Here is a 144,179-nt window from a genome sequence, read left to right as displayed (position 1 = left end):
TCTTAGAGAGGTGGTCAATGCCTTGAGCCTGTCACATTTGGACAGTGCCCCTAACAACACACTTTAATTTGGTCAGTCCTGAATTGGTCAAGCAGTGGGACTAGATGATCTTTGTAGACTCCTTCCAACTGAAATAGTCTATACTATTCTGTGCCATTCCTGTTCTATTCCATGCTATGCTATGCTATGCTATGCTGTTTCTCTTTCTCTTCCTCTTCTCCGCTTCTTCTCTCTTCTCTTCCATTTCCACTCCATTCCATCCCGTTTGTCTGCATGTTTTTCTTACACCACTTAAAATACAATGAAATATTACAAAGTAGCATTTTCATTTGAGTATATGAATACTGATTTCCTCTATGAATGGACCAATGCTAGACAGGAGATGAACCATTCAGCTGCTAGGCAAAAAAATACATAGTGAATAAGAGAGTAATTCTTAGTAGTGTTTTGTTCCTCTGCATGTGCATTTTTGTTCCATGCTTAGGTCTGGAATAAAGTGAGTCTTCACTATTGTCACGTACTTTGCAAAGTCAATAGGTGTTACTTTCTATATAGAAATATATACTTTCTCTATAGAGACAGAAATAAGACTTGCAAAGGAGGAGAGCTTTGCTTTGTATTTCTTGTACACTATGTGCAGACAAAAAGGATTTTATTTCCTGGAAACTTAGTTGGTTTTAGTGCTTTACATTGTAACTTAACTTCTCTTCAGAGTTTATGGCTACCTGTTAAAGAGTCATAAGAATGAAGTAGTTAATAGAGATAAGTTTTTACTTAATCTTCTGTAAAATGGTCTCCTTTTTTATTTTTTTTTGGCCAATAATCATTTTATTTATGCTAAATAAACAGTGCAAGAGAAAAGCTGAGCACCTATCTTTGTGTGAGATTAACCACATCAAACTTTCAGAGTGGGCAATTGGAAAGAAACTCTCAGGAGACTGAGATCAGTCAAGACAAATCTCCAGTACAAGTCTCAGCAAAAACACAGACAAAAAGCCTGATATTTTAAGTTCCCTCCTTGTTCTGGAAGGTACTCAATAGGAAGCTTTACTGAAATCCTCAGCAATTTGCTGAATCAGACAACAATGGCCATTTAGAGATTTGGGGGCAAATAATGGCATTAGTAGATTTCAAAATTCTTTGAAATAAAATCGTTGGCATTTTTTCAAAAGCCTCAGGAAGGTAAGGTGAGGTTATATGCTCATAACCCTTTACATTTAAAAATCATTTGATAAAATGCATAGACAGCATTGGGATCAAAGCCCAGGCTCCAAGTATCTTTCTTTCCCCTTGAGAGCTAGTTCCTAGTTACCAGTTGGTAAAACCATGCTCCTCTTGCTTGCTCTTCCCAGTCTTGTGCTCTTTCTAGCATTGTAGTCTGGCTTCAAAAGAGTCCATAGTTTTCCACTTTGTATAAATTGGTGAGTAAGAAACGCTTATGGGAGGAAGAAAAAGTGAGTTTGAATTTCTTTGGCTGAGTTAAAATTAAGCACTGCTCTTTTACTTTGTAGGCAAATGATCTATTAATGAACTAGTTCTAGGGACAATAGCAGGTCTTCAGCAGATGTGCACTAAAGAAAGCTCCCTTCAGTTCTTTCTAAGAGGAGTTTCTGGACTCGGGGTGCTAACTAAATAAAAATCTTCATTTGTAGTCCTAATTCATACATCGAATAGCCAGAGAGGACAGGATTGCAATTGCACTTTGCTGTATCGCACAGCCCTGTAGCTCACTCTAAGCAGCTCCCTGCTCAGTGGAGACTTCCTGGATGGCCTTTTTAAGGGGCTTAGTTCTCCCCATGCCCTGCATGAAAGACCTGTAACACACACATGAATATCACTCTAGGAACTGAAAGTCAGGCAGTGCCATCACTGTTGGAAATCAGGCCATTAACTGTCATGCTGAAGGCACAATACAGAACCATAAATAGGCAGAATTCTAATTCTAAGGTATTTGCTTTTCAAGTGCTTTTTTAGGGTATTTTTGTTGAGTTCATTTGCTTTTCCTATTTTTCCCTTCTGTTTGTCTCCCCAAAATGAGATTCTGAGTATTTTGCTTGCATTAAGGGAATATTGCATATGTTTACCATGTACCTATACAAGGGAAAAGAATGTGTGGTTGGTATCCTAAATAGACTGGATTATATAACAAACTGTTAGGAATTTTGTTCAAGAACTATAGCCTAACTGCACAGCATGAGTTGTGCACACTTCTCTAAGAAGTCAATTACAGTTTGCACACCCAAGTACTTGTATATTTACAGAACGTAAGCTGCCAGATACTAGTGTATTGACATTCTTTATTATAAGAAATTATTTCTTCAAGTTCAAACAAGACAACCTTGTTTAAAAAAATATAGAATTTTTAGGGACTCTGTCCTTTAACATGTAGTTACTGGAAACTGCAATCCTGATGGAATTCAACGTTTTTCATTTGTTGGCCCTGGCAGCTGTGCATTAGTAAAATAAATAAATTAAATAAACAGCAACATCTGTTCCAGTCACTAGAGGCTTATTGCTGGAGTTATCTGCCTTGGATGGGAGGAGAAGCTCTAGTAGAGGAGCTCGGCTTTCCAGAGCAAAGATTAGTGGAATCATGAGGAATAAATATGTAGAATTGTGAGACCTGTGGGAAATATCTCATGTGATGACGCTAACTATTATTAAAGTCTGGAAGTCCTCTAGCATCTATTCTGCATTATTCATATGAGTAGGAATCCTATTATATTCAAAGAGCTAATATGGTATCAGTCTGTATCTTATTAAAAATTAAATCTGTCATGTAGTTTAGAACCCAAGTCTGTAGGTTTTTTCTTTTAGTTCATTATTCTTGGCTCCATGATGCCCTGCCATAGATATGCATATGAACAGTACAAATGGATGACAGGTGTCCAACAAAGCCTCTCTATCACCCCCACCTCTTCCCTTTCCCTCTCCCTCGCCCCCCTGAGATGGACAGGGCAGACAAAAATATAAAAAGAGGCTTGTGTGTTGAGATAAGGACAGGGAGAGATTATTCAGCAATTATTGTCATGGGTAAAACAGACTTGACTCAGACAAAATTGATTCAGTTTATTACCAATCAAATCAGAGTAGGATAATGAGAAATAAAACCAAAACCTAAAGCACATTCCTTCCCCTCCCTTCTTCACGGGGTCAAATTCACTACTGATTTTCTCTTATTCCTCCCCCTGAGAGGCACAGGTGGATGGGGAATGGTTGTTACAATCAGTTCATCTCACCTTATCTCTGCTGCTCCTTCCTTCTCAGGGGGATGACTCCATATGCTCTTCCCCTGCTCCTGCATGGGGTCCCTCCCACAGGAGAGTCCTCCATGGGAATCTCCAATGTGAGTCATTCCCACAGGCTACAGTTCTTCATGAATTGCTCCAGCATGGGTCCCTTCCACAGGGTGTAGACCTTCAGGACCAGAATGCTCCAGCATGGGTTCCCCATGGGGTCACAAGTCCTGTGAGCAAACCTGCTCCAGTGTGGGCTCCTCTCTCCATGGGGCCACAGGTCCTGCCAGAAGCACTCCATTGTGGGCTTCCCATGAGGTCACACCCTCCTTTGGGTTCATCCACCATGGGGTTCTCCACAAGCTCCACTATGGACCTCCATGGACTGTGAGAGATAGCATGGTCTTCTCCATAGGCTGCAGGGGAATCTGATATGGCATTTGGACCACCTCCTCCCCATCCTTCTTCACTGACATTGATATTTGCAGAGTTGTTCCTCTCACATATCCTCATTCCTCTCTGCTACCTCCATGGCTGATGGGCTTGGCCTTGGCTAGTGGCAGGTCCATCTTGGAGCCACCTGACATTGCCTCCATCAGACATAGAGAAAGTTTCTAGCAGCTTCTCACAGAACCCACCCCTGTAGTCCCTCTGCTACCAAAGCCTTGCCATGCAAATCCAATGCTATCTAGATTCATGAATATACACGTAACTCTTTGTGTGCATGTGTGTGTGAGTGGGACTAGACAATACACATAAGACCTTACATGCTGTAGTCAAAGCACTTCCCAGACTTGTTTGGATAAATTGAGCAATAAACATTCAGGATCGGTATGATACACTGAAAGTAAGGCAAGGTGATGTAATAATGCTTCAGGATTCAAACTCTATTAACCTCTTCATAAACCTGGGAGAACAGTCACAGAGTAGGTATTCCTAGGCAGGTATTCCTATGCTGGTATTGCTACCTGATAAGTTAATGAATACCCTATAACAATTTTTAAAAAGGTGCAAAATAAATTTTTAATCAGCCAGACACATGTAACTTGTCAATTCCATGAAAATACTCTGAGAAAGTCACATACAGCTGTAGGATAAAAGTGGCATAATGAACCAGAATGTTCACTTCCTTTGTTGTAATCCAAAACAAATGCAAGTTGCTTATTGCGGTTGCAGCCACAGCCAGCAACACATGCTAATATATAAATATTAAAATTAGAATGAAAACAAAATTGCTGTTTGTAGATATCTTCTGAAGATGATTGTGCTGCTGAAGCACTATAGTTGCATTTTGCATGGTTGTTTAAATTGGCAAAATAGATTTCTGTGAAACTATTTCTGTATTGAGTCCTAAGCACTTAAGAAAAGAATTAATGGTGGTTATTCTGTTCCTAGCTGGAGCCTGAAACTCAAAAGAGGGATTCTTTTGACAGAAATTACTCACTTCTGGGAAGGTAACTAGCTCCCCACCTTCTTCCAATTCTTGTGCAGACACTTCTTTGGCTCTAATCACAGCAATCAGAGGCTCACAGAAACGCAAAATTGTTCAGGTTGGAAGAGGTCCCTTGGAGGCCGCCTAGGCCAAGCCCCTGCTCAGAGCATGGCCAAATAAATCAGGTTGCTCAGAGCCTTTTCCAGTCCAAATGTTTCCAAGGAGAGGGATTCCACAATCTCTATGGGCCCTTGTTCCAATATTTCACTGCTCTCATGGTAACAGAGTTGTTCCCGATGCTTGGTTGGAATTTACTGCGCTATAACTTGTACCTACTGCCACTTGCCCCTATTGGTCTCCATCTTCAGTAAAAGTCAGGGGCTTGCTGCTGACTCACATTCAACTTGTCCAGCAGGCCCTTTAGGTCCTTTGCTGCAGATCTGCTTTCTACTTAGCTGGTTGCCAGCCTGTCCTGTTAAGTAAAGTTATTCCATACCTGACACAGGACTTTGCATTTGACCTTGTTAAACTTTATGAGATTCCAAAATGCTGAGGTCCTTCTGAATAGCAGTCCTGCCCTCCAGTCTAACAGCCATGGCCTCTAGTTCAGTATCACTCGCAAATGTGTGTGCAATCCATCCCATCACCCAGGTCTTTATTAAAGGTGTTAAACAGTACTGGCCCTAGTATCCATCCCTACCCGAAGGCACAGCTAGTAAGTAACAGCTAATTGGATTTCATACCACTGATCCTAAATAGCTTCCTAGGCATAGCCATACAGCCAGTTCCAGTGCCTGGCTTCCCAGGAAAGGCAGCTCTCTGGGCCTTTCAATGCTTATTACCTTCAATATAGTTAGCAGAGTCCATGGCATCATTGCTCTCATAAGCACTAGAGGGCTGTCAATGAAGTGATCTGGTTGCAGGTTTACAGCAGCGAATAAGCAGAATGTAGTGGTAGTATGAGGAGTAGTAACTGAAGCCTAGGAAGAGGTGTCAGAGTGCCTTGCTTGATCACTGACCGTTGCAACACATTGGTTGTAAGGCCACAGTTAAAATGGATTCAGGAGGGAGTAGTTTCATTGATTATAACTGATAATGAAAAAAGTATTCCTGTTGCTTTCTTTGGCCCAGAAAGTTTCTGAACTGCTTATTGCTGGAGAGAGAAGTGAATTATTTTCATCCTCTTCCTGTAAATACGTACTATCAGCTATTGCAGAAGATGGGATATCAGGCTGGACAAACTCATCTGCATGAGCCATTACAGAGTACCTGACTTTCATCTCTTTTCACATTAAAAGCATGAAAGTTTCAACAGACTACATGATAGCGAGGTAGAAGTTGAAGGAAAAATGATTATAATATCCATGAGGAAGCTGAGAAGGTTGGAGACTCCCACTTTCTTTTTCATCCTTTAGAAACATCCATTTATTGCAAGCAGCAAGTGCAGAAGAGGAAGGAGCAGAATATGCGGTATTTAGAATGATTGTTACAGCTCTGGGAAGAATTATATTTACCAGTTCTCTGTTCTTTAAGCACTGAATGTCAGCCAAGTAAATGAGATGGATATGTGTGGGTAAAAGGGATATGTGGTAATTTTGAACGAATATGATTATGTCAGCAAAGGCTTTTTCAACTTTGTGTGAGGGTGCTTCTCAGTTTCAAAATTATATCTCAGGCTGATAAGTAATTTTCAGGCTTGCTGCAATGAAAGTTGTTCAGATGAAAGTATAGTGCAGCCTATATTTGATTACTAATTGGCAGGCATTTATCTCTCCACTTCTCTCACTTTCGTATTACTTTTGGTCTGCAAAGAACATCAGTAATGTGTGGACATCACAGATACAGAAATCAGGAATTGCAGCATGAAGATATTTATTGTGTAATAACTAAATTTGATAACTGCAGCTATTTGAAGTAAAACTAAAATGGTTCATATAAAATAATTCTGGTTTTAAGGATAATGAGCTATATAATTTAGTAGCATTGGGAACTAACTTCTTTTAAAGTTGCTGTGGCTAATGCTTTCTTCATACTGATTTCATGCTGTTAAAACTCCACCAGTGTTAATGGAGTTAATCCTGGTTTTCATTTACATAAATGCAAAGAAAGCTCAGCTTCAGTGATATGTCACATACTATTTCAATTGTGCTTGAAACTGCTAAACCCACTTAATTCCACGTAAAAATAAAGCTTAATGCAGAGAGATCTGATTGTTCTTATTTCACACATAAACCTCTATGGCAAACAACAAAACAGTAATATACCGTTCGCTGACATTTTAGATTTGCAATACTGATTGAATATTCAGGGGCTTTTTGAGCTGTATTTTTTATCAATGAAATGTCTGTGAAACCACTTAACTAGAAATTAGGTTGTATTAATGTAATACTGTCCACTAGCTTCCATAGATGATGGAAGAACTAACAGCCTGTATCAAAGGGGAAAAAAAACATTTGATTTTTAAGATATAGATCAAGTCCTTTGTTTCTTACTCTTTGATCAGTTTTGCTTATGCAGGCACGTAATCTGACCCCCTTTGCCATCTGATTTCAACCTCTTTCCTCTCCCTCCCTGTAATATTCAGCTTTTATCAAGGCCAGATTTTTAAATTATTTTTTTTCTCTCCAGGGAATAGTCATGCCTCATTCATTTTTCTCTCTAGTGTTTAGAAACCCTGTTGCAATGTCAAACTGTTAGGAAATACCCACTTCTTGGAACATCAAGTGCATCCTTTTTATTTTTTTTTTTTGTTACTAGGCTGCCTCTCTATGGCCATATGCATAAACTACAGTTTTAATTCCACTGAAGTAAATTGTATTGGAGGTATTTCTGGGAATGTGTGCTAGAACATCTGAGCTTCGTGTTCTACAGCAAGAGGATGATCACATTAGAGAGGACAAAAGAAAAGACTACCATGTCACTCACAGGCACCTACCAGCCTGATGTCTTACAGACTACCTTTTTGATCATTAACACTGTGTATACTGTAGTATCCTAACATGTCATTTACCATTATGCAACTTGTCCTGGCTGTCTAGGGGTAAAATTCCTTAAAATATTGCTAGAGAATATTCAGTCTCTTATGCCAGTAAACAAAAGGATATGCTTTCAAAAACCCTGGCTAGGAAATCAAGCAGATGCTTAGACTGAAACATGTCTGGAATCCTGCATAACCCTGAGGTTTTGATGGTTTGGGATCTGTTCAATGAGTAAGTCGTGGAAGTGATTCAAAGTGTGTTTTACATGTAGTGGCTTGTATGTAGCATTACACTGTAGTTTACAACTGACTTAAGGGTGCAAAAAGTTTCCATCTAAACTTTTATTAAGTTTTCACTTATTCAAGGTTAGAGCACTCTGCCTAAGAAGTTATAAATGTCAACTATTTTCACATCTGCTTCTGAAAATGGAGAGGATTGATATTTAGCAGATCTGCCTTCTGGAGTGAAGTGAAAAATGCTTGTCTGCCTCCAAGCATTTCTGCTCCCGTTCTACAGTGTCAAGACCTTTCACAGCCAAAGCTCATGTCAAAGAGATTGGGAATGGCACTGTATATATATGTATAGTGTTATTCCTTATTCTTGGGCAATTTTGCATGTTTCCATTCAGAAAGTGGCATAAGAGTAAGCTTGAGATGAATTTATGCCTTCATTTTTACCACACCCAAGCTAAGACAAAATGTTGATGGAGATCTAACTTCTTGTAGATGTTAACTTCTAAAGAAAACAGCCCCTGGCCAATGTCCTGTCAGTGACCACTAGTTGTTACTACATCAATTATTGTAAGGGCTTCAAAATTACGCTGTATAAGTGATACCCACCACTTGAAAGCAGTCTCAAAAATTAAAGTCCAAAGCAAAGGAAATTCATTTATTCAGGTGAATAAAAGAGGTCTGATTGGCCAGAGAAGCCCGGTAGCTGGAAAACTAGCTCAAAAATTTTAATATGTATTTTCCCTTGAATATTGTCCTGTATACAATTCTGGGTTTACTGGAGGGCAGAGGGGAAGTAGGATAGGTAAAAATTAAACATCTTGCTCTTACTAAAATAAAAATCCATTGTGCAGTCATCATTGATTTAAACTAAAACAGGTGCTGACCTTTGACCATGTTAGTAACACTGTTCCGAAGTATCATTATAGCATTCTAATGTTTTGTCATAATGTAGATTAATATTATAATATGGGACAAAACTTCTTAGAATAGTATTTTCCAGTATGTTGAGCCATAAGGCACCTTTGCTTTCTAAACAGAACCTGCTGTTAAAAGTGCTAATTAGTTCTGCCAAGGAGGCAACAGCGCATATGCTCTAACAAACAACATTATTCTCATCCTAAATCCAAACCACAGCACTACACTAGCCACCAGAAAGAAAATTAACTCCTGGCTGGAACCAGGACAAAGCCCTAATAAACCTAACTCTATTATCTATTAGGAGGCTCTGACTGTCCCAGTTATACACCCCATTTAGGAATTATTACAAGTAATATTTACTATGATCAGGAGATTGAAAAAGAAGAGATCATAAACTAATGTAAAGCGGGAACTTTTTCTTATAGAAAGAAGCTGGATGAGCAACAGATTTGGTATGGGAACTAAACCAGTATGGAAGGAGATAAAAGTTACCTGATTTTCCAAAGCATTTCTACAGCAGTCAATGCAAGCAAGAGCAGCCTAAGAGGCCTGGCTTAAAACAATGCACTGAAGTTGCAAGTGACATTACTGAAATGTAATTAAAGTGTTTTCAAAGAACAGGGATGCCTACCAAAGAACTAGAGGCTGGAATGCAAAACAAAGCAAGGCTGCCTGAAGCATGATGCAGGCAGTGCAAGATCCATCTTTGTAGGACCATCAAGGTCCCAGGAATACCAATTGGAGACATGTTCAAAGCTGGCAACTGCTGCAGTGCAGCAATCTGACACCTAACACACAAAGCTGAAAAACTCAAATCTGCCATCAAGGCTAAAGAGTGAAATGTAAAGCAGTAGACAGTGAGAACAGATGAAGACATTTTCTGTTGGGTGACACTGTGTCAGGTGTACACACAAGCAAACTATGCAGAAGCATACAGCTAGCAAAATCTATATTAGCTGTAGTTTGCAACAATTAATTTCACTGCTGATTTAAGATGGTGAATTGAACTGCAAACCAAAGCAGATCCTGATAACAGTCAATACAGTTTTTGCACTGCTGTAATAAACTGTTTCCTTCACATGGAGATGCTAAAAACGTCCATCTTGTAAAAAGTGTATATTTTCCCTGAAACTTTTGCACAATTTTGTTGCCATTTACCATCATTTTTCTCCTACATTCTTAAATGGTTGGAAATGCCAGTGCTCTGTATTCCAGATCTAGCCATGATGGGGCTGCAACAGGGCTGTATAACAGATTACTTATGCTGCTAAATTCCAAATATTATGCATAGCTATTCTCACTGCTCCTTTGTTTTCACAATGGGACCATCTAACAGGTCTGTATTCAGTTGCATACTTTTCACCTATCTGGTCTGACTCTGCTCCTGACACAGTAGGTGCGCAAAACTGGTATGTTTTTAAAACATCCCCTCAATATAAAAACATCTTAATACTACTGTGTCATCCTAACCCCAAGAAAGAGACCTTTTCTGTCCTGTGCATCTAAATTATTTACAAGGGGAAAAGACAAATAAAACCCAATCAACCTTAGGGTCAAGACGGAAATATAACTGCTTTTACCTTATCTTCCTTTCCTCTTGTTCTGTTTACTAGAAATTAGTCAGTCAAACAGATTGTGTGTATTTATTTTATCATAGTGCACAGGTGATTTATTTATATCCAGAATCCTGCTGTGCCAAAACAGAAAGTGCCTAGAGGACTCGAATGTAGTTTTCCCAGTTTACCTGTCCCTTGTCACTAAAGACCTTGGCTAGCATCATTGACCTAGCAAGGTTAGAGCCCTAGAGAGGCAGAGTTAATCATCTGCCTCTCCTGTCCCTGGTGAAATGCCATCTCACTTTTCTGTATTTCAGTTTCTATATGCACTGTCTTTCTTTTTTTTGTTGGTGTTGCTCTGTTTTGTGTTGGGTTTTTTTCTGTATTTGCTTTGACAGTAAGTTTTTCCGTGAGGAACAGTATGTCTATACAGTACCCAACACAAAGGGCCCCTTCTGAGTTGGAAGCTCTTTGTGTCATAAGACCATAGTCCATATAATCATTCTAATAAATTCTTTAACTCAGGTACCCTAGATCACTTTAGCACTAGATGTAGCTCCTCACAGCACTTACTCCCCTGTAGTATTCTAGTTTAGTGGGGGATGAGCAGATTAGAAGCAGGATATTCGCTACCACCCTTGCAAAATGGTGGAGGTCATGGTGAGATCCAATTAAGAATAAGAACCTAAGAGATACCCAAGTTAGTATCCCCTTCAGCTATCCAGTGCTCTTTGCTCTCTCCAAGTTTTGCATTGAAATAATCTCAGGTCTTGATTTGTTTAATTATTGTACTCTTTGTACAATTACTTTTCATGTTATGTCTATTAAGATACTATTTCTTTTCCTGTTGGTTTGACCACAAAAGTCTTATCCTGAACATGCATGGAATCTAGTACAACCTTCAGGCACTGGTGACTCTCCAATACTATTATTTCTAAAAGATATTTTGTGGACACTGAACACACAGCAATAAATTTATTGAAGTGTAAAGAGAAAAATTGTTCAATACAATGCAATGCTTCAGGAACACATTTTGGTATAGCTCTCAGTCACACACAAACATGAAGTTATACTGTCTGTCATAAAAGAATTGAATGTGATAAATTCTGCAAGCAGTATATTAAATCTAAGGCTCAAAAAGTTAGCCACTTTCACAGTACCAGCTCCAGGAAACCCAGCTTGATTTCCTTTCAATCTTATATTTAACAAATTGCCATGAAATTATGTGGGTTTTCTTTTCTTTCTCTTCAAAAACCAGCTTTTTTAAACTTCACTCTTTAATATTTTCTGTTCACATCCTAATGGATAAATATTTATATCTCAGAATTTCCCACTGCTGGCAGAAATCAGCAGTGCTGTTGTTTGTTAGAAGAGAGGCAAAGGACTGCAATGGAATGGCATTATTGCCCATAAATGTGATCTTATCAAATCAATCTGCAGGTCTGGAAAATTCGTGATTCTTCTATTGGGTTCCTTCAACACCGTATGTGCTTAGTGGATAATGTGAGGACTTAGATGACTTATCCAAAACCAGCTGAAGTTGGCAGAAAGACTCCGTTGTTTTGCTTTTAATTCTTTGGAGCACATGTCCTCATCTACTGATACAGATTAAAATAGGCAAAAAACAAATACCTGTGCCAAGCTCCTGTTCCATCTTTGCTCACAGATTACAACATGGGGAAGTACTCATATTTCTGCTGGGTTTTTTTGAAAAGAAAACCCAATCCTGATGTAGAAGGGAGCCTGCTAAATTAAGTAAACAATGCAGCAGCCAAAAGACTACAGGAGAATTTTTACACTGCATGTCTATAAGCAGGAGGACTGAATTCACAGCCTTAGGAGTGGATAAGCAAGAGTAGATTTAAACCGTCTTTGTACTCCTCTTATTCTGGATTGCTTGGTGATCTGAACTGGCTTCCAGCTGGTGCTGAACTTCTGGCTCTGTCAGCTCCCATTCACCAGGTTTTGCAAGAGGCCTTTGAATAAACAGCTTTTAGTCCCTCATCTACCATCACTACCAGGAAATCCACCAACTGCAGAACACTCCAGCTATCTTAACAGGCACAAAGTGGGTAGAGCACATGTGAAGACATTTAAAGTCCACAAGAACTACTTCATTTTTATTGAGATGCCCTAAGTAATTCCCATTTGGCTCACTTGCTAGGAAGAGCTGTGCTGATTGATCTCAGTCATCACTGTTCCAATTCACCACTGAATTTGGTCCCCAAAATAACAGGAAAAATGCAGAAGACACAACAGTGGAGGCTGTGATGAAACTTAGACAAAATTTCCTTGTGATCAGACTCCAGATCAGTGTGGCCCATATGTGCTAGAATATATATTATACAAACAGTAAATACAGAAACGTAACTTTTTATTGTAGCCAATGAAAAAGTAATATAACTGGGAGGAAAACGAGGAGGCCATGTAAGGCCAAAATTTCTGTGAAATAACAAACAGCACAGTTTATCCATTTCAAAGTGTGTCCTTTCATTCTTTTTATTTTTAGGATTAAGTTATTAATGACTGGGGAGCTGTTTGGGACTTTGGAAGCCAGACATAAATTGGAATATATGGCAAGTTTGTCCCAACCCTCCCTTTTCTACCACTACTGCTTGCTTCTCTGCTCTCTTGCTTCCATCTCCCTGTTTCTGTTCCTTAACATTGCTTGTTCTCATTAGCGATCATGTCACTCCACCAATGAAAAGTCTGATAAGATAGTCCCTCTAGATGGTTTTTGATTCTAACGTTTCTCCTGATTCCTCACTACCTTTTAATAACAGTGATACTTCTGGTAGCCCAAGAATTCCTGCTTGAAATAAGCTTTCAAGTAGCATGTGTGCATTAGCCAGGCTGACTGAAGACAGGTAGTATGAAAACTGGGAGGTCTTTTAATGAATACTTTTAATATAAAAATATTCATGTTACAGGACTGTGGAAAGAAAGCATTTACAAATCAAAAATTAAGTCCAATGAGCATAATTTATAAACATTTTGCTTGGTTCAGTAGAATCTGTTCATTTGGGTTGGTTTGTTGGGTTCAGGAGTGCTGTAAACTTCTGGTTTTCTTATTTCTTGCTCACTGTTTATATTCTGATATCACTTTGTACAGAAAAAGATTGCCTCTTGAAGAGTTCAGTTACACATGCTGTTCAAGTGATCTAGACAGGGATGGATGGTAATAAAGATTGTTCATCCTTTGAACGTGGATTACACTGCAGAAATTACATGTCAATACTGGGTACAGCTGTATGGGGGATATACACAAGAAATATAAGGTTATATGTGGACATGATTTGTCATTCCCCTCTTGACACCACTCACTTTACAAGCCTGTTCTTTATTTATAAGCAAGAAGCATGCTGACATTTCAATATTACTTCAGCTCAACAGTTCAGAGTAGAGGCACAGAAAGAAAAGCAACATGTGTAACCATGAATAGCCTGAGATTAATTTCACTGGATTTTCCAATAATTTAATTTTAAATTGAAAGGTAAGGCACAAGGCTAATTTTACAGGAGTTTTGAAAAGGGGAAGTAAAATTTTAGGATTAAGAAAAAAGAATGGCATTCATAATGATCATACTGGAAAATGACATACAAAATTCCTTTTACGTTTTAATAGTAATTACAGGAGAGAACAGATGCTGTCCTGTCATGCAACATAATGTTTTACTTTATCTAGATCTGGTCTTTAATTGTATTGCTAGGGCCAAATGTTTATCTTAGCTTATTTCTATGAATTGTGTCTTTGTTACTGACAGAAACAGGAATGATCCTTCATACACAAACATGTGCAAATGTATAACAAAAATAAAAGTTGTAGTATTGTAATTAGAAGGATGAAAAAAGTGTATGAATTGAATTAAGCTTCACTTAATTTCACTAACATGCCTGGGTATTGTGATCATAGGCACATTAGAAATACCTTAACAGTGATGATTTTCCATCTGTCATGCTCCCTTTGAATATAATTTTATCACATATTATTAGATCATGAAAATTTATACTTATCCCCTGAAAGTTTTAACCTAGTAGTGATACAGAATGACTAGGATAAGTATACTAGTAGAAGACTAAGAATGCCAAAATATTTCAGGGTAAATAAGATGGAGATTACATCTTGCAAATATAAGCTATTAGTATTTTTAAAAAGCAAGAACCATTGCACCTCCCCACCTGGGGAGGACAGGAAGTGTAAATTAAGTGATTTTGTTTACTAAGCCTGTTTTTAAACTCTCCAGGCAAAAGCCAGGCCAAATACCAAAAAAAGAATCATAATGGAAACATTCAAGCATGTCACTTTTCCAGCTGTTAACACATTAGGCATAATATTAGCACATGTGAACCTGTCTAGTGCTAAACATGAACTTTTTTTTCCAACAAGACATTTTTCATCAAGAAACAAAAATAAAAGTTCTGTTAAAATCAGAAATCTCTGGTTTGCCCAACATTATGTCAATGTTATTTGGCTTCAGTTGCTAACAACTTCTAAGCTGGAGAATTAATAACCAGACTTAAGTTGCCACCGTTCACTAATGAGGCTGGAACGTGACCTGCACACCTAACCAGCCATGAATAAAAAAGAAAAAGCTCAAAGCTCATTTAGTACAACTGTCAAACTAATGCATTTTCTTTAGTGCTAATCCGAAAAAGGATGAGCCATAGTGCTACAGCAGTATATCAACATTCAGGCAGCGTATGTATCAGAGCAAAACAAGGGACAATTTACTCCAGAAATTCTCAATATTTGTTTTCCTTTTGCTATGAATGTTTCTAATGTCTTGCCCTGGGACTAAACAATAAACACATATTAATCCCCTTGGAAGGCTGTATTTCCTCTAATTGTGTGAGAGGGGACCAAGGTTTTATATGCATATTTTACATTTTTCTTTTGCAAATTTTTGCATTCCTTTCTCAGTCTTAAATTATCAATTTGCCAATACTAATTGTGTACACCAGAGCTACCAGCAGTAGAAAATTCCATGTGTTGCTACACAGATGAAATGCAGAGAAGACAGTAAGTCAAACCTGCCTCCTCTATATGCACCCCTCCAAAATGGGCAAAAGGGGGGTGTACTGTAGATTTCATAGATGAATTCTAGAACAAAGATTGTGTTTTAATTATATTTTCAGTCCAGTCATAATATCTCACTTGTTTTCTCTCAACTTGAAGGAAGTCTGAAATTGTTGTCCAAATGCAAATTCAGAGCATGACCACATCCATAGATTTTCAGAATATGGAGCTTGTGTTACAGCCCTGAAGATTCTGTGGAATCAAGTTGTCTCTGAGAGAGCTGCCTCAGGACAGATAGGTTGTTCCTGACTCCAACACAGAGCTGAACACATGGCTTTTGTGAAAGCATCCCAGAAACTGATTCCGACACTCTCTTCCTTATTTTCCAGACCATTGAACTCTTGCTGATTGGGAATTGAACACTGTAGAGATCCTTTAAACAACTTCTGGCATTCAGACAGCACAGGGAAGAGGGGAGTTCACAGTGGATAGAAAAGATTTCTTCTGTGAAGATTCTGAAAAGATTCTTTCTGTGAAGCAGTTCCTGAACTGTTAAAGTTAGCCTGAGATAAGCATTTAGGAGATTTGTCCATAAAGACAATTTAGTCAGTGGAAACAGTCAGAAAGAGTGTTGAGAGTACGGATGAGTGTGTCTGGAATCCTTTTTGCCCTACTAATTCCTGGATGCCACTTCTTGTCCTTGGGAACAATAAAAATCCATGTAAACTGGTGCAAGGCTATTTCAGAGAGAGGAAGAATAGCTCATGCCTCCTGCCAAGGTGTAAAGACCCAGGAAATTGTACCCAGACTTCTCTCTGCCTTCCATGCTTTCCACAGTCCTAAAGCTTTCTGTTCAGCAGAAAGAGAAAAATGTGGCATTTCCTTTGAGCTAATCAAGTTGCAAAAAGCATCTCTAAGATTTGGTCTGAGTGGGCTGTTTCTGTGTGGAAAAAGTGCAATTTCTTTCTCGGTAAAGGAATAAACATTGTGAAAAATAAACAGTATGAGTAGCTGCAGGCAGAAGAAAGCAGAGGTTTGGGGCACGGTAGAGGAGATAAAATATGTATGTGTTGGGGAAGAGTAGAAGAGACTATGGTGACATAAAACGTTACAGAAAAGCAGCTGTGAGGGAAGTCTAGAAAAGTCAGAAAATCATGCCTCAGGGAAAATCTGAGTTGCTTCAGTTTCCAGCTGAAAACTGTTGTGTACAGGTATCTCTCAGCAACGGGCTAGCACAAAGCTCTGATGCAAGGTCTGAGGGTTTTTGTGAGAAAATATCTATGCAACTCAGGACTTTGCCAACACTATTTTGCAAAAATGTTGCTAACCTGCATGAGAGCAGAACTCAGCAGCACCTCCAGACATTCGGCTTTCACTTACGTAACTAAAACAGAGGAAGTTTGGTTACTCTTGTGCCATCACATTATGAACTTTGTATTTTTTAATCACATGAATCTTTTTCTTTCAAATGATGAAATACATGGTGAATACTTGGTGAATATGGTAAAAAGTTCTGCACCCAGTGAATGTGTGTATGTATATGCAAAGAAATAGGGAGGAGGAAAAAAAAAAGAGGATAAGGCCTCTGTTGGGCAGTATTGCTAATGAAACTCCCTAGAGTTTAGCAAAAGGTCTGTCATTGAACTAAAAACACCAGATAACTGTAGTAGTGATGTACAAATAGCATGAAAATATTTCTGTGAGACAGAAAAAAAAATAGTTCTGCAGCTCATTTTTTTACTGTCTAAACAGTATAGGTATCTCCTTGATTACTCAGGAGTTGTTGTTAGCTCAGAAACTATAGTTACAGTTATGTAAAATTATAGTTATGCATAATTGGAGTGGAGGACCTCTAAAAGCCTAGAAAAATAGATGCTTGCAAGTATAAGTATGCAATACAAGAAAACACTGGTTCATGACAAGACTTAAGCCTCTTTAAATCCAGTATGGAGGGCCTGATGATAAGGATGCTTTTCATCATCTATTTTTCTATTGACTTTTGGTGATTAGAGCAAGGCTTGGGGTATAAAATTGAAAAAGACAGGACTGATCATGCAGGATTATTTTTAATTTTCTCTGAATTGCTACTGAAGTTTATGGGTCCTACCTTCTTATCAGATAAATTACAAAAAAAAAAAAAAAAAGGTCTGAGAAACACAGCTACATTTTGCATCCTGTTTGCCTGTCTGGCTTAAAATAAGCAGGTGTCATCCAACATTTTGTCAAAGGGTCTTAGCCAAATACTCAATCAAAGGTAACAACTTGTTTCGCCATTCTTCAGCTTTAATTAACAACAAATTGTTTAAAAAAGCTTTGTGTTGTTGAATGTATGACTGAAAGATAATGTCTGTAACAGAATAGATTTTTTGAAAAGCTGGAAACTCATAATAGTCTATTTGTAGTGGTCTATTTTGAATTTTTTAAAAACTTCCACAATAATGTTTTTCCCTTAGCGAACATGCATTAATGTAATTAGATTGTTACAACCTCATTAATATCAAACTTTTAAGCACTGAACTCACAAACTAGTAATTATCACACAATTTAATTGCAGAATTATCCTACTGCTGAATATTAATGTACCTTTGTGAACACTTCTGGTAAGTGTGAACTGTGTTGATGTTCAGCACAAGAAAAACACACTGGAATTCCTGACTGCTCACAGGTGGTTGTGTGGGAAAAGCAAAAAACCAAGCAAACAAACAAAGAACAAAATAAAAATACAACCCAAGAGGACTGTGAAGATTATCCACCTGTGTGCCATATATATTTCCAGTCAAAGACAGTTTGCATGCATTTCATGGCAGAAGAACAGAAGAAAACAAAATCAGAGCTCCTTATATCTGTAACCAATTTCAGTACTGTAAGAAATGTCTAAACTCACTGCAATGGACAAATTTATGATCCCACTTACCTGTTGAAAATTCTTTAGGACTCTGTTTGCTGTCTTCCAGATGTTTTTTCCTTGTCAGCTCTTTGCACTGAAAGTACAAACTGCAGCAGAAAAGCTGGGAATCTCATCCTGGGTCTAGCATTACATATTCTTAGGTATTAGACTCACGTGTGTCCAATGTGATAGTACCTCTTACATCATGCTGTTGCCAGCTCACTTAAACTGTCCACTGATGACTGTGGTTATGGAGTAAATATAAATACTTCAGGACTCAAACTATGAATCAGTTTGGCCTTGACAGCTTCTCTTTCTAAGCTCTGAACCAGTGCTTTTCCCTTCCATATTTCCTCGCATTTTTTCTAGTTCATTTCATTCTCTTTAATAATGACGACAGTAGAAAAGTGATACATTTACTGTTATCCCACGAGTTATAATACTAATAAAGGAGAAACATAGTGTTAAGAAACATTTGTTAACAGGACAGGAAAGGGTGCTTTTAGTCCACAGAAGCTTGGAATAGACCAAAAGTAACCAAAATTATCAGTAAAATTAATGTAAAAACTAACAACTGTAAGAATCTCCCTCTGAAGAGGTTTTCTGAACTTGCCTGCCTTTTTTTTTTCTTCCCCTCAAATTATGCCATGTTCTCTGATCTTCTGAAATTACTGCATTTGCTGCTTTCCTGCAGAGATCCTTCTCATTTTTTGAGAGCAGTCTCAAAATCTGTAGTTTTGCATAGAGGCTCCAGTAAGAAATGTCCTTATTCACGGAAATCAATAATCTTCTATTTTAATCTTCTTCACTCATCGTAAAACCATCTACCTTTGGACTGTCATCATGCTGATATGCTACAAGCCACAAGCGGTTGTAACAATGCAAGGGCAACCTGCACGTAGTTGGAGACATTTCAGGAAGCCTGCAGGCTCCTGATATGTCAGTCTCCAACTGCACTAAAACCCATTGGACCAGCTGAACACAAATGGAGATCAAATTATCAGATCTTGGCCCTCAGCAACGTCAGCTTCCTATACCGGCTATATTGCCAATGTCATTTGTCTATTGAAAGAGACCCTTGTTACTTTTACTCAGAACAAAAATAATGTTGTCATGTCCAAAGGCTACATTTTCCCTTTTGAAAACACCCTTTTTCATCCTTTGCATTTTTAAAAAATCTTTTGTCTACATTCTTTTGTGGTCTGAGGCTCCTGTATCTCAGCCAAACACTGATACATTCATTGCAGGCTTCAGCTGCTTTGCAGAACCTGAATAGACATTGAGGCTACACGGGCGACTTCAATTAGGCAGTTCTATAGAGCTGATATTTTTTGTTGAAAAACAGTGTCTTTTTGCAGGCCCCAACACAGCAGCAATTCCAAGGATGCAAATGAGAACAAAATACTTAAAAAATAATAACTGCCAAGGCAACTAATTATAAGTATTCAGCAGAGACTAGAAAGACACATTTACCCAGTTGTTTCCTCCTTTTACTCTGCCGTTGTGAAATTCCAAGTGTATATATACTGCAGCAAAGATGCATATGATGAAGTAAAATTTCAGCACAAAATTTCCAGATTTTAAGATCCAAATTGCAGACATTTTGAGACAGTAAGGTTTGTTTCCTTGGAGGAGTGTAGCTCTGAAAATACACAATAGTCTTTTTATGCCTACGCACATGTACACAGCAGAGATTCTCCCTGAAGTACAAGAATGCAATTATTTTTCCTTCACCCTGCTTGTAAGACACAAATACATTGTACTTTGTGAAGGGCTTTAAAGCAGCATATGCCACATGCTGATGTGTTCCTCTCAACTACCTGAGACTACAGCAAGTGCTCTGCTGCTTTTTTGGGGGTTGCTGGGGTTTTTTTTGTAAAACTTTTGCAACTTGCTTCTATATGTACTTTTTCTTCCCCTTTTATTTCTTTTTTGATAATTTCTATCAGTTTATTTACTGAAAAGTAAAAGAGGAGCTTTGTTCCTTCACTTTATGGAATTTCCTACATGGCTTTAATTCCTGCAGCATTTGAAATGGTTGGGTCCAATTCACACACAAACCACACCACACCACCACCCCCACACCGCCTTTGTTTCCTTCTTCCTCTGGGCCCAGCAAACCAGCAGAAGCCTTTTTTGTGTGTGTTCCAATCTGAGCCAAATTATCACAAATTACTCTGTCTGGCCTAGGCTATTATTAGACGAGCCAGCAACTGTGGCTTTTTTTATTATTTCAACAGCTGGTTTTGTTGCTTGTCTAAGGACCCAAAAGCACAGCTCTCTCCTCCCCCTAGTAACTGCTTACCCAGATAAAGGGCTGTGTCAGGATCTGTTCCAAGACTGCTAAGGTGCATCTGTCATTGCAGCTCAGGAGCACTTCATCAGAGCCCATATATCTCCTGCAGACTTGTTAAAGCCTACCTCTTTCCTAGGTACCTCCATTAATTACGTACCTTTATCAGGTGTCAAGCCAGTGATGTGAAGCTGCATTCAACAGAGCAACCCCAAAGCCGTTGATCACTTGAAAATACCAACGTAGCCTAGAAGTCACGCATGGCTCACAGAGTATGGATGAGTGCACCTGGCAAGCACTCACTAAAAAAAGACTTCCTTGTAAGAAATGGAGCTCTAGACATCCACCCTCTGCCTCTACAGCCTAAAGTCCTTGTGTATTAGCAGATTTTGCAGCTGAGAGAACTGAAGAGAATGTGGACATACTGTCTTACACATTCCTTTACATTACCCAAGACACACTTGTTGTACTGGCATTTAAAACCTTAAAAAAAACACCTCTAAGCTTGAATGCTTATGGCATTTGTACACTGGCAATGTAAGTACACCTATAGACAACATAGACTGAAGAAGTCCAGCTACTGGTAAGCAACTTTCTTTTGGAGACAATGATTTAATGTTTTTTGCAATAAATGTTGCAGAAATGTGATTCAAGTGTTTCATGGATGCTGCCTTGCATTTTAATTCTGTTTAAATGTTGAGAATTTTTACTTGGTTCCAGTAATACTGATTGGAAACTGTTTCCATTAGAATGTTAGGTATTGCTATCTGAATCTTGTATCCACATATGAATTGTGTCATAGTTTGATCTCTTTCTTTCTGTTGACATCTGTCCTCTTATCAGTTCCAGGCATTTCTTGAATGGCTCCTCTAAATCTAGAACTCAGTCCCTGGCCTGAGTGTTTTCCACTGACAACTGCTTGGTGTATGGCCTGGCAGTTGTTTCAGAGACTTTGTCACTTTATGTAATTTACATACTGCACTTTCATAAAGTAGGACTTTCCCTCTGAACTCTAAGCAACTCTTAATGATCATCAATATTAAATATGCATGATCCTTCCATGCTCTATTATCTGAGATTTTGGGGAATGTTTTCTTAGTCATAGCTGGACCTACTCTGTTCAGCGTGTTTCCCTTATGCCTTTCTCCAAATATATTTTTTAAGTTTTATATGATTGGAAGCCACTGCTTTCATTTCATCAACAAAAGGTTTGATTCAGTTTTCTGGACTCTTCAAATTTGTGTTATGGTCTATGGTGTTTTTCTTGCCTTGGTAATTTTACGCAGTAGCAAGCTTCCTTTCCTTCTGCTCCCAGCAGTAGGGAAACATACTATGAAAAGGAGATATTCAGGAAGTGGAAAATGCATGGTCCTTGCCACTCTGTGGCTAGTGGAATTTAGGAGCTGAATACAGGTGCTGCATTTTGGCTCCACAGCAAAGAACTGGAATACAAACAACACGTACTAAGGTTTGTGCTTTTTACATGGGAGATTCTTTTTTGTCTCACATGCACATACGAGCAACTTCCCTCTCTTCTGCTGTTCTTCCTCATACTTTCTGCACTGGAACCTCTTTTTTTGTTGCAGGTGAGGCTTTGCAGCACAGCCCTAAAACATACCTGTGGCAGTAGCACACCACCAAGGAACCCTGTCACCAACTGGTTATCCTTGTACAGGATAACCAGTCTCTGGTTATCCAGTCTCTGGATAACCAAGTCTCTGGTCTTGCAGAGAAATCTGTGAGGTGAGATCCTCTGGCTTACCATGCAATCCACCCATGCAGAGGTCATGCAAAGCACGAACCTTTTGAGAAAGCGTGCCTGCAGTGGAAGGTTTGATTTGTCTGTTACACAATCCTGCTATACATGCATTTTTTTGCCTAGCCTTATATCCTTTTATAGCATAGACTTACGTGCTTCTAAAGTCTATCCTATCACTTGAACACTAAATGTTACAATATAAAAAATCACTTCTGTTGAGGAACATTAACTGTAAAGTCAAGCACCAAAACATGAAGAGATACACAGGTGATTGTTTGTATTCACGCATTATGATCTACTTCTCACTTTTGTCATCACATACATTTTTTTCAACCTGCACAATCTGCTTCGTTCAGTGTAGACAGTAGATGGTGCTTAGTGAGTCAGCACAGATATTGCTCAACATTAGGATTACTCAATGTTTTGTTGTATCTTCCTGGTCCAATTTGTGGTCACATACTTTATTTATTTACTGCCCCTTATTCACCTGCTCTGAAGCTGCATTTAACTTCCTTATATACTTTCTTAAAACGCTGCATAATACAGAGTCATTCATAAAACATTTATGGCTTGGTTTTATAGCAAGCATATGATGTGAAGAAAAAAATATAATCTCTACTTCAGATAAGAGTAACTGAGGCCTAAGGAATAAAAAAAGCTAAAGCTAAAACTACACCTGACATCTAAGTGCCCAAGTCTAAGTGCCCAAGTTGAAACATGGCCAGATTTTTTGTATTGCTTGTGTGCTGGGAGCACGTACCTCACCAGTGTCAAGTGCACCCATAAGATCACTTCTCCTGAAGTGGTGCAAACCACCCTAACGAGCCCCACGCCAAGAAACACATCCTCCTGGCCGCGAATTAAGAGCCGGCCGCCGTCAGAACGCCTGCCTTCCCTCTGCCCGAAGCAAATACATGGGGCACCCCGGACCCAGCTCTGCAGGGCTCTACCCCGCCAGGTCCTCCCGGGGCGTCCGGCTTTCCTAACCTGCTCGTTTCACCACCTTACCCTCGCCGAAAGGCGTGTAAGGCCTCAGACTCCCTGGACTCAACCCCATTCTGCCTCTTACCACGGGGCAGCTCTGGTACCGGCGATGACCCCCATGTGGGGCGCGGCGCGGCCCGGCCAGGCCCGCCTCAGCTCAGCTCAGCTCAGCTCCGCGGGGCACCGCGAGGTGCCCGCCGCAGCGGAGCGCTGCCCGGCGGCTGCCGCCAGGTACCTCCCCCCGCCGCCGCCTCCTCCGCCCCCTTTTGTGGCGGTGCCAGGCGGCCGCCGGGTTTCCTGCTGACGCCGGAGAGCCGCGGATGGGCAGGAAAGGCCGCCGCCGCCTCTCCCACCCACCGGCTCCCGCCTCGTCCCCGCTTGCCCCGCCGGCAGCAGTGCGGAGCGGCCCGGGCTGAAAGCTCACCGGGAGAAGCGGGGCGGAGAGGGCGCAGGTGCGGGGCAGGCCCAGGGATCACGGGGACCGGGCGGCCGCGCTGAAGGGACGCGCCGGCCTCGCCCGGCAGGGGCGAGAAGGCCCCCGGATGCGGGCGGACATGGCAGCCCCCGCTTCTTGAATGCGTTCAGCCGCCCCCCCGCCGCCGATGGCCGAAGCCTGGAGGCTGGAGGAGGACGAGGAGGAGCTGCGGGAGCTCGGCAGGAGGCACCGGAGGGTCGCCCTGAGCTCAGCGGCAGGTGAGGGGCGGGGTGCGGCGGGCCGTAGCGTCGCTTGTTTTGGGCTAGCCCTGGCCCGGTCCCCCGGTCTGAATTCCTGTCAGGGTCTGGGCGGCGTTGGCGGTGCCGCCCCAATCAATGTGCCGTCCCGGTCGGCTTCACCCGAGGTCAGGTCAGCTCAGGTGCATCTGAGCCACGGGCAGGTGTGAACCGCAGGCGTGCTCACCCCGTGGGCTCTCCTGCCCGAGGCTCAGCCCCAGAGCCTGCCCCTTCTCCCGGCTAATGCTAGACGCAGACATGCACTGTCCTCCTGAGACGTGTCCAGACACTTAGGGTGCCCTGTCAGGAAATACAATGCAGGTTTTCCTTGAAAGTACCAAGGTGTCAGAGCAGTCCACGTGTAGCCATTTCTGTGTAGGTATGGGCAGCAGGCCTTGGCAAGCGGGAGGCAAGAATTTGGTGTACACCAGGAGGCACAGTGAGAGGAGCTTGAAAGCAAGTGAATTGATGTGTTTTTATAGAGAGACCTTGAGGTCGCAACAAGCTTATACTGGAAATAGTGAAATCCAATGGACCCTGGCAGCAATTTAAAGTATTGAATTCAGACATCGCTATTAATTAAGGGCAATTTGTATACCACCTTGCTGTAGTCACTGAGGTGTGAGTGCAGCATTTCTTATTCTGTCAGTGTAAAACCCCTTCCAAAATGTTTCATTTTCCTAAGGTCTGTTTCCAGGGAAATCTCAGCCACGCTGCGTATTTAAAGTTGAATTCCAAATATTCTGATTTTCTTAATAGATAAAACCTTAACTGTGTACCAAGCTTCTACAACTCAGGTGGGTTTGCATCCGTTTGAGCAACGAGAAATTAGGTGTCCTCATGTAGATGAGAAAACCACAGCAATTTGAGGGATAGCAGAGGAAATCTTGGAATAGGCAGGCCCTGTGGCTTCTGGTGACCCTAGTTATGTCACTGCATATCTGGGCAGGTGGAGGATTAGCAGGAGCCTACTGAAGCCATTGTGGCTTGGCATGTGTGCACGGTTTCACCTTGTCTAAAGTAGGATGCAAAAAAAATGGTGTTGGTTCCTGTATGGCTCCTCAGTAGCTGAATGTTGGTGCTGCTAGTCGGGATGTCTGTTTTTTAAAGTTGTTGCATTTGGAGATTTTTATTAGTGGAAAACATGTAATTGGTTCTGCAGTTTGTATGTGTGTGTAATCTTTGAATTCTTGTGGAACAAAGCTTATTCCCAGAGTTTGTCTTTGGCACAATACTACTAATTAGTAGTAAAGGGCCGACTCCTTTTTTAAATTTTGTTATTATTTTTTCCTGACAACGCCCTTTGAAATGGGCCTGGCAGGACTTACCTTGCTAGTATAAAGTATGTATGAATGAATGGCATTCTGCTTTAGCTGTCTTAGCTTCCTTCTATCTGTTCGCAAGACTCTGCAGTGGAAAACTGCACAAAGACTCCTTAATGTCTTAAGAATGCATCTGTGAAGAATATCACCTGAGGTAAGTGAGTTTGCTGTTCTTCCCTTACTTGACATTTCTCTTACTTTAAATAGGTTTGCAAATAAAGGTATAAGTGTGTGTATATGTGGGTGTTTGTGTTTAATATGCCAAAACAGTAATGTAAATAAGTATCAAATAGGACTGTTGGGTATTTTTGCAGGGTTCAAGAAGTGGTGTGGTTGCATCTTAGCAGACTCAGTTTAAGCATTTCAGTCTGTTAAGCTAATTATGAACATGAGAAACTTAAATGTGCAGCTTACGCATGCAAGTGCAGAAGGGCAGTTGCTCACCTTTGTCCTGCACATACAAGGTGTGTTCTATGCTAAGTGGTACTTGAAAGGTGGAAGTTCACAAAAGCTTCTGACTTACTGAACACTCAGACGTCTAATTAACCCTGTTTTGTTGGAGGACCAGAACACAGGAGAGGATGTGAGGAAGAAGCAGTATTTTCCCTTGAAGCTAGTCACAGTTGTGCTATGCCAGGTACTGTAGAATGAAGCCAGATAAACTAACAGCTTGCAGCTGCTGCTGGAGGTGGGATGTCTTTTGTGGATGTTCACTTCTGCTTTCGTGTGTCAGCTCTGCTGCTTGTCCAACCTGTTGGTGAGTGAAGTCACTGAAGTTGTGGTTTGGTGGCAGCCTGGGCTGATGTACCCAGTGGCTGCTGAGGCCTCTCTTGAAGCGCTCTTGCTTGCTAGAACCTGCACCAACCTGTTATGGTGTGTTGGCCAAGCAGAGAGCTATTTCTCTTGTTCTCTTCAGTGGATGGGAGCCTGCTGATTCAGCTCACTGGAATGGTTTTATACAGGTTCTGATGAATGTTGAAACTGGCACAAGCCTAAGATTAGGAACATGCAGCCGGAGGGAGGTAAGAGACTATCCTGGCCAGAAGTTAGTTTTGCTTGGGTTGCTGTGAAACTGCAGAGCTGTTTAGAGGTGAACTCATGTGTTTGTTTTTGTTTTTTTTTTTTTAATTTGTTTGGTTGGGGGATTGTTTGATTGTTTGGGGTGTTACACTGAATTGGGTTGTGGGCTTTTGTGCTGGTTTTGTGAGCTGTAGAGTCTTGCTGAAGCACTAGACAAGTGCCAGAGCTCATGTTAAAGCAAGAAATGAAAACTTGGAAACTTGAGCAGAAGAGATGGTAGAACCATCCTTACCCATAGAGCAGTTGTAGATAGCTCAGCAGACTTCTCTGCCTGCCTGCCTGCCTGTCATGTCATGACTTGCGTGATACCCCCACTGCATGTCATGAGGATGGAATTGGTTTATCTCAATTCAAGAAAGCTTTTTAATTAGCATGTTCTGGAAAAGCTGCGAGAAGTAGAGCAGTTTGAGACTCCTGTAATAATAAAATTGTTTTCCCTTTGAGAAAATCCTGACTGATATTCTTTTATTTTTATATATATAGGTTTTTTAAGTGATAGGGAAGAGAACTAGGACATGTTCTTTAAAAATTGAGATGAATGAAAGTAGCTGCAGACCATTAAACTGAATCAGCTGGTCACCTGCTGTGGGAAAGGACATTTGTGATTTCTCCCACCATGTAGCATATTTCTGTCACATACATTACTGCTCTGGGAATTAATAGACAACACTGGATTTTTACTGGTTTTTTTTTGTTTAGAATGTTAATATTTTTATTTCATTTGTTTTTAATAAAGTAGAAATGAAACAAAACAAACCCCAACAAAACAGCAACAACAAAAAAACCCACACTAAAATTCTATTTCCCCATTGATTTACAGGCTGTCTCCAGTATAACTTTGAACCTTACCCTGATGTGCTTTCCTATTTTAACTAGCTTTTATTCTGTGACTACTGACTGAAATAAGTGGGTTTGCAGGAAAGATTACGTTGAATATAGTAAATCTTAGTTACGAACTGCGCTGGCTAATTATGTATCCTTGCTGCTGCATTGGGGCTGAGGAGTAATCTCAGTAGTCTGATGTTCTCTAAAGTGCACGAGAAACTTTTAACATATCTGTATTATTTCACTTTGAATTCTGGTCAGTGTTCCTTGAGAAAAAGTAGCTCATTATGGATGTGGCAGATGTTTCCTTACTTATAAATAAAATAAAATCACTAAATATAGAAGTTAATAATGAAATTTATTAGAGTTCATAATGATGACCTATTGTGATTTGTACTTTTAATGTGTGGTTAGAAGTACAGATGGTCAATAATACAAGGAAAGGCTTTGACTAAATTTAATATTGCTCTGTTTTACTATCACAAATGCTTGCCTGTAGTTTGCTTCCACACAGTGGCTGTAAATTTTGCACAAGGTTTTCTACGCTGACTGAAACATCCCTGGGTTTTGGGGAGGGTGTTCCCCTATTTCTGTTTCTCCATAGTATTTCAGATGTTTTCTGGAACTTTTTCAATTCTAATGGGCAATTTTAGATTATGGATCTTTTTTTGGTTGGTTGATTGTCGGCTTTGGTTTGGTTTGTTGGGTATTTTTCCAAAACAAGGTCTAGTTCAGAGTTGGATCAATTCTTTACACTCCTACATCAAACCGGTGCTAACTTGTTTTGGAAGCTGAGAATAATGAAACAAATTGGAAGCTGTGTCCCATATAACAAATTAAGGTTGAATATTTCACTGCTCAGCATGCTGAGAGGTTATGGGGGTCCCTTTGTGTAATGTGTCTGTTGAAATTCAGTGAACAGTAACTTGCAGGAGGCATGGGAATTTAACAGATAAATTAAGATTTTGAAAGAAGAGTCTGCAGCATTTGTTCCCATGTTAATGTAAAAGATGTGCTTGGGTTTAAGTAAAGAATAAGATGGTCTGAGAGTCTTCATTAAATTGGTCAGTGTGAGACTGGTGAAGTGACCATGTCCTTCAGGGTTCACTGCATCACAACGTGAATAGCTTGACCTCAGTACTTCCCAAGGAGTGCCAATGACCCTGAAGGAGAGAGAAAGCTTGATTAGGAAAAAAGGTGGCTCTAAAACTTAGTTGCTGCGTCCTTAAAATCTTAACTAAATTTTACACTTAAGAAGCGGATAGATTTGCATCTTACAGAACAGGAGTCAGCATTGTTTAGCTGGAGACTTGTTTGTCAGCATGCCTACATCCTTCTGTGCTGATCTGGAAATTGTTCTGCTTGTCTATGGTGGGAATAACCATTTATTGTCTCATTCAGAGAATAAGAAGAAAAAAGAATAATTCTGATAGAGCAGATTACTATCTTGAATAAATGCATGAAGTCTACCTGTGATCTGCTGAGTCTGTCTGTGTGTATGCAAGAAGCCCTTAAAAATTAGGGCTGAGAGATGTCAGAGAGGGGGCAGTTATTTGCTTTATTTTTATTTATTTGCTTATTTAAGCAGTTGGTTTACAAGTTCAGGAATTGGTAGAATTTCTGGCCAACTGGACATCTCTCCCTCTTTCTCCTGGGATTCAGTCTGTTTTGGTTTTGTAGTCCCAATGCATGCTCAAGGGCTTCAATTTTAATAATTGCTTGAGGCACCACCACAGTAAAACACTTAAAATTCAAAGAACACAAATAATGCAATTGTTGTGTAATAATCTGTAACTGGTGCTAGTACCTTGTATCATTTAAGTATTGAAAAGATTACCTGATTCAGCCTTTTCCATAGCCTGTTGATGTTACTGTACACTCAATTTCATAGTATTTGAACTTATCTTGCTTGAGGTAAATAGAAGATACTAACTAAAGCTTTTATTGAAGTTAAATAATGTAGCTTATGTGTAGATGTTTCTTGAAATTCAAGTGTATGGTCAGTGGCAAGGAAAATCTGCTTGCAATTACTTGGCCAAGAGTATAGATTGAAACACAGAGAATGTTGTGTCATCCTAAGAAACAATCCTAAAATTGAAGGCTGCTCTAAGTAAAATAACTGAATAACTTCTGGTAGTCAACAAGGCAATACCTCCTAACTGAGGAGCCTATAGAAGGAATAATAGTAATAACAATAATAATAATGGACCTTCTTCATTTAGGTTATAGCCAAAGCAAGGCACAAAAGAGTGTCATTGTGTAAGGAGTGGTGAGTTTGTAGCCAAAGAGAATAACCCATTGAGCCATGATTGCACAGAGTCTACGTGTGTTGCGAACAATCATTTCCTGTCAAGGTAACAAATGATAAATCGGGGTTGTTGCATAATGGATGGGGATAGACATCAAAGGGCAGTGATAACCTCATTGCAGAAGCTTCTACTGTAGTGGTGACTGGTTACAGATGGAAAAAAGGTTAATATTTGTAAATAAATATGTCAGTATTTTCCTTTTGAAAGTATAGCCTTGATTTAAAATCTGGAAACAACAGGGAAGCGATGTTGACGCTCTGTCCATTAAAAGCTGATGTAGTTCTGCATGGATTGTTTCAGTAACTGTCATATAGGATGTGCAGTATGAAAATAAATTTTATTTCAATAGCACTTAAAGCCATTTGACATAAACAACATTTTATGTTGACGCTTATTGTCTATAGTTTACTGAAGTGCTTTACATTTAGCATGGTTTAGTTTCTTTATCTGATGATTTTATTTGTGGCCATGGAAGCATTGGTTGGAAAGGAGCTCTGGGGTCACCTAGTGCAGCATCCCACTTAAAGCAGGACTGGTGCTATGGCTAGATCCGTCCAGCCAAGACTTTGTCTAGCTCACCAAGAACCAAGACTGTCTGGGTCTTGGAAAGTCTCCCTAACGAGAGGGATTTACAGCCTCTGCAGGTAACCTGCTGCAGTGCTGTACTACCTCATAGAGAAATAATTTTTCCTCGTGTTCAGCCTGAACCTCCCAAGCCACAGTTGTGGCCATTGCCTCTTGCAATACTGTCCACAAACACCAGAAAGAGTTTGCATTTGACGTATCTGTTGTTACATTTCAGGTAGCTGCATGCTGCTATCCCATAGCTCCTTTGCTGCCTCCTTGCTATACTGAAGAAATCTGTCCCCTTCAATCTTCTCATTGCACAGTCCTGTCTCACTTATTCAGGTTCTTCGATGGTTCAGAAATGGTGTGGAAGCACTGGCTTCTCTGCTGGCCAAGATTTTTACTCTTCCCTTGAAAAAGTTACTAAAGCATCACAGTAGCAGACTTGGGAAGACAGTGTATCATCTGTTTTTCTGTGGCTTTTTTCTATGTTTTTTTTTTTCTATGCTTGGCAAGCATCCTTCCCTTCAGTGAAGGACAAAACCAAATTTTGTGGGAAGCGTAGATTTAGTGGTTAATGGCACATAGCAGGAAAACTTCCTTTTTTCCCCTCAACGTTGTATGAATTTTGCAAGAGACAGGACTTTATGGGTATCGATGCTTTTAAATTGACCATCTGATATAGTGCTGCGTTACGCTAACCGCTTCAGGAGGCGTTGTAAATCTGGTGTTTGCATGGATTGCATGTGTTATTATGAAAACATCAATTTGACATTCTGACTTGAGAATTTAAGATCTTATTATAAGATTTAATGGAATTTTAAATAAGATGCTTCAAAGATTAACTTAATTGGTTTAGGAACTCCTGCATATATTACAAAACCGCTTTCTGTGGCTGTATGTTGCTGTATTTGGGTCCAGCTTGAAAGGCTGGATGAAAGCAAGGTCAAAAATGTTCACATTGTAGTAGAAGCTGAATGTAACAGATCTTACAGTTCATTTTCTCTTCTACTGCCTTCCCCCCAGCTACCCAAGCTTTTTAAGAGGTTTTTGTATTTATTTTGTGTGCAAGTCACCACCTCTGCCAGCATTTTCAGGCTTTTAGAGAAAATGTGATGGGATCAGAACATGTAGGTGGTTTCAAATGGTTGACAGTGTCACTTCTATAACTAACTAATAGGGTGTGTTGCCTCAGCCTTGCAGAGCTGTGATAGTACCACATATGTGTCCCATTGTGCAAACTGGAAAAAAACATGGAACAAGAATTGTGTAGTTTTCATGTCCTAAGAAATGTCATACTGGATCAGACAAAAAGTTTGTCTTCTCTGGTAACCTGTTTCTTAAGATTGCCTAGGAACATCTTCAGGAACATCTCGTAAGATTCAGTTTTTACTTCCAAGAGAGATTCCTTCCCCTCTGTGGTCAGTGCCTTAACAGCTTTTTCAGAGGATGTATATGAAAGGCCTTGCTAAATAGTTGCCAATTCATTTATTTTTGTCAAATCCAGTTCCTTTTTTGAAACCACTTAGGCATTTAATCTTCAAATCTGACATGATGGTAAGGAATATAGTTATTCATTAATGAAAATCAGTTATTTCCTTTCACATTCTGGTTGTTGTTTTTACTGTGTATTCACTAGTTCTTGAAATATTTAATTTTTAATGTGTTTTTGAGCATGGTGACTTACACTCTTAAAAACTTTGGTGAACTTTCAAGCACACAAAAAAGTTTCTGATCCGATCTCCTAGACAGAATATTGTAAACATAAAAGAAGCCATTTGATTTTTTTTTCTTCAGCTGTAACATTTTGTTTCTACTTATAAGAGGTAAGTTAAAATTAATATAAATTGTTTTCATAAGGTGATAAATTTTTATTCATCATGCACTCTGTCTTGCATTAAAACCTGAGCACTCAGTATTGCAGATCTGCACATGAAAATTGATTCAGGTTGTGCACATCTGTGTTAAATCATTTACCAGAATTTTTGAGTGAACAGTGTGTGATGTTATTCATTATTAAAATACTGTTGGCTTATCCTGTTGGAGCGATGGGACATAAACGCCTGGAAACAAGCTCAGCATTTTGATAACTTTCTCATAATAAGTTGCCCCATCAGTGTGCTATATTAATTTTATGACTGTCTGCACTGTAAATCTAGGGTACAGAAACTAATAGAAATGTGAAACTTGGATTCAAAAGAAAAGCTTTGGAAAAAAATCTCTGTCCTCCTACCTTGCACTTTGAAAATAACATTGTCAGATGCCATTTGATGTTTATCTGATGGCAGATGCTGAAAGCCTTGTCATTTGTTATAAGCTTGTCCACTGCTGCTGTTATGTCTGAAGAAACACCCAGTGATCTCCTGGCTGGAATGAGGATGTTCATATGAGAATGGAGTTCTGAGGGTGGGACACCTGCTGTAGTCTACCACAGGTCAAGAGAGTGCTTGGAAGAGTGGCACTGCCAGCATGGGACAGGTATCACTGGTGAGATGGGGTAATGCTGCAGACCTCATTTATCCAGCACTCATGGGCATAGCCTCATGATGACAAATCTGTGTGTTCCTGTGCTGGTGTGCTGACCTTGCTGTAGGTCACCAATACCATCTCTGGGAAATGCATGGTACCTGCTGCCATGACATTAGGCACGCGTCACTTCTCTAATTGCTCTCCACTAGCTTGATGTTGGTGCATCCATTATCAAGAACTATTTCACTGAGGTGTCTTGTGGTATTTCACTCTTGGCAGTGTAGCAATGTAGAGGTACTTATTAGTGTGTTTACAGAGGTTGGATGCCTCTGACAGGATCTGATAGGCCTTTTTTGGTGTATGTGCAGGAGTGGGAAGAGGAGAGGTATTTCTCCAGGTTACCAAAGAATTGGAGCAATCTCTGCCAGCAATACAAGGCTGCTCAGGAAGCCTGGATTTCTCTGCAGTAAACACATAATCCTTTGTTTCTGGATATTTATCCCTTTGCCATCCTTTTTCTTGGTCATTTTAAGTTGCCTTATGGTTTTTGAAGCCTGTCATTGAACAGTGGAGAATCTGCTTTGCGATGAGTAGCAACTGAATGGATAGAATTTGCATTTTGAAGACTAAGGACAAAATGCAGTAGCTTGATGTCAAGGATAGAAGCAGATAAAAAATATTTCTATAATAGCTGCTTTTCCTGTTGTGTATTTTTTGAGGTGCTGGAATCAGGAGGAACTATAGTTGCTAAACACCTGGAGAAACAGATAAGAAGACTTTGTGAAATACTGTAATTTCTCAGGAGCCCAGAGATGGGTGCAATCAGCTTTTGCCTAAAATACAAGGGCCATTTGTGAAGAATAAAAGATACGGGCATCTGTGTGGTTGTTTATAAGGCATTTCTTAGAATTAAAGCTTTCATTTTTTACCAGAGAGACCACAGTACCTTTATTACGTCTAGTAAATTGTGTTGAATTCAACCATGTTCTAAATTTTTAAATAAAAAATAATACACCAAGCTGTGTGTTGTGAACCATACGTATTATTGCTGAGTGTGCTCGTGGTTCTTATGCAGTGGTATAAAAGCCCTGTGCTCTGGAAGGGCTGCCTGGCTCTGGCTCTCTTTCATCACAGCAGGTGCTTTTTCTGCTCTGTGATTTGATATTTCCCTGATGTCCCCCTCTTTTTTTTTTTTTTTTCTTTTCTTTTTTTTCCCCTCCCTCCCCTTCCTGTCTCCCATCTTTCTGAAGCATTGTTATCTTCTGTTTTGGAGCTGGATAATGACACTGGTGTCCAGTGACTGCATCTTTCTGTCCTTGTCACAGTCACTGAGGACCTATGGGCTTCCTCAGTAATCTGCTGCTCTTTGGCACTCGCACTGATTATCCATCACTTCTGATGCCTTTCCACTGTTTTAATGGTCCTTTTGTTTAAAATTCCTATCTCAAGTTGTAGTATGACCCTAATTTTGTGTTGGTCACATGAATCCGCACACATGGACCAGGCTGATGCACAAGACATGGCTACAGAGTTACCAGACTCACTGCACAGATGGGCCTTCTGCAGAAGGTGAAATCTTGGTGCAAGGAATCCGGCTGTACCCAGCGGCTTCTGGCCAGGACGGGCACACGTGTGGATTTACACGTTACACCAGTAATGGAGGAGTCTGAGGTACCTTAAAGGGATTTGGTAGAGGTGGATAAACTGTATATCACATCTCAGCAAATTGTCTTCAGAATGCCAGGTGACTCACATCTTAAAGAATTTTGGATGAAGATCTCTATGTTATCAAATAATATGCATTAAAATACAACATGCTTCAAGAACAGAAAAGTGCTGAGCTGCTTCTGGGGAATACTGGCTTAGAGCTGCAAATTTGTAGGCATGTGGTCAGAGCTAATGGGTAAGGGCTACCTCAGGTTGCAACAATTTATTGGTATATACCAGCATTATTAAATCAAGTTTTTACACCTTTGAATTCATCCCTTTTGTGATGTTTCTAGATCTTGTAATCTTTGTTTTACAATAAAGTGCAAGAGCCCTTTTTGGAATAATCCATATTGTGGTACTTAAAGAAAAATCCAGTGCTTGAGAGAAGCAATTGTTACATTCACTTTCACAGAGTTTCATGTTTTGTGTGACCATTGGGCAGAATTACCAATGTCACTGGAGGAAAATATTTTGTTAATAGACTAATTTCAAATGCAGTTCTGTAGAAAACCAATGCTTGTAACAAAATCATTGAGGTTTGAGAATGCTCTTGTTAGATGTCTTTTATGTGGACTGGGTAAACAATTTGGGGATTCTTTCATCATAAATAGGGACAAGGGACCACAAAATATTCCAAGAACAAGCTATTGAGTATTTCCGTGGTATCTTAAGAGAAATAAATACTGTTATTTGCCTGGTACTTTTCTTCTATTTTTATAGAGTTTCTTATATGATTGAGTGTATTACCATCTTTTAATAAGTAATTTTCTTTCTTTCTCTGTCATTTCATCCCCTTAGTCTCTGAGTTCCTCCTACAGTGCAGAACTGTGCCTTTACTTGCACTCACCAGAACATCAAACTCCTAAATTAGAAGCAGTGTCATTTGCATTGTTGTCAGTGGCTTTACAGGATGAAATTTGTTTGTTTTAAAGCTGAATTAGTTTCCTATGATACAGAAGTGGGAATATCTTCTGCTGAACTGCTATTTAGCACTTGATTGTGAATCCATGTCTCACCCACATTAAATAAGACTTAACTTGCAAGTGCACAATGCTTAAGATTGCACTGGGAACATTTGTTGTTGAGGTTTGCCATCTCAACAATAAAAACTTACTGTTTTGCATAAGCAAATTCAGAAAACTTTTACTTGCCCAGTGGGACAGAGTTTTGGGGTTGGTGGGGAGGGTGGGAAGGATGACATTTGCGAAGCAGAATAAATAAGAATAAATGTTCTTACTATGTAGCACATCAGATGAAGATTCTGTATTTTGAAAGTAATAAGGAAGGCTGTGACTTCTCAAAAATTGTAAATTATTACCTGAAGTATATACAACAAAGGCTATTTCTACAACATGTAACTTTGTACAGTGTAGGTCAAAGGAAATTGCTTAAATGCTACAAGTGATATACCCTGCAGACAAAACCTCAAATTGTCCTACCTGTGTCTGGGAACACACAAGTTTAGGAAGCTGCTGCTCAACAAAAAAAAAAAATAAATTCAAATGAAACAAGCCAAATTCCCTGTGGAAGACAAAATGGTTCTTTTTATATTATTATTATAAAGCCTTTTATCCTCATTATCTTAGTCACTCAGCAGCAGTATTTCTCTGTGCATATCTTAGGTCTCCAGGCGTGGAGTGTGGCTCTAATTAGTGTGGTAAAGGGGCATGTTGTGGCAGGTAAGTATACCTACGCACAGGTGTTCAAAGCTGCAGGCTCTTTTGCTGCTGGATGTACTGGTCCATAAGCAGAGCAAACCTCTGAGGAGGCAAATAATTGAATAAATTTAGATCTTGAATATGCTGTGTGAATGTATACAAGATGCTTTGTTAATACAGTGCAAGAACCACAAGTTTACTCTCACCTGTCTAATGTGTTGCTTTTATTGCATGCTGTGTATCAGCAGCCTATGGGAGGCAAACTTAGAATAAGATGGAGCTTTCTTGTCTAGTTGAGGAATATGCAGACCCTCTACAGACATGCTGAGTCTCTGATTTGGGAAGAAAAAGGTAGTACTGTGCTCTTGAAAGATAATTTTTCTTTTATGGGCAATGCTAGCAATGTCAGAGAATTGCATGGGTTGGTTATTGGGTTTTGATTTTCTTTTTCAGAAATGTAAGTCTAACATTTCTGAAGTGCCTAGAGAAGAGGGTATTTTGTGGTTATAAATCTTTTGCCTATCAAAAAGTCAACTGGTATTTTCCTCATGAAAATATATATAAAAAAAGAGCAGTAGGGCTCACTTTGAGTAGCTCCCACTGTACTTCTGGCAATATGCAGATACCTCTGTCTCCTTGTCCTGAAGTACATAGGGATTCATTACACTAATCAGCTGGGATGTCTCGTATGAAGATGTGGGGATTTGTACATTCAGGAGTTGAGAATCTCTTGAAAAAAGAGCTTTAGAAACAACTGTATCCTAGATTTCCTTCTTAAACAAGTGTGGTAGAAGGTAGAAGTGTTGTAGCATACACACATACACTGCATATATTTGATTGCTTATATACTTAATCATTCATGGCCTGAGAACAAGACCAGTTCCTGGCGCAGAGTTTGGTCTAGGTTCATGGACCTCTCTGAGTAGTGGTGAGAACTTGCAATCTGTTTCCTTTCTCCTTTTTTCTGCATCAGCCCTGCTCTTATGCTGGTGCATACATTCACACTGAGACATGAATACTTTTGCTGTTGCAATGAAGGAGTAACATGGGAACAAGAGTGTGGGGGTGGAAATTCACTCACAACACAAATCAGCAGCAAAGGTTGCACTGGCAAATGTGGCCTCTGTTGTCCAGTAAATTATTTTTTCACTTACACATTGTACAATTGCACAAAAGGCTTTAAAGGTGACTACAGTTTGTTAATGTCTCTGGCAAGTTTTAAGGAATGCCTTTGGGTAATTAAAAGCATAATGGTGGGTAGTAGGACAGAAGTATATGTTGGGGTTCTCCCCAGCCATACATTGGTCCTGCTTCAGAGTGGGGAAAAAACGTAGCTCTAAATATGAAAAAATGCAGGAATGCTTTGTGCTTACAAAACTCTGTTACTGTTCAGTATTAAAACTGTCACACTGGTGTCATTTCATTTGGAGGGTTGTAATGTGGTTTTTTTTTCCCTGCAATGTACTGCTCTGGAGTTCAACAACATACTGTAGGATTTAAAGCAAGTATAAAAACTGTCTGCCTTTACAATTATAAACTTGGAGTGTGTCCTGGTTTTGTGGCCTTTTGGAGTAATGGGAAAACTATACATAAACTAGATGAAAAAAGTTTCTTCCAAGCCTTTCATTAATCTCTCCTTGAGGCTTGTTCTTTTAAACAACTGATAAGGGAGTCTCTTCTCAGTTACAGTACTAAAATACATAAATAAATGTTCAGTTTTATGGGTTTTGTTGTATAGCAGTTCCTAATAAAATTGAGTGAAATTTATAGTCGATTCTATACAGCGGAGTTTGTGTTTTTTCTGAGTCCTTACCCATGAGAAGTGCTAAAAAGAAGGAAGAGTCACCGTGAGCCACAGTGTGCCTGAACAGAATGGAAAGCAAACAGGTTGCCCTATCAGTGGCAATATCAGGTTCTGTTTAGCTCAGTGGAGATAAAGCAACTAGTGTTTAAATTCCTGCATAAATTCAGATAGTTTCCCCAGAAAATGCATAGTTTAGTTTGAGCCCATCTACATTGAAAATTTGCAATGGAACTTTAGGGCTCTTGATTGAAAGCGGTTGGCTAATGGGGTCTGTTGCACCATCTAGCTATGATCAGCTGGCTAACAGTCAAGGTACCTGGTACTAAAATAATGGTAGGAACCATTGCAGTTCTACACAATGCCTTGTAAAGTCGCTGCATTGATCTTGGCATCTATGTTTGTTAAGGCCTGGGGGCTTCAAAAGTATGTGCATTAGGGGGTGGGCAAAGTATGCACATTCAGACTTGGGCGAATTGCATAGCCTTTCAACACTTGACTGTTCTGAGCGTATGACTTCTCTGTATATTTTGCATTTTGGTGTTGCCAGCACTGTTTAACAGCTCACTGTTCCTGTCATTTGGTTTATCTAGAAGTTTACATTGCTACTGAAGTATCATTATAAGCATCACATGCTATTTTTCATTATGAAACCACCATTGTACCATCAGGGCTAAAAACAAGAGAGATGGAGACAGCTGGTTGCTCTAACAACACATCTTCCTGAAGCCACGTGGGTGGCTGCTCAATTCTAGACCCATGATTTAAGATGAAAAATTGAGAAATGGATGTGGTATGTGCTCCACTTCGCTCCCTTCAGCCAATTCTGCTTTTAAGAGAGATCAAGCTGTGCGACGGGGTTGAGATTAGGAAGTTACCCACCTCAGGAGGTCACTGCATTGTAAGTTTTGCAGTATCTTTGAAGCGGCAGAATGTGTGTTAACTTTCCACTCATTTTTCAACAGCATTTCATGTTTATACTTAAATTTTTGTCTGGTGAGAGCACACTTTTCAGTTTAAGTCACTCTTAGCAACAAGATACTTTGAAGAAGCTTGCAAAATAAACAGAGGAAAACAATGTTTCTTTTTGGTGTGAGTTGTTGCCTTTTGCCTTTTGGTTGCTTGTCTTCCAGAGACAAGAGCCAGTGTCTTAAAAGCTATTGCTTTCTGCTTTGGTGGTCTTTTTGGCATAAATGTAAGTTATTCTGAGTTTGTGGAGCAACTGAAATAATGTTGAGTCTGTTATTTTTCTGCTGATAGTTATGTCTATATTTTCTTTGAGAAAAAAAGTTCTATCATATTAAAAACAAATAAGATAATTTTCCCATGCTTGGAGAGAATCACCAGTTCACCTTTCTAAAAGCAACTGCAACCTGGCATTTCTGTCTGTTGCCTAATCTTTGAATACTGAAAAAAAGGCATAACATATCTGTGCTATTGATGAAATATACCCAGAACAGGTCTTTGTGTCCTGATGTTTGCCTTTATTCCTCTGCAGTGCTTAAAACTTGGCACCAGTCTTCCCAACCTCAGCCTGGAGTCTCTGATTTCTTCCACCTCATGTGCTGCACCTGCCAGCTCCTTGACGTTTTGCACTGTATCCTGCTGCTGAACAAGGATAATGTATTTCTCCCACACTGGCTGTATTAGTATAAAGGCAGCAAAGATTTTGTGAAGAGTGGATGCTAGCATAAAGTGGAGAAAATGTCTTTAAATTTGGACTGCAGGAGGTTGGAGGGTGGTCAGTTCTTGTGGACTGAGAGACCGCGAGCCTCTGGCCATGGGAATTGTGGATTGGAGGACAGGCAGAAAGAACTTTTTTCTGCCTTTGGAAGAACCATCTCTGTGGTCTGTCTGCGCTCTCCAAGCTGCCTGAACTAGCTGGCAAAATCTGCAGTAGTAAAATTAGGCAATAGCACCACACCACCTCTAAGGTAGTTGTCAGTAAATCGACAACAGGTTTGCCATGCCAGCACAAAGCCTGGGCTACCCGCTGTTCTCCTCTGTCAGGTTAGGAAGGCAGTGCTGATTTTCAAGAACAGATCATTAACCAAAATAAATGTAAAGTCAGATAATCCAGGCCTCTAGCCTGTGTGTGAGTACTGGCTGCTAGGAATTCCCAGCCTATTTGGCTACAGCTACACACAGAGTAAGGAATTGTACTACTTGAGCAACATAAGGATAGGGAGGATAGTGCTTGTGTTTCACCTGTGGGAACTTGGGGCCAGAAGGTAGTATCTGTCACTGGAAGTGGAATTTTTTCCTGTAAATTTCCAGTGCTGGAGTGAAGACTGCCTTGGTTGTTCATTGTGCATGCTAGTCCAGCAAGCTTTAAATGTTTTCTCTAATCTGACATGCAGTTCTGACTTCCAGAGTTTAGAATTGAAGGATATACAGTGATGTGCTAGAAAGTCATCATGTCCCATAATGTTTTATAGCAATTTATGTCTTTGATATAGAGGAAAAGCTGTAGTGCAGGATTTGATTTTCAGATCTCTGCAACTATATGGTCTTCTTGCTTATTTCTGTTAGAAAAGATTATGAAGAGGTGTCTCAGTTGTTCAGGTAATATATAGAGAGTAAAAGACAATCTGACCCAACTTTTTCAAGCCAAGGATTTGCCTGTGGAATGCAGGAATGGGATCTGCATGTGTAATGCGCACGCACACACACATGTATTTATATGTCTGTATAAAAAAAACCCCAAACATTTGCCTGTTTCTTCTGGGCTTTCATATTCTAGAGGTGTGTGGTGTGTGACATTACTTGAATTTATGATAATGCCGAACCAGCATCTAGACTTGCAAAATTTAAGCACTAAATTGAAAGATTCAGCTCTTTGAGTCCTTTCATACACTTGGTGCTACATCAAATTTAAAAGATTAAGTTCACACTAACCTTAAACAGGTAGAGGTGGTTTTTTTTTTCTGCTTTAAAATGCTAACTGTGTGCTTGTAGGGTTATTTTGTTCTTTTTAGTAAGATCAGTGTACGTGTGGATGATGTGTTTTCACTAAGCTTAGCAGTAAATAAAACATGTAAAAACAAAAGCAATATACATTTCAATCTAAAAAAAGGGAAGAGAGAGTTGCATTGATTTCCTGACTGGGCAGGTTGCAGCGGTGTGGCTGGGCTGTGGTGGGTCTGCCAGCTGGATGTGGGCTGAGGAGGAGAGCTCCCAGATGCTGTGCTTACCTGTGCTCTGACTCCTTTCCTTCCTTCTCACTGCTTTATTCACACAGTCTTTTTAGAACTGGGCTGGTTTTGTCCGAATTGTGTTATGTTGTGGTGGCTGTGTACATGACAGGGAGCACTCCTAACCAGCAACAGATGCCAAGCAGGTTTCAGTAGGAAGTCCTGCCTTGTTTTTTTCTCAGTGCTCACAGGTAAGGTTACATAAACAAATGATGAAGATGGAAGGAGCCTTTCTCTCTCTGTTTCAACACCTGTTGCTGCAGCTCTGGTTTGAGCCATACCATGCTGTTGCTAGTTTACAGAGTAGCACACGATGTGATGAAATGGAAATCACTGTGAGTCAGAAACGCAATAAATTATACAGTGTGTGGCTATGACAGCTCAATAGGAGCACCTATGAATGGAAAAAACATTAGTTCCTCCTTTGAGCACTGTTGACATGCAATAATTTTTTACCCCTTTCATGAAAACATAATCAAATGAGCACATAAAACTTGGAGAAGAAAATATTTCTTCAGTACATGAGATAAAACTGCACAACAAAATGCATGCTATTAAGACCAAATTTTACTTCAGATGCAGAGCTTTAAGGTTAAAACTGCAGTCTGTGAGTACGAACATTTTTTTAGGAAGACTCTTATTCTTCTGTATAGGGAAGCTTTTCAGTAAAGTGTTTACTAACATGGGAAAAATACCTTTATGTTTGAAATACACACAGATGGGATCAGAAGCAAAATTACCATGGTCAGTGGAGATGATGTATAGCTGTAAGAAAATCCTTCTAATTGCATAGTGGATCTTTCTGTAATAAATTACTACCCCATCACCCCCAATTTTCGAATATGTGTGGTTTAGGAGGATGCAAATCTCAATTGCTTCTTTCAGGTACTTCAAAAGTCACGTGGTAAGAGATATTCTGGATTTACAATATAATTAATAATGTGTGAATTCTCATAACACAATGCAGTGGTTATTTTGTAATTCTTATGTGATAATCATAACTCTTAGAAGTATTTTACAGTTTATTTGCACATTGGAGATTTCGAAAATAAATCATTTTAGAAATATATCTAGAGATGGCTTTAGCAATTGATAAATTGTTCAGCAAAAGAAATTAATCTGAGTTGATATGATTGTATTGTGCTAATTTTTATTTGCAGGTCAATCTCATTAATGCAAGCAAACTACTAGAAATACATGATAAACAATGCCCTTTCTAAAAATGCAGGAAAATTCAGTATCTAGAACACCCAGAAGTTGAAGAGTTAATGGTGGGGCTGCACTGGATTCAGAGTATATGCAGATGTTGCTGCAACCAACTGCTGATTTTTCTCCCATCCTGTCAGGGAACTCTGCCAGCTGTGATTCATGGAATGATTTTTTTGCGCTGAGTAATCTGTGGGTTTTCTTTTTTCCTCTTCCCTCTCCCTTATTTTTTACTCTAAACTAAAGTCTTATTCATTTCAGCTAAAGGGAGGGGAAGCTTCCAAAGCATTAATACAAAACAACAAATACACTGTGTTTTGAGTGGAGGACTTTTAACAAATGTTAAACTTAGAGGAATTTTACTTGGTCTCAGGCAGAGTAGTCCAGTGAAGAAAAACAGTTTTGTAACAGCATCAGCTTTTGGGTTTGCTAGTCGTACAATGTCACAGTTCTTTTAAGACTTCTGTACTAGTATTGCTAAAGAACATCCAACTTTTGTGCTGATATTATGCCTCCTTTCTCACAGATCGCTCTGAAAGAAATAAACCAGACTGCCGCTCTTTAGGGTAAGAACCATATTTATGTATTTATTCTTCCCTTCTTTTCCTTTTTTTTTTTTTCTTAATTTTTTCCTTTTATGGGATGAACTAGGAAATTAGCCAGAAAAATAAAAATGCCATTCTTCTACTTCTCTGTTTTGGTAACAGTAACGAAATACCGAAATAACTTTGTGTTAAAAGTAATTGTTTTATATTCCTTATGGTCAAAGTTTACACTGCAATTGTGTGCACTTAAAATCCAAAGGCTTGTTTATGTATCATGTGCAGGGTTGTTTGGTAAAACTGTGGTTTAAGACAAGAAGCCCTCATGACTTTTGCTTCTTTGAACTGTTTGCTTCTGTAGCAAGGAAAAGTATTCTTGGTTCTGTCAAGAATAGCAACACTTTTATTTATTCCATTAACTCTAATCCCATCATACCTAAGGCCTCAAAACTGAGAGAAGCAAATTAACGGGTATTAAACTAAACACACACAAACATTTTGTGATTGTTTAGAATTTCCATCAATAATTGCCATGAATTTATAAGCTATTGATTTGCAAGGCCACTTTTCCCCTTAAGATTCTGAATATCCTGTAGTTCTTTTCATTTAAAAAACACCCAACCTTTCTCTGTTGCTCTATTTCCAAACTCAGTTGTCCACTAGAGACCAAGATCTCACCCATATCTTGTGGTGGATAAGGGGATTTTAATGCAGTGAAGTGACAGAGCAGACCAGCTAACACTGCCCCACTCCTTTGTGAAAAGTCAATGCAAAGGATGCTCCTGGTGTCTAGCCTTCTGTCATGACATGTTTTTTTCATTTGATTTTTAAAGTGGGGGTTAGGGGTGTGTGTGTGTTTGTGTTACATTTTAACAGCTGCCCCACTGTGGTGTTATAGCTAGAAGAACAGAGGGAACTCTAGCTGCTTCTTGTATCAGGGTTGATGTATCTGCTATGTGATGGAGAAGATGCTTTTCTCTTCCCTCCCATATCTGCAGTAGCACTGTAGCTGTTTCCATCGGTATGTTTAAGTTGCGAGGGGATTGTTGCCTTTGTCCTTGATTACCTACTTAGCGCTTAAAACATCAATCACCCTATTTACCTTTTTTTGTTAAAAACACATTAACTTTTGTCTTAAAATGATGTAGTTAAAGTCTATATGTTTGAACATTTATTAGATCATGTCACATTGCAGTAATTTCAAATAAATCTAAGTCATTATCAAAAAGAAATTAGTATTATCAAAACATTTAATGTAAGATTGAAACAGCTTCAGTCTGTTCTCCTTTCTTCTGGCTGGTCCTTGCCACCAGTTTCTTTTTGCTCTGGAGTGTATTTCAGAAGTTCTAATTTGGAACAAGAAGCAAATTAAAACTTCAGATTTTTTTCCATGGAATTGGAATTTCAAATGCGGACCAGCCCTGATGATAAAATGCTGCCCAAAGTTATCTGGGTTACAGATTTCAAATTCTCTTTTGGAAAACACAGAGAAATTAACAGTGTGATGTAGGTTGCTCATCATGTTGAGAAAAATGCTGCTTTCCATAGTCTTTCGTTCCTGTCGGTAGTGCATGTGCTTTCTAACCTTACCTCTGCATCTTCTGCCCCCTTCTTCTTTGCTGGCCATCGTGTCAGGATAGTTTTGCTTTCCAGGATGAGCTATGAGGAAGAAAACTTGTTGTTTAAAGGGTAGTGTGGCTTTGTGCATGTCTTGCTGCTGCTTCTAGGCGAGAGCAGGAGCAGCCTGCCTTGCTTAGGTGATGTACCCTGCTAGTTGATACTGCTACACTCTGTGGTTCATCTCTCAGTGTAGTTGGAAGCATAATCCTGTGGTGACAAATTGCTGGGTGAGATTCTGATCCCCAGTCTGGCCATACCATGCCTGGGAAAAGACCTGCAGCCTCATGAAGACCAGAGCTCCTTGCTGTAAGAACTGAGGGAAAACTAAATAGTGAAGTATGCAATAAAGTGCAGAGCACACTTCTCTTGTAACATGGGCAGCATTTCAGAGCTATTTGAGTTCCAGTGGGGACAGTTTCATGGCTTAAGCCATTTTGTGTTGAGCTACTATGCTCACAGCACTTTCTTTTCTGTGAGTAGCTTACGACAAAGGAAAGAAAAAATATGATGGCTCAAAGGCATCTTGTTTGCTTTTTCCTTAAGCTAAATGTTGTAGGAAGCATCTCTTAAAAATGCAACCCACCATCCCCCTCATGATCTACAGTGGAACAAAAATTACCCTGATGGTTTTTATATTTGTACTCAAGGTCTAGTAGCAAGAATTTCTACACTGGAATTACTATAAAATCATGGAATGCTAGCTAACCAGATGAAGACATATGCAATGAGGCTTAAGAAAGATAGATACCCTGATGGTGCATAGGTAGTGGGTAGTAGATATATATATAGTATATAGTAGATGTTTCAGAGAGAGAGAGAGAAAAGTATAAGTTTATTGCATACAAAGCCTGGTGAGATCTTGCCCAGATATCTGGGTTCCACATTCACAATTGTGGAATACTGGGATAAGAAGAGACCAAAAAAAAAAATAATCATGAACACCACCACTGCTGACTCTTCCTCAGACTCTGTAAGGTTAAGTTAAGGTGAAGTTTTTGTTTGGAACACAATCAGCTTCATAAAAAGATCACATGGCAGTATGTCTTGTGATTCCAGGGGTCTAAAGCTTGTCCTTTGTCAGCACCTTGTTCTTAAATGTTTCTGTGTCTCTGCATTTCTACATCAGCTTGTGTCTGAGCCTTTGCAATGTTAGGGAGAAAGGGCTCATACACAATGGATCAGGAACAGTTTTAAAACATAGCTTGGACGTAATTCATTTGCAGTGAGAAACATAAAATTTGTTCTAGCTAGAACAGTATATAAATAGTCTTTAATATAGTTCCTTTTATTATAGGATGATGCCATTTAGATAATGCAAGGTGAAACATTTATAGCAGGATCAGGAACTCTGACAAATATTCTGATTTTGTTACTAGCCTATCAAATGTTTGGTATGTGAGAAGTGCTTCAGGGAAGTGCAGCATTCTGAGTGGAGTATTCCAGCGATACTGGATCTAGACTGACACTGGGAAGAAATTCGGGGAGCAAATGAACCAAAGATCATAAGTAATGATTTAAAAGAAGGAAAACAGATACTAGATAATGCTTACAAAATGTGCATTGATAGGATATCTTGCCTCTTATGGCAATTAGCAACCATCTGCCATGCAGTAGAGTTTAGATAAAGTTAGGAGTAGCAAAACCAGGCCTGTGGATAACTTTTTCACATACCACTCTGCGCTGATTTTTTGTTAAGAATCAGCACATTAGTAAGATCAAAACATATTCTCTGAATCCAAATAATACCCACGGCTGTGTTAAGTTTTTATCAAGAGACATTCAAATTTCATTACCTAATATGAAACATCTTTCAGTGGTTCTGTTGCAGACAGTATTAAAAAATATGCCTCTAGTAGCAACAGTGATCTGTAATTAACATTATTTCTTTATTTTACTCTCAGGTCGTGCACTGTGAGCTCTGATAACTTCAGGTCATGCATTGCTCTAACACAGGTCAATTAAGTCAAAAGAAGTAGACCCATTAGTATTATGCCTCTGTTTTCAAACTGAAAATTACATGATAGTAATAGAATAGATTTCAGGGGTCCCCATATTTGCAGCTAATCCCTGAACATGAGTAAAGCTTGTAGAAGGAACTGGATTAATTTCATTATGTTGCTTTTTTTTTTCCCTTTGTGGTAAGTGGTATGGATCAAAAAATCCTGAAAAACAATTTTGTAATGTGCTAGAATTCATTGTAGTTGCCTTGGCCTTGGAGATGAGACAATGAGGGTAGCTAAACACTGCAACAATTCATTGAGAAATTTAGTAACCTATCAGTGACTTGAAGTCAAGTAGAAGATTTTGATATTTAAAATCTAGAACTTTACTGTGAAAGCTTGCTCACAAAATGGGGAAGGGGGAGAAAGTAATTAGTTAATTTCTAGAAATAGATTCTAAGTTTTTCTGGCATATAGTCTGCCTGCTGAATGCAATGTGCTAAAGTTCTTTTACAGCTGGTTGTCTTCATTTGATTGAACTAAATTGAGCTTTTTTTTATTTAAAATATATCAAGTCAACAATACAAACAGATACAACCCTTCTTTTGTTCCTTCATAAAGAAGCACTTGAAGAGGCTGATCAAAGGGGCTACAGATCCCTTTAGTGAGGATCTGGTAAATCAAGCTATCATTTTTATGAATGGATTTTTTTGTCTTTGGTTTTAGTGGTTTTTATGTAGCAGATGCCATTGGTGAAAGCTTCTCTGCATTCCTATTTCCGCTGCTCTATCATGTTGATCTTCTGAAATTGAGTTTAACAAATATTACAAAAATGGCCTGACTATGTCTTAAGAATATGTTTTCCCAGAAAATATATGAAGCCCTGAAAGACACCTTTTAATTAACAGCTAAACCTTTAACAAAGCATGAAGGGATTCTTAAGGCACAGGCCTGAGAACGTGGTGGGATGTCCTCACTTTATAGTTAAACCCATGTGCTTTTCCAAATCAGTATGCCTTTGAGGTCTTGAGTAATAGTTACAGGTTTTTCTATATTGTAACCATTAGTGTCAGCCTGCGATCAGTCATTTAATAATTTCAGCTTTGCACATCTGAAGGGGAACATGAGAGTCCCTCCTTCCATTACAGAAATCTTGCTAGCTCCTAACTTCTGAAGCCTGGGGTTGAAGTTTAAAGCCTCTTACAAATTGCTGTTGACATCTGTGCACATAACAATTTGAGCTGTTTTGTCCGCTGCTGATTTTGTAAGTCGCTTAATAGATTCTTTTGTTTGTTTGCTTGTTTATTTTAGAAAAATTTCAAATCCATGGCACTGTATTGGAATTGAGTATTGGAAAGAGATGCTCTTGTAACCCTTCTGCTTCTGTGCTGTCCTTTAGTCAAATGGGCAGTTGGGAAAGACTTGTATGCTACTGCTGCTTCTGTACTGAGAAATCAGAGAATGGTGGGAAGGGACCTCTGCAGGTCATGTAGTCAGACATCTTGCTCATAGTGGGAAGATGCTAACACCACATTTAGCCAAGTCTTGAGACTCACAGAGATTGAGCCCACTTATTTTCAGTCCGTTCGAAGGCTGCTTGTCTGTCTCATACTAACTTGATTTCCAAGTGATAATGCTGTGGGACAGTGTCAGAAGAACTAGTCTAAATCTAGTTCTTCAGCTCAAACACTGGGCTGCTTAATATGCAGAAGGACCAGATTCATTCCCACAAGCGTCCTGAAATACAGTTTTTCATTGCTGTTGTTCAGAAGCTTTGCATTGTCCACTGGCAGTGCCTGCATTACCCTGCCAGTGCAGCTGTTCCACGCAGGAAAATTCCAAGTGTTTGCCCATCCAGCCAGTGTTCCAGGCTATAATACAGATCTGAAGTTTGAGACTTTGAACCTTGCTGGCCTTTCATCTGGAAGGGAAGGATTGTGAGTGGAAGAACAAATATTGGGGGATGATACTTGTTTTCTGTTACATTCTTGTCCTTCATATTCAGCTTTTAGAATTTCTAAGACAAGGGAATAGTGGGTTACCATCAGTCTAAACATACTTTTGGCATATGAGAAGAGGAAGGTCCTGCTTTTGTACACTCCCAATAGGTCAGAGGTTGTTGTAATAAAAAGTAGTTTTCTTACCAGACCCTTGGGGTACAGTTTCACAATTGCCCTGAGCTGAGCTAAGTCTGTGCTGCTCCAGAAGGAAGGATTTTATTCCCTCCTTTGGGCTATTATCAGTGCTCATGTGGTTAGTTGGATCAGAAGGGGAAAAAATAGCTTCACTTTGCAGATGAAGCAGGTTCAGCAGAGGGGAGCAGAGTGATTTCTTGCAAGTCACACAATAAATCAATGGCAGAGCTGGAAGCAGGGGCTGGGTGTTGTCATGTGGCTGCATTTTTTGTTTCCTTCCGAGAGCTAAATTTTGGGCTCAGTCACTTGGAGTGTGCTGCAAATTTAAGTGTGGATTTAAACTGGTGAAACCCAAGATTGGAATCTGCTTATGTATCTTTCCTTTGTTTATCATGCGTTTCTGGTCAGCAGCACGTGTTACCCACGTCAGAGGCATTCCTCTGGGGACTAGAATAAGCTGGAGCAATTTTGTGCAGCATATTTCTTTGACAGCTTCTTTGCCACAATAAATAACTATTTTTAATTTATTCTTTGCAATGTTAATTTTCCCTGCTCAATTTATACTTATCTGTAAGTGGGAAAAAAATCACAGGTAGATATAAATGGCAGATGGGTTCAGCTTAGTTGTTGGCAATTATGGATCGTGTGAGTATCTAGAGCCTGTTGCTGCGGGTGTTTGTTTTAGTGCTGCTAATTCATCACTGTTGTGTTGGGGATTTTTGGCTATTCATCTCACAGATAGCAGTAAAGAGTTATTGTGAAGGGCACATACTAGCCAGCCTTCCAGATTCCTTATTCCTAAACAGAGAAGAGGGATTTATTTTTATAAAAGAGCACTCTGTTCCTGGTTTCTGCAAAGGGAATTTTGAAGGACCGTTTGCTTTGGTGCCCTGAACAACTCCTTCCGTTGTCTGGGCTGCTCTCCAGTGCCTATGCTAATTCATAATGGAAAATAATGCTGAGAATGACATGGTTGTTGAAGGAATATAAAAAAAAAAAGAAAAGGTTCACCCTCCTTCTTCACAGTGCAAGAATTTCAGTTCTGTTTTGGGGCACTTGTGTATCTGAGCAAGTGTCACTGTCCCATCACTGTTTGACTTGGGGGTTGGACTAGATGACTTCTAAAGGTCCTTTCCAACCTTACGCATTCTATGATTCTGTGATCACCTTTCGGAGGACACTCCTGTAGAAGGTATTGAGGACCATCCAGGCACAAAGCCAGTCTTCTCGTGCGTGAAGAGAATTGTCTGGGACATAAACAACCACAATAGACCTTAGTTCTAGAAGAGGTGGTTACAGGAAGCACACAATTACACATTGCATTTTTTTTAGCCACTGCTTTCCTTCTTAAGGTAATTTTGAGAAGATTTCACTTTTCCCCTATAAAATTACAATAATTCTCTTTAAAGCCACCATGCAGCTTTGTCTTTTAACTGTGCTCTGAGATGGATGGAAGCTACATGGAGAACAGGAAATCTCTGTTTATGAGGGACACATGGGCCAAATTAATCAAGCATGGATATAATTCTACTTCTTTATGATCGTTCTTTTTTTTCCTTAAGACATTTCAATGACGAATAGCACATGAAATTAATCTGGTGGATGGGAAAGAGGGCTGGAAAAGAAATATTTCCAAAGGTATTTGCAATAGTCTCAAAGAAAACAGGAGAAGGAGTTGCTAGGGGAAGCCTATGGGACATGTGTCAGGGCTGAGGAGGCAGACTCAGCAGGTTGTAATCTTCCAGCTCAGAAGCAGCAGTAGTTCTGTACTCTCTGGAAGATTTCTGTTGATATTTTAAGTGTCAGAGCTGATGCTTGAGCTTTGTTTTATTTCCCTAAAGATTCATGTAGGTTTCTATCTAGGATCAGGTCTGTATCTACATTTTCCTTCACCTCTGGAATTTGAGTGGGAGAGCTCAGTTTGCAGTAATATTGTGTTGGTTTCCATGGCCTCTTACTCTCTTGTGCACCAGACAGAAAAGATTGTTTTACTTCTTCCTTTTGTTTTTTTTTTTCCCTTTTTTGGTCTGTTTTTTGGTACTGCTCACCTACTTTATAATTTCATTTTAAGATATTTTTTGTTGTCTGCAGATCATTCTAGTATAGGTAATTAGTTACTTCGAGTACCATCTGATTTGACAGGTTGATCATTGAAATGATTGATTAAGTACTCTTTCAAAGCATGTTACAGTTGCATCTTCACTACATCATGGTGGGGAAATATTCCTTGTGAGGCTTGTCATGTTCATAGTCTCTTCCTTCTTGCTGTATTTCTGTCTAATGCTTGCTGTGCAGTTTGCACAGATGTACTTTAGGCTCTGATCTTGTCGTTTGTGAGACACAGCTTTTCTGATTTTGCCACAAAATGAATCTTTTCAAAAGCAGTATTTTTCTCAGTGCAATTTATCACCATTTGAATTTAGGCAATGTTTACATACAGGATTTGTGACAAACCACAGGCTCAACTGAGCTCTCAGTGTAGAAAAGCATGAGCTGCTTTTGCATCTTATTCCAACTACCTCAGCTTCAGGAAGAGAAGTAAAGCTCAGCAGCACAAAAAGTTGTGTTGCCTGTTTCTGTGGAGGTCATGGGCAGGTCCCTTGCTACAGAGGATGGAAATTACACCACACGATCCTAAATGTCGAAAGTATCCATTAAGTATGCGTTGCCACGTGTTAATCTTGGGAGAGTTGTTACCAGAGGTTTGTCATCTGTTCTGTGTATAGTGGACATTCCCATCTCTTCATGTTTGAGGCAAAGGTTGACTTCTAATTAAAGAGAATGTCCAAATCGTAATCATAGTGTTCCAACCACAAACAATTACTGCTTTGATCTTCAACAAATATCTACTTCAAGCAAAAAAAGTACATCAGTGACCTCATATTAAGCAATATTTTTGCTTGGAATAAATGCTTAGTGGAAAGAAATAGCTTTGATTTTACTAGTACAATTCTTCTGTTCTGTGTCGTCTGGACTTTGACTTCCCCATCCCCTCACACACTGTCATCCAGTATTAATACAGTACTAGCTGAAACAGCCCTGATAGCATTTGATGATTGGACCAGTTCAGGAAGTTTCTCCTCTCCAAAGAACACAATTTTTTTTGGGCAGCTGTTTTTAACCCATCGTGTTACTTTATTACCTTGTTTCCACTGCTCCTCTAAAATACTAGGTCCATGAATAGCTAAAAGCACTCCTGGTGGGTGAAGGTTGGGCAGCTGAGAAGGCAGAGGACAGTACGATGGGACAGGTATAGGAATGACAGCTGCAGGAGAGGCTTTCTTACTACATGTTACTGGTTTGGATATAAGATTGTTTGCATTACTACCTGAGCTGTCTTCTTCCTTCTGAGGCTGTTGACAAGGAAATGTATTGCGTTAAATGAACATTTTACAGTGTGAACAGACTACCAATGCTTTCTGTTAATGACAGCATTTTTTTTTCCATCTAGGACAGATCTCACACAGTTCTCTCTATTTCATTTAATTACTGTTCCCATAGTGTCTTTTGTAGGTTTTTTAAATGAAGTCTGTTAGTATTTGAATTGACAAAACGTGCTGCTTCGTGCAGTAACTGCGCTGCTGCAGCTGATAAACAACTATTTTGCTGCTTGGATTAATACAGATGTACTTGAATGGTGATATAAAACAAAATCATTAATTCTCTTGGAGGGTGTGAAATAGAAACAGTCAAGATTATTTTCACATTAAAAAACCCAGGATTTTCATATGTCTTAAAAAAATAAACAACCTAAGATTTATCCTTTTATCTTAAGATTTTTCCTATTAGAACAACTGAAGTAACTGGAAAAAATGGTGAAGCTTCAGACAGACAACCTCTTTCCATCCTTAAAGACAACTAAGGGTGTAAAAATGCTCTTTGGGGAACGGACTGAAAGTCCACCTATTCCAGTATTTTTACTCTGTCTTTGCTTATATGTTAATCAGAAGCTTAAGGATAAAACAAGTATGCACTGGAAAATATCTATGCATTCTGTCAGCATCCAAATTTGTGTGTCTGGAGGCCTCTGAGAGAGGTGGTGCTTTGTATTTAATAGCCCTCAATTGGTCGTCTTTAGGTTTTTTTGAATTTGTATACACTCTTAGCACCCACAGTGTTTTGTGGCAAGCAGTGCCGCAGCTTTACCTCATATTTCATGCTGAAAAGTCTCTTGACTTTTTTGAACTTGATGTCTGCTAGTTTTATAGAGTGCTTTCTATGTTCTGTGGTATAACAGACTGAGCTTCCTTTCCCTATAGCTTTGCTGCTTCTTGCTAAAGTTAAAATGCCGTTGTTCTAGGTTTAAGTAGATCGTGTTAATCAATTAGGCAGTCTGAAGGAAAAGGTCAGTATTACTTTTGGAGTCCCAAGTGGAGAAGGGGATAAGGTTGTTGGAAGACTTTACACACTGCGAAGTTAAGGGCAACACTGAGACTGCAGGTTAGAGAAAACACCTGTTACGTCTTCTGAATCCAGAGCCTTTAAGCTGCGCTGAAGATTTAAAAAAAAACCACTTTTTTTTTTCCTAATCCTGTTATTGTAAAGTTTCGGGATCAAGGGTAAGAGGTCAGAGATGAAGTGACTGGTAAGAGGAAAGGGTAACCCTGTTCCTTCTGTTCTTTCAGCTGTTCAGGAACGCTGAACCGGATACTTTCTGGCTCTTCTTTTCCTCTGCCTAATTCGTCTGAGGGCATATGGTGCATTGATTGAAGAGTATGGAGGAGCGTATGAAAGAGCTGTGATTGGGGGATTCTTACATACAGGCTAGGGAGGGGCATTGATTGCTGTGGCCATGCTGTTTTGGCAAGGCATTTCTTATGACTCTTGCTCCAGAAAGGTTGATCTGTTCTACGAGGTGTTTGTTTCTGAAGCTAAATTTAGTTGAGGGGGGAAAGGTGATGATAGTGATTATTTCTTCCAAGCTATAATCATCCATTAGAAGCTGCAATATTTACTGATTTGCCATATAATTTGAGGTCCATGATGTCGTAAGACAGCCAGGGTATATGATTGAGGGTGGAGGAAGTTGTTCTTGTCTTGTAGTCCATTTGCATGGTGACTTGCTCCAAGATGAGATCTATTTCACCGGAGAAGTGTCCTCAGTGGGCAAATCCCTTCTCTCAGTTGTTGAGGTATGTATTTTGAGTGCTCTTACAACAAATTCACTGCTGTGCTCACCGATCAGAGTTTGCAGTGTGTTTGGTGTAGATGCAGGTTTTGGAGGTGTAGATGTGATTTTAAAAAATCTGGCTGTGATGGTTGATGCTGTTTCACCCATAGAAGAGATTTTGCATATGTAAAATCTTGGCTGTTTTTCCCCAAATTGGACTAATAAAAAAGATATTAGTTACCTATGTGCTGTACCTTACCTACATCCTCGTAGAATCAGAATTACAGGACTTGAAAAATAGTCTTTGCTGAGTATCATTTGGGAATGGTTCAACTGAATCTCAAGAGCTGCTGGAACTTTCTGAATAAATAAAAATGACTGCAGTTTAAAGTCATATTTAAACTCAGAGGTAAACATTGTAGACCTAGAGATGTATGTATGTTTTGTTGTTATGTAGTGTGAGTTTCTGAGGAATCATTTTCTGTATTTCATAATCAAAGGCTGTCAGTATCTGTGGCACAGAAGAAAAAGAAGCCTTTCAGTGTTTTTGAAGGAAGAGCAAAGGAAGAGCGTATAAACAAACATGCCGTTTCTCTGACTGAGCTGCACACAGGGTACTTGCTGGAAAGACAGGTCTGGTGAAGGGTGTGGTTCTGAGATTTTATTTTACCATTTCTGTGCACTGTGCATTCTTTAAAGGCCAGCGTTACAAGTTCATGGACCTTATATACTGTAGGGTGTAACTGGGTGAGTCAGCAGTCCATTGGAACAAGATGCGATTGCACATGAAGATAGTTTTACTTTTGTGAGGCTTTAGCATGCTGCTTGTTAAATGATTTGGTTTATTTAGAATTTTAAATTGTCAGTTTGAAGCCAGTATGTCTTTTTATATGGATACCTTGTAATATTCTTACACATGTTTTTTGGCTGTGGGTTGGCATGTATAGTGTAGAAAGTATTTTTCTTTCTTGTTTTTAAGTGTTAAGACTTCATTATATTTGATGCACATTTATTAATACATCTATTTTATAGGCTGTCCATGCACAACAAATGTCTGTAACTAAAACATCTGTAACTGAAACAATAAGGAAATTTCTTTTGTTTCTTCACTCAGATAAAACTTAAGCTCCAACACATCTATGCTACTTGTTTGACTTGGACAGCCCAGGAAAAAGTTGAATTAGGCCAAATGGGTGTGAAAATCCAATGGGATGGGACTTGTCAAAGAATTTAGCATTGGCCGTTGTACTTTGAAATTCTCAAATATGCTCAGCTGACTTTTTGGCAATGAGGTCACACCAGTATCAAACACCTATTGTAATCCCACTTCTGTATCTGTGGTTGAAATGTATGTTTTGGGTGCTTCTCAAATGGTTGGCTTTTATATTACAGAACTAGAGTCATGTGCTGGTGATCTCTGACTTGTCAGGATCCAGATACTGTCTTAACTGCTAACATAGAAGCTCTTTGGTACTCTCCCTTGGAAGTGAGACTCAATTATCCATCTGCTGGAGGCCTTAAAATGCCTCAGGATTCCCTAGGAACTCCTTCCTCATACATGCACAAATTTCCACCTCAAAGGATGCTCAATAGTTGAAGCAAATGGGCCTAGGGACACTAGGCCAGGTTGCCCAAAGCCCCATTCAACCTGGCCTTGAACACTGCCAGGGAGGGGGCAGCTACAGCTTCTCTGGGCTGCCTGTGCCAGTGTCTCACAACTCTAAGAGTAAAGACTTTCTTCTCAGTATCTAATCTAAATCTGCCCCCCTCTTAGTTTAAACCCATTGCCCCTTGTCCTATCACTACATTCCCTGATAAGTAGTCCCTCTTCAGCTTTCTTGTAGGTCCCCTTCAGGTACTGGAAGGCTCCCCAGAGCCTTCTCTAGGGTGAACAAGCCCAACTCTCTCAGGCTGTCCTCATAGGAGAGGTGCTTCAGCCCCTTGGTTTCTTCTTGGCCCTCTAGCAGCTCCATGTCCTTATATGGGGGGACCCAGACCAGAGTGCTGTATTCCACATAGAGTCTCAGGAGAGCAGAGTAGAGGGAGGAGAATCACCTCCCTTGACTGCTGGCCACACTTCTTTTAATGCAGCCAGTCATATGGTTGGCTTTCTGGGCTGCAAGTTGCACATTGCCAGGACACGTTGACCTTATCATCCACCAACACCCGCAAGTCCTTCTCCTAAGGGCTGCTCTCCCTCCTCCTTCCCCATCCGCTTCTTTGCTCTTTGCTGATCATGTAACTAGTTTAGTAGGGATTAGAGATAGTGTTGTGAAGCTACATGTTTTGTTAGTAAGCGCTGTTGATGCTCCTAATCATATAATGACATTCACATATCACTCTCCCCCTTAACAAAACTGTAAACATAACATTAACACTCTACATAGATGTTCTATGAAGTACACAGACTGTTTGAAGAAAATCTAGTATCGATACTTTATGATAGTTAAAGCCCTGTAAAGGTGTCTTGAATCATGTGGGTCCAGATCAACAGGATTTCTTTATGCCTTTGTCCTGCTTGTTCTTCATGATTAAACCAAATTTTATTCATCTGTCATGCAGTTTACAGCCAGGTTATTTTATCTGAAAGACCTGTTTCTTCCCTTCAGTTTTTGGACCCTTACTGTTGTGTCTGAGTTTATTGCTGGCTTGCCCCAAATATCCTGTCGCTATCACTGTGGCAGTTCTGTGATACTTGTATTTACACGTACAGTGCTACACTGATATTATGTTATTATTAAAATTAAAGTGGTTTCTACTGCTAGAAATATTTACTACCAAGGTTAAATTGCCATCAAAGCATAAACAGTATTTATTAATTTTAATCAAAACCTAATAGCAGGCTTATCACAACAGTGAGTGAAGATATGTTGATAGATGGCACAGAGGAAAATCTTAGCTGTTACAGGAGGGCCGAACACTTCAGTAAGTATAGCCTGACATTCTTGTAATGTACATTTTATTGGGAACTGGAAGCAGTAAATGTACACCTAGACTAAGAATAACTTGAATTATGCTTTTCTGGAGTGAGCATGTTCGTATAGTCATCTAGAGGGACAAGGTACAGTCCAACTCAGGTTATTGTCTGAAAGAAAATGCTAGAGGAAATCTATCCAGCATAGTTGTAGCTCTGGATCAGGAAAGAGTTAATTCAGGCTACTCACAAGCTGGGTGACTCAGATTCAGAAAAATCTGGGAGGTGTTTCAGCTTCAAGCTGGACATCACATCATTAAGTGGGGATGCTGTTGCAACCTCATGACTTTAGTTTGCTGTGAGAATTGGTATGTGAAATGTTATCATCTGCTGCCATGATCTGCTTTGACTTCCTGCCTGTGTTCTGCCTTAAAATTGAAGGTTCAGTTGCTAAAATATGATGCCTGAATATGACAGTGACAAGCACATGAATATGTAATAAGTGGTTAAAGAAACAGCTAGGGAGCAATTCCTGAAAGGGTTTCCCTATGCTGATCAACGTGAGCTGTTTTAATTAGCTGAGCAGCTGGATTTTAGCTGGTTCTTAACTGCATCCTTGCTTGTCCAGACAGTGGGAATTCACAGTTGTGGATTCATTAAGTAGTGCAGAAGGAGACATCCTCAGAATAGTGATGGGGATTGAATTGTCACCGGACTTAATTACTGATTCAGGATTACTTGCTTTTGGGGCTGGACCCAAGAGAGAATTAAAGCTGTACTGGGGTGAGTCTCATTTCCCAGGTGACCAGATCTGTAGTTGAGCATGTGATTTCTTAGGTGACTGGATCTTTATTAGCCTTCTGTACCCGCAGGGCCATGACATTACCCCATGATTTAGCAGCAAATGTGAAAGTAAGTGCATCTTCATTTTACAGAGATACCACTGTGGTGCCAGACTGCTGCCAGCTGCTGTATTCTGGTGCTTGTCTGATCAACCAGTGAGACAGTCTGGATGACCAGCACCAACAGGGGGAAAAAAAAAGAGTAGATCAACTGATTCTGAAGGGTGAGAAGGACAGCTGACCCAAGGCATAGTCAGCATTTGGTGATTTGCTGTTGGATTAGCTGCAGACTCATAGACATCAGGTTTGTTTTTTTGAGTAGAAGTTGAGCTGCTTGCCCCAAGGACAGCTTCTGGCTTCCCCAGTTGTCCGCTTCCACTGCTTCTCTAGTGTCATCCTGGTGCTTGTGTGCTCTGCAGCCAGCTGGAGCAGTTGGCCTGTCAGGCTGAAAACTAACCGGGATGTTTGGGATGAGATTGTTTGCAAATCCCATGGCTCATCCAGCAGACTTGTGACCAACTCAGCAGCAGCACAAGAGCTGGCGGGAATGGTGAGCATGGGCAAGGTAGGACTACTGGCTGCGTAGTCTCTGCTTCTCTTGAGCTAATGGGGAAATAATGTCTTCTAATAAGTTTTTAAAATACTTTTAAAATGTTATACTGTAGTACACTGGCTGTTGCAAAGATAGCATGATTTCTAAAGTAGCTGAGAGGAATATATGGTGCCTTTTATTAAACTAGTGTTTTGCCTCACAGTAATTTCAACATCAGCTATTTAAAAATTCTTGGTTCACATTACAGGAAGTCACAAGACATTAAAAATAGCGACATTTCAACTGTTTTTACTCATGTGTTCTAGAATGTGTGTAAAACAGGGTCAATAACCATCACAATTTAAAATATGTTATAGACTTTTACACAGGTGTGTAATCCTGAGGATTAGTACTTTGAGAAAAGCTTTGTATAGCGTGATGTGAAGGATAAATCTGGAGACTTTGCAGCAGATGCTTTGGTATAGTCTTTTTTTTATTCTTTTTTTTTTTTTTTAGAAAGAGTGATCATTCTTTTTGAGTCTTTTTTTCCCCCTACCATCCTTGTGTATGTCTAGATTGATGTGTGAAAGAAGTGCAACCCGTTTTCCTGTAGAATGTTCATTATTATGTTAATTTTGCTAGTTTAGATAAAGAAACCAAAGGTTCTGATTCTAATAAAGGGAGCAGGTATTGTGGAAAATTGATCGATTCCTGCTGAGACTCTTATACAAGCCAATAGAGGACTGGTAGAAGTGGATGAAGGAGAGATGCTGAAACAGGGCTGTAGCTTGGGATATCTTTTTTTATCCCAATCAGTACCATAATCTTTAGGACAGGATAATGTAGATAGCCTGGTAGACCCCCCTAAGCAGCTACGGGGATGCTCACAGGTAGGAGGGAACAATCAAAAGCCAGTGCTAGCTGTGCTCTCCAGAGGCAGGTAGAGCCCAGCACTCATCTGCCAGCTGTTGGCAATGTGTCCATGAGGTGCCCTTGGCTGGAACCACAGCTGCTCATGAAACAGCTAGAAGACATGAGGGTGAAAAAGTAACCCAAAAACCTCCTGGTCTCTTTGCTTGGGTAATGTGTGAGTTAAGTGTTATCCTGCTCCAAGCACCCAAAAATCCTTTCCTGCTTGCTCAGAGATGCCTGTGTGATCTGAGCTTTATTCCACTTGAACAGCACCTCCACTTGTCTGCTGTGTGGGACTGTTCAGGTGGCACTCACACAATTGCTGTGTTGAGTCAGGAGTCACGCTGCAGGAGTGGGCCTTTGAGAAACACTGCAGCTACACTGAAGTTCAAAGGGAGACACAGCTTAGTGCAAGTAGGAGTGTCAGAGCAGAGGCCCTGTTGAGGGAGAGGCCGTGTAAGTCATCGTACACAGTGAGTGCACTTACCCCACTAAGCAGTTTACAGCTCTTTGCCCAGTCTAGTTTATGGCAATTTTATTTCCCCAATACAAAACATGCTTTCCAAGTGCTTATATTTAGAAATCTTGTCCTTGAAACTGGAAATAAAGCCTGCCAGGAAGAGCAAGTAGGTGTTGAACAACTTCAAACACACCACTCCAGGTTCTTTATCTTTCAGAAATGGTGACCCATGGGACCCTTTTCATATTACTGTTGACTTAAAGTCCCAACCGCTTTCAGCATAGCAGGTAGAGGAGCCTACAAATCCCCTCTGAGCCTGTTGAGTGGGTTTGTTTGGGTGGGGAGAGGGCCTGACAGAGGTGGGTTAGTTTCCTCTTTTGAGGGGCAGTTAGGTAAAGCTCAACAAAACTGCTGCCACAGCTAGAAATTAAACAAAGTTTGAGCTTTAGATTACTAATGAGGGAGGTCTAGGATAAATGTGCATGTATGTCAGAGGAATTGCTCAGGTTGTCCAGTCCTGCATGCCAAATCATATCAGGGATGGATGAATAGTTTTCATCTTTACTTCTTCTGTATTAGGTGTAGCTGTGGTGGTGTTGGAGCTAATGTTTATCAGAGTCTTCAATGCTTTGAAACTTCCTGTTGTCTGCACTGTTTTCTTCCAGCAGCCCGAGTCTGGACTTTGCTTACATACATTGCAGGATGACACAGGAGCTGCTGTCCCCCAGCCCCAGGGGCTAGTTATTGTCATGCTGCCCCCTCAGGTGTTCTGATATAACTGTCCGGGAAGTCTCAGTGGAACCAGAATCAGAGATCTCATGTGGATTTAACTTCTTCCCTCTTCGTCTTTCGTTGACCTGTGCATTTGTGGGGATTTTGTGTGTGCTCTGGTTCATGGCTGTGCCTTATGGACAGGAGAACAAGGCGGGAAAGAGGCAGGGACTCCATACAGTAGAATAATTGCTGCAGATCCTACCTCATCAAATAGGAGTATTAAACTGGATTTGGTTACATTTGTTATTTGGATAGCTTAAGAAAAAATGTGTCATTAACTGTGGAGCAGAGGATGGTATTGGTAGCCTTATCACTTCTTTCTTTGTAAGACAGGGCGAGATACCAGAAATTACTGTCTGTGGAACAGGGAGGGGTTAGCTCAGCATAAGGTATGGGCAAAATTTCTATCTGCCCCAAGAACAGCATATTATTTAAATCACTGGGGCTTAGTGTGTAACAAAGTTATGGAATTTGCAGTTCCTTTACAGGACTTCATAGGAAAAAAAAATTCTACATCCACTCTCATTTCCATGTTTCTAAAGGGTTTAAATAATTCTAACCGAAATGAGAAGCAGACTCTCCAGGGGGTAGGAATTGTATTTCTTTGCCAAAAGGTTGTTGATGGGTGACCTGTTAATGGTAAGTGGAAAAGAAAAGCTATCTGTAAAACAGCTTGTTTTGCCTGTGAGCTCATAAATTTTCTAACAGAACTGTGTTGTCCTGGGTTCTAAATTACACGCATAGGTGCATACCTGAACTGCCTTGCTCTTAATATATCCATACTTCAACTTCACTAGATTGGTTTCTCAAAAGGTTTTGCTTCTTTTTTCTTTGCACTTTGTTTGCAAAATCTTTTCTATACCTTTTTCATCTTCACTTTGCATGGAAAACTTGAACTTTTCCTCACATGATCACTTCTATGATTACTAGCCAAAAAATCTGCTCTTATCTGAAAGTGCTCATCGGGTTCCTAGGCAAATTGCAATGGGTCAAAGTGCTCTTGCCACAGAAGAACTTAACTTGTTCTTTTTGGTTGTTACTGATACTTGAATATGCATACTTTAAAGATTTCCTAATTTCCTGCTATAAAACTTAGCTACATCTTGAATTTGGAGTATAGAAAGTTTTGGCTAATCCAGAAGATTTCAGATTCGTGCTACCAGACTTCATTCTCCTTCCTGTCCAATACTAAATATGATTAAAATAAAACCCTAAAGATTGTAGTCATTCACAGCAATGAAAGCAGAAGAATAAAGCTTTGAAAATGAGCATCCAAAAGAAAGAGACTTGAGTTACAAGGAATGAAAAAAGGAGTCTGGGGTACAGCTGGAAGGAACATACAACTAAAAGTGTTTCTTACAGGGTGTATTATGATGGGGCGTTTTGAAGGAAAATCAGAATCCTTTTCTGCTGAGAATGCACAATGAAATATGACCGACAGAAATGTTTTCTAATGCAGCTTTGCTAGCTGTGTGGATAGGGGCCAAGCCACATCTGAACTGTTCTGAAACCAGACAAATAGGCATTGTTTATTCTAGACTAGACAAACTATTTCAGGAAAGTCAGAGCAACATTCATTTCTAGTCTTAATTAGTTTTCAGAATGGCTGTAGAGGGAGGACATTTTTCATCCATGTTCTTTTTGACTGTCCTTTCTTTTCTCCTTCAAATCCCCCTATTCTTTGTCTCACTGCAGTAGCTGCAGCCATCAGCAATGGCAGTGGAAGCCCACACCGAGCTGAAGTGAGCCCTGACAGGGTTTGCGTGCTGCACGCCTGCTTTGGGCAGAGTGAGAGCAGTGTTAAGATGCTAATGCCTTCCCTGTGCTGACATTCCTGCCGTTACACTGCTGATGAAAGCTGTGGTGGAAGGTTTCTGGAAAAGGCTGCATTAGTATACATTTCTGCTGTAATTAGGATATCGTATTAATTTGAATCAGATATACTCTATTTTCAACCTGTAAAAAGACTATTCAGCACTTCCAGGGGCTTCTTACCAAGAAGTATTCTTTGTCTGTTCTGTTAAAAAAACCCCACAAACAAAAAAACCCCAAAAAGTCTTTTTCTGAAATAGTTGTGTGTTGTTTTGTGGTGTTCATTTTTTAATCTCCTTTGTAGCTTTGCACAAGTGGTAGGTTATTAATACCATGTTTTTCAAGTTACCAACACTTTTTGAAAATTATAATCCCAAACTAGTTTTGATTTTATTTGCAAAAACAGTAAGAACTGCTATAGCTGTTAAATAAGACCTTCAGAGGAGAAGCATCAGAAACCTTAGTCTTCCCAAGGCAACAGATGACTTGGCAAAAGGAAACATTTTTCTGTCCTTGTGTATCAACAAATATTTGGTCATCATGTCTTCCTGCCTCACCCCACCCACTAAGTTATTACTGGAAAATGCAATCTCAACTGAAAGGGAAGATAATTTGTTAAGCATTTGTTAAAAATATTTAGCAAAGGCATTGTAGGTTTTTCCTCAGCTGTGTAAGATTTATTTATGAGAAAGTTAAGTCATTAAACGCTTATAATCTGAGAGGATGCACGCCCACATGGACTATTCTCCAAATTTTCCTGTCAGATGAGATGGAATGTGAACTTCAACACAGAATCGAGAGAAAAAATATTCTAAAAATTGGCTTTCTATCTTCGCAGAGTTTTGCAGCTAAGCTGTAACCTGGATTTCATTAGAAGGGGCTGGGTGTGGTTTAACAACCTAGCTGGGAAATGCCCTTTACAGTATTCTGCATGATGGTACTTTTTTTTTTTTTCTTTGAGACATTAACCACATTGTAATAATTCATTTTTTTCTTCATTAAGCCAAGGACCCTTGTCATCCATAAGAGCAGCGATCAAGAGATGTAAGTTGACTTTTCCTGTTTTTTGAGAATCGTAATATTGTAAGATTGCTACATCTTTGTTTTTAGTAACTGATCATATGTGAAAACAAAGTAGCTACACGGCTTTTGGGGGGGCTGTTCTTTCTCACTCTTTTGCTTCACATTAGACAATATTTTTGCTTTGCTGTCAGGCTGTTCCTTCTTGCCAGTTACTGATATTTTCTTACTAATGCCTTTATGCACAGAGGTGATCCATCTCCGAAGAACTTGGGTTAGACACACACAATTTTTAGTTCACTTGACAAAACAGAAGATTGTTCTATTTTAGTGGAAATCTGCAGCAACTGCTCATTGGCTATACTGGAGTCAGGATTAGACTCATGTATTGAGTTCATTTTGTAAAACAAAAAAATTGTTTATAAATCTTAAAGAAGAGTTTTGACTTTTCTTCCCTGATTTAATTGTTTAACTCCTCTTTCCCTTTCCCTGTTCATGATATTTCCAGGCAGAGAATTTCTTTAGGTGCATCTTCCAAACTATTTTATGCTGTTTCTTTCTTCAGCTTTTCATTTTCATTTCCTTTCTGTCCATTCTTTCAATTACATATTAATGGAACAAGCCTCAGGATTCTTCTATGGGGAGAACAAAATTACCATATGTAATACTGATTTGTTTCTCCTGGACCTATTAGTGAGGTGTTCATTAGTACGGACTGGCTTAGAGACAGTCAAAGGGGATCATGAAAGCTTTTATCAGAGCAAGTCTACATGATGCTGTAGTTAAAATGCAGCACTTTATCTGTGCTGTTGCTGCCATATTTAGGAAATGGGAAATAAGAGAGGGCCAGATCACAGAGAGCCTTCTTTGGTAGAGTTAAAAATTGATTCAGGCAGCCTAAGCCCCAGTAACTCATCTTTCCTTTCAGCCACCCTGACTATAACTCTGCATAGAAAGACAGTGTCATTTCAATTGTTTGACAGCTCAGTAGACTTCAGAAAACTGTGTCCAGCATGCTTGAAGAAAGTAAGCGTGTGAAGATGAGATGTCCTCAGTAGTAATTGTTTAACCTTAACCTGTCAAAAGTTACCCCTGTATTTTAAACAATGGTCTCAGGCCAGGACACACCACTAAATCCAGCTCCCACTGAAATGAGTGAAACTATTTCCATTGACGCCAGAGACAGCAACATGTGCAAGAATGCCAAAGAAAGTATAAAGCAAAGGGGAACGATGTTTTCATTCTCTTCTCCGCTCTTCAAGAGCAAAGTGGTGTTAGCAGGCTACAGAAGCAAGTCTCCTGCCCTAAAATGTTGGAAGAACCTGCAAGCTTGTTCCATTCTCATTCTGTCCTAAGCAAATATGTGAGTGAATGAAGGATGTGTAACAGCTTGTATGCACTCTGAGGCTGTGGCTTCCCATTTGGCAGTTTTGCAGCCATTTTTGGCAGTGAGTGTTGTTTGTTTTTCATTTTTATTTTGTTTTGCTTGGGGGCTTCCTAGGTTCTTTTGGCTCCCACTTTCTCCCAACCAGATCAATTCCGTTACCTCATTCTCTCCCCATCTGCACAAACATTTGGGCTGGCATAATGCAGGGAATGGTGCAGAGGCAGGAACGTAACAGCCCGAGGAAAAGGTGTGGGAAGGAGTGAAGTGCCTTCATAAATCATTACTGTCAAATTTGAGTGAAACTGCAGGCTTGCTCTAAGTGTGTAGTTACGCAGATTTTCTTCAGCAGCAATGCTGGCCCCTGTTGTGCCCAGAACTGTGATGAGGGCGTTTGACCTCACCAAGAGGTAGGAAGAGGAATCCCTGACACCCCCCAGGTGATTTCTAATCAGTTCCCTCGCTGAGGCTGCGCAAAGGAAAACTGCAGAGGGGAAGCAGAGGCAGGAATGGGAGGCCACAGTTGGGTGTGGCACATGCCTTCCCAAGTGCTGCTGGTGGTCTGAGCCCAAGGGGAGCAGGTTCAGGACAAAAGCTGTACAGAAAGTACTTATATTTTTATTTAACACTCTGAACTCACTTACAGTGGGGTCATACAAATACTCGTGTTCATTCAAGAGGAGACAAAAGTCCACGTCTAGAAGGAGAATGGGGCATCACCATCTCTTTTAGCTGTATTCAAGCATTAAATCAGCCCAGCTCTATCATCAGACAACCTAACATTTCCCTGAGATGCCTGGAAACAGAACTAGAAAAGGAGCAAGACCTCCCCCTTGTGCCAAGAATCAGTTCAGGAGAAAAGCTTTAACTCTTGCTTCAGAGATGCCTGAAAATTTCCACTTAGTTTGAACCTCTACTTCTTCATAAATACCCTGATCAGATCTTGAATGAATTCAGACTTTTTTTTCTGGTTTGGCTTGAGGATTACATGAACATTTCAGTCTTCCCAGAAGAAGGGTCTCCACAGCCTTGTAACACCTTTGGTGGTGTGTTGCAGAGACCACAAGCATGGCCTCTTACTTGGGGCCATTCTATCAGCTCTTCTGATTTAGTACTTTGTAGGCAAGCAATTGCCCGCTCTTGAGGCTATCTCTGAGATATTATAATGAATAACCTTTACTTGTAGGCAGCTCTACAGTGAGAAGAATCACTTCTCAGTCTAAAAGTGTACATATTTCACAGGATTTATGGTAGAAATGTCTACCCCTGTGTTGGAGAATTATTGAAAGAAGCTGTATTTTTCAATATAAGCACACATCGTTGTTGTGGAAAGTAATATTACTTTAAAACCTATTAATAATAGTTAATTAGAAGCAATGAAAATGGTTAATTGCGAGGGTCGTGTTTACTCACAGCTGCTGGAAAGGACAGTAGATAAAAATTATCAGCCAAATTTGGAGATTGATTTCCCAGAAGGCTTGGCCTATTTGAGGCTACAATTCCAATCTTTAATGCAAAATGAAACTTGCTTTTAAAACATTCTCCAATGACAAAACAGTTCAGTATTTCATACAGATTTGCTAATGGAAACATACAAATATTATTATGTAGTGTCTATACTGTGGAAGCACACATTGCTCACAAGAGGATGGTCTTGCTGAGTAGATCCCTGAAAGAACATTATAGCTGCTTTTAAACTGCTTTAAAAGATTGCTTGGAAGACTGTAAATTCTAGTCCAGCTCTCTTCCAAAGACTCAAAAGTGCATGTCAGACTTGTGTTGCCACTTGCTTGTCTCTAGTACCATGTTTTGTGGGTTTTGAGGTATAATGTTGGTTGTACTTGTACAGGTATCTCGATCTCATAGCTTAAAATACCCACTGCCCCATAATCTGTATGTGTTTCAAATACAAGTGGCATATTAAGTGCACTTGAAAAGTAGGACCCAGAGAAGAAAGAGTAGAGGAAAAACATTCTAAACATAAGTATACAGGACAAACTGAGTATCCTTTTCCACTGCATATTCAAAAATAATTTTATAAACCCCACTAAATAGTGTTTGTAAGAAATATGTATTAAAAATGAATCTGTAACTGATCTGTCCTCCATTAGTATTTCTATTAATCCTTTACTTGCCTAAATTCTATTATACTAGGTTAAATGCATTTAGATGCCTCATTTACACTAACAGAAATAAATAGTGACATTGCTATGGGTTGCTTTGGCTTTTTTTTTCCCCTTGAGACTAGTGAAATTAAAAGGTGAAAAGGTGGGGATTTGATGCACTCCAGTTTTACTCTCCCAACCCTTCTTTAACTGTAAGGTAAACTCTTCTACCTTTTACTTAAATACCACTAAGCATATGCTCCTGGAAATGTCAACAGTTCTCATCCTGAGCGTTTTGTTAGTGTTAAAGTTGAGAAGCCAAATATCTTCAGCTGTCAGTATGTAAACCAGCACAGAAATACAGTTCCACTGAGTCCCCTGATGGAAGAAAGGTTTTTTAAATCTTAAAGCTGTCATAATTTGAAATCTGGGGGAAGAATTAATAGCATGTTTTTTCAAGGCAATCCACAAATGGAATGAAGAATGGACTTAAAGGATCAGTAGACCACAAGGCCAGAAAAGTGGCCATGGTGGGGGTTTTTTGGGTTTGTTTTTTTTTGGGGGGTGTTAAATCAGGTGTGTGTCTTCTCTCACACACTTTTTAATTTAAAGTCATTCCTTTGAGATGTTAAAGGAGTAAAAGCTCTGCAAGTCTGGAGGCAAGGATTATTTAGAAAGTTTGTATTTTATTTTCCCTAACATTTGTGCAACTCCAAGGAATATGTGAGAGCAGATGATACAGTAGCTTTCATCTCTGCTCCCACTGTGGATTTAAGAGCTTGCAAAGCTAAGGGTATTCTAAAAGTGTGGTTGTAACAAAAATGTGACAGCAACAAGAGGGTAGTGGTTGACGGAAGGAGGGAATACTTTGCTAAGGTTCTTTTAAAAAATTGTTTATATTAAGTGTTTATGTACGTGGAAGTAGCTTGATTCCATAAATGCCTGGGAGATTTTTTTTTCCCAGAATGAGCACATTTTGAAAATATATATGATGGCTTAGATATCAGCCCTTTTGAAGAGACATATTTGAATATACTAGTCAAGTTATTTTTATGTACATATTTTAAATGTGTTTTTTCTAAGTGTTTGTTTAATTGAAACTTGGAGTTCAATGGATTACACAGATGCCTCACCAGAGGTGGTTTTTTGCCTATATTAAGAGAGCTTCAGATTTTTTTTTAGGTTTTTCTTATTTAATAACTTTGTTAAATAGTAGTACATTTAGAGCCTCACAGCAGAAATCGGCATGTAGAACTTACCTAGAAATGAAGACAGAATGAAAGAAATTTTCAGTCAATTCAGTTTTACATTCCTCATTAATTGGCTTTTATTTTTAATGCCCTCATTGTAATTTTGCTATATCCCAAGCAGTTGTACTGAATATATTTTACCAAATGAACATTTGCTTCCATCCTCTCAGCAAAACTAATCTTGGGAGCGGCTGGTTTGGGTCAGTTTGAGGTTGCTTGTTTGTTTTTTTTCTTTAATGTGTTCATTGGATCAATGCTGTGATAACATCTCTGAAGAAGAAAGTGAAGGTGAGGTGTAGGGGATTTTTATTTACTTACTTTAGCCAAACAGTCTTTACAGAACGTAAGAGATGTGCAGTCAAATTTTAAGCTGTGTCTCTTATCAGGATCAATGTGCCTGGTCAAACCTCATTGGTAGGTGGGAGTATAAATTATGGGAACCCAGCTTCTTTGCATCTGTATCAACTCCTCAGAGTAACCTGTTATTTTTGGAAAGAAAAAATGGACAGACCCAAATAAACTATCATTCTAAACTAAATAAAGCATTCAAAGAGATTTGACTTCCCTCTTCTCATTCTTACAGTGGTTCTTTGTTGCACAATATAGTGGACATTTCCCTATTCAGTTGTATTCTTCACAGTTAATTTATTGCAAGGGAAACTTCTAAACAGCCATTGTTAAAATCAGCATGAGACTAGAAATAAAACCTGCCTTTATTTTAGTTTTTTAAGACCCTATATTGTGAACAGACATTACAGTTGTTCTCTTACAACACTGCCATGTGCACTATCCTTGCGTGACTAACCCATTTGATCAGGGTTTCTGGCATACCGAAGCTTTGGTCTGTTCTCCTTCACCTCCCCTTCCTCTTCTGTAACCCCTTCTTTTTTTCCTCTAGCACTCATAAATAGTGCACATCAAAAATGCCCATTGGAAGAGGTATGTCTGACACAACACTATGCGACTCCTAAATCAAGTATGTTTTGCCAATTTGAGTGAATGATTCTGGGATGTCACAGGAACAGCAAAATTGTCAGCTTTTCTACAATAACATTCTACCACTTCCTAAATTGCACTTGCTATGCAAAAATTTGTCCCTTGGATAATTTCCTTTTCTCTCTAAAGAAATCAAAATGAAAATGTAATGTGGCCATTGAAAAAATTATTTGAACATAAATAGGGAAACAATAGAAAACTTAAGAGATCAGGGTTCATTTATGTAACTTAAAACATGGTCTGGGAAAAAAGAAAGAAGAAATGTTGCTTACTCTTAATCCACAAGTGATTAAATTTAGGAAGTTTCTATCTGGGAACATTTAATTTTTTCTTTCTTACATAGAGGAAGGTGAATAAGCTTCTTGTATTTTGTGCCTTAGAACTTTTCCCTTCTCTAAAACAATCAGAAAGAGACATTAAAAAAAGATTAAAGAGCACATCTCAGGAATGAGCCATCAAAAGCAAAGCCAGGCATGTTTAACATTTCCTTTTGTTTTATTAATGAATTGTTTTAACTAAAGAAAAAGAAATTTCAGCTCTAGGGTCACCATAAGGCAGAATGAAGGAACATGTGGCGAAGAAGAAGAAAGGAGGCAGGACCATCTATCCTGGTGATAACCTGGACATAGAGTGACTTAAACTGATACTAAACTGCACCATAAACCTTTTAAAAACTTCTTATATTTAATACAAATAATTTTTTTAAAACTTGGCCTCTTTTAAAATGTGGAATTTATGATCAGATGCTGCATGTTCTCCATTTCATTGATAACAGATTGGTAATGGCTCTGCTGTCATCCTCACCTTGTTGCTGTGGCAGTGGAATTTAACCTCTTCAAAACTTTTTTCTTTCAATAGCTTCTCGGACCTCTGGCCATAGTGAACAGCAAAGGGACAGAAGGTATGGTGCTGCTTCCTATGTTGTAATTAAATAGATTATATATAGATTACATATATATATCTTTATATTTATATATATAAAGCACTTATCGCAGTATTCATAAACATTCTTTGGAACCATTCTGACGGCAGAGGTAAAGCTTGTTAGATTGTCTCACAGTGCTTACTTTGTACAGCTTTTTCCCTCAGTTTATTCTTTTATCCTTCTCTCTATCCTTAGTGTGTTTAAAAATAAATTAGACTTGCAATAAAATAAAAATACTGTGAATCTTAAGCACAGGGTAGGTTAAGAGTTTGAGGAGTTTTCTCATCAACTTTTGTATGTGTTCTCAAAGAAAAGAATGCAACCAACCATCAAACCTCTGCAGAACATTTTTACTTTCCTGACATCTATTTACAGGATCACTTCACAATGAAAATAAGTACAGTGAGGTCTCCTTCCAGTTTCTCAAAGTGTATTGAGAAAGGAGGTCACCAACCTGGATAGCTGGTGAACTGAGTCTGCCATTATTTCAGATGTGGAACTCTAGCCCTCTTTTTTTTTTTTTTAATTCTTTTTACTACAGTTTTATAAGTTATGCTTCTGCAGCTTTTTATACTGTAGAAGAATCTCACAAAACTCCCTTCTCAAAATGTATTTTGTGTGAGACCCTGGCTTCATCAGTGGTACTCTGAAGGTGGTGGTCTGGGAACATGGGCCATCTCTGCAGCTTATGCTCTAAAGCAGTTGCTACAGTGATAAAAGAGGGGTAGTACCTACAGGTCCTTAACTGTCATGGAAGTCCCTAATGTACTAGGTGCTGTAAGCAAGTAGGTCCTGTCTCAAAGGGCTTGTAAGGCTTGTTCTGCCCCATTTAGCTCAGTGGGAGGTCACCTTAGAGGTCTGAGGATAGACAAGCTTTTAGGTAGCTAGACAGAAGCAGTTATAACTATCCAACTGTTTTCACGTTGTAGAAGGCTAAGGGCAAACACATGATTAGTTCTCATTATCCCATGAAGACTAAGACTTCTTCTGTCTAATTGAGTTACACTTGTGTTTAAGTACTTTAAGCATGTAAATTATTTCGCTGAAGCCAATAAACCTACTTTTTGGCTTAGGTATTTAATTAGGTGCTTTGAATAGAAGCCTAATTGCTTGTTAGAAAGGTCAGGTAAGTTGCATTGAAATAATGGAAAAATTTCTTTGGTTAATTCAAGAAGACCTGAGCTATTTTGATTTCCCATGCTGAGAAAACATTGGTCTTTTATACCTAAAAGGACTACTTTAAAAATGTTTTAGGTAATTGTTCCCCATTGCCTTCATTTCCAGGCGCCCTGAAATCACAATAGTTGCTGCTGAACCCCTCCGACCATCTTCCTGGTTTCCAGGTGCAAGCCCTGTCACTCCTCCGGGATTAGGATTCCCTTCTGCTTCATCTCATGCTCAGTGGAGGAGAAGTGAGCATCTTCCAGCTGAGGTGAATGGGGATTTACATGTGTTTGATTTACAAAGGTAAACAGCACATTAAGTTAGAGAGGAACAGAGCTTTTGCTTGCTTACACTTTCATCATGTTGAATAAAAGACTAGGACAGTACTCTTCACTGTATATGTTAATTTAGTATTTTTAAATTTATATGCTTCCTTTTATTAAAAAATTCACATGTGGACATACATTAATATTTCTCTCTCTGTCTTGTAGCTTCCACCATCGTATGAGCAGGTGATAAAAGAAATCAATCAAGTGCAAGTCAATACAACAAATAACAATAATGCTGCTGCTCCTAGACATACCACTACTTCTGCAACACAAACTGACTTTCCAGAGCAACTAATCAGCCATTTGCCAGGAAGTAATGTACAAAACAGTGTGTCAACGCACAGGGAATCTGCAGGCTGTCCAGGTGAGGTTGTTTTTGATTTCTCATTGCTGAGAACTTTGTTGTGTCTCCTGAAGATGTTCCTTATTATTGCTCTGTGCAGCATTTAATATGAATAACAGTTAAATTTCTGTGAAGGATTACAGCTGCAAATTTCTGGAAATGTCCTCTTTTCTGAAGAAGTACCATTGCAGTCACAGTCAGACTACAATTCAATCTTGAAAGTTGGGCTCAATTCAGCCATAATGGCAATTACTCTGAGGCCAGAGGAGTTCAGATGTCCAATCAGAATAGCAGCAGTGTAACAAATTCAGACTCGGAAGTGATCAAACCAAGCTAGGGAAGGAAGCTACTGTACTTTGGTCTAGATGTTGCCTGCATACTCCTCATGCTGCAAGCTAACAAGCAGCTTTGAATTCACAATATCTAGATACCATGCAGTTCAGCAATCTTCAGTTTCTTCCTAGAGTTAATGTATTTTTTCATTCACATTTTTAGAAAGACAACTGCAGTTTCACAAGCAGCAGCAAGTTGTGAATGGAAACTGTCATATTTACCTCCCTGATGGCTGATCAAAAAGTTACATCAATAAAGTGTTCCAGAATAAATAACTGAAACCTGTTCTTTTCTGTTAGCAGGGCCGAGTCCTCTTAAACCTCCTAGGCCTTCTGCATCTCTCCTGAATAGGTCTCCTTCAGCAAATGAGAATCCCTTAACAGTTGTTGAAATTTCCAGTGGGCAGAGGTGCCAAGAAAATCCCAATGCTGTGGTATGTCCTGTGCCAAAGCCAAGATCAAGGAGCAATCTCAGACCTGTGGTCAAAAATACTGAAAGTAATATAGACAATGGAGAAGTGAACCAGTCTACCACAAAAAGGGAACAACCTCCAATTCAACAGCCACCTCTCTTAGATGATAGCTTACTAGACAATCACTTGGCAATGGACAGTATGAGTACAGAGAAGAGCCAAAATAGTATTGTTTCAAGGATCAAAGTTTTTGAATCCCAAGGAACTAATGATACCTCAGGATTATCAAAAAAGCCAGAAATTGCCCCTCGTTCATTCCCCCCAAGACCTGTTACTGCAAAGAAGCCAGTAGTTGCTCCAAAGCCAGGGGTAAGCAGAATTTCAGGAGGCTGGGATGTGTGGACAGAAAGCAAATCAACACTTTCCAAGGAACTGCAGCCTCAACCTGAAGTAGTGGGAAGCAGTGTTGTAGCCAAACCTGAACTGCCAAAGAAGCCAAAACCTGGCCTTGTTAAAAGTAGTAGTAGTGATTTTCTTGATACAAGAAGTGGATCAGTTGCAGAGAACAGTGATGGACAAAAGAAATTTCCTGTTCCTGCTCCAAGGCCTCTCATTCCTAAAAAGTCACGTTACACAGAAAATCCTGCCCTTTCTTTGGCCTCACTAAAGCAGACTGCTGCTCCCCCATGGACTTCCATATCTGCCCAAGAAAAAGATGTCAAGTCTCTGGGGGAATTGTCACCTGCACCCAACTCATCAGCACCTGCTTTGCAAAATAAACCAGATGTTGAAGGAGATCTGATCAGTTTTGATGATGATGTTCTGCCCCTCAGTCCACCTGGTACAGCTAAAGATAGCATCAGTTCTGAAGCAGCAGCAGGTAAGAAGACTTTTTTTATAACTGTCACAGTAGTTACTCTTTGCAGGTGCATGATGCTGTATGAGTTATGTCTACCTGTCTTGACAGGGTTTATATGTGTATGTGAAATTTTTGGGTTTCTATAACATCAAGTTGACTATGAAATTACTTGGATTTTGAGACTCTGGAGGTTTCAAGGCTATATAAATCTCAGAACTTGCCTGCTGGATTTATTACATGATTACTAAAATAATGATAAAAGACCTGATATTATATGCTAGATGTCACCTCCAGAATGTAAAAGACTTGATATTATACGCTAGATGTCACCTCCAGACTGTATCACAATTCTCTCTGGGGAATTGGGACATCTTACCTCTTGCCATTTAATATGACTAATTTATATGTGTGTCTGAAGTTCTCTAGTGGAACATAGTCATCCCAGCATCTAGAGAAGCAGCATTGCATTTAGGGAAACTTGTGATCAAACTTCCAGGGATACTCTGTCCATGTCTCCAGTGCCTATTTATTTTCTCTTTCCTATCTTTGTTCCGTGTCTTTCCATTTGGCTATATGATAGTTATGCAACTTAATTTTTTTCTAGTAAGTGAAAGTAATTATTTCATATGGACAGATTAATTAGTACAACTACATCCCTTTCATAAACTTTGTTTAATACCATTAAGCACTTGCGGTCAACTTTTTTAATGCTGCTTTAGGGGGTTTGAGACACAGGGGCATGTTGGGCTGTCATTAAATTTTATAGCAATAGATTTTTCCCTCTTAATGATCAAGTATGTCTTATTTAGCTTACCAGCCCCATTGCAATCCAGGGAGAATTTTGCTTTAAAACAGATGGTCTGTCATACAAAATACTGGTTTAAGGTACTAAGTATGATATTTAATTTTTTTTAACTTCATTCATAATTAAGCATCTTAGCTTTTTGTAAAGAGAAGGTTTCATGGATACAATGGAGAAATGTACTATTGCTGTTTAGAAGTACAACTACAGCTACCACAACCACAAGTGAGTCACAGAATACACTACTGTCAACACAACAGTCACAGAATTCAGTGTTACCGCCCACAACTGAGTCACATCCCTCACTGTTACCACCTGCAGGCAATTCACAAAGTTCAATATTACAACTACAGCAGATTCACAGAACAAACTAAATACTACATGTGTGTTAGTTAATTACCCAAGACTACAAACTTAAAGCATATCAAATATTCACTTACCCATCTCTCTGGTAAGGGTTCTCAGTACGTTACCTTAGCCAGTATCCTGGCCAAGGGGAAAAGTCTCCTTGTAGAGTTGGGAAAATGGCTCCTCCATCTCAGACTGAATCCAAGGGGTTTTTATTTCACTTTTTGTCTGATGTATGTGTCAGTGGGCAGGACTGTGTCCTAGTGGACAATGCCACCTTCCATGTTTGTCATTAGCAATGATCCCCCTTATCTTATGCCCTATCTGTTGCATATCTTCGCGTTGTAGACCCTCTGGCTGGCCTTTATCTTACTGCTAGACAGCTGAATAGTGGCTTGATTGGGACTCAGAGCATATTGTTTGTTGAAGGAATTCCACGGCTCAACCCAGGTTTTGTTTCACCATTTAGCCTCATTTTGCAGGACAACTCATGTCTGAGCTATCTACACAGCTCCCCATGGGCTGTCTCTGCTGAGATGGAGCCTCAAAGCAATTCAAGGCTGAGTTGCTTCACAACCCCCAAACCTGTTTGTGGAACTCTGAACAAGATGATCCTTACATCAGGGAGGGGTGGTGGCTCAGGGACCAGCTGAGTGTTTCTGGGGTTGTTTTATGGACAAATTGCTTCGTGTATCACCTGCTTTATACATTATAAGTACCATTGTTATTTTCCTCTCCCTTTGCTGACCCAGTAAACTGCCCTTATCCCAACTTGCAAATTTTACATTTGCCTTTGGATTCTCCCCCCCATCCCATGGGGGAGGCAGTGAGCGAGCGGCTGAGAGATACTCAGCTGTCGGTTGGGGCTAAACCATGACAGTGAATTGTATCTTTAGATGAAGTGCTGATTTGTTATTGTTTCTCCTCTGTATTGGCATAAAACCCCCAAGGCAGATGTTGAAAGTCCTTTAAAGGCCTAATCTGTTAAGATTCATACGGACGGACATACGGATTTTTTTCTAGGACAGACGGATTCCAGGAGCACTGCAGAAGCTGTACGAAGCCTGTCAGAATGCAGGAGTGTAGGATAACTGGAGAGGCAGTTTGTGCTTATGTCAGGGAAGCGTATAACTGACAGTGTCAGGCTGGGAACAGACGCACGATCATCATGTCTGGACACTGGAGGTGTGGAACAGCCACTGTGTATTTGATGGCTTTACAGGAAAGTTGGAAGCACAAGGAATGACTTGTTTTCTGTGCATTTAGAGTAAACGTTGTAGTTTCAGTCATTTTGGTTTGATTAATGGATGCAACAGACAGAAAATGTAACTGTACTAAGCAGTAGGCAAGAAAAAAGAATACCTGCATTCTGAAAGTGCATAAAAAGGAAAATGATATTTTGGCTCTGTACACTAAAAGACTGCCTTTCCCCAACCTGGAAAAATTAAATAACATTAATTGCTCTGTTAAATCAGAGGCTTCGGTGACGCCTAATGAAAGTCACCTGAAAAAACAGCTTTCATGATTAAGTGGTAAGAGTAGTCTTCATCTTGATGGTTGGTATCCTAGGTGTTATTCTTGATTTAATAAAGAAGAAAATACTTTCCATTCTCTTGGTTAACATCAGAATTATTCACATTAGTTTCCTGACTTCTTCTTGAGTCACCTGCCCGTGATTTTATTCATTCAATAAAACAGCATCTTTGCTGAAACCTCTTCATACATACTAAAGAGGAAAAGGTCTGCCAGCATTACCACTTTATTACACTGTAAAATTAGGATTCATTCCAGACTTCTGCAGGCATTTGTGAGCTCACAATCATATCCTATAACTTTGATTACTAATGCCATGCTATGCCTTGACAGAGTATCCACAAGAACAACACCGGCTTTCTGAAAAATGAGGCAACACTGAGCACTAACACTAGCTATTTCTCATATTCCCATAGGAACAGTTTAGGGTTTGCAAGATGTTTTGTTAACTCAGGAAGAGAAGCTCTAATCTTGCTCCCAGTTCCCCAGACCTCTGCATTTCTTAAATATTTGTCATTACTTAGCAAAATGACAATGATCTGCTTGTTGGTATGGCAACCCTAGGAAAGGAATTAGGCTTTTGTGCAGTGCTGTTTGACAAACAAGCGGCTGGCTCTTGGTTTCAAAGAGCAGTATTACATCACACATTACAGTGTTCACAAAACTTAAGGTTTTTCTGATTCAGCAGAAATGCACCTGCTACTTAGACTGATGTAAATAGGACTGGGTGGATCAGTCACTGCTAATGCCTCATGCAAAAGTAAGGAGGTGAAGCATTCGGCTGCTGATGGGGAGGGCACAGAAGTTGAAGTGAGCATATACATGGAAGGGTGAAACAGGCAAAACAAATCTAGAGCCTCCACAGCAATTTGGTTGGCTGACATGAGATATCAACTTCCTCTAACAGAAGGCTACCATGTCCACAGTAGGGAAAGAATTTGAATGTTATTTCTGTGCTAACATCAACAGTGTCGGCAACTAGTTTCACCAGTTTAACTGTCAGTGTTTGGTACTTTAACTACCAAAGTGAACTGGAGGATTTTCTTTCAGGTTTACCTCAGGCAATTCCATGGATTTCATCAGTGTTTGACAGCATCTCCAACAGCACAGCTGCTAGTAGAGTGAACTTGCCCTTACGAAAACGTTAATGATTTTATCTTTGTCTGACCTGTATAGAAAAGGGGAACCATTCTGGTGCAAATAGAGACTGTTGGTACCAAGATGTCTTTCAGAGATTTCAGCATCCACTTTGCCAGTTGAAGTCTATGGGAGCTGTGGAAGCTACACCACCTCTGAGACTGAGGTGAACTGACATCCAACCCATGTCTCTGATGCTGGCCCAAGGGAGGTGCCAGGAAGGAGTAGTCAGGAATGACAAATCTGTAGAACCGGTCCTTTCATCAGCAGCCAAAACTGATGCCAGTTTTAAGTGCCATAATTTTGGACTCAAAGGCTCGAGATAATGTTCAAAGCTGTTTGTATCCTAATGAAATTACTCCTGTTCAAGTCAGTCATTTAGAATGTGAAGGCATCTGTTTGGGACTCTAAATCTTGAGGTGCTAATGCTTTGATGACAGTTGTGATATTTTGGATCATCTGGGGTATTTTTACATTTTTCTTATAACTGATAGTAGGGATTTGTGCAGTTCCTGAAGGTTAAAAGTTTCAATAATCTGTCAGGTGGGCTGTCTTCTCCCTAATCTATTTTTACAAAAGCTTGGAAAGTAAATCCTAGTGCAAATGGAAGTGAGTGTAAATTCCATGGCTGCAAATGATGCATTATTTCATCCATATCTTGTATTACTTGCTGTGCTAAAGCATGTAGTATGCCTGCTTGCCAAATGTTTTGAAAATGTATGTTTTGGACAGAGAAAATGAGGCAACTGCATTGACAGCACACATTCAAATTAAAACCCGGAGGGGATCTTGCTAGAAAGTTTTCATTCCTTTTTTGCATGTGGAGAGTTATCATTCTCTCTTGTCATCTCTCTCTCCAAAACAGCATATAATTTCCTGATTGCCCTGTGCCTGAAACACAAAAACTCATTTTAAACCAAATGCTTTGAAAAGTAGTTCAGAGAGTGCCTTACCTTAACAGCTGGAGAGAACGCTCTCGTGGTGTCTTTGTTGTATTAGTGTATTTCCATTCTAACAGTAATACAACTACTGCATCCATCTATCCATCCATCTATCCATCCATCTATCTATCTCTCTGCTTCATCACAGTGTAAAACTGTTTCTGCCTATATGGCAAAAACCCTCCACCAAGCAACCCAGTGGTGCTATCCATTTATATGTATTGTTCCTGCTTGTGACATGGATGGTGGAATTTGCGTGACATTGTAGTCAATTCAGAAAAACTGCTGCTTGAGAATTCCAAATTTGTCTGCTGCAGGGATATTGCCCAGCTGCTTGTTTTTAATTGCTTCCTCAGGAAGGAAAAGAAAAAAAGGACTGAAATATTTTGAACTGGCAGACTAGTCCAGACATATTTTCAAAGTAAAGCAGCTTTTCTTAGGGTTCTACTGTGTTACTTCCAATGACTTATGCTTATTTTAGTCACCTGTCTCCTCACTGCCAAAAGTATCATCCCCAGAGCTGAGTGAGCTGTCTCATCCATTTTAATCTGCTATTTGGCTTAAACTCTCGAAAAAACCAAGTGCATCTGAAGACATGCTACTGTGAGGTCAGCTAGCAGAGGTACGGGGCTGTGCAGTGTCCTGATAGTTCTGCTGCAAGGTTGGGAACATCCAGCAGAAATGGTAACAAGCATAATTCCTCAGACACTATAGATGTTTGCTTAGTAAACCTAAGTTGGAGCCATTCAAGGAACTTGGAAGTGACTTCACTGTTTCACAGGAGAGGGCCTTACATCCAGATTCATGGGACAAATAAGGTTTTTAAATCATAGCTACATAATAGATCAGGAGTCCTTTAGGTTGTCCAATGCAAATGAATTTGGTTTTGAGCTCCATGTCTATAGATACTGTTAAATGGTAACACACGGCTAATATTGTTCTTAATAGCTGTCTTCTCTGATGATCAAATCTGTTTAGTTTATAGTAAAACTGGAAGTGCAGATATCCTTTGACCAGAAAGCTTGTCAAAGATGAGCAAAATGCTTATTTAAAAGAAGTATTTATAAACAAACCAGTATTTTTTCTTTTGCTGAAAGGATGTGAGATTTTTGCAAGAGGATAGACAGGTATTTTAAACAACATTACGAATTCACTTGTCTTTCAGGATTTCATTAGGATTTTGTATGCCCTACTGCTTTCTATCACCAGTCCTCTGAATTCCGGCTTGTCTGTTTTAGAGCATTTTGAGTATCTTGCTGGTGAACAAGCATCATTCACCTGGCAAGAATGGACAAGGCTGTGTTTCTTCATCTCCAGGGTAATGTGGAGTGGATTTTTTGTCACCTCCTGTATGACCAACTACCTTTTTGTCATCTGTTTTTTAAGTTAAGCTAGGCTATGCAACCACTTTCTGTCTTCATGGCTGACCTGTTCTGGGCAGGAGGTTTGATTGGAGACCTCCTGAAGACTCTTCCAACCTGAACTATCCTAGTCTTACTCCAACTAGCAAAATAGATTAATGATGTAGGAATAGCCTCCGAACTCTCTTGTAATAGCTGACGTTCACGTAAGTAGTATTTTGTGCAAAAGACAGTGTAATCACTATCACTTTTACTAGCATGGGCAAGCTAGCAATGAACTTATGCTTTTTAGCTACACACAGATAGTAATGGTGGGCATTCCCACAGTTGGAGAGAGAAGTTTCAAAGGCCTGACGAGAGTCAAAGTTTGGAAAAGGTCCATTTATCTGTCTCTGTACACGATGTAGCACTGTATCTTTCCACCCCATAAATGCTTAGTGTATAAGTGTTACAATAGCCTAATAAATTTTGATGTTCTAATAGTAGATTTTATTTTATCTGCCTTCCAACTTTCTAACACCATGGATGAGATTATTCATTGCGCAGTTAAAGACATCTTGCATTTTCAGCAAGTACATTTAGGTTGGATCTTCTGTTGCATCTCAGCAATTTCTTTTTGTTTTCTGTATACTTCCCAGAGAATGACAAACTCTACATAAGTGCACTTTTGTTGTACTGGTGGCTAGGCTCCTCCTGCAAACTCTACACATACACTGTAAACATCACTGGCTTGTTCCTCAAAAATAGTGATCATTGGCATTGAGTTGCTTTTTTGTGGTGATATGTCAGATGTCAGAAGTGAACAGGGAACCTGTGCAAGGAGTTAGCTACATTTTTCTCTGCCCTGAGTAATAACAAATATTTCTGGATAAAGTCTTCCTGTCATGAAGTCTTTGCACAACTCTTTTTAAAAAATCTTGTTAATGTGTGAGAAGTTTGAAATTTCTGTTTTGGCATCTGGGCATAACGTTTCTGGGAGGAAAGATCATCCTCTAGGTAAAACTTTCTGAAATTACTACATGCCTGCCCCAGTGTTGTGCAATTTAGATAATGGGGTAAGCAGGTGCAGAAATAAAGCTAATGCTTTGGCAGCCACACTGGGAAAGATACTTATGTGTAAAGGTTGTTACATACAAGAGATTTTTGCCAGCCCACTTAAGTACCTGCTTGACTGAATGTGCCCTTTCAAGTAAAGCAGATCTCCTTGGCCTGATGAACTGTACATCTTTGAATGAAGCAGGACCACACAGTCTGTTCATCGCCCACACCAAAATAACTGGGCTAGTCATAAAAACCTCGGTGTAGCTGGGAAGAAAGAAATCCTAGAATGTTATGGTAGCAGATTCACTTGTCTCTGCTCCAGTTCTAAGTCTGAAACCCATGACAAGCCTACTTCTGAATACTGCAGTTCTTTTGAGTGACCTGCTCTACTCTCCTGGCACTAGGATAATGCTGAGCTGCCTAAGTTTCACCTGAGCTTACTTTCAGGTTATGCACAGATTACATTGTGAAAGAGCCTACATCTTGTTCTCTCTCTCTTTTTTTTTTTCTTTCTTTTTCCTTTTTCAATTTCCAAGCCTACTGAATGATACTGTCATGACCAGAGCATGGCAGTTCTCCATGCAGAGGGAGCTGCAAAATGAGTATTTTGAGAAAGGTGGTGTAGTCCATATTATTCTCCTGGGTCAGAAATACCATTTTTAAGAACATCAAACTGTTAATTTCAGTTATGAAAAATGTTAGGGACAATTGAAGTGCTGAAAGTCAGTGATGCTGTAATTTAGGTAGTTTAACTGGTGTAATATGTCCATTTAAAGTTTTGAATAGATGGAGACTTAGAACGTCTGAGTGAACACCAGACTTCTGGTTGTAGCTTTTCACAGTGCTTTTTAAGAATTGGTCCCATTCCTGTTTGGGATGTTATCGGTCACGTTTCCATTGAATCCTGCTCTGTTACTAGGAGTTGAAAATCTTCACCCAAGTGTGTCTTAAGTGTGCTTCCACAAACACCAGAGTGGTTTTATGGGGCTAGATTTCAATAAAACCATTTGTTGATGAGGAGCAGCTCTATTCTCTGCTCCTGGGAGTCCCTGTAACAGTTACATTCTGTGTGAAGGGGGTGAGAGCCTTGCTTTTAACAGCTGACTTAGTTTTTTTTATTTAAGCATTAAAAATAGGCATACTGCTGTAATGGTGAGTGTACTGTCAGCATCAACACCTTTCCTACTACGTTGTTCTCATGTACTGAGAGTACTTCTTAGAGGACTGAACATCCTCGCAGCGGATAAGACTATACTGTGCTTTCAGCTTTCCACATCTGATTTGTTCAGAGATTCCTCTTACTGCTGCCGAGGTATTTGTTACAATCTGACTACCACCTTCTTAAAGGTTACCAAGAAATGTTTTGGGAAGATAGCTGTCTGTCCATGCTCACATGGGCAAAATGTAGTGTTTGTTCTGTAACATCCTAATTTTTTATTTTAAACAAGGATGATAAATGAGAGTAGGGGGAAAAAGCTGTCTCTCCTAAACTGCTAAAAGAAAGAGACACTCTGTCATGTATTTCAATACACAGCTTTCATTTGTCTTTCCTGCAAACAAGCACAGCAATATATGTTATCACATAAAGCTTTGAAACAGAAGCTGTAGAAAAGTGAAACTAAGGAAGACACAGGCTTTAAGCATCATTGTAAGTTTAAAAAAAAAAAAAATCAATAGAACTCAATGTCACGAAAAATGCTTTGCAGATTAATTTCCTTGAGCTGAGAAGCTTTAAATGAGTATATTAACAATTCTGTTTTCACACCTCTGTGAATTATGCTCAAATGATGCCCAATTGTTGTTAAACAACATAAAAATTTGATATGTTGTCAGTCCCATTGCACAAAGCAGCACAGTTGTTTACTCAGCCAATTTCTGCTGCAATCCCAACACTGGGGAATGGAATAACACAAACAAGGTAATGAGTTTTAAACTAATTATGAGGTGACAACAGTATAATTGAACATAAGATAATGAGTGAAAAACTAAAGTTCATCGAGTGGTTTTCTCAGCCTTAGAAAATACTTTTCTCAGACTTAAAAAATCGCTTCTCAGATTTATTGATTTAGAGACCTCTGCCAACTGTCGAATGGTCCAGAAAAGCATTTCTACACATAGCAGTGATTAAGAGCTGACAAACAGTAATTCTGTACAATTGTAAATCTCCCATAAATTTACAGGAATGCGCATCTGTGATTATTTTGGGTGTTTACAGCAATTCCACTTGGTCTCTCAAAGTCTGTATTTTTGTAAGATGGAGGCTTTGGGAAATTATTTCCTTGTTGTTCATGCAGAACTTCCTTAACCTCTGCAGGACCTTACCTTGGGAGGTGCTCCGTGTGCCAGCGTGTTCCCTGTGGTCCTGCTGTGTGAAGGAGCCAATGACTTAGCCCTGCTCACCTTTCCTCTGTTCACTCTGTGTCTCTGGCTTTTAGTCTCCCCTGCCCTGCTGCCTCACCAGGGTCACTCCTCAAATCTGTCAGAGTTGCTAGATAACTGAAAGAGAGAAGAAGGCCTGCTTTCAGTTGTCTTTTTTTCTACTGCAGTGATAGGTCTGATTTTATTGCCATTCAAATGTTGGCAGTTTAACTAGTAGAAATAGTTCTAAAGGAATAAAATAAAATTATAACTGAAGGCTTCCTTTAAGAGTGGGATTTTTGTTTCTGGAAATGACCGTACAGCCAGAGTGCTTGCACCCCTCTTGTGGTCTGTGTTTTCAAGTCCTTTAGAAAATCCCTTGCTCTGATGCACCTTTCATTGAAGAGACCTACACCTTTCACTGACTAATGCTATTCCACAGCTTAAACAAGACATTTTGCCTTCATCATCTATAACATTGCAGATTGCCTGTGCCTTGTTTCTGGATGCACCAGTGTCTTTGGGCACAATGTGATGGAGCTATCTTCTGTCTAGATGGTAACAGGGCTTATTTTTAACTATAGCCTGTATACCTTTCACTGTGGACATATTGTTGACCTGTCACGATCCTTTCTACCTGAAGAGTACGTTCAAAAGCTGTTGTACAAACAGCCTGACAGTAGGAATCAGTGTGCGTTGATTCGTGAGCAAAACGTGACTTGAAGGTTCCCAGGCAGATTTCTGGGGAGCCCGTAGGCTTCTGGAGGAATTTGAGAAACCCTGGCACAGACCCCCATGGCACACCTGTATGTGGTGGATACACCTACAAAGAGAGCCTTAAGCAGGGAGCCTAGTGGGAGGTGGACATCTGAGCAAGGGAGAGCATGCATGGGCCTCGTGGCATGTTGGTCCCGTTGCTCTCTACAGCTGCATACTGGCTGGGGGCACAGGCAGAGGGGGCTGAGGGCAGAAGTGCCTGGGAAGGAGAAGCAGCATCAGAGGCTGGGGGATCTGTGACTGCCAAGTTGTGTGCGTGCGGGAGGGCAGTCCATTACGCTGTCATTCAGCAGCTCAGGATTACACAGTGTTTTCTCCTGGTGAAATTACTTTGGGCCTATTTTTAGGTAAAAAAACCCCACCAAAACCAGAGCTTGATGGTCTTCTTCCCGTCTCTAAAATTGCCAAGGCTTTTTTAATTAAAATGCTAAAAGGTTTTAATGAGGTTGTTTATAAATAAATACTGTCTTTCTGGATTTTCTCAAATCTTATTTGTATTCCCACAGATCTCTAGTGTCCCAATAAACTGTACTGTATTATACTATCCAAAATGATCTGTAAGAAATCATGACTTCATATTACATAATTTTTTAAATTGTTTTCTGCAAGTGTTGAAGACAGAATTTTTTCAAACAGGGGGACTTCCAACTTTGTCAGAAAGTGTGGCGGTAGTTCTGGGAGGGGTATGTTTTTATAGAAAGTCCTGAAGAATTTAAAGAGATGCCCAGCGTGCTTCCCTTCTGAGACTCTGACACTCCATAAATAACATCTTATTGAGCTACATATCTAAAAAGGCCACCAGAGGAGATCAAACTCAGTTGTTGAGGCTATGAATATGTGTCATGGAGAATTTATTGTCCGGAGTGTTTCTCCAGTTTTTACTTTACACATTTATGATACTGTTAAGCATTGCCATTTTGCTGCAATTTTTGGTAATGTCAGAGAAAAAGGTAGGAGTTGTTAACAACAGGGAAGAGCTATGCATGAAGTATTGCCTTTTGACATGAAGGTGTACTTGAGAAAGCACCCACTGATTTGGATTTTATTTACGTACAAGTGTTTTCACAGCTGCCTTCTACATGCGCATATGTTCCCATGCCTATTAATAAGAGACCAGTGCTTAAGTTTATGAAGCGTAGAAAACATTGCTCCTGTCCTGTTGATGGAATGGCTGGACAGGCTTGTAGAGGAATGAGTGATAACAGGCAAGGGTAGAGCTTGGGCATGGCTCCCAGTCCTTGGTCTGAACCAGTCTCCCCTGTGACACTGGGCTTATAGTCAACAGAATGATGCAGAATCTTCCAGGGAATTAGTTGTTCTACAGCAAAGACATTTTGTAATCAGTGATATTTAAATGCTTGGCTTTGTTTTGTTTCTGTAGGCATTTTGTCTGCTGCAGTGCTCATTGTTGAGCTTCAGCAAGATTTTATTGATTAAAACTTTTTAGCAAATGTGTTCAAAGCTCTGTCTGCATATTAGAGCAACTGCTTTGAAAACATTTCCCTAAAACCATCCTGATTTCAGGTCCCTATTACCAAGCAATGCAGCTCCTCTTGTTCAGTGACTTATATAATCCCACAGAGGGGCATCTGGGGTGTGTTTATGTTAAGTCAACTATGAATGCAGATGTACAGAAAAGACATGTTATTTACAAAGAGCTGAATACGCTGTTTGCATCAGCTTGACTTATATATTTTTAATTACTTTCTTGGGTGTGAAATACAAAATGAAAGCAATACTCCATGAGATTAGTGTTCAACAAGTAAATATTAAATATGTTGACGTGGGGTTTTTTTTTCCCTTTTAGATCCATTTCAGTTCCTTGCCAAAAGTGAACCTGCAAAGGAAGAGCCAGCTCAGCCAGCTCTAGTGCGGAAACCCACTGTGATCCGAATCCCAGCTAAACCCGGGAAATGTAAGTTCTTCTTCTTCCAGATTGTCTGAGAAATCTGTCAGAAAATAATTTTAACTGATTGAGTTGCTGTTTACTAGCTATATTAGCTGCCAAAGGAATCCATAGTATAGTTTGACATGACATAGGAGCCAACCTAAGGGCTGTGGTGGGAGAGAGAAATAGCTGGGAGTCATGTTACTGTCTGACAGATACCTTGTCTGGCTCCCTCCATGAAGTTTGATGTCCCTAGAACCTTATGGAGCTAATGCATATCAGAGGTGAAGCTGTGTGTTGGGGCTGGAATCTAAAGGCAGTCAGGCAAGAAAGAGCTAGAGGAGACCCTTTCAAGAAAAGTCAGCTTGTTTCATCATCTAAACCATATCACTGAGATGTACTTTTGGTCAAATTGACTTCTGTTCTGACATCTGATGACATTTTAATGCTTCTCCCGAGCTTCCTGGGAGCAGGGCCCCCAGTTGTGAAAGGAACAACACTAATGTGTTAAACTTTGCTTCAAGCACAGCTTAGTTGGGATGTAAGCATAGTTTTCACATCTTATGTCAAAAAGTACCCTTGACCCTTGTTAGTTTTGAAAGCTGTGGCCATGTAAGCAATAGTATTTTGGTAGCAACTTGGGGAATAAAAAAGGCATGTGAGAAGTTGGATGCAAAAACTTGATATGTTCAAATTTATGTCAAAGCCTTGACTATAGTTTCCTGATAGTTACCATATCCCTAATACATTCCACCTCTAACCCTTTACAGCTTTACAAATGACACTGACAGTATCTGAGAGTGGAAATTTATCAGAGAGCCACGAGATGGTATGCTTACTTTTGTTTAGCCTTATGTTTTATCTTCAAAGCTTAGGTAGAAATGTCATAAGATAGCTCTTAAAACTCATATTTTGAAATCTTTTTACTACACTGAGTAGGCAAAGAGCCAGCTTATAGCAGCTACACAGCCAGGTGGCTGTTCTCCCAAGACTTTCTCTCATTTTATCCCGGAGTTTCCTGCTCCTGCCACCACCACCCCAGTGCTAAAATACAAGCTTTTCTTTTCCTTTGCATATGCAAGAAATGCAATGGAAATTATTAAAAAGGTGGAGAAGATTGAAGATAAAGCCATGAGAAGAAGTGTTTCTGTTAATACCTGGTCATAAGTAAAAGTGGGTTGGTTTTTTTCCAGTTGGAAGAATATGTTTGTGAACTACTGTAAAGAATCCAAAACATAATTCTCCTTCACAAAGGAAATTGAAATTTCCATTTGGAAAAAAAAAAAAGACAAAAAAGAGTTGACAATTTTATTTTTATTTTTTTCTGAGCTGGATTATTTTACAAACTTGTAGATAGATAACTGGTCCCTTGCTGCTCTCTAGTGGTAATTGAAATTTCCACAGAAGGCTGCTGATCATACTGTACTTGGCTACAATTGTCAAGGGGGCAGTGTGAAGGACTGCCTTATGGGAGGCTGTGGCTGGAAGATTAATGGTATGTGGAGGATCAGAAGCAGGTTCCAAGAAAGCAGAGTAGTCTCTTGTGAGATAAGAGCTGCTGCAGAGATGGAAGCTGTTAAAAGTTAAAAAATGAGAAAGGTACAACTTGGCCAAGGTATAACATGGTGTAGTAGGATTTAACTTCTGAGAGCCACATAATCTCAGTACAGGGGATCTTTCACCATCATGGGTATAGAGGGAGATCGATTCTGACAGTGGCCAGAACAAACCAAAAAGAAAAACACCAATGAACAACAACAAAAAAAAACAAAACAACCTACCCAGAACTACCAAAAAGGGGACAGAGCTGGACACTTAAGAATTTGAACTCCATTAAAGCACTTATTTAGCATTAGCATTTTTGTTGGAATGTAATTAGAAAGGAAATGCTAAACTTCCACTTCAGTTATGACACTTAGAAATCACTGAAAATAACACCTGCCTATCAGTTCTTGAGTTGGTGGGTTGTTTGTTTGTTTTTTTTTTTCTTTCTTCCTTTATTTCCCTAAATTTTGGTCTTATAAAGAATAGAGGCAAGGAAATGAGGCTGTCTGTGTATATGTCAAGATTAGAAGTGGTGTAAATAAATAAATAAATCTCTTACACTTTTTATATATCAGTAAGGTATGGCAAGAGAAGATTTCTCTTGCAATTGCTGCCAGGTATTGATTTTACTTTTCATCCATCATACCAGCTTAGAGGAGTGATGAACTTCACTAACTTTTTTCCACATGCTCGGTCACTGTCAACAAAGCAACTGTGACCTTTTCCTAAGACAAAGTGATTTATCCTTGAACTGGTCCATTTTTAAACATCACACCCGTGTTTTAGATCACAGTAATGCAAGTGATGTGTTAAAAACAGACAACACTTCTCCTTCTTATGTGTTGGTTTTCTGTTGAAGCTACTTTTCATCAAAAGAGCAATTGAAAGTTCTCATTTGGATAGAATCTCTCCTCTTTTTTTTTCATGAGTCTATACATGCCCAAGATGTCTGCATATATTTTTACATAACTCCAAGGCTGGCTGGGAGTCAGAAGAACTTAAGTGTCTGAAGTTCTTTGTATGAAATGAATTTTCTTGGTATACAAAATACATTGTAAAATAGATGGCAAAGTTCCAGTATATAAAGACAAAATGATTGGTAAATATACTGGCAAATCTTGTGGCAGAGATGTCGGAAGCAAGTATCTTGCATTTAGTAGGTTTTTGTGTTCTTTATTGAGACTGAGAACATCACTGTCAGCTACTAAGAGCTGCATTGTGTTTTCTTTCATGTCCTGAATTTGCTTTGCTCCTTAAAGACTACCAGGGGGCTCCCCTCTCTGTTTTCTTTCTGTCACCCTGAAAGTTGTAGCAGGCAACGGTTTATTTTCTTGTCTTTACCTTTCTGGAGATTCTTCATCCAAGACTCCTGATCTTTCAGGGTTACTTGAAATAACCCTCAGCTGTTTTCCAGCCTGAAGGATATTCCAGGAGCTGACAGCTGAAAAAAGTGAGCCAGTTTAGAAATGTGGCTGAGAGATGGTGATGGTGTTTCAGGGTATCCAGTAATGAGTCTGACATTCCCAGGGGTAGAAACTCTCCTACTCATCTAATATTATATCAACAAATATTCCAGCTGAAACCCTGAAATTGCCAGTGTCCTGAGAGTAAAGTGAAGATTTGTTATGCAGGATGGGAAGCACTCCTGAAGTCAACCTCAGAGTTGCACTGTTCCAGTCATGTCCTGTTCCTCTCCACTAGTCGTTCCGTGGTCCTGCCCACTGGCAGCTCGCACTTTGAGGAAGGAAGTTGCATTCACAAAAATGAAATGCCCCAAACCAGGGTGGATTCCCTTACCTATTGTTGGTCCATGTAAAGAAGCTATTAATTAGACTTTCATTTGGGAACTTTCTGCGTTTTTTACAGCTTCAAATGAAATTCTGCATAGCCCTCCACCACTTCCTGCTGAAAAGCCTATTGGGAACACCTCCGATATCACAGTGGGAAAACCCAACAGTGGTGACCTAGTAAAAAAAGTGGTAAGTTAGAACTGTTTTCCTGTATTACAACTTTGTCTGCTTTGGTTAACAGATCTCTTGTGACTCTCAAGCATTTGTAAAGTAAGTTATTTGAAGGACCAAAGGATGAAAAGGACTACTCAAAAATATAAGGCTTTTTTCTTTTAATTGCATCCTCTAATTTAATTAGGTAATTTAGACCGCTGTCAGTTCTGAACAGCACTTCGTTGATTTCACTGAACTTTGATCACATCTATCTTCAATTTTCTGTATTTAGCAGTTGGAATCTGGGTATTCGGCAATTTAGTTTCAAAAGGACTGCAAAGTGGTTTAAAGTCCAGTGAGATTTACAGAGCAGAATACTGTCAAAGTCCTTTAGAAATGTATTTTATTACCTTCATACACACAGTACCTCTCAGTGCTTGTGCTAATTTCCAGGCAGAGGAAACTTTTCTGTAGATGAATGAAGCTTGCTTTCTTCAGTTCTTTCCTTCTACTAGTTTTCTACTGGTCCTGTCAGAGCCTGAGTAGAACCATCTATTTTGGAAAGTAAGGCTCTGCTCCTGGCTCCTGAGCATGTAGTAACCATGGACATTGTAGCTGTGTACCCTATATGCCCTTTGACACAATTTATAAAAGGGAATTAAAATAAACTGGAAGATTAAAGCAGAATTTCCAGATACTGAGATCTGTGGTGGCAAGAATGGCAGAGAATCTTGTGGAAACTACAGGCAAGAAAAAGATCAAATCAAATCAAAAGCCTTCACTAGATGGACAGCTGCCAACTAATGTCTTTGTGTCTACCTCTGCTAATATGATAAAGGGTGCTTAAATGTCATGATTGAAGAGGCTGTTCTTGACGGTCCTATCTTCTCTGGATAATGCTGAAAAAATAAATTCCAATACAAGTCGTTAAATAACATTTTATACAATGCAACCCCAAAACTTCTACAGTGCCATCCAGGTTATTGTGACAGGCACATGTAAGCTTCAGAGGATAGTTTTAAGGAAAAGACTGCATCAACTCCACTGAAGCATTTAAATTTTATCTTCTCAAAGATAACAGTCTATGTACTTCTAAAACTACTGTCATTTATCAGTAGAAGTGATTAACCAGCCATGGTAAAAATTGTTGACTGTAAGCAGCAGTTGGCATAGATTTTCACACAGAAGAGGAAGATTTTTTGTATAAGGATAACATTCCCATCTGAAAGAGGCGGGTTGTTTTATTTCTAAACAGGATCTTTTAATCAGGAACATTCATTCAGGGACTTAATCAAGGGTCAAAATTTAGTCACAAAATACAACTTTGTATTTTTGAGGTGGGGAAAAATCAAGTAAGTTGTTTACCAGTTTTAAGCACATGTGTCCCTAATTAAGTAAAAAAAAAAAAAGACTCTGCAGATCTATTTAAAGTTGCTGGTTCAAGAAGGATCCTTTTGAACCCAGATTCAGCACTCAGATTTGCCATGCTGTTTCACAAGCAGCTGTGCTTGTTTGGTGGAGCTGGCATTGCTCTCTGGCACTGGGATGAAAATGAACAGCAGGAGGCAGAAAGGATGGTAACTTGTTAATCCATCACGGTGGTCCAAGCCCTTCAGACATGGCACATATTCCCTTCTACTGACTCTGCTACAGGGTAGTAATTTCTGGCAGGGTCAGCATGGCAGCTGGGAGGAGTGATGCCTTAATCTGCCAAAGCAATATTTGCCAGGGTTTATCTGTTAGATCTCTAGGAAACATACTTAGATGCCTTCTTTAATGAGAGCTAGTGTTATTTGCAAATAGGATGCTGTCCTCTGCAAGTTGCATCAATGTCATGTTTTCTGCTTTAAGCCTGTTCAAAGTGTTTCTTCTGTCAAAATTAGATCAAAACTGATAATGTAACTGCAGCAGTTGGAATCCTATGGGCACTGAAGTTGTACGTTTGTATGACTCTCCTGAATTTGACTCCTAAGCCCTGACTCCCATGTAGTAGGAAAAGAGGGCTGGATCATAGATAATGCACACAAGCTGTGATCAAGTAGTCAGACAGGTTATTTGCATCTCCCTGTATGTCCAGCAAGACTTTAAAAGGCTAGAACATACCATAATACTTTATTCCCAGACCTCCAGAAACTCGTTTTTCCTGTCTGTAGGATGTAATTTAAGATAAGAATCATAGAATCATAGAACCATAGGGGTTGGAAGGGACCTCAAGAGATCAGCGGGTCCAACCCCCCTGCCAAAGCAGCTCCCCAGCTCATACTGCACAGGTAGGCGTCCAGATGGGTCTTGAATATCTCCAGAGATATGTATCATTTAAATAAGATGATTTTTGTTTCTTATGCATGAAGAAATGGGTTTTTTTCCTTTGAATCTTTGCAGGAGTTGGATCATTCAGAACAGGGTGGAGTGCCTCAGCTAGAGCCTGCACTGCCCCCAAGGTGAGTGCAGTTCTTCAGTGACTTGCTTAAAAGTGGTGTTTCTGAATTAGTCTCAGTGTACACATTGCCAGCTCTAGTCCTGACTCACTAGGCTTGGGTAACTAGTATGCTCACTAATAAATAGCCAGGCCCAAGTTGCTAGCTTATTAATACTTACTGCTGTGAGCAGGGAGATTATAGAAGGACAGCTGTTTGGCTCTTCAGCTAATGTACAGTGGCTGCTGACAGTCATTCCTTTCTGCATCCTTAACCTTTCCACCCACAGCTGAACATAGAACATCCCCTCCTGCATGTTGCTGACCTTTTGGTCAATAGCACGTGCACTTGTGGCTGCGTTGAGTGGTGAAGGAATGGAGGTGGCAGATGCTGCCACCCTGAGAAGGGCAGATGCTGGCCAGTACCTTCCTAGAAGCACTGGCTAGTTTATACAGTTCACTTCAAACCTAAAACACCTGTGAAGATGCAGAATCAATTATAACTTTGGGGTTTGTTATTCTTTTGAACCAACAGGAAAGAAGGTCTGCAGAGGCAAAAATAGCTGGATCAGCGTTATATTCAGGTCCACTAAATGCCAGAGACAAACTGGAGGGAGATAAGGCAATGGGTAGCTAGCCCACTGTGGCTATCTCAGCACCTGCATTCAAATTCTGTGGGTCTGAACATTAGAATTTGCTCTGTGGTGTCAGGAAAAGAGAATCTTCCAGTTATTAAACTTAATCTACCAATAATAATAAGTGTTCATTAACAGGAAAGGATGTGGTTGCACCCACAAGGAAATAGCTCATTACTGCCCCTGATGGGCTTGTTACTTTCCCGGTTCTGCTTAACATAACAGCATTCCTCCACATCCCACGGGTCTCCAGAACTGCAGCAAACATGTTGTCCTTTCACTCTTCTGCTCAAGTGGATTTTTATTTTAATTTTTTAATAAACATTAATAATTCTCTGATTTGCTTCTTAGGTTTGTCTTGTCTAGTTGAGTTGTGTTACAAACATTTGAGTTGCTTTCTTTCCAGATTTAATGCAATCTAACTTGGAATTTCCCCTTTTGTCAGTATTTAAAATGTTTAGCTTAGGATGAGGCCAAGAAAGGGGACGGGTAGAAGTTGAACAGAAGTGATTTTAATTTTTTTTTTAATTGTAAAAAATAATCTGTACTCAAATAGTAATAGAGAACTCTTGCCAGGAGCAGTAGTAGAGCACTAATATCTTCTCAGGTGGTGGGTGACATTCACAAAGTATGTCAGAAGGATACTCCAAAAATCCACTAATGCACATTTGTTATGGATGATAATATTTAAAGACCCTTGAGAAATTCATGCAAGTAAGTAATTATGCTGAATTACACTATATAAAACAAGAGAGACAGTTGTAGCAGAAGCTTAGAGTCTGGCTGAAGATTTCCCAATAACAATCAAACAATATTGTATTTTTGGCCTAATGGTAGTGCCAGGGTTCTTAATAACAGGAAGCCTAAGTTCTATATACATAGTGCTTGCACATAACAGAGGTGATTTTTAACTAGCAAATTATTGATTTGGCTACATTCTAAAAATCATGGCTCATTTGTAATGTATAGGCAGCTTTTTATTTAATCAATGCTTAGTTGTTTTGGGGTTTTTTTGTGGTTGTTTTTGTTTTTTTAATTACCACTATCACTTGTCTCTGGTTTTGGTTTCTAAACTGCTGGTACACTTAATGAGAGTGTGGTAGCTCCAGCATCACCAGAAAACTCAAGTATTTTCATCGGTGTTTTCTATCTGTCTTTCTGCTATTGATGCTGGTGTGCAAAGTGGTGTTGTATGTCATGAGCAGAGGCTCAAAAGTCACTTCAGGTAAGTGACATCCCAGGGAATGAGCTAGGCTGATTCCTGAAGACCAGCAAGTTCAGCAGAGCTTCTCAGGGCTTTCACTAAAGCTGTCCACTGGAAGAACTCTGTCCTGAGGTAGCTTTAGACAAAGCTCTTCCTAAAGTTGGATTGCTGAAAGAAATCCTGCTTATGTAATAAGCCCCTGAGAAATCTGACAGGCTGTTTGTAAGGGAAAGTGGTGAGCAAACCTGGAAATGTGTAGTCAAAGGACCTATGTAAGGACTTGAACATCCAGTCCCAGCATATGAAGTGTTCATGTATTCCTGGAGAGTTTCAGATACTGCACACTCTACAGCCCAGGTCATAACGAGTCATGTTTGCTTATTGCATATGCTATAGCTACGGCTGTGATGGACAATAAGGTGATATTTCACTGTTGGTTTCCCTACTTTTTAGGCCTGTGGATGGAAAAATTATACCTGCTCGACCACCTCCACCTAAAGGTGTTCCTGGAAGGCCACCTCCACCAAAACTCCCTGTAGCCAAGACTTCCTTCCAGAAGAATGCTCTTTCACGGTCTCCATCTGATATTGCTCTTGATAAAAAGCCTGGCAAGCTCAGATTGGGACCCAAGAGAGCAAAAAGTCAAGTCTTTAAAAATCCAGATCCAGCATTACCTCCTAGACCTAAACCAGGTCATCCACTCTACAACAAATACATGGTGAGAATTGAGATAGACTGTCAATAACATTTGGTATGTCCATGATTGGATACCATTGTTTATAAATCAGGGCTGGTTAAAATAGTAGTGAAAATAGTAGTAAGGTAGGTTACTATGATATGGGTGCCAGAGTGCATCCATCAGCATAATTTTCCTTAGAAAATACTAATAGATGAATATTGATAAGCACTGTAAGGTAATATTGGAGATGCTTAGAAGTGAAACAAACTCTTCCATTTGCCTCTGTTTCTATTCAAGGTATCTGTGCCTCATGGAGCAGCTGCCAAGGAAGATTGTCTTCCCAGGAACCCTGGAGAACTGTCCTGTAAGGTAAGGCATCCTTTTCTGCCGATAAACATGTAATGAGCAAGACTCCTGTTGTGTTAAAGTATCAAGTGCTTTAGTCTTTAAAGGTTACACTGAGAAATGTAATAGTGGTTTATTAAATCCTTGTTTCTTTAATAAAAACAAAACAACCACCAAAACAAAACCCAATAATGGTGATTTGCTTTTATAGCACAGGGACATTCTGTTTGTGGAGCAGAGCAATAGTAATTATTTGGAGTGCCAGAAAGGAGAGGAAGCTGGTGAGGTTCTTCTGCCTCATAGGAAGATAATGACTCCCTTGGCTGAGTATCTGAAAAGTGGGCAGAAGATAAGCGAGTAGGTTTATGAAGTGCTGAACGTGAGATATCAGGGCTTTGACATGTGGACTTCAAAGTATTTTCCTCTCTCTGCTTTTACAGAGCTTACCTGGTTTTAGGGCATGTCTGTATTCATATTCAATAGCTAGTATAAATTATAGCTGTGAGCAGCATTTTTGATTATTTTCAAAAACTTACATGGTTGAAATAGATTTCTGTGCAATCTGTTCTTATCTGTTGTAATTCATATGGTTCTGGCCTTACCTTTGTTGGGATTTTTGGTTGGGTTTTTTATACCAATAAATTACTTTGAATGTAATTCACACATAGTGTTTTCATCAGTACAGTCTGAAAATTCCTAGGGGACGGGATAGAGAGGGTGGCATAACATTTTGAGTATAATTCCCCTTTATAAAAGATCCCACAACAGAATTGTCATTTCCCTTCAGCATTAACTCCCTGTAAGCAAAGGCCTAGTGGCTTGCTCAGCCCTCCGAAATGCTTGGCAGTCCGAGACGTACTGCCTCTGCTGAGTGTGCTGGGGAGACTTGGGCTGGGGTGTTCTCTCTGAGCCAGGAAGAGTAACTAGCAGCACACAGTCCTGAGCAGCTGTGCAAAATGTGGCCACAACCCTTGCAATAAGAGTTGCTATTGATGCTCCGGGTTTCTGACCCACAGAGATAGCTGAGGCCTTGTCTGTACTGGGGAAAAAAAAAAAAAAAACAGTTGCATGTCTTCCCTTCCTTTTACTGGCTCAAAAATAGATCTTGGTGAACTGCATTTTGGTTTACACTGGCAAAAGCATTCAGACCCACAGCTGCATGGCCAGTACTGACCGTCGCTGCCAAAGGTGGTTCTCTGATACCAGAACATTTTGTACAAAGTCAGAAAAGTACTTTCAGAGTATGTAGCAGAGAATCTCTGTTGGTGTAATCCATCATTTGTAAACTACTTGGATTTATTTGTTGTTGTCAGGATTCAAGCCACCCTCCAAAAGTTTCTGACACAAGTGCACCTCATGCTGTAGTCCTGCATGATTTTCCTGCAGGTAAGTAAATGTGAATATTCTGGAAGCTTGTTTTACTCCCAAGACTTTCAAATGGAAATTTTGTTAAGAATTAGATCTTAAAATTATGAGAAAGCTCAGCCTGCAAGGTCTGCATATAGAGTTGTTCATATCCACGGGCTTAGCTATAGTTGGGCCAGTTTTTTAGTTAAAACTAACTGGTTTATCAAGTATTAAGACTTTTTGAAAACTCATTCTGCTTTGTCTGTGGTATTTGTATTAAGAAGGTTTTTCTCTAAGTAAATCAGTGAATGTGACAACCACCATTAACTGGAATGATGCTGTCTTACAGAGCATGCTGATGACTTGGACCTTCACTCCGGAGACATCGTTTGTCTTTTGGAGAGAATTGATGCCGAGTGGTACAGAGGAAAATGTGGGAACCGCATGGGGATATTTCCTGCCAGCTTTGTTAAAGTAGTTGTACGTAGGCCTTGCATACATTGCTACCTAAGATCATATTGCATTGGTATTCTGGGTTTATTTTACTACAGCTCCAGTGTGTTTAACTCCATTCTGTGTGAAGATAATCTCTTTTCCCTCTGGCAGCACAGAAGACATTCATTTGTTTGTATGGTATTAGAAAGATGCATGATTTGGTACAACCAATTTGTGTTATGGGGATTATTTTGCTGTTTATTTGGAGCCAAGTCAGAAAAACATGGCCCTTACCAGATTCTCTTTGTTAACATGGGCAGTTTCTCAGGGTCTACAGAGCAGATTATTTTTCACAGCTGCGTATAAGAATCAGCACTCAAAAAGACTGCTTTTCGTGTCTCTCTCTCCCACCCCACATCTTCTCTCATACTCTAGTCCCTTCAACTGTGCTGGAACCACCACTTTTATAGCTGTGTAGTGAACTAGGGCAGAGCAGCAGTTTGGCCCAACGAGACATGTTTGGTTTTCAGCTTCCCAGCAGACTTTTTTCCTGGTTGGATCAATTTTCCTAAATTGGCTGCAGAAATGGTTGCTCTGGCACAGTGCAGGGAGATTATGTTGTTGTAAATGAGCAGCTTAAGGCAATCTTGTTACTGAGCGTGACGCTTGGTAGTGCACGGCAGACCAGAGACAGGTGCTGTTTTGGAGCCCAGTAGCAACTGAGTGCCCTCTCATTAAAGGAGTACAACCTGGTTCACTGCATCAAAAGCTGGGTCAAATCTACTGCGAGCCTAAGCCTGAGGTTGAAGTCCATTCTGTGGCAGTAGAAAGGCCTGTTGGTCTGTCCACACCAGCCCTGTGGGCACGGGGCAGTGCTACACTGCCACCAGTGTGCAGTGAAGGTGTACGGCTGCGCACTAAAGACAGTAAAGGTCTGTCTCGAGCCGGGGCAGCTGGCAGTGATGGGCACAGCTGGTACATGGGCAATACCAAGTGTGTAGGGTACCTGTTTAGTTTGTAATGGTGTTACTGGAGAAAAATTTCAAGACTTGAGAGGTGCTGAAGAATAAAATCTAGACTCAGGGTTAGTAATAATGGAACAATGCTTGGTTTGCTTTCATGAGAAAGATTTATTAACTAAATTGATTAGCTGCTTCTACACTGGCCACCAATTTAATTTAAAGCTCTTTTTATTACTGATGGCTAATGGAGAAAAGATTTTATCTTAAAGCAATGGAATGGGTATTTGGGGTCAAATTCAGCCTTGACAAGAACAGATATAACTTCATAAAGGTGAGGGAAGCTGTTCTTCAAGTCTATTTTAGTTGCAAAAAGTGGTTATCCATTGAGTGCAAAAATGTTTTGTTTCAGCAAAATTAAAAAAAATAAAAAGGAAAAGAGCATGCAGTACAGGAGGCTGACTTATTGAGTGAATTCTCCTCTTCTCTCACCTCAGGTTTGAGCTTGAGACAAGGTCCCTGTGCAATACTCTGTGGTGTGATTTACAGTATTGACCTGGGTAGGAGCTTAGGTCTGGATATCTAAGAATAACGCGTGCTTATTAATTCCCATAGAACCATCAGAGCACCACAGACACCAGTGCCTGTAGCAAGAGCACTGCTAAGGTTATTTGTCCTAAAAGGCAGCATGATTTCCTCCAGTCCTTTGCATAGGCTAATGAAACATTGTCAGCGATTTGTATGGGAACCGACGTGTGCGATAGCGAGCTGTAACCCAGAGCTCCTCGCCAGGGTCTCTAGTCTTGTGGTGTTACACATCTCTCAGATCACTCTTGGTGTCACACCAGAAATATAATTAAGTCCTCTTACAATAAAGGACTTGAATGCTGTCTGTTTGATATTGTGTATCGATTTTCTAAATTATATTTCTCCAGTTTAAGTGAGATTTGTGAGATACAACTTTGTTTGCAGGACAGCTGACTACCAAAGCCCAGAAGGGATAACTGTAAACAGTAATTTTGTCTATTGTGATATATTGTGCTAGTAAATAATAGAGAAAATTTACAAATTGAAAGTTGGGAGCTGTATGCAACAACACATAGTAGCATTTAGTCCCATATTCTGTAAATCAATCATGCCACAAGTAGAAACAGTAAACCAGCTCCATAAGAGAAAGCATTAAATTGTTTGCATGAGGTTGAAAAATGGGAAATCAGGCATACAAACCCAGAATCTACATTAAGAGGGTCAGATGTCATAGGGTGCCAGTGACCACAAGGTCATAACTGCAGCTGAAGCTTAGCAGAAAAATAGTTATTTTAACCCGTTCCAAGTTTATTGTAGTTTTGTTGCTGCGGGCTTGAAATGGAAGATTTTACCTATTTTGTCTTCTATTAGATTGATGTTCCAGAAGAAGGCAACAGGAAAAAAACACCCTGTTCATCACGATGCGCTAAGTGAGTCAGATCAATGTTTATTTTCTTTCTCATGCTGATTTACTAGGATGTAAAAGGGAAGGTAACTTTGAAGCAGGTGGTGTCTGCACTGAGGTTAATATGGTTGACAGTTTCTTCACCAAAATATCTTGTAAAAATTAAGCGCTCAAAACAGAAAGTTTGTGATGTTTTAATAAAGCTCTTAATCAGGTAAAAAGAGACTAAAAATTCACTTTGTAGCTTCCAAAAATTGCTACATTACCTCATCTTTGTAATAAGTTTACATAGATATAGTCCCCTTCAGTCACTTTCCTTCCCCTTACGAACTGCGTTAGAAGACCGTTCCCCATAATTTCTCATGAAAATTGATTACAGAAACTGTGAACCATTGTGATTAACTTCAGCAGCACTGCGCTTCCTACTCTTTGCTCATGGCTTTTGTTACTTTCTTCTAGCATCCTCATAGGATGTAACACAGCAGGGCTCACACTCGTGAGAGAACAAGATAAAAACAGGACAGAGTGTAGCTGTACTCTGAGAACAGTATCTAAACTTGAGGTACATAACTATACAGATGAATTTAAAGCTCCCTGGATCAAATGTACTTCAAGCACTTTCCTTTCTGTTTTGCAAACAACTAAGAGTTGTGGGCAAGGAACAATTCTTCATGCTACTTTTTACTCAATGATGACTTGTTGGATTTTGTAACTATTGCTTGCAGGATCTTATCATGACATTGGAGTATAGGAAAAAATATAAAATGGGACAGTTAGCACAGAAACAAAGTTGTTGTTTGGAAGAAAAAAAATGAGTCTTATGCAAAATACTGTACCAGCCAGGAACTGTGACAGAGAAGTTGTGTCCAGCTCCTCCAGCCTCCATACTCATCCTCCTCAGAAAACAGAGATGAGCCAGGCCTGGACGTCAGTTCTCCACCGGTTCTATCTTCAGTGCAGTCTTTCATCTCTTTAAATAAAGATATCAACTCATGCTTTGCACAATGCTGCCTTATTATTCAGTGGACAATAATAATAAATAAGCAAAGTATGTTTCTCTTTTGTTTGTGCAGAGGCCCAAGATGTATAGCACGGTTTGAATATATTGGAGATCAGAAAGATGAGCTCAGTTTTTCAGAAGGTGAAACTATTATCCTTAAAGAATATGTAAATGAAGAGTGGGCCAAAGGAGAGCTCAGAGGCATGTCTGGAATCTTCCCCTTGAACTTTGTGGAAGTAATTGAAGATCTGCCTGCAAGAGGTATGAATGTGTTGGCCAAAAATCTTCCAGAACATGGTTCTGTACTGCATGCAAATAGGCTGCACATAGGAGACAAGGCTAAAATTAGGACAGCAAATGCGGGCGGGAAGGAGGAGGTGGGAAAGGAAAAAAGACAGAGAAGAAAAATCGGAAGGAATAGCAGGGCTTCTTAAGAAGTTATTCGTAATAAACACTTTGAATAGTTAACATCTCTATCAGTGGTAATGTTTTGAATAGCCATTGCTGCTATTCAAGTTAAAGTTGTCCTTTACTTGTGTAGGTACAGGAGAAGCACTGAAGAACAAAGTGGAGGTTTCTTCTTCCCCTCCTCAGGTAATAAAACTTCATATCATAGGTGAGGGCCAGAATTTACACAGCTGTTTCATGGGTGTACATTGACTTTCTCCTGTAACATCAGATTAGTGACATGAGTTTAAACCCAAAGGTAATGCAGCTCCCACAGCACATAATGATGCATGGCCACATCTTGATGTCTCAGTTGGTCTACGCTGATTGAATTCATAGCTTCTGACAAGTTAACATAAGTAAATTTTTATCCTTTGTGCTTAAACAATTTGTCAGCTCTATTTTAAGTATTGCTGCACTGGTCTAATTTTGAATTTATTAACCCTCTCCCCTGCCCCCGCCTCTAAAAAGGAATGTGTCTGAGCCTAGATGAAATTCTGTGGTAATTGCTGACATGCCATTCTAGTCTACATCTGCAGCCACACCATTGTATCAGAGAAAGGCAGGAGCCCCTGCCCTGTACAGCTGCTGGCACCAGTAGCTGTCTGCTCACAGGCTGCTCTAGTAACACTTCCAAAATTAATGCATTTCTTCTGTTCCCTTGACCAGAACAACAGATGCTCAGTAGATTGGTGTGAAGCACTTCACGATTTTACAGCAGAAACCAAAGATGATTTATCCTTTAAAAAGGGAGACTACATCCAAATACTGGAACAAGTAGACTCGGAGTGGTACAGAGGAAGACTGAATGAAAAAGAAGGGATTTTCCCAGCAGTTTTTGTTCAGACCTGCTCAGGTACAGTGCTCCTGCTAGATGGCAATCCAGCATTCCCTTGGGGGTGACAGGCACAAGAGTTCTGGGAGAACCCAACTATTCCCTTGCATTAATGAGCCATCACCACAGTTAAAACCTTCACAGAAAATCACAATTTTTGGCCATAGCTTTTGCAAGTAAAGCCACAACTGAAAATTGACAGGAAATAAGTACCACTTCAGTGGCAAACAGGAACAAAGAGGAAGAGACAGCTCTTACTAGATATTGCCACTGGAAAGTTCAAGTAAGTGAACTTTTAAATATAGTCCTTTTTAGAAGCAGAACCATGAGAATGGGTTAGTACTGTAAAATGAACTGGGGGAGTAGCAGTGGTAGTAACAGCTGGACAGGCTGGGGGCAGAAACATAAGGATGACAGGAAACTTCTCCAGAAGTTGGGATTTATTTTGCTCCAATCTAAACAACTTGTCTTGTCCATGTCCTGCAGCCAGGGCAGCGCTGTCACAGTCTGTAGGAGGGAAGAAAGGAAAAGCCAAAGCTCTTTATGATTTTTATGGAGAAAATGAAGATGAGCTTTCCTTCAAAGTAAGTACCTCTCAACCCAATTTTCCAAAGGGTCTTATGCTCCTAAAGAATGTGAAAAATAGGATTTATCCACTGTGAAAATAAGCTTGGAACAAGACTGACTGAAGCACACAGAATAGGCAGAGACAATAATGCATTTGATAAACAGCCTCTCTCAACATTTTTTGTCCTTACCACTTTTGTTTGGTATTTGTGCAGTCTTCACTGATGACACTGAAAAGAGATCAAGACTTGCAGAATTCCTGTGCCTTCTCCAATCCAGTAAACATGACAAGACAGACAAACCCCATTTTGCAGTTCATTCAGTTCTTGATCCCTTGATGCAGTCAGTGGAGCCTCTCTTTTAACTTGGGAGATGGCAACAAGAAGGGAAGGGAATAGTAAGAGCGCCAGTGTACACTGGAAGCACAAACAGCAAGTAAGGCAGGGGACCTCTGAGCCAGAAACAAGCAGCACACGGAGTTATCCAGCAGTGCCACTTTCTCCTGCCAAAAGGAGGGAACTTTTCAGCACAGACAGTACTTACCTTAAGCGATGCTTCAGCTGGTTTTGGCAGCGGGTCTCAGAGAGATGTAAGCAACAGAGGAGACCAGCCACATCCTACTTCTCTTCTGTTTGATTGGTATTAATTGCTTCTGAGTAAGATCAGCTATGCACGCATTAGCATTGCACTGTAAGCTGTCCTGGCTCACATTACTCCTTCTCTTACAGGCAGGTGATACAATAACAGACCTGGAATCTGTAGACGAGGACTGGATGAGTGGAACGATACAAGGAAAGTCTGGGATATTTCCCAAGAACTTTGTTCAGATTTTAAAAGCCCCATGAGGCATCGCCTCTCTTTGCACTCCCAGTGTGTGGGAGAGAATGTTTTCTATCCTAAAGGCACAGCAAAGACATCAACGTGTTTTGACTATCAATGTTTTGCACTACTTTTTCTAGACAGTCAAACTAGTCTCTTGAAGTCAAATAAGAAAATTCTAGTCTGTGGTGACAGTGTATGTAGTCATGCTTCATGAATGCTCTGAGAGCAAATGCAAGCAGGATTTTTAGCCATTTCCAACTAGGGAAATAGAGTGGTGCAACACCATTTTAATTTAAATAGCATTCTAGTATGTTTACTATCTGGTATTACATCTATCCTGGACAAAGTCTGCATAAAGTAAGCTTCTTTGGGTTTCTTTAAAAGCTTCTTAAAATCCAAATTAAAACAAACAAAACAATGTTTTTAAGATGTAATTACAGCATTCATTATGTAAATCAAGTTTAATATTCAGGTTTCATTACTGTTTGACTTCAACATTAGCAGTAGAATCCACTTGTTTTATGACTTGGAGGATGAGGAAGATAACTGGTATTTCATAGTAAAAAATACCGGCTCTAATACTGGCAAGAGGGAAAATTCAGAAGTGTATTCTTGTGTAATATTCTTCTATTCTTAGTCCAGGCTGCTCATACAGGAAGATCACAAAAGTAAAACTTAAGTATTTTGCCTCTTAATGAATAATGTTCCCCTTGGTATGAATTATCTTAGGCTGTCCACCCTCCCCCAAAATTCTTTCCAGATACAGGTTTACATTTTTCTACTGCCCAATTCTTCCCCCACCACTGCACCCCTCTTCCCCCACTGAAGTTAGAGTTGTGACAGACAGCATTTACTGAGCTTTCTGGGATGCCCATCGTGCAGTAGCTGCTATCCCAGCTATTTGCCCCCCCTTCATGTAAGTGGAAAGCCAGACTTCACCCTGTCTGCATTTCATTTGTCACTCAAGCACTGGAACATACTTCAGTAACACTATTCCTATCCTCAACTTGAAGGATATTATACTGCCTTGGTTTTAGCTTTCAGCAGACATGGGATTAACTTCCAGCTTGTTCCCACATACCAGCTATACTGAGCATCATTATAAATGGTCCATCAAGGCTGTAAGGAAAGCAGGCCTGGCAGAGGGTTACTTGAAGAAGCTCAAACAAAAGCTTTTAGTAAAAAGCAGCAGGGTGAGTTGAACAACAAGCTCAGACAGACATGATTCAAGGAGCTTCTGGTACTAAGTTCTTTTTTGCAATACTTGGCTCCTGACAGAATAGTTAAATGCACCTTGATTAACCCTTACCATCCTCTGACCAGAGCAAAAACAATGCTGCTGCAGTGCCCACAGTATTGTCTCACTTCTGTGCCAGGTAACAAAAAGAAACCAGTGAGCTGTTGCATGAGTTGGTTACTTCAGAGAGACACACGTCACTAGGTATCCACACCCCTATCAGTTGGAGCTTTTTTGTGGGCCCAGACGTTCAGGCTGCAGAGGGACAGCTACTGAGCAGCAGATGGAGATGGCAGTTTCCATCACAGCAGGAGCAGCAGCCCAGACTGAGCTGAAGGAATCCTCCGCACAGGGAGCAGGCGTCCAGTCTCAGTAGCAGCCTGAGGAACATGTGGTGTGGCCTCCAGGCCTCCTTGGCAGTCGCTGTTACACCACTGTACTTTCAAATGCAGACACAGGTATTCGCTTTTTTCCCCCCCCTTTCCTTTCCTCTAGAAGCTGAACGAGTATGAAATGCAGTGTGTTTCCACTGCACCAGCACTAGGAGAGGAAGATCACAGTTATGCGAGCTGAGAAATTGATTTCTACCTTCAGGGGGATTAACAAAAACCATTACAAATCAGAACGCTGATCTAGAATAAGATGGAAACATGACAATTTATACAGCTCTTACACAGCTTTACCATCCCAAATGAGCCTGTCTGGAACTCCTGTGGAATCAAACTGTTAGTGTAAGCCCACCTTCAAGCACAAGCCTTCCTGCTCTCCCGCAAGGAGATGCCAAAGGTTCCTATTTATTCTAATATAACAGCCACCTCCTAGAGCAATCCAAGGAGACAGATACTTAGCTACTAGTTTTCCTGGCTCCCGCAAGCTCACGCTCAAGACTTTTCACACAAATTTTGAGCGGATCACCCCATTAGAACAGGCTTCTTCTACCATAACCTGAACCCCCAGTGAGCACAGCAGGGCCAAGCAAAGCCCACCCCAACCAACAGGACACCCAGGTCCTCCAGGCACACAGCATACTGATGGTGGTGGATGAGGCTGAAGTGTGCGTCATTTACCGTTTGTCTGGCAGTTTTCTAACATTTTGATACAAGTCTCAAAGCAGAATTGAATTTTTCTATTTATTTTTTCTTTTTCCAATTGCCTCTTCCCCGTTTTTATACCTGCGTATTGACCGGTTGTTTTTGTAACTTCCAGTGAATGTCTGAAGTCAGTGCCTGTCAGTCGGTAAGACCACTCTGCTTTCCTTCATCACCTCCTCCCCGTGGTGCGGGGCAGGCAGAGCGGCAAAGCCTTATATTCAGAGCAAGGAGTGCCATCTAAAGGCTGCTTGCATTACTGCAGGCAGCTAAAGCAGCGTATTTATCAAATCCGATGGTTGGCTTTTACAGGAAGGGGTTTCTTTAAGACCAGATGCCTAGTATCACCGTGAAACGGCACACTGATCATAACCTGCGATTCCCAAGCTGTACAGTACATAATCTGCCGAAAGAAAAAAAATCTTTTAGAAAAGGATGAGGTGGAACTGCAATGCAGTGGAGTATTTCAGCTGGAACCTTGCAATTCAGCTACAGCCCCATGCTTCAGGCTAAGCAAATCTCATTTAACAAAACATTTTCTGTCTGACACTCCGTCCCCTGTCTGTCCCCCCCGCCCCCCGAAATACCTTCAGGAAGACATCTGTGTTCTGTGTACAATTAACGGTGTCCTAAATAAGCCTTTGTTAAGTCAGTAAGTTTGTTATGGTACCTCTGTAAATTAAGAATGTATTTAACCAATAAATTTTTGTAATTAAGTCATGATGGCGTTTTTGTTGTCTTCTACTATGGAGTGCTGGGCTCTCCACTTGACATGACATTTTATGGATCTCATTCTGCTTACATATTTAACTCAACAGCAAAAAACCCCTCCAACACCCCCAAACAAGTAACTACAGTATCACATTTCATTGCACACAGCCTAAAGCTCTGAGAGAATCCTGATGGCTTTAACACCGTTAGGTAAGCCTTTGGACTTGGGTACTTTTCACACCACCTGCAGAATCTGTGACATGGGCTACCCACAGCTAGCAGCCATCATCACAGGGCATGGCATGAGATGGTGAAGCTCTGCTCTTACTGTGGTGAAATTACTTGTGACACACAGAGGCTGAGCTGCAGCTGATTAGGATGGATACAGAAGGTGCAAGTTTTCCTTTCTGCTTACTTCCCCCCCATCTGAAATAATTTTCTAAAGCACACATTCACCCAGAGGCCCTGTGTGCTAGTGCCAGCAGTGTCTTCTTCCAAACACTAAAGGGAAGTGGAAAAAAACCCCAAGCTCTCTCCCTAAACCCTCTTGTTTGCAACACTTACTCGGGACATACAGCTACAGGAAAAACTTAACAGGATAAAATTACAAGAAGTTTTCAGAATCGACACCTTTGGATTTCTAGCTCTCCTAGTCCAGACCTTACGGGCCAGCTGCAGTCCCTAGGGATCTGTCTGATGGAGCTGTTACCAAGCCAACAGACGTCCATTACTGGAAAGCTCCTGGATACACACATATATACCTACGTACATGGACACACCTGTGTTAAAGCTCACTGCAGTGGGTTCAAGCATTTTCACTCACCACACTTGCCCCAAGTCAAGGTTTGTTTCTAACTCCAGTGAGCAGCTCACATTTTTGTTAGAGAAGTGAAGGGGCATTTTGTTGCAATTTCTGGCTTCAGAAATACGACTGACTCAGAGTGTGACCCCTGCCTCAACAGCACATACAAAAACAGCAGACGATAAAAAGCAGCAGCACTTCTCCTTTTACAGGGTTCTAAGATTTCTGAGCAGCTGCCATCCTTCCCCTACACAAACTGGAAAAAGCAGAACAAGTAGGCCTATATTCACAGTCCAGCAAAGAGCATTACCTCAGGTCATGGGCTATTCTAAATACATCACTGTAATAGTGACTTGGAATGACATGGAATCACATCAGTCTTCTAAAGAAATTCTGAAAACAACTTCCTCATTTTGTGCAGTATTCACTCCAAAGCAGACTTCACAACTCTGAAAAAAGTGAAAATCCCTGGCATGGAAAAGCACAGCCCTAGGGGCAGCAGCAGCTGCCCTCTACTTGTCCCCTAGTGCCTTAGCTGCAGCAGTACCACTGCATTACTTCTCTCCACCTCGCAATTTCACAGCTGACTGCAAGAGCCACCACCACTCTGTCACCTCCCAAGACAGGTCGCCACCATCCTGTTCTCAGGTTCTAAGTCACAAGCTTACCAACCTTTTAATAGCAAGGAGTTTAGGTTTGTTGCCCAGCTCTAAACAAAACCTGCCAATAGTGCAAAGGCTCCTTGCATTAGCCAGAAAATCACTTCATTTTTTAAGATGGCGTAAGCTCGACAAGAAAGAGCAGCATGCTCTATTAGGTAATGGATAAAAGTGCTCTTAAATGATTTGCTGGGTAATTTTAAGTGCCTTGTTTTCAGAACATAGACCATTGTCCTTTTATAGTATTTTTTTCTTCTTCTCCTGAAGTTCCACCAGCTTTTGAACTGAGATCATGGTTACCTTCCAGTTCTGACAGAGGTTAAAAATCCCTACATACGACCCTACTGTAGGGCACACTCCACTTCTACACTGCTCAAAACCCCCACTGCCTCCACAGTCACAACTGCAGCCTAACAAGCTTTTAAACACCTTTTGGATATCAGTACCAAATCTATCCCATGACAGGCTGCATCCAAAAAATGACCACTGGTAAGATTAAACATACACATATCGAATCCTAGAGTTGTCTGATAATCCCCAACACTTCCTTGTAACAGAAAATTCCAAACCAGTTCAGTTTCCCTGTATGACACCCATTTGTCCTGCACAACGCACCTCTCAGAAGCGCCTCTCACTAATGTAAGGGAAGATGCCACCTCTGCACACATCCACAGGACCAAAACTACTGGGAAAAAACAACATGGAATCCACAATACAGTAACTTTCCAACAGCACCCTTCAAAAGGACAAACCACCTTCTTCCACCCAGCTCACAACACTACATGAAAAACAAGACTGCCAAACCTCTTGATTTTCTCCTTTACATTAAGGACCCAATCCACATATCCAACACCAATGCTGTCCAGTAGCAATGCAGGCAAGTGTTAGTTTTGTATTGTTAAAATTTTATTTTCTATCCATTTTTAGTTTCAGACAGACTCTTGCACGGGCGGCTCATATCCATCAGCACGCTCGACTTTAGTGCCTGCCTCATCCCCAGAGGGTTTTCCAGCGCCACCACCTTCCCCGTGCAGTTCCATCAGCTTGCCCACTGAAAAGAAAAAGTATTATAGTGATAAGATACATTGATCTACAACAGTTTCACATTTATGAATTACTGACCATGTATTAATTACATATAAATTAAACCACCAGAACATTTACTGTAGGTATAATCAAGTCCATTCCAGAAAGCTCATGGAAGGAGCTGCTGCAGTAACTGACTGACAGTCAGATAAGAACAAGCAGAGAAGTGTTACGTATAAAATATAAAATCTTTTTTACAAAGAGGTTAAGTCAAGAACCTACTACTGCATTATATGGGAACGTCAGAAAAATGGGAAAATGGAATCATTCCATGTCATCTGGGACCGAAACATTTTGTCATCATTCATTCCCAAGCCAAAGCCTTTGAGTATTCTGCAGCAGTTTCAGGCAAGAATTCAAGCAAGCTCCAAACTGAACGATCACTTGTGACACTGCTTTTAACAGCTTTATCCCAAAACAAGTGCATTTTTAACAGCTCCCCATGCCTCTGCTTAAATCACTCCATGTTTGCAGTAACTGACTTACATTCAAACTTGGGCTTCTTCAGCATCTTAACCTTGCGGACATAGACGTCATGAAGAGGGTAAATGGACTGACACGCCTTCTCTATGTCTTTGCCAATACTGTCTGGGATCCTGGGAAATCAGAGCACACATCAGTACCAGCACGTTAAAAAAACGGTGCCTCCTTCTTCATCAGCAATACAAGCTAAAAAAATAACTCCTAAGAACACCCAATATTCCATTTAGGTTTGCATCAGTACTACCTTCACACTCTTGACAATTTTCCTCATGTTTACTCTCAGGCCTTCTCCTTGCATTGTCAGAAGGGATACAGTGCAAGGGTACTTGTTTTAAAGACTGATCTGCAATCTAACACCACACTTCGGCAAACTTCTTTCATCAGAAGAATCTAAACAGTCCCAGCCTCAACTGATCAGAATTACAACTTTTAAGCCTGAAACAGGGACCAGACATCTGTGCAGAGCCCAATTTTACCTTTATGCAAATGCAATGGCTGATGGAAGTTAAATGTGATGCAGAGATTATAAAGTATTCAAAGAAAACGGCACATCAGCTTTTCAGCACAGGTGGCGCCTTGCCTGGTCTTTGCCAAACAGCAGGTGAAGTGCTGGAGGCCTTAAGTACCCAGTAACAGCTGACAAGCAAGCGAACTGGAGATGAATGACAACACGGGCAAAGCTTACAGCTTATTGACAACTTCTTTCAGGTCGTTGGTCTGGACCTCTCGGGTCATGATCTCCATCATCTTCTTGCGAATCTGCCGAACCTGCTGGTGCTGAGCGTACGAGGTCTTGCGGATCTGGTTATTGCGCTTCTTCGTAAACCCCACGCAGAAGAGGCGCAGGAGGTAACCATCGGTAGTTTTGACATCTACGTGGGCTTCAATCATTGTCTGAAAGGGAAATGATCATTTACCATCAGTGTGACAGGTTTCTCCAAACCACACGCTTTCCTGAGTATCTGCCGATGGCACTGCAAGCAGAGCTGTGCCAGGCATCAGCGGCTACCTCCTTCCCTACAGGCACCAACGCACACCCTGCTGTTTACACACCTGCCATTTTTTGACCATGGAGCACATTTTATCCCGGGTGAGGTCCATTCCATGGAAGTTGGTCAGACAATTTTTGCCCTGAACATCCTCAGTTACCAGCTTAAATTTACGGAAGGCAACCTCGTCGTTCTGCAGATCAGCCAGGCTCACTTCAAACACACGACCCTTCAGTCCATCAGAGGCAATTTCTGTGTTGTGAAACAAAAGCAAACACCTTTGGTTAACGTTAGGGAAGCACTGTTCCGATCACACGCTGTGCTTCCGCTGGATGCTATCCAACAGTAGGTGGTGCCACTCACTCCACAGATCTAAGTTTGTATGAGCAAATGGGCAAATCAACTCATAAAACCAAATACTGTATTTGTAAGGAATCTTTGCAAGAGAACTCTACCAGATGCTGAACACAAGTACTAGTACACTGCAGATTTCAGCACACTCTTGTTTGTTTTAAAAAAGTGGCAGGGGCTACAAAGTATTTGGAAATTATGAGCAACGAAACAATTAACATAAAAAGCCACATGTGCTCAACGGGGATAAATCTCTATCAAATAGCCAAGTACAGTCATTTCACAGCTTTATTACCTCTAGCAACTAAGCCTTTGAACAGCAGCTGCCTCACACTTGGTTTACGGTCACCTTTGTTTTACTTGTTTCACATATAGACAGTTCAAAACATTGATCATCTTTGTAAAGATAAGTGCAACCATAAGAGCATAAACTGTTTAGCCATTTGACACAGCTAACCTTCCAAAAATAGTTACCTCTATCTGGATCACCCTGCATTTTTAATAGAAGCTTCCTTTTCCTAAGGTGTGTTGGATCAAAAAAACCCTTTACCATTCAGTGGTACATATGCTTCCATTAAGCTAGTAACTCTACCTCTCAACAGAGATTTCTTCATCTAAAGGCTCCAAATTTCAGCTGGTCCTAACACAATTGTCCTTGTGATCCTATCATGACTGGTCTCCTCATCGCCCTCTCTGATGATCAGAGCGACTCCTTCTTCAGTTATCAGGTTACCACAACAGCAGCTCAATGGAAGCATCAGACAGGTCCTCCTACATCACTGCCATGGCTTGATGCTCTTGTACAGAGAAGAGCCAGATCACATTAACTTCCCTGCAACTAAACTTATTGGTTTATACAACTGTCAACTTAAAAAAATCACTTACATCAAGCAGCTAAGTCTATGATTATTTTTTTTTAACTACCTGGTTCATAATATTATGAAGAAAACCTATCTGCCAACAGTCTTTTAATTGCCATTTCAATATAACCCATGGAACAAACAGATCTCCCTCTATTCCATACAATCCCACTACTCACTAGTTCCTTGAGTCCTGGTGACAAGTGTCTTCCCGATGTTTCTGATATTGAACATCGCTGGTGCTTTGACATCATACCAGTCCTTTTTGGAGAAAGGATCAACCCTTAATTTAAACAAAGCAGAGAAGATTTTTTACTGATCATTCTGAGGTTAAACCAGGCTGAAGTAAGACTTTCCTCCCCATATGCCCTGCAAAATAGAAATGCCAATGTCCAACACCTTGTGCTTTCAAGTTTAACGGTGACAGGCCGGTAGATGATCACAGCATCACCCGCTACAGTGAGGCAGGCACTCGTTTTAATTCACTTCACAAAGAGAGAAAGCAGCTGCAGAAACATCCTAAAGCTGACAGAGCCACTATACAGCACCGCAGTTATGGCTACCGCTCAGGAGCGATACAAGCGGTGCACAACTTCTCCAGCAAGGCTCCATTTCCTGACTACGGCAGCTAAAAGGCACCAGGCACAACCGGAGGTTGCACCAATATCAGCCGAAACTCGCCGCTTCCACAGCCATCAAACTCCCCTAGGGCCACCAGGCCTGTGCCCCCAGCGCTCAAGATTACAGCCAGCGCCCCAGCCGGCCTGGCCCTGCCTTCCCCCCACGCCGCACGGCCTCAGAGCCTCCCCGCACACAGGCTCTTCCCGGCGCCGCGGGCAGAGGGCACGCTGAGGGGCTGCACGGAGCCCAGCTCGGCCGGGACCGGCGCTGCGACTGCGGCCGCTGCCCGCGGCCCATCCCTCCCGCCGCCACGCAGCCCGACCCGCGCTCAGATGAGGCCCGTGCCCGGCTGCCGCCATCCGCCTCGCATCCACGGCATCCTGCCGCCGCGGCGCCCCACGCGGCCCCCGGGAGCCCGTCTCCTCCTCTCCCGGCCGCCCTTACACTTTCTTCTTGGCGCCCTTCTTGCCTCCCTTGGTGAGGCGCTTGTTCTTGCCGACCGCCATGGTGCCGCCCCGCCGACGAAAAGACCGGAAGTTGGCCGCTCGCGCGAGATTATACGAAAATGGGACTATCGCGAGAACTGCGGGCGGCTGCAGCAGCGCTCTGGCGAGGAAGAGGCCGCACCTTGCCGGGAGGGGGCAGTACCACAGCTGGGCGGAACCAACGGCGCGGCGGAGGGGGGGGGGGCAAGGCGCTCCCTGGTTGTGGTGCGGCCACGCGGCACCGTGCCCAACTCTCGTGGGTCCGTTCCTTAAGCCGGTGAGTGCTGACCTCTTCCTGGTACAGAACCAGAACCACAGGCCGGCAGGGGTCGGAAGGGCGCTCCGGAGATCCCCTGGTCCAACCCCCCCGCCAGAGCAGGGTCACCTAGGGCGGGCTGCACGGGGCAGCGTCTGGGTGGGGTTTGAATGTCTCTGGAGCGGGAGGCTCCGCAGCCTCTCTGGGCAGCCTGTCCCAGGGCTCTGCCCCCCTCACTGTAAAGACTTTTTCCTCATGTTCAGGTGGAACCTCCCGAGTTCAGTTTGTGCCGGTCGTTCCGTGTCCTGTCACCAGGCACCGCTGGGAAGAGTCTGGCCCCTCTCAGGACACCCGCCCTTTCGGTATTTACAAGCGCTGCGGGGATCCCCTCTGCGCCTTCTCTTCTCCGGGCAGAACAGCCCCAGCGCCCTCAGCCTCTCCCCCTGCGAGAGATGCTCCAGTCCTGGGTCACCTGCAGCCCGCCGCCGGGCTCTCTCCAGCAGGCCCCTGCCTGTTAACAGCGTCCGCCCCCTCTTACGCTAACCCTCTCCACTCTCCTCCCCCTGCCCCCTGAGAATAAACACCTACTATGAAAGCTTAGAGAGCAGATACCACTTTTGTTTAGCCCCAATTATTGGCATGAATCGTTCTAGTTCCCTCGGGTTGCATCCCTTTGCCCATTCCCCCTTGCTTAGTTTTGTTTTGGTCTCTCAGGCCAAGTAGCTGCATAAAACAAGCCAAGTTCCTGGCACGTTATTTTCATTCAAGCCAACATATGCACAAATAATTACCGAAAGCCAGCTAATATACAACTGCTACTCTTCCCAAGGCATTATGCAACTAGTATTTTACAAGGCAGTGAGTAAAACCTGAAGTTTTATTCTTTGTGAAGAAAAGCAGCATCTAAATAATGCAATGAAATATACTTCTGTTGCACAAGTGGAAATTTTGTATAGGTAGAAATACAAGTGGACTTACATAAACGTGTGCTTTGCTTCTGAAGAAGGTGACCAGCTGTTTCTGAAGCATAGCAAGTACACAACAGCACACCGACAAAAGGTTTATTTGATGTTTTTATTTGATTTTCTATGGGCTGTAAGGAAATTTTAGTCTGTTTAAAAATCATCAGTGATACGCTGTTCTCATACGTTCACCTTTTCCCCTGAAACCTAATGTAACAATGACATACACTGTTAATATTGCCCCAGAATATGTTTTCACTGTAGTCTTTGCGAAAACAGCTCAATGTGCATTACAGTCACAAGTTTTCACCGTACACCTGTTGAAACAACGATTCACAGATCAGAGCTACATAACACACAGCCCTCAGAATTCAAGTTGGGTCTCCAAATGAGATCTGTTCTCTGCAATGTTGCTTGATGACATACAATGCCACAGGCATTTTTTAATGGGAGGGGGCAAACAGCCTCTGAATACTTGTTCCATTGATTATCTTATCATACTGACTGGGCTAACACAGGGATCAAGGAACACCACCTTGTATTTTCTCTAGGCCAGACACTGCTCTGCCATACAGAAATGAGTACCAGAAGATTAATACATTTGCTCAAACAGAAATTAAGGAGAAACAGTAACCCCATTGATAGCATCAGAGTAGGTTGTTACCCTGGCATGAGCAGTAAGAAACATCACGTTGTATCCACCCCAATAAACATACTCTTTACTTGTTTTTTCTCATGTTTCACATGCTAATTCTCATAAAGTATCACCTAACCACACAGGTAGGTATAGTCCTCACTAATTGCTCTGATTTTGTGTCAACTTCTATTGTCATGTTACCAGGTTACTCTTGTTGGAAATAATTCCTTTTCTGTGAAAGGTCACTGTTGCCTGATTTAGCAGACAGAGCATATCTCTGTTTCCCTTTATAAGAAACTTGCTACAGTATTTCTAAGTATGAGTGAACCTTATTTGCCAGCAAACCTGAAGTTCAACATGTGCATATCAAATTATAGTAATCTAAATTTTTCTTGTTTGCACTTCTTCCAGTACTGCTAGCCACAACTAGGTGATGTGCATTTCAGGAAAGAGATGGCAATTCTTTTCCTATCAGATCCCCTTTTTATTACTCCATAGATTTCCATTACTCTAGTATGGAAAAGCAGAACGGCAGCTGTCTGAACTGTCTGGGATAGAGGAGGTCTAAGGAAAAAGCAACTCCTGAAATGACTGACGTGCTCCCAGTTCTAATTATTTTTTTCTAATGACAGTTTCTCTAGTAAAACTGTCTGTATATATTAAGATTAGCAAGAAGCATAGTTTTTCACATGAATTAGAGAAACAGTAAACTCTCTATTGCAGTTGCACACACAAAGAGAAAAAAAAAAATGCTGTGCCTGGGAATGTTGGCTGTCCAGTTGTGTTAGTATCTTTATGGTTAAATAGAAAATAAAGTACCAAGGTGATTGCTTTAATGTCTCCCACAGCTGTTTGAAAATATACTTCTGTCATTAAAAGCAGCATTATCAATAGATGGATCATTCATGTAAATGGCATCTATCTGTTTGATTGACAACAAGATGAGCTGCTTTGAAATTCTTTGCCCACATCATTCATTGTGTTTTGAATCACCAACCTTGACCTTTCTACTACAGCTCTTTGTGATGATCTTCTATATACACTCTTCTCCCAGGAAAAACACATTTAATAAGCAGTGAGGCATCCCAAATGCAAAAGCTATTGAATTATCAGACAAGAAAGAAAAGCAGTTGAAAGGTGAAGTGACTTCCCCCCCCCCCTTCTTTTTTATTTCCTTCCCACTGATGTTTATTAGAGCATACTGGGCTGCTTTATGACTTTCTGGTTATTTCTAAGAAAAAAACATTCAATCTTTTGACCACCAGATGAAACTTGGGGGCTTACAGAGGATCCTGCTGTAACACCAAGACAGATCCTTTGTTTTGTTTGTCGCTCTCTGGAATGGACTGGCTCCAGATGCTGCTTTCCACTGCTGAAAAAAGTCCACTTAAGAACCACTTCCCCTTCCAACCTCTGAACCTCATAGGGCAGGAGAGAAAAGCACTAACAGAAAGCAGAAAATCCTGCCCCATAGTGGCATTGGCACTCAAATTCCTTTGGCTAAATAAGTGATGAAAAACAACTGCTTTATTCATACATCTTTTACAATTTTCTTCTGAAAAGTAACCTCTGTGAAAGAAGAACAGTGTATTTACTTGGCTTATAATGAGATATCCCTTTGGGTCATATGATAACTATATTTTTCCAATAAAGGAGAAAGAAGAGAATATATTCCAGAAGAGCTTAATGCAGCACAGTGGAATAATGGTAACGTGTCTGTTCATATCAAATTATACACTCCCTGGCACTAAACTCATACTTCTAAGCTCTGTGAACTTCATCAATTTTGAGTCTGAAGTGTCAGCTTAGCAGACACCTAACAACAGCAACCTTGTACACAGACTAGCTCCCTTGAAAACCCTTACCAGCTGTGTTCTCAGGGTAAAAAGTAGTTGATAACACAGGACCCCATGGCCATAATGCACAGGTCTGGTTACAGTTGCTTGATAGCAGCAGGCTATCTGGATCTGACTGACAGCAGCAGGACAGATCTAGCTTTGAGGGAATGCATCTTTAAGGTTTAGCCTCTCCATTTAAGTGGTGAAAATCTGCTCAGCATGGCCAAGAGGAGACAGACAGGAGCTGAGAGAAAAAGCAGACCTACCAAAGGATTGTTCTTCTTTCCCAGCAGAAGTACTGCAGGAAGCCCACAAGGGGTCCTGCTGCTCCCAACTAGCACAAGGGAAACCACCCAAATTGACACGGAAAGTTCCCCAGAATGAAGTCTTGGAAAACGAAGGACATTTTTCCTATTACCCCAAAAAGGTCCTTTTTAGTACTAGATTGAGTACCGGTTTCAGCTCTGTCAAGAACAGGCTGCCTAGGAAGGCTGCAGGAAAAAACAACCACCAAAAAACCTCACATGGAGATTTGGGTTTGCGTGGCAAGGTTTTGGTAGGCAGGGAGGTGTGTGGGGCACGTGTTGCAGGGGTGGCTGCTGTGAGAAGTGCCATCGCCTCTGTGCTAACGTATTTCAGAAGGAAAAAAAAACCCACTGAGTGGCAGCTTTATCTGCCAAAGAAAGGAGTGAGAGGTGAGAAACTTTGCCGACACCCAGGTCAGTGAAGAAGGATGGGGAGGAGGCGCTTCAGGAGCTGGAGGAGAGATTCCTCTGCAACCCATGGAGAAGACCATAATGAAGCACACTGTCCCCCTGCAGCCCATGCAGGGTGATGGGGAGTAGAGATTCCCTCTGCAGCCCGTGGAGAACCCCACATTGGAGCAGGTGGAGACACCTGAAGGAGGCTGTGACCCAGTGGGAAGCCCATGCAGGAGCAAGCTCCTGGCTGGACCTGCAGCCAGTTGAGAGAGGAGCTCTTGCTGGAGCAGGTTTGCTGAAGAAACTTGTGACCCTATAGGGGACTCACACTGGAGCAGTTCGTGAAGAGCTAAAGCCTGTTGAAAGGATGCACATTGGAGAAGTTCCTGAGTGGAGGACTGCCTCCTTCAAGATGGACCAACCCCATGCTGGAACTGGGGAAGAGTGTGAGGAGTCCTTCCCCTGAGGAGGAAGGAGCAGCAGAGACACTGTGATGAACTGACCACAGCACCTATTCCCTGTCCCCCTGTGACACTGGTGGGGAGGAGGTAGGGAATTCAGGAGTCAAGTTGAGCCCAGTAAGAAGGGAGGGGTAGGGGAAGGTTTTTTAAGATTTCATTTTATTTCTCACTATCCTACTCTGTTTTGACTAGGTAATAATTCAGATTAATTTTATTTCTAGCTGAGTCTGTTTTGCCCACAACAATAATTGCTGCATTATCTCTCCCTGCCTGTATCTCAACCCATGAGCCTTTCATTGTATCTTCTCTCCCCGTCCAGCTGAGGAGGGGAGTGGTAGAGCAACTTTGGTGGGTGTCTGGTGTCCAACCAGGGTCAACCCACCACAGAAGTATAGATCTTTGCTTGCTTTTTTAAGGATGACACTTGTAAATGAGCTTTTGCACATAGTTGCCTGCAACTGACTATTCTTTTCATTATGATGCTATGAAGCTGTATCCAACTAGGAGAAAATGGAAATACTTAGATTATGAGGACAGGCATTATTCCTGTGGGCTTAGCCAGACATCTGGAGTCTTTTGAACAAGTTGATTCATATGGGCCCATAAGACCCACAGCTTTTGTCTCTGCACCACAAGAAGAAAGTGCACCACGAAGATAAAAGTAATATTTCAGCCCTTTATACAGGAGACCTTGATGTTGCTTCTGTCCTCATTAAGCACTGAACATCTGTCAGCTCTGAGCTTAGATTTTCAGTCCTGGCTGAACACTCAACCTGTAGAGTCAACGAGTTCTTGTAACTCCTTATTTCAGAGGGTTTGTGATGTTTCCTTTAGGAGCTGGTTAGCCATAGAAGAGTCAGTATTTTCTCTCTCATCTGCTACAGACAGGTGTGAACAGCTGCTTCCAATTCAACAGTCTGACAGTAGCTCAGGATGTTCAGAATTAAAGCTCAGCACAGTGGCTGCACCAAATGATGGAGCAGAGGGTGCATGATGAGACTTGTATTGCTCCAACATCAAATATGGAGTTCATTAATGGCTACAGGAGCAGCCTCTAGCTTGCCCAGGGCTGGGGAATTTGCATTCCCCTTTCAAGCAGGAGTCACAGGCTCCTGCACCTGCTGCCCAGCTCCTGTGCCAAGGTAGCAGCCGCCCCCTCCATCGCGATCTCTCAGGTGCGTGCTGCCTCTTCTCAGCAAGAAGCTGGCTCACAGGACAACTCAGAGCTGGTAGTCTGGATGGTGGCTGTCTCTCCTTTTGTTTACAAAGGCTTTTTTGCAACTGCATAATTAATAAATCCATTTCTAAAGCAGGGTAGTAGTCAAATTGTGGAGGGAAAGAGTGAAGTGATTTTTACAGGTAGGATAACCCTTAGTTCAACCCTTTGGCTTTCCCTACAACTAAAAATATTTTCAAAAGTCTATTAACTGGGATAGCTAATATTGCATCATGGAAGCTCATTTGTGTACCTTATCATATCATCCTCCTTCCAGAAGATAAGGAACACACAATTTTCCCCATCCTTTTACATAAAGTCAGTCCTGTTTTAAGGGGATAAGAATGTAGAGGGGAAGATGAGAAAGACTTCACCTGATGAAAGCTGGGAGGTAAGGCTGTGAACTGCAGAAGCAGTGTCCTTGTTTCAAAGAGTGATCTTCTTTGTTCTCCTTCACCCTGACTCTGTGAATGGGAGAGGAAAGGAATCCTCTTCCACTGTAAGGGCTCGAGGTCCTGCTGCTGATGGAATGTATAACTCGGTGGCTTCCAGCACCTTGTACCAGCAAATGGCCATAGTTAAGGACAGTACCCTCTCTGATGAAGGCTCCTTAAGCATGATCTTCAAGAATTCAAAAATCAAATACTTCCCTGAAAAGGCATGAACATAAGAAGCAGCTTACCTGAAAACTCATGAGATTCAGTGAAACAACAAATACATCTATTTATTCTTATTTCTTTATTTCTTTTTTAAATATCAGTGGCAAGATAATTGCAAATACCTTTTTTGCCAAATGTGTGCTTTTGCTTAGTCATTTTGTGTTCAGGGTGATCTGGAGGTACAGTTCTTTTTTTTTTTTCCCATCAGGTTCTTTCTAGAATAAATGGAGTGACTAAGAATTCAGAACTACTACAAACATATTAGGGGTGTGTAACACACTGAACTCCTTCACAGTCATAAACATAATCCATAAGGCAAACACACAGGTAGACTCTTTTGTTCACAGCTGCAGTTGAGAAGAAGCCTCTTCTTTTTTTTTTTTTTAAATTTTTTTTTTTTGGTGTCTTGCTACTTCAGTCAAAGTGGATTGTGTTCTCCACTGTGACCCCTTCCAAAAAACCCCACAACCACCCGATTATAAAAGTGACTTAATAAAAACTTACTTTCATATTTCAATGCAGTTTGTATACCAGTTTCTCAAAGACTATTCTAGAAAAGTTGTCTTGTTCAGCCTAATATAGGAAGAAGGTCAAGTATGGAAAATTAGAGTAATAAGATTGTATAGTAAAAACAACTGCATGTAACGTAGTGCTTAGTTGTGAACCACTGAAAGAAAGAAACCTCCTGAGAAACTGTAAAATAGTTCAAGCTACATAGGTACTATATTTTTCTAGTGGGTGTGTTTTCTACCAGTCTTGATTTTCATTACTTTATATTCTTATAATAACTTAGAATAATAATAATAATAATAATAATAATAATAATAATAATAATAATAATAATAATAATAATAATGAGTTTGCCTACCAGCAGCCAACTCAAAAGCATAATGGAGAAAGGAAAAAAAAAAACCCCAAATCAACCAGCCACCATTACATCGGTGGGAAGAAACTGTCCCCAGCAGCCAGTTTGTTGTGTCCAGTCCTTTATCTTAGCAATGCCAACAGGCAAAGTTCCTGGCTATATTCAGCTTATTAGGAATGGAAGTTCTTCAATGCAGACTCAGTTCTGCTGAAAGGAATGGTGATTTCTTTTCTCTGCTGTAATCTACCATCAGCTCTGCAGAGTCGTTAGCAGCAAGCTGCAGCAAAGCAAAGGGGAAAAGTATGACATCCAGGTGTGACATGATTCCTATGCAGCACTTGAGCTCTTCAACAGATTCTGTCAGCACCATCTTCCATCAGTGGGAAAGCCTGAATCACAGCTGAGTGGGCTGTGGTTCTTCTCTCCACAGTCAGATGTGCGAAGCTGCGTGTTTGTTCTGGAGTTAACTTGTTTCATCTTTGCTGACACAGTATCACAACTGAATGCGTGTTTCTCGTCACCCAGAGTACAGAAAAATAAACCAAGCCATGCCCCTTTGTAATCCAAATAACGCAGCAACAGCAGATGCAGCAGCTGTCTTGTGTGCTAAACTCTGCCCAGAAGTGCTGACCTGAAAGGAAGAAGGAAATGTGAATATGTAAAGACAGTTGTCAGAATGATGTAAATCTTCCCAGACAGCTTCAGAGTGCCCTAGACAAGGATCCTGTGAAATGGAGGTTTGCCTTATCACAGATTTTCAAGCTCAAAGTATTTGTCCATCTTGCCACCCTGTGTAATGTGTAGTGCCTATGCATTAATGCAAGCAACTCTCCCCGCCCTCTCCTCAAAATAACTGTGTTTAATCAGATGCAATTGTTACATCTCCTTGTGTTTCTCCCTGGAAAAGCCATCGTGGCCTGAGGAGAATCCTTCGGGTTGTGGTGTACAGTTGTCTTTCTGCTGTCCTGCAGAGCGGATCAGAAGAGCTGGGATTTTATAACCATCAGTACATCTAAGTGTTACTGTACCACAACAGTGACATGAATGCCTGAATAATGGTCAGTCCCATGGGATGTTGGTAGTTTTAAGACTGAAGTGGTGTGTCTTAGGGGTGGAAATGCAGACTGTTCATACACCTGCCTAATTCTGTGTCTCCATCTATGCAGCTGGTTAGTTTTCTTTGGGGCCATGAATTCAACTTTAATAAAAAAAAAGTAAAAAATACAAGTTAATCAGCAAAGCACGAGCTAAACCACTGCCATAAGGATTCATGTATCCTTCCACAATTAGCAAAACGAAAGACTAAGGCTGTGTTCAACCAGCAGTACAAAAAGAGCCAAAAATAGGATTTTGCTTTTTTTTTTTATTTTTTTTTTTTTTTCCCGAGCCTGGTCTCAAAAATTGTTACCTGGTTTCATAAATGCACTTTTCCCAGAGCAATCTTTTTAAAAGCTTCATTCCTGTCTGAAAGGCTAGGTGCATAAAAGGACACAATAGGTACAGAAATGTCTGCCTGGAAACCAGAGTGCTCTGTATAGCACTTGTAAAGAAGTAGAGATTTCCTTGAAGTTTAAAAATACTTTTTTTCCTACACTGAATAACACCAGAAATTAAGATGCAAAATTACTTACCCTAATTCCCATCCCCTGAGGGAGAAAGGACTCAAGAGTGCTAAAGATAAAGACTGGCTCTTCTCTTTTCCCCAAGACTTCTAGATTGGAGGGGGAATTTGTACCAGTGCTGTGCCTTGTCTCTTGAAACATGTAGCATGCAACATGGTTTTAACTGTTTGATGCTTGCTTTGCATCCCATTCTCAGTATATATAGATATGGGTAACCTCTGACACAAACCTTAGTGTCTTCCATCTGTTCTTTTCAACTTGATTTTCAGGACTTTCACTCTCATAGGAGGCCAAGTAAAGTGCTGCAATCAGAAGCAAATACATGATGTGAGGCCGACTGGCATTTTAAAATTTGCTCTCTCTGGAAAGCGGACTGAAGTTAAATGAAGCAGGCCTGTGTGGTCCATCCCACAGATTAGGGCTCCAGAATCCCACTAGGAAGTATAGTATTGCTTATAATTACATCTGGACAACACTTACAAAGAGTGCATGAGAACAAAGACTAACCTTAGGTAGTTAAGAAAACAAACAAACAAAAAAGGTGAAAAATCAAAAGAACGAGAGAGGAAGAACACACTCAAAGGAAAACAACTCTCCCCAAGGGCATGATGCTTTGAAAGCAACCAGCAATGCCCCATTTTATTTCTCAAGCAGCACCCTTTAATGTAAAGCATCCTGACGGTCCATATAAATACACTTCAGATGCTATTTACAAGGACCACAGAATCCATATATCCACTCAATTTATTTTGTTTCCATTTCAAAAAAAAGGATAATGTCAATTCTCACAGGCCAGGTGGACTTAAGAAGAAAAATCTTATTTGCTCTCTCATTTATAAGGGGGAAACTTTTTTTACTTGCCAGAGAGAGATGTCTTAGGACTGTCTGTCTTTCCTGTGAGAAAGCAACAACTTAACACAAGGAGAGACTAAGCAGTAGTCAGTGACACCAGACCTTCAGAAAGTCCTTTGAGCTCCTTACCGTCTTCACTGAAGACTGGGACAGTAAGCAAGTACTGCAGAATCTTCCGATCCCTTTCGAAAGGACACTCCACTTGCTTCCACATCATAAATTCACTGACTTGTTTTGCCAATTCACAAAATTTCTGTCGGAACAGAAGAGAAAACAAAAGAAGCACTACACATATTGAACAGTACTATTTGCCCTGAACATTTTTTAAAAAGACAGAGATCTTGGTTTCACGTCCAAGGCTTGAATTCTCCCCAGTTTTTAAACTACAACTGTATGTGATCTGACTCAACAACTCAGCTTCCAACTTCTGCGTTTCTGTTTCTGTTTTGCGTTTCTGGGATGACTTCCCACCTCTCCACCCTGGTAAAATTGCTATTTATGAATACAAATAGTAGATCATGATCTGTACTAGGGTTTTTTTTTTTCAAGGAGTTGTTAACACTCCTGATATCCACCTTTTCACTGTGATGATGTTCATGCTTGTTTATTTTGTAGTGAAATATTTAGTAATTTTCCCATCACAAGTCTGTACATGCTTAATGCTGACATTTTGAAATCCAGATTTTCCATTTTAGTAAGCTTTAGAACCAGGCTAATTCAGGGCAATTACTACAAGTGTAATGTACAGTAATTTCATGTAAGTGACCCAGGCTTCCTGAAAGTCAAAAGCACCAGAAAATGAATCATTGGGTAATCCACATTGTCAGGTAACAAGTGTGAAAATGGAGGCAAAAATTACTAGAAGACAAGGACCTCAAAATTCCTTTGCTGCTGCTCTATCATATGTTTCTTCAGAGACAATCTGTGACTTACATGTACAAAAATACTGTCTGTATGTCTTGAAAAAGGATGAACCCACCTCTTACGTGTGGAATTCAAAAAGAAGCTCTAAAATACTAATGTGAATGATCTCCTCATTAAGTATAATAAATCTGTGAGTTCTAATGTTTAGTTGAATTTGAGCACCAGGAACAAGTTCTGTCTTTTTTCCCCACTAAAAACTTGTGAACATTGAAAGGGTTTCTATAAACATGCTGTCTACAATTAAACTGCTTTTTCCCAACCACCCCCCAGGTTCTGTGAGAAGTAACAGATACTCTCAAATTCGAGTCCAGTTTTGCTCTCCCAGACTCCAGTGGAAGATGATCCATGATCAGCTTCGATTTTTTGTGAGAGGGGCCGACCCTGTATCATCACCACATTCAGTGCTCCACTTACTTCAAAATTCACGTGTCCGTTTGGAAGACGATTGGCACAACTCTCATTGAGGAAGTAAATATCTTTGATCAAGAGGCTGAAGAAAGGGATTACGATCTAAGGAAAGAGCAACATTATTCTCAGTCTGGTCCTGAATCAAAACAAATTTTTCTACAGCAAATAGTCAGGCAGTACAAAAGGTAAGCAAAATACCAAAGGACCAAGATCTATAAAGTCTCTCTCTCACTGCACAGAAATGTTTGCATTCACTACATTTTAAAATACCTGATGTTTCTCTATAAAGAAAGTTCTCCCTTGGATGATACATTATTCTACTCCCTATAGTTTTATTTCCAGCTTTGTGCCAAACTGCTTCCCTTACCTTGAACTCTTCTTGGTATGTAACTCCCTCAAGGTCACAATTAAAGTACCTGCTGACATGCCACTGCCTGTTTAGAGCATGTTTAGAGCAACCACATACCTAACTCATTTAATTTCTATGTCATTGTCCCCCTTGTTTTCACTTTCTCATTCTTCCTTGCAGATTCCAGAACATAAAGGCTCGGAGGTGTTTACATGTAAGAACACATAATTTCTGCAGGGTTTCTTTTAGTGCAGCTCTCCCATTTGCTTTGGCAAATTAGGGAAGATACACATTAAAGGACAGCATGGAAAATTTGGGGCTAGCAGCACAAACGGTGTTCAAACTACGTCTCCCTGAACTCAAGCAAGAAATTGAACTGTGGCACTGAGTGACTCAAAAGCATTTCCTGCCAACTGAACGAATCAAAGTTTGGGTTTGTTTGGGTTTTTTTTAGAATGCTGGAACATTCTTATATTCTTAAAATAATTTTATTTTAATTTTCATCCTACATGTTGTATCCTTGCTGCAACTGGGGATAAAACAAATATCACTTATCACTACTTCCATGGAAGATTTTGTTGTATCATTTCAATATCTGCAAGTTCCTTCTTTGAACTCTTAATGCTCTCTTTTCTCTGAAAAGAAGTAAGCATTTTACATTTACACTTCTGGTACATTGCACAATAGGTGAGCTGGTCCTTAGGACTCAGGAAAAAATCTGGTTTTAATTACATGTGTATAATAGTACCAGAGACCAGTATACTTACAGCTCATGTAAAGACTGTACACAGGAAGGGGACTGCACAGAATGTAGGCAGAAGCTGTCTAGTTTTGAGGTTTAGCATATCTTTTCTGAGTAAATTTTAAAGATTTTCCACCTTAAACCACAAGCTATTTAAAACAGGTAGCAGCTATAAGAACAAATTGCTAGCAACCTCGTTTTAGTCTTAGCCTTTCCACCTGTATTACTGGTTTGCAAGATAAAGTTCTCTGTCAAAAAAGAAATGAGCAGCCCTAAGATGGTCATTTTAACTGAGCAACTTGTTTTCCTCAAATGTTCCATGTACCCTTTTGGTAGCTTATAGGTAGTATTTAGACATTCCCAGTAAAGAGGGATTCTGTTTTGAGGCTTTCTATTCTTTTTAAAAGCCCACCAGGGGCAGAGTTGCCAGGAATCAGGATCCCAACTCAAAAGCTTGCCATGCAGCATAACAAGCACGTTTCATTTCTGCCCACTGCCAAGTTATTTGTAAACATACCCTCTCTCTGTTGCTATGAGCTGTTGAGGACCTTTTTGCAGCTCCACGCAGGGCAGTTCGGTAATTGTAAAAATTGCCAGAAGGGTCCATCTGATGCTACAAGGCATGAAGAAAATGCAAATAATGAGACAGTGTCACCAACACACATGATTCTTTTTCACTTGAGCAACTACTTTAAAAAGCAAGAGGTCTGCTGGACAGCACGAATACTGCAGCCTCTTAAAGGCAGTGTATCTCTTTACTTGTTCATTTGATCAGAAGAGAATCTTGTTTTAAAAAAATGTCCACTCAGCACAGTGAGTGATCCAATACAAGTCAGGGACCTGAAAGCAAAGGCAGGCTTTATGGACCTACTTTCTCTCTCCGCAAAGAAAGTAGCTCAGCTTTAATTCAAGGGCAAAGAATCATGAAACCAAGACAACAATGGGTCTTGCCACTAATATTCTGCTCTTCCTAGTAAGCAGGTTTCTCAGACCTGGTTCAATTGGAACTAAAGCTCATTAACTTGCGGTAGATAATGCACTGGGTAAATCAAAGTCATACACTGATGCATCTACATTATCTTTGACGAAAGTGTCTACTACCTTAAGGCAATTAGCAATCAGTTCAGGACAAATTTCTCTGAAGGACAAGGCATCTGCCTTACAGCTCAATTTAATTTTCAAAGGCAGAATACACACTGTCCCTCGCAAATACATTGCCCCTTCAAGTGCCTACCTACATTTTCTTTTATAATAATTCTTAGGAAGTGGGTTTGGGAATTAAAAAAACTAAAACAACAGACTTCAATTTCCTTCTTCTAAATCAAAAGACCACAAGTCAGCAGAACCATTCTTCTAACATCTTCTAGAACTTCCACAAACATACTAAATCAAATATGTCATAATGAAGCCCAGTCACATTTTAGAGCAGTGAAGTAAAGTGCTGTTAACAGCCCCGTTTCCACGTATTGGCCAAACTTACCTCAAGAATATCAAATTTGTCTGTCTTCACTTTTGCCCAAGTTTTCTTTAATCGAGACACAGGACTCATGTTCATGCCAGCTTGATATAAGAGAGAGTAATTGTTGGATTGTTAAAAACATATGTCTTTCAAGTAGTTAAGGCTAGTACCTATTTCTAAAGCAAAGGAACTATTAGCAATAACAAATATTTTTAACAGAGCTATTCAGAAGTCTGGCTTACTGTTTTCTTGAAATTCCAATGTTAAAAACAATTTTGGAAGCAAAATCAACACCACTTACAAAATGAAAGCTCTAAAAAATGCTCTGATATTATTTAACGTGTTTTTGATAAAACGTGAATTAGAAACAAAGTAGAAACACACAAATTAGTTTTCTCAACACCATCTCCTACAGTTTAAACACATCTATGACATTTTCTCATTAAAAGAAAAATGCTCCAAATATTTTCCTATCAGATATAAAAACGAGTGGAACTTTTAAACCACTAGGATATTTATGGTGTGATAGGAACTATGGAAGACAACAAGACTCCCTATTACTGGAACAGTTTCTATTCCAATCTAGCACTAAAATTGGTTTTAAAAAGTGGGGATTTTTAAATCACTGAACAGTTGCAATGAACACTTTGTTTCTCTGTAATTTACACTACAGCAGCAAATAATTTCTTACACACATCACACTACAATAATGTTGTGCAATCCTCCACCACTTCACCTCCCAACTTCACACTGCTGAGCATACTAAGCAGTAGCACCATGCTTCCTTTACCCACTCAGGGACAAAGTATCTCCAGACACATACTTACAAATAATAGCCATCAAGGAGTTAAAGTTGCCAATGTTAAAACATTCCCGGGCCACGTCGATGAAATACTCTATCACTCTTGCTCTGTGCTTCTTCTTCACAGGCTGCAAGAGATGCCATTGGAATGTCATGGTAAGCATGAAACAGCATGCTCTGACCCCTCCCCAAAAGGATCAACACCCCTGTTGAAAGTCATTTCCACATGCACCACAGCTTCACACTATGCTTTAAATGTAGAGGAATCCACACTATTGTGCTAAAAGCCCTCAGGACAGCAAAGACAACCCAGACTCTGGGCAGGACCACAGGTGAAGAGAGTCTGCCAAGAACAGTATGAAGAACAGCAGAGCAGGGAAGAGGGTCAGCACAGAGGAGAGAAAAGATGCTTTCATTCAGAAGGGGCATTCTCAGGAGAGAAGGGCAAGCCAGACACGCTCCTGTGTCAAGAAGGGCTAACCCAGCACATCACCACCGTGTCATGTGAACAAGGCTGAGGCATGACTATGATGCTGATGCTGGAAGGACAGAACTTATTTCCTCTTCAGCTCTCCGCTGACTTCATCCACATGTGAAAAAGGACAGAGCTGAGAGGATGAGAAGGCAAATGGCACACTGAAGGGTCACCAAGCCTGAAAAAGCTTCTCAGTTTTAGACGACTAGACTAAACAAAACCTTTTAGAAGAAAAAGTCTTTGCTCACCATACAGATTTCTGTTGCAACCAAGTAACTGAGCCTGTTAAACCATTCCACATAGGCTTCCAGATTCCCAGTCTTCTTTTGATCTCCGTAGCAGCTCTGCAGACAGAAGAAATACAGCAACTCTTAATGCAATCTTCATATTTTCCCTGAGAAGGCCTTTTGGCTCTCCCCCTTGCCATCCCCAAACACTGTCAAGCAACCGGGAATAATTCATTTACCCAAAAGTGACAAGAAGCTTAGAGGGGAAATAGCAGCAACAGTGTTTGAGCACATATAACTTCTTCCTGAGCTGTTGGACCTGTAAAGCACTCAAGCAGGCACGTGGAATCCATCACCTGTTCTAAGTCCTACCAGGGTGCTTTACGGACTTCTGTAAAAATCAAAGCTAAGTATCTGCTTAAAGCTTCCTTGAATATGACCACTGTTTCAGTCCTCACTCCCATATAGTAGAGACAATACTATGCCCTCTCCAAGAGCAGAAGGAAAACAGAGGCCAGTCCACTCCAGTGGCACATTATGTTTAGTTGTTGATGGCAGAGTAGCATACTGCATCCTAACTTTGGGAAATCAGCTGGTACCATGTTGACTGGATTCTCTCATTCCTAAACAGTGCTGTTTGTTCTGTAGTGTCTTGGGATAATTACCACGCTATATTCTCAGGGTAAACAGCAGATTTAGTGACCTCTACCGACGGAAATAATGTTCAGAGACAGTCTGACTGAACAACAAATGACTTGAGTCATTCTATTCTGTGTGCCAGTTTTAGGAAGGACAGTAAATCATGTTTAAACTGCCTGACTTTGGCATACTTCATTTACAGAGCAGAAGTCATCTTGAAAGCAGCACTCAAGCAGATGTCAACTCTCGTACAGTTAGCTAAAAACACCACATCTTTGCCCTTCATCTCACATGAATCTGGAGTTCACTGCCCCTTTTTTGCAATACATGCTCTACCTGCAAATTCCCTCATTTGCCAGTTTACTGCAAAGAGTTCAGCTCTCTAAAAGGAGGAACAGCTGTAGAAAATGAGAAACACAAAAGCCAAAGTTAAACTCAGCTTTTCCAGCTGTAGACCACATAGGTGGCCTGAAGAAAACATTCCCAGGATTAAATTCTCCCTTAGCTCAAATTATAAAAAAACCAGCAAATTTGTTAATTTAAGTAAATATGTTGGCTGAGTTCTGGAGGTTGAGGAATCGCCCTTCAGAATGAAAAAACATCAACAACATTTTTAAGAGGAGTACTAAAGCATTTTCACTATAAAGATAATTTCTGCTAGTCCTCATTTATTGCTGGACCTCACTTCCAGCTTATGGGGCACCTGACCTCCAGGATGTTAAATGCCACATTGCAGATCTGTTCCAGATCTGCTCCAATTACCTTGTCATTATCCAAAGGATCCTTTTGCACAAACGCCTGGATGAATTCTTCTGGTCCAATATAATTGAGTCGCTCCTAAATAAAGCACACAAGCAGCCAAGTCATATCCTATGTTAACCTGCATTTCAAAAAGAGGGGAAGGATGAAATCATACTTGAAGTATAACAACTCACAAGCTCTATGTGTGTCAGCTGCTCAGCTAATGCATAGGGATCATTGCAGACTGTGATTATGTCCCTCTGGATGGACTGGGGCTTGGTCTTTAGAACTGTGATGCAGTCTGTGGACGTGGCATTAATTTTTGCAAGTACTTCCTCATACTGGCTAACAGTAATGAGCTTCTGAATCAGGTTCTGGTGGAGCTGCTGTACGTTCTTCCGATACATCTGTCATGACATGAAACAATCAGGAGACATTTTCAGAATGTGAGTAGATAGAATTAAAGTCAGCAAGACACCAAACCAGATTGGTGCCAATACCTCTATGCTGTAGTATGTGAGGTTCTAATATTGGCATTTCATGAGACCAAGAAGAATCCAGCCAAGGATTTAAACACTGACTGTCTCTCAGAATCAGCAGTGACTTGGTTAGCTCCAGGAATAGCAGAGAACACATGCATAATCTACTACATGAGAAGTGCCACTGATCACCAGAAGAAACAGAAGAAATGAAAACATTCCATCTTCTTCTGCTTGGGATCACACACAAAAAACAGTATATGGTCATTCAATGATGAAAAAAAGGGCCTGCTTCCTTCAGGCATTGGAACAGGCTATCCAGGGAAGTGGATGAGGTACTGACCTGTATGTATTTAAAAGACAGGTAGATGAGGTGAAGGGATATGGTTTAGTAGAGGACTACTACCTGTAGATATGGAATCTTCTATATTGAATGAGTTTACACAGCCAATCTCACTATATCTCATGATAGGAAAAAAAAAAAAAAGAATAATAAGAAAATAGGGCAGTGCAATATTTGGCTGGAATTAAATTGAGGGAGAAGAGAGGAAAAAAAATAAACCCACCAAGGTTTTTCCAAAGACTTTTTTGATGGAGCAACATGTTACCATGGTGAATGGTTTTAGTTGGACTCTTACTGATAGCTCTCAACAGTAGTGGAGCACAATAATTTAGGAAATGGAATAAGAAGTTACAAGTAGAAGAGCTGTAGCAAAAAGGAATAGGAAACACTGCTTCTTTTGCATCTTTCAAGGTAATGATTCACACAAATCCAAGTAAAATATAGAAAAGCAAGGTCAAGGAGGTTCCCATTTACTTCCAAAAGAAGTAAATTTAGTGTTCCAAGTGGTTTACAGTAACACAAGTCAATTGACTGCATTACTTTCATTCCCTTTGTCTTTTAAAGGAAACATCAAAGTCAAAAAAGCTCAAAACTAGAGCTAGAAAAGATCTATAGCTCACTACCAGGGTAAGATTGCTCCCTTGTGCTCGTTTTCTAGCAGCTTGTATGTCTCTCTTTCCCCTTAATAGACGTTTTCACTGTTTAAAATGTTTGTTTTGCCATAAACTTCACTGTAGACAACCCTTCCCTGTTTCCATTTCACTCTTGCACCCACCAACTCAACTTCCCTCAGGCTCTCAGCTCTCTCTTTTTGTGCCAGTGGATATTTCTCAAGTGAGTGTGAGTCCTCAATCTTACTACTTTTCCTTGAACTGAACTTCAGCTCCCTATCTTCCTGCTAAGAGTACCCAGAAACAAAGCAACATCATGCAAGCACTGTACAGGGAAAGGTGCCTCCTGGCACTCCCCAGTACAGGCAAACCTATTGCCTCTCCACGGGCTAAAGTCACCTGTAGCCATCTTGAAGCAACTCTTAAGCATGACCATTAAATTTGGTATCTCTTTCATTTGTGCTCCATTCTGTATCTCACTCTCTCATCCTATCTTCTTTTTTCCCTCCTCACTTAGACAACCACAAAATGTATTTCAGCTTTCAAATTAAGTTTGTTCTCTTCCATCCTTGTTTACAGTCTCTCAAGATCTTTCCAGGCCTTTGGCAGCACTCACAGGTCCTCCCAGTAAAGCTTACCCACGTGGCTTGTTAACACATCATTTGTTCCTCATCCATATCATTATTCAAAAGGTTACATAAGGAACACTGGCCCCTGAGGAACACTGGAAACAACTGCTCTTTGCCTTTATAGTTCTTCCAAATGCCCTTCCAGTATCTTTTGTAATCTTAGTATTATGCCAGTCACACATGATCTACTTATTGAAACCTTGTTAATTGCCTTTCCATGAAGTGAATTTAAGCCTTGGCTAAGTTTATTTAGGTACTTATGAGGTAAGCATCAAATAGGTATCAAAATATTTCATAATGCCTCTGTGAAACTTTACTTCCATATGAGAACTGGGACTTAAAAACAAGTCAAGTGATTTCCTTGTGTGCTCGATCCAGAGGAAGTAATATGACAGACTTCATCTGAGTTAATATCTGATGTTTTAAGCTCAAGAGACCTCTTTCTGGTCCAATTTTCTCTTAGAAACTTTTTCCCAAACCTGCTATAACTCTTCCATTGAGCTACAGATCACAGGTCTGATTCCCACACACCTTACTCACACAAAGTCAAGAAATTATCTCTGATAATTCCCAGTGTCTTAGCTAGCTTCTTCCAAGCAGAATCACTAAAATGAAAAACACTAATGCCCATCAAGTTCTGTCTGTCTGCACAATATGCAATAATGTTATGGGTTTGGAGATGGAGTAAACCTTACCTGTGCTTTGAAAAGGATTTGCTTATTCTGTGTGGTTTCTTCCCAGGTCTAGGTACTGGACACAATATTTTGCCTACCAGTTATCTTAGCCACCAAGAGCCATACTGTGTTATTAACAGTAACAGCCTACAGTATCAAAACATTAAAGGAATGTCTTTTTATCCAATAACTTTGTGCACAGACTACTTACCTCATCACCACTGGCTATTCTTTGTACCAACTCCTTTAAGTTCTTCATCATTCTTTCATCTCGGAAATCATAAGGAAACGTTTCTGTCCATTCAGTCAACAACTGTAGGATTTTGGGTGCAATTTTTTGTATCTGGTTCTATTTGAAAATGGCAAAGAGGAATTAGAATAAAATTCCCTTCTGTAGGATATTGTGGACCATAAGAGTATAAAGGCCAGTTAAGATTTTAAGCTCAATTTAGCTCAGCATTGGATTACAAACCAGATCCAATATCTGTTGAAGCCAATGAAGAGACTCTTACTGGTTTAACTGACCTGGAAATTAGGCCCAGGCAGATGGAAATCTTAGAATGATATCCCTTGTTATCAGGACTGTCTCAGATTAGAGTTTTCATAAATTACAGCTAACTATCAACAATGAAAGTGATAAGCTGCAGTTCGGCCAAGTCTTATGCACACACTATACCTTATAGTGTGAAAGCAGTGGAATTATTCAAGTATCTTAATTTAATTTCATTTGCGTCATTTTCTACTGGGGTGGAGGTTCTATCCAAACTTCCACATCCTGCCTCCTCTCAAGTCTGGATGTGACACACAAAAACCCCATTCATTCCCATGTAAAGGGGACAGCAATCCAAGCCATTACATCTTTCCAACATTTTGGCATTACACATCAATACATTCAGAACCCAAGAACAAAAGCAGCCAGTGCAGGATCTGTCATTAACAGTGAGCACTTCTGTTGGCCCATGTATTAGTGAAACAAACAGTGCAACAGCAGCACCAGTCTTCATGGAGGACAGGCTGAGTGACGACATTTCCCACAGTGAATAAAGGTCAAATTCTGGTAGCTTGCATCAGGTTTTCAATCTGTTTAATCCTATTGAGGACTCTCTTGAATAGGAATATTTTGCTGTGGGTGGTGTCCAGACATTTGACTAGAACTAACAGGAGTTCTTGAGAGTGAGGGATCTTACCTTGTCCAGGCCAGGCTCACTTAGTCTCTGCTGCTCAATGCACAGATAGCAGACTTTGGCCATGAGCTCATATGGATGCATGAACAGGCGTGAACTGAGAAGGAAAGTGAAGATGTATGTCCTCTGCAAACAAAAGGAAGACAGAGAGCAGGATAAGTTACCACCAGTTTTATATCTTCTCAAAATGCATTCTTGAAAAATCAGTTCCTAATACTTTACTATCTGCAGAAGAAAAGCCTACACGTGGCTGTGCCAAGAGCTATTACTACAAGAGTAAGCATTTACTTTAACACTTGTCATTGCTCCAGAATCAGCATTATAAATTTGTGATTAAGCCAAGTTATGCAAGATTTAACCAAAACAAGGTGGGGCAGGGCTGGGCTGGTGTAGCTCTCCTGTTGCACACAGCCTTATTACAAGCTCAGTACCTTAAATTGCTCTGAATAAAACTTCAACTCATCTCTTGCTTTGCAGATTACATAGCCATTAACAGATTACATAACTCTTTCTATCCCAACAATGGAATAAAATTCATGCTGCAAGTCCAACCTACTTAGAATACCAACAGAGAAATCTTGTCTGCTTCCACATTGAGAGTGAAAGTAAAGAGTCTTCTGAAAAGAAAGACAAAAAAGATGCCAGTTCACCAGATTGTTGAGTTGACTGAATTTCGTCTTATACACTATGGTTACTATGGAATGTTTGCTTGTCTGACCTCAATAGACCACACTATGACCTTGTTCTTCATTCAAGAATCCCCAAATACTCTTAATTTCTCATACTATTGCTTTCTCATAATATTGTCTCCCAGGTGAAAGTGGAGGGAACTTCATAGCTTAATTTTACAGAATAATTACTAACTCATTCTGAGGTTACAAGAAGCAGCTCCTTATTTCACTTTAATTTTCTGTATATCATGATTTGAACTCACTGTGAGATGGATATCAAAATATCCCCACTCCTCACACTGCTGCTACTTAAGTATCTGTGGCACCCACAAGAAGAATTCTGGTTCTAGGGACTTGGAATAAAAATCATCATGTTTTACCAACTGTTGTCTAAATTGCTACATGTTTACATTTCACATTAAGCACTACTGGATAATCTCAGTCCTGGGCTGCTGTTAACTCTGACCCAAGTTAAAAAAGAGATCCTGTCTTGGAAATGTGAATAGAGCTATGACAATAACAGAAGCTGAATATAAGCAGAGTTATGGTTTAAGCAAGAGTCTTTCAACAAACAGAGATGCAGTTTTGTCACCCCTCAGTCATCTCTCCGCTGACCTTTTGATATCATTCTACTTTTCTAAGAATTATATAAAATGTCCCAGTGCAGGGATACATCTAGAGAGGTCAAATATTTCTGATGACAAATGTCCTGCTCTCACATCCAGCCTCTGCTGATTCCAAACAGTGTGGTGCTTGTTCAACACTGCGGTTATTAATTGCAAGATACCCATGGACCTCAGATGAACGATGGGAAATATGCCTTAAAAAGTGTTTGGTTTTAAACTAATTACATTCACCCCCACCATGCCAGTGGTCCTCAGCTTGCCTGGCTGATTTTTAAGGGTCAGTGGTACACACACCCCATCAAACAGCAAGCCACTCTAGGTACTTACTTTATGAATCAGTCACCAGGGTTATGCACCTCACAACAGGAGTAATAAAGAATTATGCTTCTTACATTAGGTGAGTTACTGCTTGCTGCACTCTCATAAAGCACATGATTCTATCATTGCTAACCAGTCACTTGAAAGGCTTCCATATCAATTTGATGTGACATGTTCTGGTTTTGCTGCACGTGTTAAAGTTCCCCTTTGGGAGATGCATATAATTAGCTGGGTGTATAGACTTACATCAGGGTAGTAATCTACATTGGGTACCAAATGCTGGATCAGAGCTTCCAGAGACCCCGACAGGAGATTGTTCTCATGGTAGTAGAGCCCTCCACAGTTGTCCTCTTTTGACTGATACAGGTTCCTGGTGTAGCCACGGCTGTCAAACATAGCTGCAAAGGGAGATGTCTGGGGCATCCTGTGCTGAGGAGACACAAAGAAGAGATATGGGATAATGGCCAAAAGATGCAGTGTAAGAGGCTTTTAACACTCCCGAGGTAGCACGGCGCGAGGAAGAAAACCCAGCACCACTCTCTGGTTTCCTGCACACAGCAGTACAGGTTGCACTGTCCTCCATCCTGTGCAGATTTCTCAGGAAAGGTCCAGCACAGGCTGTCACCACTGCCTGTCTATCACTATTGCCAGCCGCTTCTTTTGTACCTCGCTGTTTCCCTATTAAGTGGCAGACAAGAGATGCAGGTTATGAGCTAGAAGGAGCATGCAAGGATCCTGATGCGTTTGGGAAACTCAGGCTTTCTGTAAAGCTTTTAGAAGATAATATTCACAGGCTGCTGTGCTTGTGTGTTCACAAAGCATGTGTGTGTGCGCCTCGGGAAAGCATTAATGCCTCTGAGCTATCTTTTTAAGTGCAGATACTGTGCTTTCCTCTCCATTGTATCAAACCCTCTGTGGGAAAAGGCTCTTTAAAGCTACAGACCTCAGCGCTCACCAGCCTGTAAAGGCACCCTATTTTGAGAACAACTAGAGACGTGACAGACTGGAGATAAATAGTGTGCTGCCATCTGTGTGCTCCACAGCTCACAACAAAGCACTTTTCAGAGTGAGCTCAGTGGAGATGAGAAGCTATTAAGTTATCAGCCTGATTCCCAGGGATCTGAAGCATTACACAGGGCTACAGAGTTGCCGCTGCTGGCAGAACGTCTGGACAATGGAGGCATTCAAACCAGCACAAGACCGAGGCATTCAGAAAGTAATCAGTAAAAGAAAGCCGAAAACAGTTACAGAGAGGGACTGTGCAGAGATCCTCTTGGTCTACATGACCTTTGATAATCCCACTTTGCGAGACGCCAAAAGATATCTGCATCAAAATGGGAGACTGAGGAGTCTCCATGTCTGAAAAGTGCAGTGTTCAACCAGTGATTCAATTCTATCCAGCCCAGTGAATTGGGAGAAGCATAAATACATGTGCCACAGCATTAGAGGACAAGGTGCAGAACTGAACTAAACAAGGCTCCCACAAGAGCAGTGAGGTGTAACCCAACTACAGGTGTGATTTGCAACAATAAAGCATTTTGATGCATGAAGTCTCTTCATCTTCAAGGCTCTTTGCAAGTCTAACAAAGTTTAAGAAACAAAATATTACTGAGGAGTTGACAGGCACCTTCAGCAGCATTTCCAAAGTTTTCATACTGTGTAAAGCTCCCCATGTTTTCATTGCAAAGCATAGACTTGAACAAATCCAAAATATTCTCTAGTGCACTGCCACTGAAAGAATTCCAATTTGCACTAAATTCAGAAGTCTTTCCAGCTACTGTAGCAAAGTTTATTCAGCCAAAGAGGGCAGTGGGCAGCATGTCAACACTGTGCCACCCACCAACTATTTGTAGCCCTGTGGCTCCAAGGTAATATCCCACAGAGAGTGTGATGAAGGCTACTTTGCATCTGCAAAACAATATGACATCAATAGTTGCTTGTAAAAACCCAAGGAGAGTAATTGTTTCAATACAGATCTCATATTAAACAGAACAACCCAATTCAGGGTGAGCCTGGAATCTGCAGAGATTTTATTTAGCCTAGCTAGCAATTAGTTGTGGTTTCATATAACCCTCACCACCCAAAGCAGGCTCAGACAGTATCTCATTTCATCAACGAGAGAATTTTTCAGGAAAAACTTCTACTTCCACCATACCACTAACTTCCAGCTTGATAAGAACTGAAACAGGGGTCAATCACAGAAGGTTTTTGCTCCAGCATATTTTACACATGCAATATTATATTACATTACATATATATATTATAATATATATGTAATATATATATTACTGCCCACAAATACAAGGCTTTTTATAAGGTCACCAAACAGAACTTAATTTCTAATAACTAACTCCCAAAGAGAAAGAGACCTTTCTGAAGCTTGCAGCCTACTAAATCTCAGCACAGCAATTAATCCCAGGATTGTGTGGGTTTTAACTTGGACAAAACTAAATCTGAGACACACAGAGCCTTCTAGTTCCTCATCCAGAATGAAGAAAAAATCTCATTGGGTCACTAACAGATATACTGACTCAGAACAATAAAATAAAATCACAAAAGTCTGGCCCAGGAAAGTGAATATTGACTCACTTATTGTCTATCAATTTCTGGATGTTGGTTGATATAGATGGCTTAGTTCTGTTTCAGCGAGACATCAAATTGTACTAACTGAAAGATCTTCTCTATGTATGCTCTGTGTTCAGATGCTGAGGATTTCACTTGTAAGTGAACAAGACACAGGCCATGTTCTCCATGCAATGAAAAGGGAGGATATCAAACTGTGACAGAGATATATATAGCATAACCAACAGGATGACTCATACAACACGTACTTCTCCAGCAGGACTCCTTTATTACCTGACTCTTCTGCTGTGTTTTATATGGAGGTACAGACACAAAGCAGCATGCTTAGGTCTAATTAGCTCAGGACCTAAATACTTCATACCAAATACTGTCCCCAGAACAACGTATGTGGAATTGAAATTCAGTCACAGAGCAGAATTTTGGTCACAAAGCCTTGAAATACATAGCAGAGGTATCTTGGGACCTAAAATTATTGAAAACAGTTGCTTTTTGAGGGGGTCAAAGATCTGACAGAATGAAAGGACAATGAAATAATTTCCTGGCTCTACTAGTGAGAAGTCAATAACTTGCTGCATTGTGTGAAGAGGAATAAAACTTTTTTATCTGCATTTAGTATTATTATGGAGAATGTGAGATCTTGGGCATTAAGGTCCAAATTCTGACTTTGAGATGCCTCTGACAAGAAAGAACTGTCAATCTGTACAATAACAATAGTGTAAATAGAAAGCCAGAACCAAAGATGATGTGCTCTAACCCCCACCATTTCCTGCAGGACTTGAGTTCAAATTTGGCAAGATTGAAGGAATCAGATGTAGCTTCCAGGCTGCCAAGTGCTGCTATGTGGATATTATCTTCAGAAACAGGAAAAAAAAAATCTGTTTTCTACTAACAACAGTGAAGGTTGCATTGGTTTGTTTCTATTTACACTAAAGAACCAGTCTGTACATCAGGAATATAAACCAAAACCAACAATATGTACAGCTCATATCCTTTATAGAAGCACCCACCAAGGGGGTTGGTAGTAGCTACAAAATGTGCTGTTAAGCCGCTGCCAAATGTTTTTGGTTCCTCTTGTTATGTACAGGCATCTCCTATACTGCATCCCTCAAACAGAGGAAAGGTGACTGAATGAGTCCAGAGGCCTCATAGAAGATGCAAACCTCAGATAATGTAATTGCACCCCCTCAGAGCTGCTTCATATGGTCAGAAACCCCAAATCACAGGTAATTACCATTGCACTTTGTTCTTAAGACACCATTATAAAATTGAGGTATGGCAAAACAAAAGACCATTGGGAAAGGACTTTGAATCATTACAGCTTGCACCAACTTGGGAAAGTCTGAGCAAGTCAGAATGACCCTCGACTTTAACATATACAAAGTAAGTAAGGAACAGGTGCCTATCAGCAGCATCCAGCTTTCTCTTGTTTCTTAAAAGTGTGGAGTGTACCCCTGCTACCCAGAACAATAGCATGCCAGGCACAGAGGCCACTGGTTGCCTTCCATACCACTGGGTGCTTTTGCTTTGCTTCCAAAGCATCTAGGGTTTGCACTGAAAAGTAAAGTGAAATTCTACAGCTCAAGCTATTGAGAAGTTAAGAAACCTGAAAAACTCCCAGATGGGTGTTTCATATGCCCTACTTGCAGAGACTAAGATCACAGAACTATCACAGCTCACGTCTCCTTGCTTCCATTTTTTCCATGAAGAATTTACCATATGATTCTGGCAGTGTGACTTCAACACCAGCTTTGACTGAAAGTTTCTTCCTATATAATTGTCCTTCCTATATAATTGTCCTTCCTAAGAAATACTGGTTATCAACAGTATCTTGTACGAGGTAGAGTACAGAATGTATTTCATACTCGCACAGGAAATGGAAAGAGGAGTAACATGGGCTTTTTCCTGGCTGAAATCAAGAGGTGTTGCACTTGGGCCGGAAGAATCCCAGACACAGATACAGACTGGGAGAAGAGCTTCTTGAGAGTAGCCCTGCTGAGAAGGACTTGGGGATTGTGGTGGATGAGAAGCTTGACATGAGCCAGCAGTGTGCTCTTGCAGCTCATAGGGCCAATGGTATCCTGGGCTCCATCAGGAGAGGAGTGGTCAGCAGGGACAGGGAGGTGATTGTCCCTCTCTACTCTGCCCTCGTGAGGCCCCATCTGGAGTACTGTGTCCAGATCTGGGGCCTCCAATACAAGAAGGATGTGGAACTGTTGGAGAGGGTTCAGAGGATGGCCACAAGGATGATTTGAGGGCTGGAGCCCCTGCCCTACAAAGAGAGGCTGAGGGAACTGGGCTTGTTCAGCCTGGAGAACAGAAGGCTGTGGGGGGACCTCATTGCAGCCTTCCAGTACCTGAAGGGAGCTTATAAGCAGGAGGGGATTCGACTTTTTAAAAGAGCAGATAATGGCAGGACAAGGGGGAATGGACTAAAGCTAAAGGAGGGAAGGTTTAGATTAGATATTAGGGGGAAGTTTTTTACAGAAAGAGTGGTGAGGTGCTGGAACAGGCTGCCCAGAGAAGTAGTAGATTCCTCGTCCCTGGAGGTGTTCAAGGCCAGGTTGGATGGGGTCCTGGGCAGCCTTGTGTAGCTCCAGGCCTGGAGGTTGGTGTCCCTGCCTGTGGCAGGGGGGTTGGAGCTCTATGATCCTTGGGGTCCCTTCCAACCCAGACCATTCTATGATTCTATGATTCTATAAGAGCATGATCAAGGGCAACTTAGAAGGAATCCACCACATAGTAATAAGAGGACTAAAGGTATCCACGTGTGGTACTGCCAAACAGGGACATAACAGTAAAAAGACATCCTGCACACAGCAGAAACCAGTGAATTGCAGTGTCTGTCAGGGAAGTGAAGGCCTGAGGTGGGCATAACAAACCTAAACAAGTCTTGAGATGCTTCTTAATTTTCACTAAAACAGCAGAGGGTGAACAATTCTGTGAAGTTCTCAGAAAGTTACCCAGGCAACAATAGGCTGCAAAAGAAAACGAAAAAAAACAATAAGGAAAGAACAGACCAGGAACTAACTTTCCATGAAAGGCATTTTCCTCCCCATTGTGCAAAGGAATTCTGTCTCAGATCTATAAATAGGTCCAGCTAATAATGCAGGAAGGTCAGTGCTGACTGATCACTCATGTATGAGAACTTTGGCGCAGTAATTAAGCGGATTCTGAATCACTTGAAACTAAAATCCTTGGATACTGAACTGAGAAAGTGTGATGGATGTGAACACATTTGTGTGTATGCTTAGGAGCATTAGGAGAAGTGCAGGCGGTTTAAGAATACCTTGAATTTCTCAAAATCTGCAAGGGTGGGAAAAGGGAAGAAAAAACAAGTTCCTCGTGATGCCAATGTGCTGCAAATCCAGGTCCCCTGCTTACACCCCAAGAATCAATCCTCTTTCTACCCTTCAGCCATGCTCTTTTTCTGTCGGGTGAGAGGCAGAGCAATGGGAGTCTGATGCTGAGGGATGGCAATGCCACAGCATCGCAGCAGTGTCAGATAAGCACACTCAGGCAAACTACATCACAGCAAAACTCCCAACTCCAGGCCAAAGGAGAGGACAGGACATATGTTCCTCCCAAACAAAATACATGAAACAATTCATCTGTGCTGCTGGACACACAAACCCAGCAGCCTTGAATCACAGACCAGAAAATAAGACCATGCGTATAACATATTAGCTTCCTCAACACATTTGAATCTCATTAGGATCACAAAGCAGCTGAGATCTCAGATCTATAGGTTAGAACTGAGGAGTTCACAATTATTAAAAAAGGCACTACTTGAAGTGTCCTCCATCACTAACTAATATTTTATTATGTTAATTTGTAAACGATGTTTTAATATATGAACAATATATTCACCTGAATTAAAATGCTAAAAGGACATAATCGATCCTTTAGTTTCAAAAAAGGGCTGGTTTTGCATAAATATTTTTAACCTTTCAAATCTCTTTGATAATCCCTTTTTCAATTTTTTTTACTGTTTCAGAGGAGAAGTTTAAAACATGGGCCCTACATGGTAAGCATCTGTTATGTGACATGAAGGACTAGCGCAGCAGTAATTATATGTCACAAGCCACCAGAGATTCTAAAATAGTTCATTCCATTGCATGCTCCATAGAAACTCCTGTACAGCTCAAGTGATTTACAGAATGAATGAATCAGAAAAGGATGCACAAAGGCCTCAGATCAGCCAAAGAATGCCATGAAATACTGCCCCTCTTAAACAACAAACAACTCCTGTAGCTACTCTTTTTTAGCAAAATCTATGACCAGAAAGCTGGACTGAAAGCAAAGTTTTGATAGGCAATACTGGGATCATTTTAAGGAAAAACTCCCCTCCCCTTTCCCTGTGTCCTATTTCCTTTAGGAAAAAAAAAGCCACAAATGGACTGTCCTCCAAGCACTTTGTTTAAAATTGAACCAATACACAAACTGAGTATGATCTCCCCAGTCTTATGCTTTAAATTTTGTTCAAAATCAAATACCATCAGGAAATGCATGCAGCCTTCTGGCTGGCCAGCACAGAGGGTTAAGAAGTTGGCTGGAACTGCTGATGGCAAAATTGAGAGCTTTGAAATAAGAGTACAAGTACATTACATGCAAAGGAAACACAAGCACACTACTGAAGCTATATGCCTCTTTAACCTACTGAAGCGGGGTGTTTTTAGCTGTACACAGCATTCCCCTAATTGCACCCAGGGAATTACAGAAGTTTTGCCATTTGTTCTATGGGGGTTAGAGAGTTCTTTAGTATTAACAGTCATAAAAGACTAAAATCCCACCTCTCTATTCATCCAGCTGCAGAATGGCTCTGTTGGGGCTCCCATCCACTGACAAGCTGCAGAGCTCTACAGATGGGAGAAGGTTACCATCCCAGCCGCCCTTGTTGCTGAGCTGCTGCTCGTCAATCAGCTGATGAATTGCTATGGTGTGCAGTCAGGAGTTTTAAGGCAACAGTGAACAGCACTGACGATTTACTTCAAAACACCATGCTGTAAAGCGAGTGATTCAGCAGTTGATTCATGGTGGCTCAGCTGTCCAGGAACAGGGCGTGGGGTGGGGTGGACAGCTGAGACCTTGCGATGTCATCCATGCTATGCTATCCCCGCTAGTGAATCAGAAGAACCATGACAATCAATTATTTCCATAGCACGTTTTGTGCCTCCTCCACACTTCAAACTGAAGAAATAGAAAATTTATGTTGTCAATAAAGATAGATGTTGTTTCCCCTACACTATCATCAGAAGAGCATCACTGATTTCAGTATGGTATTAGACTCCAGCTAACCTTGGGGAATATGATCCATTTCATGTGACAGGGATGTGAACATCTGTAAGCCTAATGCACCTCAAGTGACCAAAGTCATACAGCTTCTTTCTATATGGTCAGCAGCTAAGCATGAATCCGAACTAGCTCATAGTGATAAGCAGCTTCATCAAGAACTGGTCACACATTTGTCCACAGTCAGTAGAAAAAGCATCACTTCAGTGCTTACATCTGGCAGCTGGGAGACTGGATCTGCTTCTGGCTCTGTTACAGGTTCCTCACATGGCTTTATTCAAGGCACTCCGCTTCTCATTATCACATTCCTCTGCTTGACAAAGGGGAATAGTGCGGGGTTATTCCGATTCATTAGATTCCAAGATCTTTTTTCAGGAGTACAGAAGGTGTATCACACTATGTTTACGCCAGAAGCACAGTAATGAGTCTCAGGCATAAAGCTGTCGTGACACGGTTCCTTCTTCAACATCATCAGAGCAAGATACCTTTCAAATTCAAAAGCTGTTGCTCTTTGCAGACATCCATGCTTGGCCTTTTAGTGAAGCCTACAATATGCTTCAGAAGAAAGCACCATTGTCCTTTTATAATCACAATACACAGCCAAATTATAATTTAGAACAGCAGGCTGTAATAGTGTTAAATAACAGTACTTAATTTCATTTATACCGGTTCAACCTAAAAGCCCGTTGCCAAATGTCTTTTTTCCATTTAGATGATGCAGAAAAAATGCTGGTTTAAGGGACACAGTTCACGTAATCTCTAGATTTCTATTTGCTAAGACCTTATGTTTCCCCAAATAGTACAGAATTTTTAGTGACACAGATGCACAGCAGGCTGAAAGCAGTATATTTTAAGTTTCTGCAGTAGAAACACTTCAGTTAAAAAACACCACCAAGAAATCCAAGCAAACCACCTTCCAATGTTTAGATTGAAGGTACAAAGGGATGGTCCCACTTTGGCAGGTAAGAAAGCAAATGCAGCTCTATATCCGGACCAGTTATACTTGTCTCACAGCTGTTTGTACCTGGGCTGCATATAAGCCAGTGGTTTCTAGACCAGAGCTACGTCCGAGACTTGTAAAACAGCTGGCTTCACTCAACTTCGCTAGATCTTTGGAAAAGGAAGAAGTACAGTCTAGCCAAACTGACTGAAAAAGAGATTTCTCCCTATTCCAGGGAAATCTCCACGTGTGCTGGTTTGTGGCAGCCTTTAAGACCCAGCAGCAGTTCCCATACTCGACTGAAGGTGGACCCTTGGGCTCTACAGCGTATGGGTCCAAGTCTTGCCTTAACAATTACACCTATTAATTCAACACAGCAGGCATGGTATGGAGCAAATCTACACCAGCTTGGGTTGTGAAAGGATCATTGTTAAAGCAGGCTAATAATGTCTGAATCCCTGCAGGGTGTTTAAAGGAGGATCAACTTCCAGCCCTAATGGGCAGGTACTATCAGGTCAGCATGTGGCTTTCATGCAGAAAGCACTTGGCCTTGTATCAATGAGAGCAATTATCTTAGAAAACATCACACTCTCCAATCTGACTCAAGCATATTTATCTACTGTCTTATTACTTAGGAATCTAAACATTTCATTGTGCTGGCTGATGCAGGCTCACAGCTTCCCAGGTTCGTCTCTGTACTGGCATGTAACCTGGCATTTCTGGCACTGTTTCCAGATATGACAAGATGCAGGCAGAGTACCTGACCCCATGGGAGGGGCAGGCGACCTGGGGAACATTTTACTCTGGGGAGAAGACGCATTTTAACAAATCAAAACCAAAATAGTCATAATACGTGGATCTGAGTCATGCAGTGCTATTTTAGAGCTCCCTAGGAAGAATGAGCTGTATTGTTCCCATGATAGGTCATTTACTATTAAAAATACTGTCCTACTGAATACCATCCTTGCACATTCCTCACTGTAGTGATTTAGAGTTTTTTTAATACTAATTCTCACAGCAGCTATAATAGAGGAGAAATCAACAATAGCTTTTAGCTAGAGGTAGAGTCTTTGCCTCTTGATTGAAAAAAATTATGGATTTTCCTGGCTGTGGCTGCAAAACATGCTTTGGAACTTTTGTTTACAAGCTCATATTATAGTCAAGTATTTATTAAATGATGTGGCTCCATCCCACAAACCTACGCCAAGCAAAGGGCACTTGTCAGTGCTTGCAGAGTACACATGTATACCTACCTACTAGCATATGGGAAAAGATGCTTAAGCAAGTAATCACAAATTCTGCCTCCTCCATTGAAACACAGACATCCTATTCCAACAAACAGCTTCATTCTGTACTGCCCAACCATATACTGAACCGCAGAAACGTGCTCAAATGACTGAAGAAAAGGAAAACATGTTGAGACAAAGGCAAAATTAGCTTTTGATTTAGAAACACTGCATAAAGATGCAATAAAATAAATGGTTTGGATCATCTCTGTCTCCAAAACTTGAGGGCTGTATTCTGAAGACTGTGCTTGAAATTAAATCTCCTGTGACAGTTACCCTGCTCAGTACTGGAACTTTGACACTAATCTCTCCAGATGGGTGAGAAGGATCACAAGTTAATGGAAAAAGCTCTACCAAATGAGCAGAGGCACAGTTGCAAAAAACAACACACCCATGTCAGGATGTGCAAGAGTGAAGTCAGCATCACAAGCTTGCCCTTTTCCAAGTCATTTGACTGAGCTCCCACCATGTTTTCTAAGTGTAATGACACCAGTTAACATCAGTACTAGCTGACTGCAACCTTGTGTAGAAAGAGAAGTTTCTAAACTTGGAAATCTTGTGACTGTGAACTACCCATTACTTCTTACACCTCCTCTTTTTGCACAAGACACCTAGAGTGTGATATTCAGAAAACCTTAGAGCCACAATGCATTTCGCCCTTGTTTTCAGGACTATGTTCAGAGTC

At 40.5% G+C, this 144,179-nt stretch overlaps 3 protein-coding genes across 3 annotated transcripts; 1 reads left to right on the top strand and 2 right to left on the bottom strand.

Annotated features, from left to right (window-relative positions):
* The first annotated feature begins 23,713 nt into the window (after window positions 1-23,713).
* Window positions 23,714-101,695, top strand: SH3D19 (SH3 domain containing 19). The gene is made up of 20 exons (XM_084262935.1): window positions 23,714-23,985; window positions 42,671-42,710; window positions 62,741-62,781; window positions 69,351-69,393; window positions 70,702-70,849; window positions 71,073-71,274; window positions 71,889-72,878; window positions 84,963-85,070; window positions 88,455-88,567; window positions 90,914-90,972; window positions 93,240-93,504; window positions 93,763-93,834; window positions 95,124-95,196; window positions 95,507-95,637; window positions 97,950-98,008; window positions 99,057-99,244; window positions 99,525-99,577; window positions 100,100-100,286; window positions 100,752-100,849; window positions 101,561-101,695. The coding sequence occupies exons 1-20, from the start codon at window positions 23,868-23,870 to the stop codon at window positions 101,675-101,677; spliced, it is 3,105 nt and encodes a 1,034-aa protein (XP_084119061.1). The 5' UTR covers window positions 23,714-23,867; the 3' UTR covers window positions 101,678-101,695.
* Window positions 101,696-107,035: 5,340 nt separating this feature from the next.
* On the bottom strand, window positions 107,036-111,114 carry RPS3A (ribosomal protein S3A). Its single transcript, XM_084263559.1, has 6 exons — window positions 110,986-111,114; window positions 110,100-110,203; window positions 108,774-108,961; window positions 108,406-108,614; window positions 107,724-107,833; window positions 107,036-107,202 (listed from the first exon to the last, which is right to left on the bottom strand). Exons 1-6 carry the CDS (start codon window positions 111,045-111,047, stop codon window positions 107,081-107,083), a joined length of 795 nt encoding a protein of 264 aa, XP_084119685.1. The 5' UTR covers window positions 111,048-111,114; the 3' UTR covers window positions 107,036-107,080.
* Window positions 111,115-119,227: 8,113 nt separating this feature from the next.
* On the bottom strand, window positions 119,228-133,819 carry RASGEF1B (RasGEF domain family member 1B; the record flags this gene model as incomplete). Its single annotated transcript, XM_084263322.1, has 13 exons — window positions 119,228-119,252; window positions 120,473-120,545; window positions 121,225-121,348; window positions 122,434-122,529; window positions 124,036-124,131; window positions 124,999-125,078; window positions 125,805-125,907; window positions 126,503-126,598; window positions 127,883-127,957; window positions 128,056-128,268; window positions 130,809-130,946; window positions 131,785-131,907; window positions 133,643-133,819. The coding sequence occupies 13 exons, from the start codon at window positions 133,817-133,819 to the stop codon at window positions 119,228-119,230; spliced, it is 1,419 nt and encodes a 472-aa protein (XP_084119448.1).
* Window positions 133,820-144,179: the final 10,360 nt, after the last annotated feature.

This window comes from Gallinula chloropus (genome assembly GCF_964237585.1).
Source record: "Gallinula chloropus genome assembly, chromosome: 4".
Taxonomy (NCBI): Eukaryota; Metazoa; Chordata; class Aves; order Gruiformes; family Rallidae; genus Gallinula; species Gallinula chloropus.
The sequence above is the reverse complement of the archived record's forward strand: the minus strand, read 5'-3'. Positions and strand labels throughout refer to the sequence as shown.

What these genes read in the sequence shown, in the direction of transcription:
- RPS3A (XM_084263559.1), bottom strand. Translation starts at nt 111,047, where the DNA reads ATGGCGGTCGGCAAGAACAAGCGCCTCACCAAGGGAGGCAAGAAGGGC. An exon ending in AAGGGCGCCAAGAAGAAAGT is followed by an intron (nt 110,204 to 110,985) that starts GTAAGGGCGGCC and finishes GTTTAAATTAAG; the next exon opens with GGTTGATCCTTTCTCCAAAA. An exon ending in CCATGGTCAAAAAATGGCAG is followed by an intron (nt 108,615 to 108,773) that starts GTGTGTAAACAG and finishes TTTCCCTTTCAG; the next exon opens with ACAATGATTGAAGCCCACGT.
- SH3D19 (XM_084262935.1), top strand. Translation starts at nt 23,868, where the DNA reads ATGCGTTCAGCCGCCCCCCCGCCGCCGATGGCCGAAGCCTGGAGGCTG. An exon ending in CCCAGCTAAACCCGGGAAAT is followed by an intron (nt 85,071 to 88,454) that starts GTAAGTTCTTCT and finishes CGTTTTTTACAG; the next exon opens with CTTCAAATGAAATTCTGCAT. An exon ending in CCAGCTTTGTTAAAGTAGTT is followed by an intron (nt 95,638 to 97,949) that starts GTACGTAGGCCT and finishes GTCTTCTATTAG; the next exon opens with ATTGATGTTCCAGAAGAAGG.